The 144,179-nt window shown below is 37.8% G+C and overlaps 2 protein-coding genes across 3 annotated transcripts in view; both read left to right on the forward strand.

Annotated features, from left to right (window-relative positions):
- Positions 1 to 37,412: 37,412 nt before the first annotated feature.
- LOC308357652 (dnaJ homolog subfamily C member 17-like) lies at positions 37,413 to 64,929 on the forward strand. Of its 2 annotated transcripts, XM_080827365.1 has the most exons (3): positions 37,413 to 37,435; positions 37,958 to 38,048; positions 63,999 to 64,929. In XM_080827365.1, exons 2-3 carry the CDS (start codon positions 38,030 to 38,032, stop codon positions 64,862 to 64,864), a joined length of 885 nt encoding a protein of 294 aa, XP_080683491.1. In that variant the 5' UTR covers positions 37,413 to 37,435; positions 37,958 to 38,029; the 3' UTR covers positions 64,865 to 64,929. The 2 variants fall into 2 exon arrangements, with proteins under 2 accessions (XP_080683491.1, XP_080683490.1); XM_080827364.1 differs by lacking the exons at positions 37,413 to 37,435; positions 37,958 to 38,048 and having other exon boundaries at positions 63,438 to 64,929.
- A 16,251-nt stretch (positions 64,930 to 81,180) lies between these two features.
- SSH2 (slingshot protein phosphatase 2) overlaps positions 81,181 to 144,179 on the forward strand; it is a 101,439-nt gene continuing 38,440 nt past the window's right edge. The window contains exons 1-7 of the mRNA XM_080826629.1: positions 81,181 to 81,489; positions 121,892 to 121,995; positions 124,493 to 124,557; positions 132,874 to 132,995; positions 138,060 to 138,128; positions 138,915 to 138,980; positions 143,299 to 143,493. Coding sequence (XP_080682755.1) covers positions 81,362 to 81,489; positions 121,892 to 121,995; positions 124,493 to 124,557; positions 132,874 to 132,995; positions 138,060 to 138,128; positions 138,915 to 138,980; positions 143,299 to 143,493 — 749 coding nt within the window. The 5' untranslated portion in view covers positions 81,181 to 81,361. The remainder of the gene's footprint in view (positions 81,490 to 121,891; positions 121,996 to 124,492; positions 124,558 to 132,873; positions 132,996 to 138,059; positions 138,129 to 138,914; positions 138,981 to 143,298; positions 143,494 to 144,179) is intronic.

Genomic DNA, 144,179 nt, shown 5'->3' on the forward strand with positions numbered 1-144,179 from the left:
TTATTTCCTGGCCTTATGTGAACTTAAAGAACTTGAAGGGCTGATCCAGGAGCCAGGCAGAAGACATCTAAAGGAAGAAGCTGACTGAGGAATGTTACATGGTGGCTAGAACCTCAAGATACTTGGAAAAAATGTTGGAAGGAAGGGACACTCTGCTCTTGGGAAGGGAAGGAATGAAGTAAACGGTGAAATACAGCCTTGAATTTAAATGCTGCTGTCTTCTTTTCACTCAACTGCGATGCTTAATTTGCCAAGTTACTTTCTCAGAATTTTCCAGCAGAGTCCTCTTAATTCCCCCTCTGCTCCAGAAGAATTTGTCCACTTACTCTTTTTCCTCCCAGGAAATAACCAATTCTTAGGCTTGTCAGATTCTGTAGAAGTGTGATGCAAATTCTTAAACCCTGGATTATGAGCCTAACTGTAGATTTGAATAGTGCTAGTATAAATTTATGTTTGGAAAAGATCTGTGCATGATATTCATGTATACATCTTAACTTGCTGATTATATTGGTGAAGATTATAAATCCTGGCCATCTAACAGTTAAGTCAAAAGTTATAATAATGTCCAAATTCTTTGACATAGAAATCTAATTCTTGAAAACTTCTTCTAAAGAAATTATTTAAAAAGAATAGTACTAAAATTTTAGTGAATATATTTGATAATAGGAGAAAAGGAATGGTTAAGTAAACTATGGTAATTTTTTTAAAAGATTTTATTTATTTATTTGATAGATCACAGGTAGGCAGAGAGGCAGCCAGAAAGTGGAAGGGAAGCAGGCTCCCTCCTGAGCAGAGAGCCCAATGCGGGGCTCAATCCCAGGACCCTGGGATCATGACCTGAGCTGAAGGCAGAGGCTTTAACCCACTGAGCCACCCAGGCGCCCCTAAACTATGGTAATATTAACTCTGAAGCCTTTAGACACAAAACCCAGAAACCATAAAAGAAAACATTAATAAATTCAAATACATAAAGCCAAAAATTCTACTTTAAAAGATCCTATAAACAAAGTCACAAGACAACACGTTGGAAAAAGATTTTCAACACATGTGATAAAGAGCTCATTTCTATAATACATAATGTGTTCTACAGTTTTGTTTAAAGATCAGAAACCTAACAGAACAATGTGCAAAAGAAATTAACAGACTTTCACAGAAAGATACACAAGTGGCTCTTCACCATGTGCAAAAATATTCCGTAGTCCTCTTAACCAATATCATTATTTACCCATCTGATTGGCAAAGATCAAAAAAATGTAATCTTGTGTTGTACTGGCAGGGACAGAGGTGAAGCAGCAATGCTATATGTTATTGGTGGACTGTAAATTAGAATGACCTCCTTGGAGGACGTTTTGGAAATATCTATCAAAATTCTGTATGTCCATAGCATTTGCTCAAGAAATTTCATTAGGAATTTATCCTCTAGAAATTTTCCTATATATGTGAAATTTCATGTATTCAAGGATATTCATTACAAAATCATTTGTAATAGTGAAAAATTCAGAATATCCTAGATGTCCCATCGGGGTGTTTCCATATGAATTACTATGGAATTATCTCCTGTTGTTAAAATACCAAGCACATGACTCTTGATTTCTGCTCAGGTCATGATCTCAGGGTCCTGGGATCAAGCCCTGAGTCAGGCTCCACGCTCAGTGGGGAGTCTCCTTAAGGATTCACTCTCTCTCCCTCTCCCTATGCCCCTCCCCATCTCTATCTCTCTTTCAAATAAATAAATCTTAAAAAAAAAAAAAAACCCATGATGCAAATCAGTATGTGTGTATCATTTGTATGAAAAAAAAATTAGAGGGAAAAGAATATATTTAGATCTTTAAATATGCCTAGATTGTATCTGGTAATATATATAAAAATTAAAAAGAGCAGTTGTCTTTAGGGAGAAGCACTTGTTGGCTCAGGGAACAGATGTGAGATGGAGACTTATTTAATGTTTATCATATAGCCCTTTTTTGAATTGTGTACCATATGCATGTGTTACCTCCTTTTAAAAAAATACTAAAATAAGGCACCTGGGTGGCTCAATTGGTTAAGGGACTGCCTTCGGCTCAAGTCATGATCCTGGAGTCCCAGGATTGAGTCCCGCACTGGGCTCCCTGCCCAGCAGGGAGTCTCCTTCACCCTCTTACCCTTACCCCTCTCATCCTTTCTCTATCTCATATAAATAAATAAAATCTTTAAAAGATTAAAAAAATTAAAAATACTAAAATAATTAAAAAGAGGGGTAGAACAGAATTTCATAGTCACCATTCATTCATTCCACAATTATCTTAAAAGAAAGAAGAGGGGACATGCCTGGGTGGCTCATTTGTTAAGTGTTTGCCTTCAGCTCAGCTCATGATCCCAGGTTTCTGGGATCAAGCCCAGCATCAGGCTCTCTGCTCCGAGGGAAGCCTGCTTCTCCTTCTCCCACTTCCTCTGCTTGTGTTCCCTCTCTCACTGTGTTTCTCTCTGTCAAGTAAATAAATAAAATCTTTAAAAAAAATAAAGAAGACAATCACTTTCCTTAAATTGCCCACAGCCTAGAAAAGGAGACATATCTAAATAAGATTATTGGGGTGCCTGGGTGGATCTGTGGGTTAAAGCCTCTGCCTTCGGCTCAGGTCATGATCCCAGGGTCCTAGGATCGAGCCCCTCATTGGGCTCTCTGCTCAGCAGGGAGCCTGCTTCCTCCTCTCTCTCTGCCTGCTTTTGATCTCCGTCTGTCAAATAAATAATCTTAAATAAAAAAATAAAAAATTTAAATAAGATTATTAAAATGTAGTGTAAATGGAATAATGGAGATGGGTGTGCTAAGTACAATGTGGCCCAAGAAGAGAATAATTCTTTCCCTTGCTTGATATGACAAGTTTAAAAATGAACAAAATTTGGGGTGCCGGGCTGGCTCAGTTGATGAATCATGTGACTTGATTTCAGGGTTATAAGTTCAAACCCTATGTTGGGGGTAGAGATTACTTACAAATAAAACAATCTTTTAAAATAAAAATTAACAAAATTTACATGCATACTCTGTAACTGTGTAAAAATTATATAAATAAATACCAAAAAGAGGAATTAAAACACACAGAAAAAGCCTTAAATATAAAGAGTTTCATTCAAATGGTGAGGATATGAAGGGCTTTTGGAATATCACAGTTGTCTTATCCATATTTTAAAGACAGTGGGTTTTTTAAAAATTTACTTTAGATTTTTAAAAATCAAGTAATCCAGTACCTAGCTAAGCTAGGGTCTCTTGAGTCTTTTACTTGTAGTCTTAAAGGTGAGAGGATAGGAAATACTCTATTTGCCCTAAATTAATGTGTGGGATAAAAAGACTCTTTATCATATGCACCTTTTACCTTTCTCTCCAGGCTAATGTGAGGTGCCTTGGAACTGATTAGTATACAGTTAATATCTGTGAAAGTGCTCAGTGATCTTCATGGGGGGTGGGGGTGTCTTTTCAATTTTTGGTATATAACTTTTTTTTTCCCTTCTCAAAGACCTTCTTTTATACTAGCAGACCGCCTCCAGGGCCATTTTTAGATGTCTTAAAAGTGAACTACAGAGCAGTCAGGACTATATTAAGCAATTCTGGAACTCAGAATTTATGACCCTTCCTGTTATGAGCTACATATAACAAGTAAATATCAATTAAAAGCCACATAATCAAATATGATGTTGCTGTGTCATAATAATTTAAATTCTACCATGTGAGTTAGGTCCAGGTCTTATGATCAGCTCTATCTCTCAGTAAGTATATTTTAAAGCACTACTGCTTCATTTTCTTCTTCATTCATTTCGTTCTTCATTTCCACTGGTCTGGTTCTATGGCTCGACCTTGAACTATTTAAACTGGCTTAACCTAGAACAGCGCTAGGCACAATACCAAAAGTAGAGCAGAACTGGCCTTGGTACTTCCTTCGCTGACTATAGTCACACTTCTTTGCCTGACCCCTGTACCTTAAGGGCATGACCTTAGTTTCCATTTCTTGTGTATATGGTTACCTTTCTCTCATTATTCTTTCAGCCAACAAATATGTACAGAATACTTCCTTTATGCTAGAGAGTGTGCTGGTTGTGGGGCTATAGTGATGCTTAAGACAAACATGGTTCCTCCCTTTGAAACTTGCATTCTAGTAGAAAAAGTGGCATTAAACAGCTAATTAGGCACTGAATTTTTAAATTATAATTGTGATGGATTCTGAAAAGAGGAAAATACACCATATTATGAGAATCTAGCAGGTTGGGACCTGACCTCCTTAAGGGTTAGTAATCAAAAGAGGGCTTCCTCGGGGAACTAGTGTTTTGAGTTGTGCTCTAAAAGATGAGTCAAAGTCAACTAGAGAGTTGGGTGGGGAAGGAAATACTTAACAGATGAGGAAACCTATGGCATATTCAAGGAACCAAAAGAAGGCCAGTAAAGTTGGAACACAGAAGATAAGGGAGGAAATAATGCAAGATGATGCTAGTGAAGTCAGCAAAGGCCAGCTGGTAAAGACTCTTGTTAGCTAAGTTAAGGATCTTAGTATTTATTCCCTGGACAGTAGGAAGCCATTGGAAAGTTCCGCTGGGGAGTGAACCAGTTAACATTTCAAAAAGATCTGCCTGGCTGTACTCTTGAGAATGTACAGAAAAACAAAGTCCCAGCTGTCTATGGCCTTTTGTTTTTCTGTGATTTGATTTGATTAACTCGTTTGTTGGGAGATGGAGTTCTTAATAAGAAGAAAGTTGATAAAAAGTCAGTATGGTGTAGTGGTGAAGAGTGTCTGACCCTGGATAAGTTGCTTTCCATCTCTAAGTCTCAATTTTCTCATCCGAAGAATGGAGAGAATAAATAGTATACCTGCCTTGTGGGGTTATTGTAAAGATTAAATGAGATAATGTCTGCTAACACTTAGATTAAGGCCTGGCGTATTGTAAACCTGTAATAAATGTTAGCCACTGTTATAATTTAGCAGTCTCGCAAAAAGGTTCATCTGTTCCTCTGAGAACTACCCACTCTTGGTGGTCCATGGAGTAGCTTTCCATCCAAAAGTCACATGTGGACTTGCCTAGTCATCACCACTGGACTGTAGGAATCTGGCCTAGTCAACTGGTAAGGAAACATCACACTTATGGTTTACTTTTACAAATGTCATTTGAAGATGATGGAAATGGAGGCTGAGGAATGGTTGTTTGCTTTAATCCTAGCTATGGTTTTGCTTTGAAGCTGACTTTTCCACAAATACCAGTGATAGGGTCTGACACAGGAAACTCAACAGAATGTAGTTAGTTGCTTGGAAACATCTGTATTTCTTTGTTTCCCACAATGCTAGGTAACCAGTGTGTGTAATTAGACTGCCGAGCAAAGCTTCAGGTTGATCAAGGTTAATTGTTGACAGTATTTGAGATGTTAATAATGTCTCCCCCAAAACTGCTTTTCCAAAATAGATTGTTCCAGCACCACAAAAGAATTAAATGCCATTGATTTCTTCATTCAGTGAGGTGTAATTCTAGGCCTGGAAACTGGGATCTTCCAATTTAATATTTTCTAAGAAATTAGTACACAGAAAATGTGTTTTCTCTTTCACTTTAAAGTTTGCCATTCTCACTGCCTGACTTTTGCTATCTTTAGCCTGTTCTCTAAAATTATACATTTCTGCCTATGATCCATTTTGTGAAACTAGGGAGAGTGGCTAAAGCATGTCATTTTCCTAAGAATCCTGGGGAGTTTGGGTAGATGGGAATCTATTCTAAAAGTTTACAGTGAATTCAGACCCTGCCCAGAAAGTCTTTGTTTTATGTCTAAATTTGCCTTCTAGCTTGAGAACATAAGAGGGCAAGATTTTTGAAGGGAGTTTTGTTGCCAAGTGCTACAAAAGAAAAAATTGAACATTTCTTATGCAGTCAATGAGAGTTCACGGCAATCAAGTTTACTTACTGAATTTGTCAAAGACTTCCTGTGGCTAGATGGTTCACAGATGGTGAATAATTCCATTTTAAAAATGAAAGTGAGCTTTGTTTCTCATTCCTTCTCTTGTCCAACGTGGTGGCTCTACCTGCATAGCTTTTTTTTTTTTTTTTCCCCTGTTCCTCTGTTGGGTCATAAAGACAGACCCAAAAGCACCAGCTAAATCGTTCTGGCAGTGAAGAGGGTGTTGAGTGAGAAGGGACTGGCCAAAAACAGGGCTTTACCAGCTATTGCAGGAAGATAACCAGAGGTTTTACCATATGTAACTACCTTCTTTAAAATTATTAAACAATTCATTATATAGTATTACTGCTAAAACCTAAAACAGTGTGGGCTTATGTAGATCTAGAAAAATGTTCATATACAGATGCTGTAACAATGTTGATTTTTTAAAATTTTCTCTTTCATTCTGTTTTGTTTTCCTTGTCCTTGTTTTGAGTTTGTCTGGCTCAACTTCAAGAAGCTGCATTGAGGAATGTACCAAGTTGCAAATGTGTATTACCTGGAACTTCCTGGAAGCTGAGCATTTGATTTCTGTAGAAATTTGTTTACCCAGATTTTAGAAGAATAACAATGAGAAAACTAAGTTTATTTTATTTATATTGACTATTACTTAAAATAAGAAAAGGAACTTAATCCTCACACTTTTTCTTATCAACCACTTAGTATATGCCACATACTGTTCTGGATGCTCTAGATCCATCTGTGAACCAAACCAAAAAGCACTGCCCTATAAAGCTTATAGTCTAATTCCTGACCATTTACCCTTCTGCCTCTGCCAAGAGAAATGCTGAGTTCAAATCCTAGTACCACACTAGGTTATCTGTGACCTTGGGAAGTCAGTTCCCTTCTTTCAGCCTTTAACTTGTAAACGTAGTAACATGTTGTCATGTTATTCATTTGGGTATCTCAAAAATCATCCATTGTGTTCATTGAATAAGAGGAAATTTTCTTGTTAATTGCTTGGATTTACATACACTCAAAGAAGCCTTAGGCAAAATAATGTAAAGAAATTTTGTCCCAGGATTTACCTGTATTTGTTTCCTGGTATGTTTTTGCAATGGATCTGGCTTAACATCAGCAATAATTTGTAGTATGAAAGCCAAGACCACATGAGTTTATGTTTATAGAATTTAATCTCACGTATGTCATCGCGGTTTAGGGGAATGATGAAGAAAATGAAATAACAGAGATCTCTCACGAGATAGCTGCTACTTATTTCGTATGGTCTGCTTTTCTTTTGGGAGCTTGTCTGTTCTACTCTGAATGATTCCGTGGTGCTGACAACGCCTTGGCCCTGCTTTTCTACCACTAGGACAGCCATATGTCCGTAGACCCATGTCAGGCTGGTCAAGGTACCCACTTTGCCTAGATTCCATGGTGGATTCAGAGTAGCTTGTGAACCAAGCGGGGCCATCAGGGTCATGTTAATAGATAGATACAGATGCTTGTGGCAAAAAGGATTAAGTTCTTTTTTCTGGACTCTCTGATTAAGAGGATGATAATATGCTTGGTGTGGTTGGTGGTCATCTTAACTACCACGTGGAGACAGTCTGCCTAAGATTAAGAAGGAAGCAGAGTCCAAAAAGAGAGGGGGGAAGATAAAGATGTAATGAAACCATTGCATTTCTGAATCTCCCACCCCCCTTAGATTTACCAGTTATGTGCACCACTACCTAACTACTGTATTTTTCTTATCTACAATCTACAGATTGCTTGTAACCAAAAGCATCTTGTATAATACAGTATCCTTACCTATTATGATAGTCATTTGTGTTTGCTAATATTTCTGGTTCTCCTTATTCTAGATAATGGTGGGATTATACTTCCCTTGGGAGTTGGGAATGCTCACGTAACTACTTTGGCAAATGAAATTTGTGACTTTTGCCACTTAGAAGTGGAAGGCTTTAAGTCTTAAGAGCTGATGCATGATTCTTTATATTCCATTCTCCCTGCCATAGTGACCAGTCATGTCCTTGGTGAGTGAAGAAAAAATGGAGTAAAATCTCCACTAATCTAAGATGGACATGTAGTATAAATGAGAAACTGTTACTATTTTAAGCCACTAAGACTTTGATGCTATGTGTTATTACAGCCCATCTGATTTAATATTTGTATGAAATACATTTTTCTATGTTAAAATTTTCTAAATATTTCAGGTGAAGAAATATTTTGGTACAACATCTAAAGACACTAATGTCCACAGAATGAGGTTATTAAAATATTTAACATACATAGTTATTCTAGTTCAGTATTAACATTACAGGCTAGAAGTAAACAGCAGTGTTTCCTGGTTTACCGTACAGGAGTTAAATCTGCTTTTAAGGCTGTGACCTCTGACCAAATTATAGTTGCCTTGTTTCATATTATATGGCAGGACAAAGTCTATAATGACAGATGTTTAAAACTCAGACACTATGTAAGCACTCTGGCCTTGCCCATGACAACTTCTCTTATGTGGCCTGAACAGTAGGGTATATCCCTTAACCAGGCCTTGCTCTCTGAAAATAGAGAAACCGGACAAGTAGGAGGAAATGGTTTAAGGACGGATTGAAGAAAAGCTTGATTTGCAGCCTTATAGGATCAGTATGAAACCCTTGAAATTAACAGAGGCCTTGGTCATAACCATCAGGGAAGCTACAGTAGTTGCAAAATGTATAATATACTTAGCGATGAGCTCTATAAACATGAACATTTTGAGTCATGCCTTTTTGAGGCAATGCCATTTGTTCATGCTACTTAAAACATGCTGGTGGTGGGTATTAAGGAGGGCACGTATTGCATGGAGAACTGGGTGTGGTGCATAAACAATGAATCTTGGAACACTAAAAAAAAAAAAAAAGCTCCGGTCCTAGACTTTAAAGGCAGTTGTATAAAATTTTTTCACCAAAATATTGGGGAATATTTTGCTATTAAGAAAAAAATTATACGCACACACACGCACACATATTAATTTATTGTCATCTTCAGTATCTGTGTTGGACTCTCCATCTTGTGTGAAGAGTGAAATATTCTCACAGGCAGAGCACATTGAGTTATTTTTCTACCTGTAAAATGGAAATAAAATTTTTGTCCCTTTCGGGGTATCTTGGTGGCTCAATGGTTAAGCGGCGAACACTTGATTTCTGCTCACGTCATGATCCTAGAGGTGTGAGATCAAGCCCTGTGTCGGGCTCCCCGCTAGGCATGGTACCTGCTTAAGACTGTCTCTTTCCCTCTTCCCCTGCTCCTCCCCCTCCAAAATAATAATAATAATAGGTTGGTTTTTTTTTTTCCTTTTCTTACCTCTCCTTGATTGTGCACATGGGGAAATGTGGTAAATAATGGTATGTGGTAAATAATGTATTTGAGGTAGCAGCATCTTTGAATGCAGAGGACAAGATGCATTGAATGAAAGGGCATTGGTGATTCTGGTTCTATCTGTGACCTTTCCATTTACTTAGCTACAAATTTGACCCAGGTTATTATTTAGCTCTTGTTTCCAGTTTCTTATCACCATGAATTCCAAAGTTTATTAGGTATAACACATTTAGGTATTCTTGGGTTATTATTGCCTTGGTCAGCTAATTATTTGCTTTATGTCCCTATTGCTATGTAATAGACCAGAATGTTACCCTTCCATGGTTTTTTCATTTTTGTGAAGTCCATTTTAATCATTTTCCCTTTCCTTACCTAGAAGCTTTTTTTTCATAATTTGCTTTCATATTTTACTCAGTAAATATTTAGAGTATGTATTAGGTCCTTTATGCTTACTTAATAAGGATAAGTTGTGATTATATGTAATTGTAATTGAAGAAAGAAGGTAAATGCAAGAAGAAAGAATAGGACTTTAGGAAAGGAGAGCTCATACCCAATCGAAGGAGATCAGAGACTTTAGGATTTTGTATGATTTTTCTTCCTAAAAAGCAGGAACATAGTACTTGATGTAAGAAGGTCAAAGCAAAATATGTTTTTGACTAAAGCATATCCCTAGGGTTACTTGAAGTGGTTTGAATTCTGAATGGACTCTTTCAGACGCTTGTAAATGGTATAGGAGAAGAGAAAAATGAAAGTGCCTGGAGTTCTTAATAGTCGATGGTTCCCCCAATAGCAGAGGCAGAAACTGCTGCATAGGCCAAGGACCAGTTGGAAGAGAGAGGTGGCAATGGGCTGAATTCAGTCTAATCTGAATTTCATATCTGTTGTAATTTTTAAAAGATTTTCTAACTAGTTTTCCATAGGCTTCTTTATGATTTAAAATCCAAAGTCTACATTAATAGCCTGTGAGGTAGTCTCCATGACAGCACTCATATCAGAAATTCGATGGAAATGTTTTATTTAAATTTGTTTTATTTTGTAAATGAATGATGAGAAATGGAAGAAGCTTGAGGAATAAGTGTTAGAAGGGAGTTAGGATTTTTACTGCAAACAGCATAAAAGCTGGGACCTAGGATGTGCAGTCAGTATGTATGCATGATGAACACCATTAATATTATTTTCTTTCCCAACTACTTGTAGTTACAATTTATTTTTGCTTATTTGCTTCTGATTATTTGATTGATTACTTTATCAGACTGAAGCAGGGACTATATCTGTTTTATCCCCAACACCTAGCCCTGTACTTGGAGACTAGAGTGACTTATGAGACAATTCTTAAATAAATGGGCATGTATGTCTGAAGCATCATGTCCCGTATTTCTGTGGTGGATTCATTTAGAAGAATCTAAGAATGTCAAGAGTATATAGAAACAGATTTTGCTTTTCTCACACAAGCTTTTTGAAGTATGGGGAAAAAAGTTGAATATTTACAAACTTGGCCTCTCCACATTATAAGTGTAACTGTTATTGGCATTGGTGTTTATTTTAATCAATATAAGGAAAAGAACCATAACTTTTGAATTAGTTTGCCTAACCAGTCCCCTGATATGAAAATGTCATGGGACTAGTTCATATAAAATAGAATAGTTTAAAAAGTGGAAATATGTTTAATATTTCTTATATTTTACTTATGTGAAATTATGTTAAACCCTTGACTTATGCAGGCCAAGAAATAAGTATTTATGAACCCACCATTGATTAGTTATTAAGTTATCTATGCAGTGCAGTTGTTCTGCAGGCTGAGGATCAGATCTGAATATATTACATAGCTTTCATAATTGTCACAGATAACTATTAATAACTGTTTACTTGCCATTGGATTGTGCATACTGAGTATTCAATTATGTGACTCCTCAAAACTATGAAAATTGGAACACTTGGGTGGTTTAGTGGGTTAAGCCTCTGCCTTCGGCTCAGGTCATGATCTCAGGGTCCTGGGATCGAGCCCCACATCGGGCTCTCTGCTTAGCAGGGAGCCTGCTTCCCCCTCTCTCTGCCTACTTGTGATCTCTTGTCTGTCAAATGAATAAATAAAATCTTTTAAAATAAATAAGTAAATAAATAAATAAATAAAAATCTGTGAAAATTGAAAATGATCACTTTATAAAAATTCAGTTTCATGGTGCAGTCTGTGGAAGCACTTATTTGAGATCGGTGATGACTGTGTACATGTGTTCATATCATATACATAGATAAAAATATACACTATTGATTTTCTTCAAGACCTAGTTTTTCTTATGGTTGGTCTCTTAAATCTTGCAGAATATATAGCATGGGCACTTTTTTATTTTTTAAGATTTATTGATTTATTCGAGAGAGAAAAAGAGTGTGCACATGTGAGTGGGGGACCAGGGCTGGGCAGAGGGAAAGCATTTTCAAGCAGACTTCCCACCGAACGTGGAGCCCAACTTAGGGCTCCTCTCACAACCCAAGAGCTCATGACCTGAATGAAACCAGGAGTCTGATGTTCAACTGTTGGAGCCACCCAGGCACCCCAGCATGAATGCATTTCTGTCTGCCATCTCAATTTACTTTGATAGCTTGAGAATTATTTTTTAATCTGCAGTATACTTTATAGCTACTATTTTATTCCATATTTTATTGCATAGTTTTGGTTGACTCTAAATTATATTAAATAGTAGCTTGCAATATTTCATCTTACCAGACCTTACTCAGTAGTAGTCTTGGGTACCTTTTTCATGGGATGTTCAAGGCGTTGTTTATCAGGAAAGTTATGTTTCCAGGAAATTAGGGAAGTAATAAATATTTCTTGGTGGTTGCTTCAGAGTGTTTACTGACCCAGGATACTCTCTGGGGACTGTCTTTTTAAAACTGCTTTTGCTTCCATGAGTTGTATTCTTATGGCATTGCTGGTGCTTTTTACTGGTTTCTTGAATTTTCACATATAGCTAAATCCGTGTTGGGGCTGTTCTAGTTTCTCAAGAAGAAATATATAATGACAGTGAGGATAGATGTTTTCAGTTAAGCTTTTTTCTACTAGAATCTGTAAATAAGGGAAGGAGCTTCCTATCAGGTATGCCCATCTTGTCTTTTATGGTTTGCCTTTTTTTATCTCCTGTTTCTTCCCCACTTCTATTCAGTTCTGAGGGGAAAATCTAGATCGAAGAATACATTACTAATAGATAACAGGATAATTTGTTGATAATTTGTTGATGATTTGACTATATCATCACAGACTTCCTGTAGTTACTTGTCTTCGATTGTCAGAATTCTGTTGAGCCAAAAGATCACTGATGAGGTTTATCCCTAACTCCCTATAGATGGAAGAAGAAAAGGATTATATTGAAAAGTTGGTTATAACTTAAGTTTCTTCAGTCTTAGACTGTTTACTGGTGAGGGGATGGTGGGAGAGATGCATCAATAATATTTTCCCAGAGTTTAGAATATAAGTATTTTCTAAAGTTATCTCAAGGTGTAAAATTCAAGGACCAAAGAGAAAACTTCTTGAGGTTTATGCAAAATGGAAGGGAAAGTTAGATAGGAGTCTTAGGCAAGTAAAAATGAGGCTAGAAGGGAAAATGGGGAGACATTTTTAATGAAATGAAAGACACATTTAATGAAAAACAATAGACACATAAGAATGAGTAACCAAGAAGCTTCTGAGGTGGGTTAGATAATCTAAAAATTGACAATACGTGATTCTGATGTTAAACAAATTAGAGGGGAAATTCAGATGACTGAATAGTTCTCTCTCATAAGATTTTACCTTTCTCTTAAACAGCATTTTGTAATCATGCGGTTCTAGTTAGACTTATATTAGTGGGGGAGGTGTTCTTATTATAGTCAAGTTGGTTGGTTGTCAAGGTTAATGGGGACTGTGAGTGTAATTAAAAGCTTCCTGCAATAAATTGCCAATTTTTTTTCCTCTGTCATTTATTTCCATTAATAAAATAAAGCCAGGGGTGTTTTGACTGTGGAAGGCTATTAATAATTGGATTCCTTATGATACTCACTGTATTAGCAAGGATCACTAGGTAGGCCTCACTTATATTAGGAATTAGATCACATTCTGATTTATAACTTCATATTTTTTTCTTCACTTTAGTACCTCTATTTCACTTCAAGTAAGCTTGGAGGCTTTTGGGTAGTTCGTTTAAGTACTCAGCTTTTTCACCACTTTCATTTTTCAGTCTTTTGTTTTTAGACACCAAATAAAGTTAAGTGGCCTGCCCTGTAGTCTTAGAGGTCGAATCAGGAGTTAGAATAAGGAGTCATTAGCATCTGATCTTCTCTTCATATTTATTAACTGACTGTACTCCCCAGAATTTAATTTATATGTTAATTGCTCAATATTAGGCACAAGCCTTATTTTATTTTTTAAAGATTTTATTTATTTATTAGAGAGAGAGAGCACAAGCAAGGGGAGGGCAGGCAGAGGGAGAAGCAGGCTTCCTGCTGAGCAAGGAGCCCCACACAGGACTTCATCCCAAGACCCTGGGATCATGACCTGAGCCCAAGGCAGATGCTTAACCTACTGAGCCACCCAGATGTCCCACACAAGCTTTATTTTAAAGTTACACACAGCAAGGGGTGCCTGGCTGGCTCAGTTGGTAGAACATAGGACTCTTGATCTCAAGGCTGTGAATTCAAATGCCACATTGGGTATAGGGCGTATGTAAAAATACATACATCTATGTATGCACACATACATACATACATACATACATAAGTAAATAAAGTTGCACACAGCAGTCCTCTGTAGTACTCCTCAAATCTTTCCACCATAAGTTTCTCTAACAGCAGAAGAGAGTGAATAGGAAATCTCTGGCAGTCTGGGTATATAGAGTTTAAAGGAGTCTATTATAAGCCTGAGATTTATTTGAATTTTCATGGTTTACTTCAGATTTCTTGCTTATATATCTATATCTCTGTTGCTATAAAAATATTAATTACCATTGGGTTCCCTGGGTGGCTCAGTTGGTTAAGCATCGGACTCTTGATTTTGGCTCAGGTCATGATCTCAGGGTTGTGGGATTGAGCCCCACTGGTAGATTCTCTCTCTTCCCCTCCCTGCCCCCATGCTTAAAAAGAAAAAAGATTTAAAAATATTACTTCCAATCAAGTAAAACTGATACCCTGAGAATGTGATTTATATTCATCCTTTGATTTCAATTAATTCCTACCACACTGAGGCATGACCCTGGGTCTTGTATCCCAGTTTAAAAAGCATGGCTCTAGAGAAAAAGAACATTGAATAGGAAGAGTTGTGAACTCGAGCTGAGTTCACATGGCTATAGCAGGAGAAGCTGCTGTTCAAAGAGGAAGAAAAGAGCATGTCATTTACTCAGGTAGCCACCTGCCAATAGAGGCTTTTACTGGTTGATCTTCCAACTTATTAATTATGACTCTTTTAAAACATTGGTTTGATGATATGTGTAATCTTCCACCTAATATATCAGAAGACATCTAATTAAGAAAAGAAAAAGAATCTGTACATTTCCCCCAGCCCTTACTCCACATTTTTAAAGTTTTTTTTCTGATTATAATACATGATCATTGTAGAAAGTTTAGAAAATATAAATGATTATAAAGAAGAAAGTTACCACATATAACCCACATCCCATTAGAAATCTTTTTTTTTTTTCCCCCAGTAATTCTCACAGGCTGATCATGTTCTCATTTTAAGTAAACAGTATAAATTTAGGTCTTAATAAATTTCTCTTGTTTAATAATTTCTTAATTTACCCAACTTCTCCTGTCTTTGTACATTTAAGGTGGCTTACAACTTGTTTGCTATTATGAATACTCTGCATTTGGTATCCTTTTATACAAATCTTTGGGGATATTTCTGGTTTTGTTTTTGGTAGAATACATTTCTAGACATGAAACTATAAGGTCAAAAATAGGAACAATTTTAAAGCTCTTGATAGAAAGTGCCAAAAAAACCCTGCCCATTTTCATGACCTCTTGACAATATTGCACATTATTAATTTTATCTTAAATAATTTAGTAGAGAAAATATGGTACAACATCTTTATTTGAATTTTTGTGTGGTTTTCTTTAAATTTCAAGCTAACCATATTTTTACTTCCTTTTCAGCCCGTTTGTATCTCTTTTGTGAATTCTCTTTGCCCAATTTTCTGTGGGGATTTTTGCCTTTTTTTGTTGATTCATTGGAATTCTTTGTTTATTGAAACTGTTAATCCATTTTTTTTAATATATGGTGAAACTATTTTTCTCAGTTTGTTAGACTTTTTAAAAATTTTACTATTTTCCTCTCTGTGAATATCCTTTTATATTTGAATATATGGCATGGTTTTAAAATGTGTGACCACATACTTAAGAACATACTCAACCATGCGAAAATACTAAAAAATAAATAGGTGAATTGTATGGTAAATGAATTATATTTCAATAAAGATGTTTACAACAACAACAAAAACAAGACTATGTGCGAGGTATTTAGATAAAAAGAAAAAACATGGTCCCTGTCTTCAAAAAGCTCACAGTTTAATGAGCCTTTTTATCATTTTATTTTCTGTAAGGATTAGAGATAGGTATTACCACTCCCAGACAATAAAATAAGTGGAATGCATTCCTAAAAGAAGGGAATGATGATTAGGTCACTAATTCCTGTTATTGAGAATATTGCCCCATTCATTCTTGTTTCTATCAGAATTGTTATGCAAGCCTCTGAAATGATTGACCCTGTGAAAATATACAACAGGTACGGCTATGAATATTCTTGTGCTAAGAGTTTTTACTACATTATTGTATTTAAATTATATATAGTAAATAATGTTTGAAGAGTGAATCTACAACATGGAAAATGGGACATCTTTGTTGAAGGATCTGTTCCACTGTACTTGAATAGAAGTAAGCAAGGGAAGAGGAGAATGAAGGGAATTATAGGCAGAGAGAACAGTATACAAAGTCTAACATACACAGTGGCCTGGCTTGTTGAAGATACTACCGGAATTTCATGATAGCAAAATTTACCTGCGGCTGAAATACCTAATATCTGAAACCAAATGTTAACATTTTCAAGACACTAACTGCTGTCATTTTCCAAGGAAAAAGAAAATACTTGTGATACTAGCATTGATCAAGAGTGGAAGAAAACTACTTCCAGCTAATGACAGAAAGTCAACCTACTACTGCCCTTGCATCTTTAATGACAGACATTTTGCAAGAGATCAAAACAGAAGAAGTGTTCAGGTACTTTGTAAAATCGAGTCTTAGCATCTAAAAAGTGTGATAGCATTCTCAACCCTTTTATTTGGAAGTTAATATTGATGCTATGTTAGTGAGACCTGAGGACTCCCACCAACACCCCCATATGACAACCCTTCAGCCTAATAAGTCAAATGTACATATAAGAACCTCTGTCTGGTTAACTCACCTCACTCTGACTTTAAAGGGATGAGTCCTTAAGACCAAGCACATCTTAAGTTGACCAAAAGGAGAACCTAGATTGAAATCATGGTCCAGCTAATATATACATTGTTAGTCATTGGATGAGTGGTGGTTAGGATGTGCCTGAGATGGGAGGGGAAGCTTGAGGTAAGCTGGCCAGTGATGAGTGCTGCTCTTGGCATCCCAGCTATGTTTGTGACGAATAAGCACATGCCCCTGACAGCTAAGCCAGGTTCCTAATGTATAACTTCTCTTGGTCCATTTTGCAATTAAGAAACATTTTATACCATAGAAGGCTATTCTGTGAAAGGTTTATATACTAGCTAAAGGCTCTCTTCAGGTTTGAAAGCACTGAAAATGGTCTTTAAACAACACACGATGTTTTCTCAGTATTTTCTGTGGATGCAGTGTCTCTGGTTCAACCACAGAATAAGCCTTGACTTGTCTGCCCTCTAGTGGACATCTGTGGTTATACTGAGCAATGTCTTCTGGCTTTAGGAAGAGTAGTACCTCATTTCTCTTGATTGGCTTTCCAAATTTTGACCTCTGCTTCCTTAAAGAATTTTTATTACTACCAAAGCAACATATTTATAATTTTGTTCCATTTTCTAAGACGCTGATAAATACCTTCCCTAGTGTCCCCATGGGATCAGGCCTAGATCACTGCCTTTTGCAACTCACATCAAGGCAAGCCCTGGGTTTCAACTCACCTGGTCTGCTCACCACCACCCCCAACAGTGCTAAATGTAGTTCTGTTTTCCTTCCTTTTGCTCATGTCTCAAATGCCCTGTCCGTCTCTCTGCCTCTTCAGATCTTATGCTTCTGTCAAGATAGGACTCATAGCTCAGTTCCTGTGAACACTGTACCCACCATGAGATCTCTCTTCTGAACTCCATGAAATATACTTCCTGTGCCATGCATTTACATTGTACTTGTTGTATACACTTATCAAATATAATAGCCAGATTAACTCCTTGACTATGGTACTGTCTCACATTTCTTTTTGTCCCCTGTGGACTCGCAGCTTTTAGTGAATATGTTGATTATTTATTTGCCAAAGATATCCCATATCCTGACTCTGTCTTTTCCCCTGTTAATGACTGAATAGCTAATTGTCTAGACTTAAATATGAGTACAAACAAAATGGCAGTGCATTTCCCACTAACCAAACTAGTCTTAGCAGTACATCTGTGTCTTAAATATTCTAATTTCTTTTTGATTAGAGTCCTGACTGTATCAGGACTTGGTTTATCAACTCCTTGGTTTGAGATTTACTTTGGAAAACTTGAAAAAATTATGCTGTTAGCTCAGTAATATTTGGTAGGCAATCAGTGTTCATTACCCTTCTGCATGTGTTCTGTGGCTGGCTGGCTGGCTGGCTTGCTTTTTGAAGTATAGTTGGCATATTATATTGCTTTCAGGTGTATAACTAATGATTCTCCAGTTACATACATTATGAAATTCTTACCATCTGTAATTACCATCCATCACCGTACAAAGTTATTACAATGTTGTTTGTACTTTTCTTCCCCACTACTTATTTATTTTATAACTAGAAGTTTGTACTTCTTAATCCCCTTCACCTATTTCACCTATCACCCCACCCCCTTCCCTCTGGCAACTTCTAGTTTTTTCTCTATATTTATAAGTGTGTTTCTCTTTATTGTTGTTGTTGCTCATTTGTCTGTTTTGTTATCTCTATCTGACCTATTTTATTCAGCAAAATACCCTCTAGGTCCATCCATGTTGTTGCAAATGGCAAGATCTCCTTTTTTTTTTTTTTTTTTTTTTTTTACAGCTCAGTAGTATTCCATTTTACATCTGTATCACATTTTCTTTATCTGTTTGTCTACTGATAGACACTTAGGTTGCTTACATATCTTGGCCATTATAAATAACACTGCAATAAACATAAGTCTGTATTTATCTTTTCAAATTACCACTTTTATTTTCTTTGGGAAAATGCCCAGAAGTGGGATTACTGGATCATATAGGACTTCTATTTGTAGTTTTTTGAGGAACCTCAATACTGTTTTTTCAGAGTGGTTGCATTACTTGACATTCCTACCAAAAGTGCACAAGGATTCCCTTTTCTACACATCCTTGCTAACATTTATTTCTTATCTTTTTGATACTAGCCATTCTGACTGGTGTGAGGTTATGATCTCATTGTGGCTTTGATTTGCATTTCCCTGATGATCAGTGATGTTGAGCAAGTTTTCACATATCTGTTGGCCATCTGTAAATCTTTTTTGGAAAAATGTCTATTTAGGTCCTCTGCCCAGTTTTTAATTGTATTATTTTGGGTTGTTATTTATATATCTGTGAGTTATTTATATATCTTGGATATTAACCCCTTATTGGTTATGTCATTTGCAAATATCTTCTTCCATTCAATAGGTTGCCTTTTCATTTTGTTGATGATTTCCTTTGCTCTGCAAAAGCTTTTTGTTTAATGTAGTCCCAATTGTGTATTTTTGTTTGTTTCCTTGGCCTTGGGTGACATATCCAGAAAAATATTGCTAAGGTTGATGTCCAAAAGATTACTACTCTCTGTTTTAAGAGTTTTATGGTTTCAGGTCTTATATTTAGGTCTTTAATCCATTTTGAATTTATTTTTCTGTATAGTACAAGACAAGTCTGGTTTCAATTTTTTGCATGTAGTTCAGTTTTCCCAACGACATTTATTGAAGAAACTTCAATATTGTATTGTATATTGTTGCCTCCTTTGTTGTAGGAGCACATTGACATTTTAAGAGTAGGTTTATTTCTGGGCTTTCAGTTCTATTCCACTGATCTATGTCTCTGTTTTTAATGCCACTGCCTTACTGCTTTGGTTACTATAGATTTGTAGTATAGTTTGAACTCTGGGATTGTGATACCTCCAGCTTTGTTCTTCTTTCTCAAGATTTCTTTGGCTTTTCAGTCTTTTGTGGTCTTATCTCTGAATAATGTTTCAGGTTGTAACTTTGGTTAATTGTATTCTAATTCTTTATATCCATAAACAATTCAAATGTTTAATATTAAGAGAAACTTTAATAATCGGTTTTAATAAAAACTTTAATAATAATAATCAAACTAATAATAATCAAATAAAATATTATTTAATAATAATTTAATAATTTAATAATCTTAATTAATATTAAGAGAAACTTTAATAATCAAATAATAATAATTTAATAATCAAACTGGAACCAAAACCAGAAGGCAGTCTAAACAATTAGAGTGTGGCTAGCAGGATGCACACACACAAACACACACACACACAAAAGAGATGATATAGGTGAAAGGGGCATGCAGGCATTATTTCCAGGGTGAATCTAAGACAGAGCTAGGAGTTTTAAATCAAAGTTTAGAGCACAGAAAAGTTTTGCTGTAGGTGAGATGATATTCAAAATAATTAGCAACTAGTATGGTACATTTATAAACCAATCAGAATAGGCAGGAGGAAGACCCCGAAATCCTCTGCTGTGCCAGCCATCATTGTGTTTGTTATTGGATCTTGAAACATTCTGAGAGGCGGTAGAAAGCTACTATTTATCATCTGGTATAGAAGTATTTCAACATTTAAACAATTAGTACAGTTGTACCACTATATCCTGGCTGAACGTAAGACCATGTGTCCATATGGAGGGCTCAGCCTACAAAGAAGGAAATGGACCAATGGTGGTGAGTGAGATGTGGGTTTTCATTTGAGTAGGAGGGAACAGGATTTGGACAGGAAGAAAACTTAAAGACAAGGTCTTAGGATCAGGCCCCTATCAGTGCGCCCAGAGTATTCTTTTGATACAAGAGAAACAGCTTGCTCTAGCAGAAGATACATTTGACCTTATCGGACAGAATCTTGACTCTGTTGCTTACTCTTAGGTTACTTTGAACAAATTATCACACTTTCATGAGGTAGTTTCTTCAGCTGAAAAGTCTCTAATCACACCTGCATAGCATTTACCCCAGGGCGGCTCAAATGAATAATAGTCATGAAAAAAACATTAAATTATGGAGACCCAAAAGATGGCAGAGAGGCATAGTCTTATTACCTTATGGTGGATGCTGCTCACTCTCTACTCCATTTTAAGAAATCATCCTGGACTGACAGACCAAGGGGATATGGCCAATAATTTAATGGAGATGAGGCATATATTGAAATTAGCCTAAGGTTTATTGATATATTGAAATTAGCCTAAGGTTTATTCCTAATTCTGCCACTTACTAGGTTGTGATACCTAGTTATGATACCAAGGTTATGATACCTTTGACAATATTTATTAATGCGTCTAATATCTCCTGAGCTTGACTGTCACTATGGAAACATAGTGCTCCCCTTATAGGCCTCACAGTTTAGGAAGAGGGACAATAGATGCTTTTGGAGAGCTGAGTTCCCATCATCACTGATCTCCCTGGTACCTAGCACTGTTACATTGAGGGAGTCGTAGCTATGTGTACCACAGGCATTTTAATGTTTTTCCAACATTTAAGATAAAGGTTTTCAAAAAAAAAAAAAAAAGAAAAGAAAAAAAAAAGATAAAGGTTTTCAATCTTTAACTGCTTGTTAGTTATCTATGAAGCTTTTTTTTTAAATATTTTATTTATTTATTTGACAGATGGAGATCACAAGTAGACAGAGAAGCAGGCAGAGAGGAGGAAGCAGGCTCCCTGCTGAGCAGAGAGCCCCATGCGGCTCTGCAGGGCTCGATCCCAGGACCCTGAGATCATGACCTGAGCTGAAGGCAGAGGCCTTAACCCACTGAGCTACCCAGGCGCCCTCTATGAAGCTTTTTAAATGTACACATTCTTGAGCTACATACCTCATGGTGTACTGGTAAATGTTTAAAGACCTGTTCTCTGGGTGGGGGCTATTCGTAGTATTTTCTGGTTTTCCTGCTAAATATTCCCACCATGGCCAATTTCAAGCTACCAATGTGTGAATGTCACAAGATTCCATAACAATTGGCTCTCATGAGCCTACTAACCAGCCCCAGCACACCACTGGCCCCACCTCAAAGCTAAGGAATAAAAATTGGTAAGCTTGAGATCTGAAGATTATTGTTTTTAAAAAAATTGTAAAGGGAGCCAGAGTTAAGAACCCTGTAAAATTTTCATATTGTGTGCTTGTCAGATATAACAGCTTCAGAACACAGGAAGACTTGTTGCTTTTTAAAACCAAGTAGCCTCAAGTGTATGGATAATATATTTCAGGAGTCTGTATTTAAAAGCATACCTATACTACCAAAGTAATACATACTTCGTTGTACTGTTTATGTAAATACTTTTTTATTGTTAAGCAATTTTTTTACCTTTCTGGTTAATACATCTTGGAGATCTTCCTCAACACGTTGAATTCTTCAGTCTTTTGAACTGCTGCATATATAGCATCCATAGATGAATGTCATGTAATTTATTTAGCCAGGTCCGTGTGTATAGATGTTAGTTGACTTCAGAAATATTTCCTCTTCCTTTGGTTATTATTGACCATGTTGTAGGGATATTCTTTATATGCATATTGTGCCCATAGTTGAATATTTCCTAGAGGTGATACATGTAAATGTGATTTTGATATGAAAAATAGGTATATATTTAATATTAATATTTCCACATCTCCCACCAAAGTACCTCTACCAATTTATACTTTCAGTAGCTGTGTACAAGATGACTATTTTCCTGCAAATTTCAAAACAGCTAATCTTTAAAAATGTGACTTGCTAATTAAATGTATGAGATATATATATAAAAAATAAAACCAAATAGCCTCAAAGAGTTGAATCTCTGATGATAGAAAAGACAGTGTAGCAATTCTGAAATTTTCACAAATGGGTGAGTTATTAAATAAATTTTGGGGTGCCTGAGTGGCTCAGTTGGTTAAATGTCTGCTTTTGTTCTAGGTCATGATCCCAGGGTCCTGGGATTGAGTCCCACATCAGGCTCACTCCCCCTGCCTGTGCTCTCCCTCTCTGTCCCTCTCTCTCTGACAAAATCTTTAAAAAAAAAAATTTTTTTTTAAGGACTGTAGACAGACAAAAGACACCCAGCAACAGCTCTTGATGGTAACCCAAAAACAGAACTGGGTGGTGCCACAAGAAAGATGCACAGTGGGCACCTGGGTGGCTCAGTGGGTTGGGCCACTGCCTTCAACTTGGGTCATGATCTCAGGGTCCTGGGATCGAGGCCCGTGTTGGGCTCTCTGCTTGGTGGGGAGCTTGCTTCCCCCTCTCTCTGTCTGCCTGTCTGCCTACTTGTGATCTCTCTGTCAAATAAATAAATGAAATCTTTAAAAAAAAGAAAGGAAGAAAGAAAGAAGGAAAGATGCACTGTAACTGTCAAGTTTGGAGGGAGACAGTCAGCCCATCAGGTGATTTTAAAAAATGTCATGAACTTCAGGCATTTGAAACCATCTTTCAAAGCTGAGGAGGGATGTGGGAGGGGAGAGGGGCCCTCCACGTTCATGAAACCATGTGGACAAAGGAAGTTAATAGGTACCTTTGAAGTATAATGAATGAGTCCACTTGGATTGGAGAATATGGAAAATGTAAAAACATCTTAAACAATAAGGTTTAGGAAGGTACTTAACACCTATCTAGTGCAGTGTTTTTCAGGGCTAGCAGTACTTATCTGTCGCCAACCTACTCATCAGCGAATATCACTTGGGTGCTTACGTTTTTCCAAACATCTTTTACTTAGCAACCTACTTTTATGCTCAGGTAGTAGATTCATAAGAATGCATTAATCTTTCAGTTCATACTTAATGGTTCCTGAATACCTAAGATTGAATGCACATTTAGAATCTCATACCATATTGCTTATAAGTTGAATTTTTCTTAAGAGCATCAAGTACTGGGTGCCTGGGTGGCTCAGTGGGTTAAGCCTCTGCCTTCGGCTCAGGTTGTGATCTCAGGGTCCTGGGATCGAGCCCCACATTGGTCTCTCTGCTTGGCAGGGAGCCTGCTCCCCCACCCCGCCCCCGCCTCTCTACCTGCCTCTCTACCTGCCTCTCTGCCTACTTGTGATCTCTGTCAAATAAATAAATAAAATCTTAAAAAAAAAAAAAGAGCATCAAGAACTAATTATTTAATAATAGGACTGTGCACTATAAAAAGAGCAACAAACATGTATTTAGTCATTTAATTAATTAGATCTCTTCCTTACAAATTAGAAATGATTCCATTCACTAAGAAGAAACTAAGAGCTATCTCTATACTTTTCTCCTGGTTTATCTAATGTTCTGAGCAGGTTGACTATTTGGCTTTTTTTCTTTTTCTTGACAGTGTGTGAAGTTATTTGACAGGTAGTTTGTTATATCTGTCATATGAATTGTTAGAATAGAATAGTAAGCATTATACCTTTAGCTACCATTTAAATGCCACTATTCAAGATAACTGCATGACTTATTGAATAAGCAGTGTTTTATTTTTGCTTTTGTGGCAATGAAGTCTACTGGAAGAAACATAATTGAGCATTTTCTTCATTCCTTTTAAATCCATTTTACTCTAAGGCCTATATGTGTGTGTGTGTGTGTGTGTATATATATATATATATATATATATATATATATATATATACTAATATATACTAAGTTGTCTTTTTTCTTTTTCCAAGTAATAGCAGTGAAAAACAAATTGTTCATTGCCCTTACTATTGTAATATTAATCTAAGAAAGAAAGACAAAGTTGAGGATCTTGTATTAGAAACACTACTCTGACTTGCTTTTTTTGAGTGCCAAAAGAATTTTCCATTGCTTTGGCATTATTTTAAAGTGTAGAAGTCATAGAAGAAAGATGACAAAGGGTATTATTTTATTTTATTTTGTTTTATAAGCCATGAAAAAAAGAAATGGCTTTCTTTTGTGGCTACCTCCCTACCTGCTATCTTTGGATATAGGTACCTTAGTTTAGAGGAAGCTAGTTATAACAAGAAAGATAGACCTGAATTCAGATCCTAACCATACCACTTATTGGCATTGTGTCCTTGAACAAGTCTAATTAAGGTGCATATGCCTCTGTAGATATAACTGATTGGCTGTCTGTGCCCACTAAGGAAACATCAAGGGTGTTTTTGCTTTTTGTTTCTCCATATACTCTCATCACAATTCTCAAAGGTATAAAAATCCATGGTACCTGGGTGTCTCAATTGGTTAAGCATTGAACTCTTGATTTTGGCTCAGATGATAATCTCAGGGTTATGGGATTGAGCCTCATGTCAGGCTCTGTGCTCACCAGGGAGTCTGCTTTGGATTCTCTCTGTCCCTCTCCCTTTCCACCCCGCCCCCCCACCACACACATATTCTCTCTCTCTCTCACTAAAATAAATAATTAATTAATTAAATAATTATAAAGAAAATTAAAATCCACCAAAGAGCTGAAAATAATTTGAATTATCCCCCTTTTGGTCTGTTCCTTTTAGATATAAGGGGAAGGGCATGAAGTTAGTAATAAGCCATAAACATAAAAGGTTGCTCAACCTTATTAGTAATCAAGGCAAAGCAAATTGAGACCATTGCTAAAAAATAAAAATATGATGATTCCAAATGTTGGCTAGGATTTAGATCAACTGAAAGAAACACTTTTTCCTGGTGGGCGTATAAATCAGCACAGACTCCTTGGAAAATAATTTGGCACTATCTTGTAAATGTTAAACTTTATTTGTGACCCTGCAGTTCCACTGCTTGGTATATATCCTGTGTTGACACTCGTATACGTGTAGACCAAAAGACACGTACAAGAATGTTTATAGTGGTATGGTTGATGTCACCAAAAATCGGGAACAATCTATATAAGTAGAATGAATAAACTTTTTAAAAAAAAAGATTTTATTTATTTATTTGACAGAGATCACAAGTAGGCAGAGAGACAGGCAGAGAGAGAGGAGGAAGCAGGCTCCCTGCCGAGCAGAGAGCCCAATGCGGGGCTCCATCCCAGGAATCTGGGATCATGATCTGAGCTGAAGGCAGAGGCTTTAACCCACTGAGCCACCCAGGCACCCCAATAAACTTTGATATATTCACATAATGTAGTCTTTTACCTCATTAAATGGATATAATAAGTGGATGAATCTTGTTTGTGTAATACTTACTATTAAAAAAGCATATTGTGGGGGCCTGGGTGGCTCAGTGGGTTAAAGCCTCTGCCTTCAGCCTCTGCCTTCAAGAATCAAACTGACCGCCCAGGGACGTCTCTTGCAAAGAGGCGACGACCCTCTGCCTTACAGACTAGCTTTCAAGGGCAAAGGCCCATGTGGTTGGGCCTGGCCACGCATAGGGAGCCAATGAGATTGTAACACAGAGAAAGCTGCACAGCCCTGCTAGGTCACACATAAGTGACCAATTGAATTACAATTTACCCTATAGTAAATATTTGAACTAGCCTATCACCTTGGTCAGAATGGGTGCCCAAAGGGCAGGGCCCTTACTCCTTGGTAGCTAGGAGACAGTATGTGCCCCAACTGATTGAATGCCTCCACCTGGCCTGACCCACCCTTGTATTTGGGCTTTGTTACCTGGGACTGGTTTCCGGGACTTGTTTTTAAGTGAGTTCCCTGGAGGGGGGGTGGGGGGGGCAGGGCAGGGGCAGGATGGAGCTGCTCTAGCTAAATAGGCCCTTACAAAAACCAAATGATATATTGTTTAAGAATATAGATGTAATTAAAATGACAATGGAATTTAAAAATAATGAAAAGCAGTAGAACCAGTAAATAAAAATGAAATTCTAAAAAATATTCAAATAATACAAAAGAATACAGAAAAGGAGGAATAGGGGAGTAAAAATAGAGGTGACAAACAGAAAATAAATAGTGACATTATACTGTTTCAAATTACATTAAATGTTTATGAACTAAACACTACAATTAAAAGGCAACAATTGTCACAATAGATAAAGCAAGATGCAACTTTATTTTTTTAAAGATATATTTATTTATTTCAGAGAGAGAGAGAGAGGGTGTGGGAGGGTGGAGAGGCGCAGAGGGAGAGAGAATCTCAAGGAGACTCCGCGCTGAGTACAGAACCCAGTGTAGGGCTGGATCTCACAATCCCGAGACCATGACCTGAGCTGAAACCAAGTCAGAAACTCAACCAACTGTGCCACCCAGGCTCCCCAAGATGCATCTATATTTTGTTTATAAGAGACAGTCTTTAAAATATAAAGAGATTGAAAAATATGTCTTGCAAGCAGCATAAGTAAGTCTGTAGTAGCTATATTAATATCAGATAAAGTAGGTTTAAAGACAGTCTTACTAGAAGATAAAGCAATCTTGAAAAAGAAGAATCAAGTTAGAGGATTTATAGTTCCTTCAAAACTTACTTTAAAGTACAGTAGTCAAGATAGTGTAGTCCTGGCATAGAGACTGACAAATAGATCAATGGAACAGAATAAAGAACCCAGAAGTAGACCTCACCTATACAGTCATTTGATTTTTTACAAAGGAGCCAAGTAACCCAATGGGGAAAAGAAAGTCTTCAACAAATGGTTCTTGAAACTAGATATCCATGTGGAAAAAAACGAACCTCCTACTCACACCATACACAAATATTTTTTTTCTTTTTTTTGACACAGAGAGAGAGATCACAAGTAGGCGAGAGGCAGGCAGAGAGGGGGGCGGAAGCAGGCTCCCCACGGAGCAGAGAGGCCGACGCAGGGCTCGATCCCAGGACTCTGAGACCATGACCTGAGCTGAAAGCAGAGGCTTTAACCCACTGAGCCACCAGGCGCCCCCACAAATATTTTTTAAGGATGGTTCATAGACCTTATATATATAAAACCATAAAGCTTTTATTAAAAAATATGATAGAGTAGGGGTGTCTGGGTGGCTCAGTCAGTTGAGCGCCTGACTCGGTTTGGGCTCAGGTCATGATCTCAGGGATTGAGCCCTGATTCTGGCTTGGTGCTCTCTAGGGAGTATGCTTCTCTTCCTCTCTCTCTGCTCCTGCCCCCATTCATGTACTCACTCTCACTATCTTTCTCTATCTCAGATAAATAAAATCTTTGAAAAAAGAAGAAGAAGAAGAAAACACCTTGTACAATATTTTAAAAATACAGTATTTTTGTGACTAAAGGATAAGCAAAAATTTCTGAGGACATGGAAAACAATAACCATTGGAGAAGAAAATTGCTAATTAAACTGTTGATAAGTGTAAAGTATTACAAGCGCTTTGGAAAAAGGCCTGGCAATTTCCTATAAAACTTTTCATGCATCTATCCCATTACCCCAAGAGAAACAAAAACATTTCCACCAAAAAAACACAAAAGAGGGCTCCTTGGTGGCTCAGTCAGTTAAGCCTCCAGCTTTTGGTTTTGGCTTAGGTCATTATGTCAGGTCCTGGTATCAAGTCCTGCATCAGGCTCTGCTCTCAGCAAGGGGGTCTGCTTGAGATTCTCTCCCTCTTCCTCTGCCCCTCCCCCCTGCTCGTGTGCACTCTCTCCCTTTAAAATAAATAAATCTTTTTTTTTTTTAATAAAGGATTGCCCATATAACAGCTTTACTCATAATAGACAAAAATTCAAACACCCCAAGCCTGTATATCAGTAGGAGATGAATAAACAAACTGTGGTGTATTCATACAGTGGAATCCTCAGGAATAAAAAGGAATGAGCTCCTGTTAAATGCAATAACATGAATGAATCTCAAAACATAATGCTGAGTAAAAGAAGCCTCGCACAAGAGTACATACTATATGATTCCATTTATATGAACAGTGGAATCATATGCTATGTGCTAACTTGGGGGAAAAAGTTGTGGTAGAAACATCAGAACAATGGTTGCCTCTAGGGAGTGGGTGGTGCCGGGTATTGACTGAGAAGAGGTACAAGAAAAATTTCTGAAGTGATAGAAATGTTTTGCTTCTTGATAGAATTTTTAGTTATATACATTTTCGAAACTCACTGAATGGTGTACTTAAGATTTGTGCATTTCATTGTATATAAATTTTACTATAAGAGGGAAAACCTGTAATACTGAATTCTAATTAATTATACACACTTAATGGCATGTGTACTGATGTCTGTAACCTAGTTTAAAATGCATCAAAAATATGATGGATTGATGGAAAGGCAAACAGATAAATTAATATGCGATACAGTAAGTATATAAATATTAATGGTAGAATACGTATGGTGAATATACAGATTCACTATATGGTTTTTCAACCTTTTTATGTTTGAAATTTTTTATAGTAGAGTGAGAACAAGAAAATTATAAACTTAAAATTCAAAATAGTAGTCACATCTTGGGAGAAGGATAAGAATGGGAGATAGGTAATAAGCACACAGGTGCAAAAGTTTCAATACTAGTCTGGCTCTTTTTATTTTAAGGGTTTTTTTAAAAGATTTTATTTCTTTATTTTAGAGCAAGAATGCGAGCAGGGTGAGGTGCAGAGGGGGAAGGAGTATGAGGGGGAAAGAATCTCGAGCAGACTCCACGCTGAGCAGAGCCCAACATGGGACTTGATCTCACAACCCTGAGATCATGACTGAGCCAAAGCCAAGAGTCAGATGCTTAATCAGCTGAGCTACGCAGGTGCCCCAGTACTAGTCTATCTGTTCAGTGTTCACAGATACTGTATTATTGTATTATTGTGCCTCTTAAATTTATCTTAAATATACTCTTTATATAGTTTTTCATACAATTAAAAAATACTAGAATACATCAGAAGTTGAGTTCAATTAACCAGTGATAACAATAATGAAGCACTATTTGTTAAATGACATTCCAAGAAATCATTTCTCTATATTATAGTTCCCCTGGGCCTCAAAATATAACATTCATATTTGCTCATCTGAATCTGTTCATTTTCTTTCTTGCAAACTTTCCAGGTTCTGACTCTAGAGACAATCAGTTCTTTTCCTTTTAACATCTTTCTTTTCAATCTCTAAAGGGGGTACTTCTGAACCTAAAATCTCCCCTACAGGCAAATAGTTTAGCACACTATGACATTCAACCTGTCTTCTCTCTATGGGTAGAATCTTTGCAGCGTTCTTCCTTTTATGGAAAATAATAGGCATGCCTGAAATCAATAACAAAAATAAAAGGAGTATAAAAGTTGTAGAGTTTAAAGAAATAGTAGCTGACCAGGAATGGAGACAGAATGATATAGAGGTGAATGGTTTTGGTTCGATAAACTCAAAAATGTAGGTGGCTCAGTGGCAGATAGTACACATACTGTTTGAAATTATTTTCGTCCTCCAGTTTTTATGTTCGCCCAATAGAGCGAAGTGACCAAAAGCAAATATAAAGTATCAGGGGACAAACCTAAGGAAAAACTTAGCACCTTAGTATTATTAATTCTCACACCTTTTCTCACTTTTCCTTTATGTCAGTATTCTTGTGTACATGAAAATCTGTGTAATAACTTACAAGACCTAACCTAGGACAGGAAGAGTAAATGATAGGCTTCTTCCATGTGCTGGGAGGCAGTATTTTATCAGTTTTAATTCTAGCTTCACCCTATGAGTTTCCTTGGGAAACTTACTTAGATCCTCTGTGAATTTTATCTGTAAAATCCATATTTCATTGAATCTAAATTGCCATGTTATAACACCCTCAATTATCTTATGTGCCACTAAGAAAAAAGAGATATTGCAATTAAACTATGATTCAATGCTTTTTTATTGATTGAAGATATTTATGCTTAGCTCTGTGTATGTGTGTGTGAGAGAATCAGTGAGAAATATAGTACTATCAGCCTTCTGAATTATTTTTTAAGATTTTATTTATTTATTTATTTATCTGTTTATTTTAGAGAGCACACAAGCATGGGCAGAGGGAGGAGAGAGAGAATCCCAAGCAGACTGTGCGCTAAGCTTGCAGCCCACTGCTGGGCTCAATCTCACCACCCCAAAATCATCACCCGAGCGGAAACCAAGAGTCAGATGCTTAACCAGCTCAGCCACCCAGGCATACCTCAACCTTCTGAACTTATAAGTAATAAGTAGAACAATGTACTTGAAGTGTTGAGCAAGGAGCCTGGCACATTATAAACACTCAATAACTAGTAGCCTTTGTGTTGAGGGTGATATTATTTGTGATTTGACCATGAGTGCTTTGTGAAGTGGTTCATTGTTTAGTTTGTTCTTTGGAGACCAGAATTATTAATACAACATCTTGGTGAGATTTGTTGGTGGCAATCAGAATGCCCACTCATTTTGAATCTGAAGTAGCATAACAGTGGCATAACATCTTTAGTTGGTTTTCAGAGGTAATTCTTTTAACTATTAGCAGTTGGTTATCAATGAAATTTGTTGGCTATTGTTGAAGTTTCCTCCAGAAATAAATTCTACTAATACATATCAACCTTCCCTGTTGGTTGAAGTTGCTATTTATAGAGAGAATTTGTTCAAGTGCACAAGATGAGGGGTGCCTGTGTGGCTCAGTCAGTTAAGCATCTGCCTTCGGCTTAGATCAGGATCCCAGGGTTCTGGGATCGAACCCTTCATCAGGCTTCCTGCTCAGCAGGGAGTCTGCTTTTCCCTCTCCTTTGCCCGTGCCCATATTCCCTCTTGCTGTCTCTCTCTATCAAATAAATAAAATCTTTTAAAAAGCTTAGTAAAATTGCTTTGTTGACACTATATGAGACCTCAGGTTTTAAATTATTATTTTTTTTATCATTTTCCTTTCTATGCAGGAGGCAGACAGTGGGGAGGAGGAATGCCGGTCACAGCCCCGGAGGTATGTTTGTTCATTGCATTCTATAGCATTTCTGTAGTTAATGTTTTTTCTCTAATTAGAATTCTCTAATTCTCTAATTCTAGTCTTGTCAGATTAGCTTACCTTGGTTTTCCAGGAAGATTAATTGGTTTCTCAGAAAGGGGTTGTTTTAAGAATCCAGTTACTGACTCAGATTTAAAATGGTTAATTGCATTATGTTGTACACATGACACTAAGATAATGTTGTATGTCTATTATTCGTCCATACATACATACATATAATGGTAGATTGCTTTAAGAAAGTGCAGGTATGCCAATACTGGCCCAATTTTTACCCAAATCTGGAGAACTATCTTGAGTAATAAAAAAGTAAATTTTCATTACCTTTTAGGAAAATATCAACTGAACATTTCAGCCTTCAGTTTTGTACTTAGATTTGTCATTCATCTTGATAGATAATTAAATTCTTCTAGATTGGTCAATATTTCACTTCCTAAATACAAAAGATATAGTCAGTGACTTACCCAATCCTTTATATACAATGACTACTCACAGAGTGGTGGGCATATTGTTAAAAGGGTACCAATACTTGCTGCCGTTAAAAGAAAAAGATTATGAGAGATATTTAAGAAGTATATAAATATTTTTGTTATCTCATTTAAATGGCTTTATAAATCAGCTTTTTCCCCCAAGAAACAGTTCTGGTAAGTTCAGGATGGTCATTTAAATGCTACCAAACTTGTGTCCTCCAAACTCAATCACATGAGCCATTCTGTATGATACAGAGGAAGTATACAGTAAGCATGCTCAAAGTGGAGAACCTGGCTAAAAGGAATGTTCCTTAATGATAAATTATCAAGTGTTTGTTGCTGTATACCACTCTTGCAAACTATATGTTTTTATAAAAATCATTCCTTTTCATCGTAACTGAGGCTTATTGACAGTATTTTTTCCTGTCTTTGTTAGCATGAAAATTTGACTTGAAACTTTATTTCTCACTATCTATTGGGGTAGATCTGAGAGTGACATGTCATCTTTTGCATAGGGCTAAGAGAAAGAAACCCAGAAAAAATTTTAGCCAAGTGATTACCAGAGGCATCATAACCTTATTCCCATTAGAATGAAAAGAAGATTCCAAAGGATTCTGAATTTTTTACTAGGCCAGATGTAAAGACCGTTGGGTTAATTTCAAGCTTTACATATTGACTTGGCATCTACTGGGATAATTGTTGTTCCAAATATTACATAATGAGGGAATGAAGGCTTACTCTCATTAATAGTCCTGAATTGTCAAGCCATTAAGAACCATTAAGACCACTGTTTTTAAAATTGTTGACAATAAATTATTAATATGACTAGCACAGGGTTTTTGTAGGCTTCTTCTGTTTACAAGCAAAGGATCATTTATACAAAGAAGGAATGAAGAAAAACCTGGTAGTACCCTTTTTTAAAAATCAAACTTTACTTGCCTGTTGTAATTTCTTACATTCGATATGTTTCCCAGGCTATTTCTAAATCTAATAGTTTTAGTCTGACTCAAAGCAAAGAAACTTCTCTTAAGTCCAGTTGAATACCCCTTGTTGCTACATGGTATGTAAGAGGTTGATTTTTTGTGTGCTTGACTGCTACAGATTATTCTGGCATTCCCTATCACTTACCACAGAATAAACCAGCACTGAGTTAGCATCATTTCACTGAGCATGCCTGAACTCATCTTTTCCGTTTGAGGGTTCAATTGTGGTTTGTAGTAGAGAATTGAGTAGAATAGAGTAAACAGCATATTATTAAAACTAATACCAATTCCACATAATAAAAAAGATGTTTTATTAATTATCTCTCATTTTAACCAAATGCCATTTATTGGGAAAGTCTTAAAAGTAATAATTTAATATAATTAGCCCAAACTATGAAGTCTTTAAAAACCGATGTTCACAGGCAACAACAAAAATAGATAAATTAGTCTACATCAAAAATTTTTTAAATCATATAGCTGATTAGGGGTCAATGTCCAGAATATATAAAGAACTCTTACAACTCAAGTACAATAGAAAAAGAACAACCTGTCTTATTCAGCTCATACTTCTATAAAAAAATACCCATAGACTGATTAGCTTAAACAACAGGTGTTTATTTCTTACAATTCTGGAGGCAGGGAAATCCAAGATCAATGTGCTGGCAGATTTGGTTCCTGGTGAGAGCTTTCTTCCTGACTTTCAGACAGCTGTGTTCTTGCTGTGGCCTCATATGGCTGTGTGAGAGAGGATGCTCGTTTCTTCCTCATACGTAGACATGAATCCTGTCATGGGAGCCCCGTAACATCATCATGACATCATCTATTTCCTCCCAAAGGCTCCCATCTCTAAATACCATCACATCAGGGGTTAGGGCTTCAAGATATGGATTAGCAAGGTGCACAAATATTCAGTTCATAACATTCCACCCTGTGCCTCCAACTCATATCCTTCTCACATAAAAAATATATTCATTCCATCCCAGTAGCCTCAAAAGTCTTAACTCATTTGAGCATGAAGTCCAAAGTCTCATCTAAATGTCTCATCAAAATCATGGGGCACCTGGGTGGCTCAGTCAGTTAAGCATCTGCCTTCAGCTCAGATCATGATCCCAGGGTCCTGGGATCGAGCCCCATATCAGGCTTCCTGCTCAGTGGGGAATCTGTTTCTCCCTCTCCCACTTCCCCTCCCCCTGCTTATGCTCTCCCACCTCTCTCTCAAATAAATAAAATCTTTTTTAAAAATCTCATCTTGGGACGCCTGGGTGGCTCAGTTGGTTGGGCGGCTGCCTTCGGCTCGGGTCGTGATCCCGGTGTCCTGGGATCGAGTCCCACATCGGGCTCCTTGCACGTTGGGGAGCCTGCTTCTCCATCTGCCTCTGCCTGTGCTCGCTCGCTGTCTCTCTCTAACAAATAAATAAATTTTTTAAAAAATCTCATCTAAATCAGATACAGGTGAGATTAGAGACAGAATTTCTCTCCAGCTATGAACCTCTGAAACCAGATAAGTTATGCACTTCAAGACACACTGGTAAGATAAGCTTAGGAAAACATTCCCATTCCAAAAGGAAAGTAAGAAAGAAAGAAGAGGTGACAGTTATCCAAAACTTAGCAAGGCAAATTCCATTAGATCTTAAGGCTCAATAATAATGCTTTTTGGTTTGATACTCTGCACTGGGGACACACCGGGATAGTTGTCCTGCCACCACTGGATTGGTAGTGTCATCTCCGCAGCTCAGCAAGGCAGCCCTGCACCTTTGGCTCCCTTGAAGTGCCACCCATCTGGCATTTTGCAAGGGCCCATCTACCTGGCATTCTGCTGGGCAGCAGAACCAGTGTAAAGGTAGACTTGCCCTCAGCCCTTGCACTCTGGGTCTATAGTTGGAGTAGCAGTCCTAATGATCTCTGAATCTCCTTTGGGGTCCTTCTTTCCTTTTCTTGAATGATAATGTATGTTCACAACCTGCCTTCATTCTGTCTTATTTTCTTTGGTTCCTCCAATGCCAGCTGACAGTGTTTCTGCTAGTATAAATTCCATCTCTATTCCTAGCTTCTGTGGAGATGGCTGTAGAGAGGTCTATGGTTCACACCCACTTTAATCACCACACCCTTGGTGTTTTCTTCTGAACATGCTTTCTTATTTTTTACAATATAGACCCGAGAATTTTCCACATCTCTAAGTTCTGTTTCATTTTGCTTAACAACTACTTCTTCAATTCATTTCTCTCTTCTCATGTTTTACTATTTACAGTTGGAAGGAAGTAAGCTGTTCCTTCAATGCTTTGCTTAAAAATCTAAGTTATATATCTAATTTCCTCACTCACAATTTATGCTTTTCATAAGACACTAGAACATGAACCTAATTTAGCTAAGTTCTTTCCTACTTTATAACAAGTATTGCCTTTTCTCCATTATCCAATAACATGTTTCTTATTTCTGAGACCTCACTGGAATGGACTTTACTGCCCATATTTCTGTCAACATTCTGTTCATGATTATGATATATTCTTTAAGAAGATGGAGGGCTTTTTCTCCAGACCTCCTCTTTTCTTTCTGAGCTCTCACCAGAATTGCCAATTAACACTCCCTTCATGACAGTCTTACCTTTTACAAGCATGTACCTCAAAATTCTTCCAGCTTCTAGTCATTACCCAATTCCAAAACCACTGCCACATTTTTAGGTATTCAATATAACAACACCCCACTTCTGAGTACCAAAATCTACAGTTGAGTTTTCCAGAGAAAATAGGAAATACATAGATAGATTTAGTATAAGGAGTTGGTTCACCCAATTATGGAAGCTGGAAAGTCCCCAAGATCTACAAGTTGGAGACCCTGGAGAGCTGACTAACTTCCAGTCTAACTTCCAGTCTGAGCCTGAGTCTGATCAGGAAAAGACTGATGTCATAGCTCAAAGACAAGCAGAAAGAGCAAATTCTTCCTTGCTCAGCCTTTTGTTCTATTCAGGCCTTCACTGGAATGGTGAAGCCTATCCACATTGGGAAGGGCCATCTGTTTTACTCAGTCTACTGATTTAAATGTTAATCTCATCCAGAAACACCCTCAGAGACACCCCCAGAATAATGTTTAACCAAATTTCTGGGCCCAGAAATCTGTGGCCCTGTCAAGTTGACACATAAAATTAACCTTTGAACAACTCAATTTAAAAAAATGAGTAAAGAACATTTCTCTAAAGAAGGTATACAAATGACCAAAAAGTATATGAAAAGATGTTCAGTATCACTAATCATTAGGGAAATGCAAATCAAAACTACAATGAGATGCATCACCACACTCATCAGGATGGCTACTGTCCAGAAAACAGAAAATAAGTATTGGTGAGGATGTGGAGAAAGTGAAACCCATGTGCATTGTTGGTGAGAATGTAAAATGGTACAGTACAGCAGGTCCTCAAAGAGCTAAAAATCTAATTACTATATGCTCCAGCAATTCCACTTCTGGCTATATACCTAAAAGAATCAAAAGCAGGGTCTTGAGGGGCGCCTGGGTGGCTCAGTGGATTAAAGCCTCTGCCTTCAGCTCAGATCATGGTCCCAGGGTCCTGGGATCGAGCCCCGCATCAGCCTCTCTACTCTGCAGGGAGCCTGCAACCTCCTCTCTCTCTCTGCCTGCCTGTCTGCCTACTTGTGATCTCCGTCTGTCAAATAAATAAATAAAATCTTTAAAAAAAAAAAAAAAGCACGGTCTTGAGAAATTTGTACATGCATGTTCATAGCAACATTATTAACAATAACCAAAAGATGGAAGCAACCCAAGTGTCCACTGGCAAATAAATGGATGAATAAATATGATATAGCCATATAATGGAATATTACTCAGCCTTAAAAAAGGAAGGAAATTATGACAAATGTTGCATGGGTAAACCTTGAGGATATTATGCTAAGTGAAATAAGCCAGTCACCGAATAATACATATTGTATGTTTCCACTTACATGAGATACCTACTATAGTCAGAGTCTCAGAGACAGAAAATAGAATGTTGATTGCCAGGGCTGGGGGAAGAAGAGAGTGGAGTTATTGTTTAATGGATACAGAGTTAAAGTTTTGGAAGAGAAAAAAGTTCTAGAGATGGATGGTGGTGATAGTTGCTCAACAGTGGGAATGTGCTTAATGTACACTTACAAATAGTTAAGATGGCAAATTTTATTTTATGTACATGTTACTATAGTTAAAAAACGATGTAGGGGCTCCTGGGTGGCTCAGTCCTTAGGCATCTGCCTTTGCCTCAGGTCATGATCCCAGGGTTCTGGGATCATGGGGAGTCTGCTCTCCCTCTCCCACTCCCCCTGCTTACATTCCCCATCTCACCGTCTCTCTCTCTCTGTGTCAAATAAATAACAAAATCTTAAAAAAAAAATACAATGTATTCATGCTACACTGGCCCCTTTTTATGACAATTCTGGCAATACTTTGTCTTTCTCAAAAGATAAGCATGAAAAGATAACATGATCACAGAGCTAAAAACCAGGTTGTATATTATTTTTGGTAAAAAAAATAAACAGATGACACTCAATGCCAGTCTTCCTTGTGCATGTTTATGAAGGCACTGCTTTGCTGATTGTGTGATGACCCACTTTGCTTAATTGGGAACAACCAGGAAGGTGAGTATAAAACTAAACCATACAGCAACCAATAATCAACAATTTGACCTATAAATGGCTCTCTCATATGAGTTAACTGATAAAATTATAAGACCATAAATAAAAATGAACAAAAGAAATATCACAAAAAAAAAAAAGAATTATCACTGAAATCTTTGAAATCCCAAAACATCTTTTCTAAGGTGAGTAGTTGTGGACTTTAGATCTAAATTTAGAAAATAAGTATTTTAATTATAGTAGAGCTCTTCCATTCCTGTGTGTACCAACTTAAGCTAAAAATTGTATAAAGAGTGAAGAAATTACCTTTAGGAAATTATTTGTAAGGTCAGAAATTTATAGTATTGTACAATAATATGGCTTCAGAGATCCAGAAATTGTGCTATTTTTTAAAAAGGCAAATGAATATTTAAGCCATTCAGGATGGTTTTTATATTTTCCCCAGCCAATTCAAGGAATACATATAATATTTGTTACCAATTTTTGTTTATTTGTTTCAAAAATGTTTGTCTTTTTTTCCCCAAGAATTCTGTTTTATTGACTTTAGAAGTATAAACACCATGAATGAATTCTACAAGTTGACTTTAATGGAATAGAATGGTGGTCTGTAAAGAAGGTGACTTTTTAAATTTTATTGTAGTTGACATACAATATATATTACTTTCAGCTGTACAACATAGTAATTCAACATTTATATATATTACAAAGTAATGACCATGATAATTCTATGTACGATCTGTCACCGTACAAGTTGTTGCAGTATTATTATCTCTTTTCCCTGCACTGTCTGTACATTGCATCCTGTGACTTACTTATTTTATAACTGGAAGTCTGTTTCCCTCATTTCAACCATCCCCGCAGTCCCTCCCCTTTGGCAACCAACAGATTGTTCCCTGTATCTATGAGTTTGTTTCTCTTTTGTTGTTTGGTCATTTTGTTTTTTAGATTCCACATATAAGTGAAATCATACAGTATTTATCTTGCTCCAGCTTATGTCACTCAGCGTAACGGTCCCTGGGTTCATCCATGACACGGAAAGCAAGATTTCATTCTTCTTTATGGCTGAGTAATAGTTTACATATTCCACTGTGTGTATGTGTGTGTGTGTATGCATATATCCGTGCATACTTATATGTAGACTTACATCTTTTTTACCCAGTCATCGGTTGTTGGACACCTAGTTTCCTTCCATATCTTGGCTATTTTAAATAATGCTGCAGTAAACATAGGGATGTATGTATCTTTATGAATTCATGTTTTTGTATTTTTTCAGATAAATACCCAGAAGTGGAATTGCTGGGTCATATGGTAGTTCTATTTTCAATTTTTTGAGGAACCTCTGTACTATTTTCCATAGTGGCTACACTGCTTTGCATTCCCACCAACACTGCACAAGTCCCTTTTCTGCACATCTTTACTAATACCTGTTATTCCTTGTCTTTGGATACTAGCCATTCTGACAGGTGTGGGGTGATACCTCATTGTGATTTTGATTTGCATTTCCCTGATGATGAGTGATGTTGAGTATCTTTTCATACGTTTGTTGTTTGTTAGCCATCTATGTGTCTTCTTTGGAAAAATGTCTATTCAGGTCCTTTGCCCATTTTTAAATTGAATTGTTTATTTTTTTAATGTATATTGGAATATTAACCCCTTATTGGTTATGTCATTTGCAAATATCTTCTCCCATTCAGTAAGTTGCCTTTCATTTTGTTAATGTTTTCCTTCCCTGTGCAAAAACTTTTTGGTTTGATACAGTCTCATTTGTTTATTTTTGCTTTTGTTGCCCCGTCTAAGGAGACAGATCTGAAAAAATGTTGCTGACACCAGTGTTCAAGAGCTTACTGCCTATGTTTTCTTCCAGGAGTTTTAAGTTTTCAGGTCTCACATTTAGGTGTTCAATCCATTTTGAGTATATTTTTGTATATAGTGTAAAAATTGGTCCAGTTTCATTCTTTCATCCAGTTTCCCCAATACTATTTATTAAAGAGACTGCCCTTTTTTCAATTGCATATTAATGCCTCCTTTGTCAAAATTAATTATATAATTGTGGGTTTATTTCTGGGCTCTATACTGTTCCATTGAACTGTGTTTTTATGTCAGTATCATTACTGTTTCGGTTACTATACCTTTGTAGTATAGTTTGAAATTAGGAAGTGTTATACCTCAGCTTTGTTCTTTCTCAAGATTGCTTTGGCTATTCAGAGCCTTTTGTGGTTCCATACAAATTTTACGATTACTTGTTCTAGTTCTGTGAAAATTTCCTGTTGGTATTTTGATAGAGATTATGTTGAATCTGTAGATTGCTTTGAGTGGTATGGACATTTTAACAATCTTAATTCTTCCAGTCCATGAGCATAGTTTTTTTTTCCACTTATTTGTGTCAACTTTAATTTCTTTCATCAATGTTTTTGAGAGTATAGGTCTTTTACCTCCTTGGTTAAATTTATCCCTAGGTATCTTATTCTTATTAATACAATTGTAAATGGGATTGTTTTCTTAATTTCACTCTCTGATAGTTCATTATTAGTGTATAGAAATGGAACAGATTTATGTATACTGAATTCATATCTGGCAACTTATTGAATTAATTTGTTCTAATAAATTTTTGGTGGAGTCTTTAGGGTTTTCTATATATAGTACCATTTAAATTGCAAATAGTGACAGTTTTACCTCTTCCTTTCCAATTTGGATGTCTTTTCCTTTTTCTTGTCTGATCACTGTGTCTAATACTGTGTTGAATAATAGTGGCAAGAGTGGGCATTCTTGTCTTATCCCTGATCTTAGAGGAAAAGCTTTCCGCTTTTCACCATTGGATATGAAGGTAGCTGTGGGTTTGTCATATGTGGCCTTTATTGTGTTGAAGTATGTTTCCTCTATACCCACTTTGTTAAAGAGTTTTTATCATAAATGGATATTGAAATTTATCAAATGCTTTTTTGGCATTTATTGACATGATTATCTGACTTATATCCTTCTTTTTGTTAATGTGGTGTATCATATTGATTGATTTGTGAATTTTTTTTTTTTAATTTGACAGACAGACATCACAAGCAGGCAGAGAGGCAGGCAGAGAGAGAGGAGGAAGCAGGCTCCCCACTGAGCAGAGAGCCCGATGCGGGGCTCGATCCCAGGACCCTGGGATCATGACCTGAGCCGAAGGCAGAGGCTTTAACCCACTGAGCCACCCAGGTGCCCCTGATTTGTGAATTTTTTTAAAGATTTTATTTATTCATCTGACAGACAGAGATCACAAGTAGGCAGAGAGGCAGGCGGTGAGAGACGAAGGGAAGCAGGCTTCCTGCTGAACAGAGAGCCCGATGTGGGACTCAATCCCAGCACCCTGGGATCATGACCTGAGCCGAAGGGAGAGATTTTAACCCACTGAGCCACCAAGGCGTGCCTGATTTGTGGATATCGTGCCATCCTTGCATCCTCAGAATAAATCCCACTTGGTTATGGCATATGATTTTTTTAACGTATTGTTGAATTCAATTTGCTAATATTTTGTTGGGGATTTTTACATCTATATTCATCAGGGTTATTGGTTTGTAATTTTCCTTTTTTTGTGGTGTCTTTGGATTTTGGTATTAGGATAATGCTGGTCTTATAGAATGATTTTGGAAGCATTCCTTCCTCTTTAGTTTTTGAACTAGTTTGAGAAGGATAGGTGTTAACTTTTCCATAAATGTATGGTAGAATTCACCTGTAAAGTTTTCTGGTGCTGGACTTTTGTTTATTGGGAATTCACTAATTACAGGTTCAATGTCATTACTAGTAATTAGTCTATTCAGATTTTCTATTTCTTCTTGATTCAGTCTTGAAAGATTGTTTCTAGGAATTTATCTATTTTTCTAGGTATCCCATTTGTTGTCATATAATTATTTGTACTAGTCTCTTATGATTCTTTGCATTTCTGTGGTATCAGTTGTAACTTCTCTTTCATTTCTGATTTTATTTATTTGGGTCCTCTCTTTTTTCTTGATGAATCTTACTAAAAGTTCTTCAATTTTGTTTCTTTTTTCAAAGAACTACCTCCTACTTATATTGATGTTTTCTATTTTTTACTTAGTCTCTTGTGTCATTTATTTTCACTCTGATCTTTATTATTTCCTTCCTTAAACTAACTTTGGGCTTTGGTCTTTCTCTAGTCCTTTAGGTGTGATGTTACATTGCTGTCTTGAGTTTTTTTTGTTTCTTGAGGTGAACCTATATCACTCTCAACCTCCTTTTGAGAACTACCTTTGCTTTGTTCCATAGATTTTTGGACTGTTGTGGGTTTTTTTAAGATTTTATTTTATTTATTTGACAGAGAGAGACATAGTGAGAGAGGGAACACAATCAGGGGGAGTGGGAGAAGGAGAAGCAGGCTTCCTGCTGAGCAGGGACCCTGGGACCATGACCTGAGCTGAAGACGGCTGAGCCACCCAGGTGCCCCTGGACTGTTGTGATTTTATTTTCATTTTTCTCTAAGTATTTTTTTAATTTCCTCTTGATTTCTTCATTGACCCATTGGGTGTTTAATAGAATGTTGTTCAGCCTCTACGCGTTTTATGTTTTTCCCAGTTTTCTTCTTGCAATTGATTTCTAGTTTCATAGTGCTGTGGTTGGAAAAGATATGTGATATGATTTCAGTCTTCTTGAATTCACTGAGACTTGTTTTGTGACCTAAGGTGATTTATTCTGGAGCATATTCCATGTGAACTTGAAAAAAAAAATCTATTCTGTTTTAGATGGAATATTCTACAGATATTTATGAAGTTCATCTGGTCTAATGTGTGATTTAAGGCCAATGTTCTTGTTGATTTTCTGCCTGGGTGATCTAGCCATTGATGAAAGTGAGGTGTTAAAAGTCCCCGACTATTATAGTATTACTGTCATTTTCTTCTTTTATGTCTGTTAATATTTGCTTTATTTATTTAGGTGCTCCTATGTTGGGTGTCCTTTTCCCTTGGGAATTGGTGACTTTCCTTAGTGTTATGTTTTCCTTTCTCTTCATTTTTTTTGTATTTGGTCTGTGGTTACCATGAGTTTCATATATAACATCCTACATATATAGCAGCCTATTTTAAGTCAATGATTGCTTCAATTCAAACACATTCTAAAAGCACTACATTGTTACTTCCTCCCCATGTTTTATGTTTTTTTTAATAGAATTTTTCTTTTTTTTTTTAGTAAAGTTTTTTGTTGGTTTTTTTTTTTTAAGATTTTACTTATTTGACAGTTTGACAGAGAGAGACACAGCAAGAGAGGGAACATAAGCAGGGGAGTGGGAGAGGGAGAAGAATGCTGCCCCCCTGAGTAGGGAGCCTGAGGAAGGACTGATCCCAGGACCCTGGGATCATGACCTGAGCTGAAGGCAGACGTTTAACGACTGAGCCACCCAGGCACCCCATGTCTTATGCTTTTGAAGTCGTATTTTTATATCTTATTATTTTGTGTATTCTTTGACTAATTACTGTAGATCTGACCAGTGTCACTAATTTTGTATTTTAACCTTCATGCTAGTTATGTGTGTATAGGTGGTTGATCCACCACCTTTCCTATATGTTTACTTTTACCAGTGAGATTTTTTTTTCTTTCATAATTTTCTTAGTTCTAGTTATGTACTTTTGTTTTCCACTTAAAGAAGTTCCTTTAATATTTATTATAGGGCCAATTTTGTGTTGATGAACTCCTTCGTCTTCTGCTTTTCTGGGAAATTCTTTATCTCTTCTTTAATTTTGAGTGATAACCTTGTTGGATGAGTATTCTTGGTTGGAAGTTTTTTCCTTTTAGCATTTTTAAAAATATTTATTTATTTATTTATTTGACAGAGAGAGAGAGAGATCACAAGTAGGCAGAGAGGCAGGCAGAGGAGGAGGGGGAAGCAGGCCCCCTGCTGAGCAGGGGGCTCAATCCCAGGACCCTGAGATCATGACCTGAGCCGAAGGCAGAGGCTTTACCCACTGAGCCATCCAGGCACCCCTCCTTTTGGCATTTTGAATATATTATGCTACTCTATTCTGGCCTGTAAAATTTCTGCTGACAAATCAACTGATAGTCTTATGGGAGTTCCTTTGTACATTGGTAGTTGTTTTTTTCTTGCTGCTTTTAAGATTCCCCCTTTATCTTTAACTGATGACACTTTGATAATAATATGTGTTGGTGGGGTCTCTTTGGGTTCATCTTACTGGGGACTCTTTTTGCTTCCTCTACTTGGATGTCTGTTTCCTTCACCAGGTTAGGGAAGTTTTTGGCAATTATTTCTTCAAATAGTTTTTCTGTCCCTTTCTCTCCCTCTTTTCTCCTTTTGGGAGCCCTATAATGCAAATGTTTGTTGCTTGATGTTGTCCCAGAGGTCCCTTAAACTAGCCTCATTTTTAAAAATGTTTCTCTTTTTACTCTTCTAATTGGGTGATTTCCATTACCCTGTCTTCCAGATCACTGATCCATTCTTCTGCATTCTGATCTGCTGTTGATTCCCTTTAGTGTATTTTTCATTTTAGTTATTGAATTCTTCAGCTCTGATTAGTTCTTTTTATATTTTCTGTTTCTTTGTTGAAATTCCTGCTGTGTTCATTCATTCTTCTCCTTAGTTCCCTGAGATTTTTTTAAAAGATTTTATTTTTATTTTTTTTAATTTATTTGACAGGCAGAGATCACAACTAGGCAGAGAGGCAGGCCGGGGGTGGGGGAGCAGGCTCCCTGCTGAGCAGAGAGCCTGATGCGGGGCTCAATCACAGGACCCTGAGATTTTTTATGACCATTACTTTGAACATTATTTGATAGTTTATTTCCATTTCATTTACTTCTTTTTCTGAGATTTGATCATATTCTTTCTTTTGGAACATATTCCTGTCTTTTTATTTTACCTAACTCTCTATTTGTTTTTATGTATTAGATCACTTACATGCACCAGCCTTGAAAGATTGGCTTTATGTAGAAGTCACCCTGTGTGGCCCAGTAGCACAAATACCCTGATCACCTAAGCCAGGTCCATCGAGTATTTCTTGTATAGGCTCTATACACCTTCCTGTTGTGTCCTGGTTGTAATTGGTACAATCTCATTGGTGGGTGGGGTGGCCGCAACAGCCATAAGTATGCTGGTGGGCTGGGCAGCCCACTGGCAGAGTTGATGGTCATGTCTGGCTGTGACTGTTGCAAGCATTCTAGGTGCAGGCTTGGCCCTTCAAGGCAGGAGCACTTAGGAATGGCTCTAGTGCTAACTGACTATGCCTGTGCCTGTGAAATGTGGTGGATCAGGGCTTAGGAGGGGCTGTGTGGGCAGGTTGGATAGGGCTAGCAGTACTAGCATAGTAGATGGCGAGTATTAGAAATGGTACCTGCTAGGGCCAGGAAAACCAGGAAGAAAGGAAGTAAAAAAACAAAAAGTACCTGCCAGTGATTCTGTCTCCAGACAACATTACAACAAGTCACGCATGGCCCCTCCAGCACACACCACAAAATTAGTCAGTGGATCTCCTTCATGTGGGAGGAGGTAAGCTCTGTATCTTCTTACTTTACCATCTTGAGCCCACCTCTATAAAGTGACTTCTAAAGTAACATAGCTGTTAGTGGGTAGCCAGTTATATCCAAAATATGACAAGCAGGAATCTCTTGCCCTCTGGAGGAATCCAAAATAATGGGGGCTTGGAAGTACTGACCCTTTTCTTCTTAAATTAATCAATATGAAGTTATTTTTATTTTTATTTTATTTTTTTCCTTTTCTTTCCTTTTTTTTTTTTTTTTAAAGCAAGCCCTATGCCCAGTGTGGTGCTTGAACTCATGACCCTGAGATCAAGAGTTGCATTCTCCACCAACTGAGCCAGCCAAGTGCCCCTGTGAAGTTATTTTTCATGTTCAGCCCAAAGCCTCTCGTGTTTTTAAGCCTGGTTTCTTCCTTTTTTAGTCATTGATAGACATAAAAAATTACTCATCATCTACCGAGAAAATTCTTCACCTTTGAAAACATGTTATTTCCCCCAAGGTACTTCAGACCTAGCACTGAACAAAGTTTGCAGCAGATGGGATAAAGAGTATTGTGGGCCAAAGGAATCTTAGGAAATCTCTTAAGAGACCTGGATCTTGAATGATTGGGATTTAGATAGAACAGAAAGAGATCATTCCAAATATAGGAGGATGGAAAAAGTAGAAAGATATCCTCAGAAGTCTGGAAGTAGGTGCTAATGTGTTTCAGGGACAATAAGGAGATAACTGTCTGTATCTTAAAAGCAGAGTTTTTATTTGATACATCTTTGTCTAAAAAAATGACATGATTACCAGTGTATGGCGGTGTTAAGCAGTATGAGAAGAGGCAAGAAAACTATCCAGGAAGCTGTTGCAGGCAAATGGCTAGAGGTGGGCAATCTCCTCCCCATCTAACAGCAGCATGAAGGCAGGGGCTATGCCTTTTATCTCAGTATCCACAGCAATTAGCATGTGGTTGGCACTTAGTGAATGTTGAATGAAGAAATGAAGAAATGAAGCTAAAAGAATGTTGATACCTCTACTAAAAAATGGAGTTTAAAAAAAAAGTTAAAAAAAAAAGAGTGAGTTAACCTTTGAACATGTAAAATATTGGTGCAGTAGTCAAACGGAGACCTTTTGAAGACAGTTGAAAAAAAAACAGAATCAGGGCATGTCTTTGTGTAAGTGGAGTTTCACAGTGGCACTGTGTTACCAGTTCATTCAATTGGTGGCCAAGTCTTTTCTCCAAATAAGGTTTTTTAAGATTTTATTTATTTATTTGACAGACAGAGATCACAAGTAGGCAGAGAGGCAGGCAGAGAGGCAGTATGTGTGTGTGTGTGTCTGTGTGATTTATTTGCTTACAAACATAGAACTTTCTGTATATTAAAAATTGGTTTTAATTGATCACCATTGAAGCCCATACATCTTTTGCTCTTGACTCTTCTGAAGTTTGAATCTCTGCCACCCACCATGCAGGTTATTCTTGTAATCCAGAGAACTTTCAACTGTTTATAAACATTTGGGTATGGCCAACACAGGGTGTAGTGAGCTGTCCTCTCATCCTGTTTAGTTCTACCACTGTATGGAGCTGCCCATTTAAATTGTTAAGTGCACACTTTTTAAAGAATATATTTATTTTAATTGTGGAAAAATATATATAACATAAAATTTGCCCTGTTAACCATTTTTAAGCATACAGTTCTCTGGCATTAAGTTCACATTGGCTTTTTTCCTAGTTTCTTGACAAGAGTGAGAATTTTCATTTCACTGAAGTATTCTTTGTTTCTGAATAATGTATTCACAGATATTTTATATTTATCTGGCATGTTCTGCTTCTGGTCGCTATGAAAGACATTCTTTTTAAATCTGATTTAAAAAGCAGATCTAGGGGCGCCTGGGTGGCTCAGTGAGTTGAGCCTTTGACTTCAGCTCAGGTCATGATCTCAGGGTCCTGGGATCGAGCCCCGCATTGGGGCTCTCTGCTCAGCGGGGAGCCTGCTTCCCCCCCTCTCTCTGCCTGCCTCTGCCTACTTGTGATCTCTCTCTGTCAAATAAATAAATAAAATCTTTAAAAAAACACACACACAAATCTAATTATTGCAACCATGATGAAATTAGGTATATCTTTTAAAGCTAGGTAAATAATTTTACTTATTTTCCAGATGTTATTCTTCATGGCATTAACAACAACAACAAAAATGTATATTTCCCCTCAGTTCTTGACTTTTACAAACTAAGTTTTAGAAAAGTTGTTATCTAATGTAAATATATAGAATTATTGAACTATTGTATTGATTGTATTATACAGGAACTAATATGACACTGTATGTTAATTACACTTCAATTTAAAAAAAGATTCCATACAGAAAGAAGATATAACAGTTAGAAACATTTATGTACCTAATGACAAAACATCAAAATGTATGAAGCAAAAACTAACAGAATTGAAGGGAAAAATAGATATTTGTATAATAGTTAGAGACTCATAATAATGGATAGGACGACCCGACAAAAGATAAGTAAAAAAAATAGAAGACTTAAACAAGACAATAAGTCAATTAGATTTAACAAACATGTACAGAACACCATCCAACAACATCAGGATATACATTCTTCTCAAGGGCACATGGGACACTTTCTAGGATAGACTGAATATTAGGCAACAAATTAAGTCTCAATAGATTTGAAAAGGTAGCTATTATACAAAGTATCTTCTCTGACCACAGTGTAATGAAGATAGAAGTCAATAATGAGAGGAAAACGGGAAAATTAATAAAATATTAGAAACTAGACAACACACTTTTAAACAACCAATGATCAAAGAAACCACAAGGGAAATTAGAAAATACTTGAAGACAAGTGAAAATAAAACACAACATACCAAATTTATAGGATGCAGCAAAAGCAGTGCAAAAGGAAAAATTTATAGCTATGAATGCTTACGTTAAAAAACAAGATTGGGGGAAAAGAAAAAACAAGATGGGGCACTGGGTTGACTCAGTTGGTTGGGTGTCCAGCTCTTGATTTCGGCTCAGATTATGATCTTGGGCTTGTGGGATCGGACCTTGTATAGGGCTGCACCCTCAGTGCAGAGTCTGCTTGGGACTCTGTCTCTCCCTCTGCCACTCCCTCTGCTTACTATAAATAAATAAATAAATAAATAAATAAATAAATAACTATTTAAAAAACAACAACAACAAGATCTTGGGGCACCTGGCTGGCTCAATTGGTTGATCTTGGGGTTGTAAGTTTGAGCCCCATGTTGGGTGTAAAGATTACTTAAGCATAAAATCTTTTAAAAAATTTAATCTTAGATCTTAATTCAACAGCCCAACTTTACAGCTCAAAGAATAAACTAAATCTGTAACTAGCAGAGGGAAGGGAATAATAAAAATTAGAACAAAGATAAATAGAGAATAGAAGAATAGAGAAAATCAATGAAACAAGAAATTGGTTTTTCAAAACGATCAATAAGGCTGACCTTTAGTTAGATAAACTAAGAAAAAAAAAGAAAAGAAAAGAGACTCAAATTATTAAACCAGAAATGAAAGTGGAGACATTACTACTGATTCTACAGAAATGAAAAGGATTATAAGAGTATACTATGAGTAGTAGTACACCAACAAATTGGATAATCTAGATAACATGGATGAATTTCCAGGAAAAAACTGCCAGGACTAAATCACAAAGAAATAGAAAATCTGAGTAGACCTATACTAGTAAGAAGATTAAATCAGTGACCAGAAATCTCCCAACAAAGAAAAGCCCTGAACCTGATGGCTTCACTGATAATGCTACCAAACATTTAAAAAACTAATAATACCAATCCTCCTCAAATGTCAAGGGCGCCTGGGTGGCTCAGTGGGTTAAAGCCTCTGCCTTCAGCTCAGGTCATGATCCCAGGGTCCTGGGATCGAGTTCCACATCGGGCTCTCTGCTCAGCAGCAAGCCTGCTTCCCTTCCTCTCTCTCTGCCTGCCTCTCTGCCTACCCGTGATCTCTGTCTGTCAAATTAAATAAAATCTCTTAAAAAAAAAAATTGAAGAGGACAAAACACCTTCTAATTCATTGTGAGACCAGCATTACCCTTAGACCAAAGCCAGACAAAGACACTCTAAAAACAAACAAACAAAAACAAAACAAAACAAAAAACTACGGACCAGTATTTCTTACAAATATTGATGCAGAAATTTCCAACAAATTACTCACAAACAGAATTCAGCAACATGTTAAAAGGACTGTACACTATGACCAAGTGGAATTTATTCCTGGAATGCAAGGATAGTCCCCATATGAAAATCAACCAGTGTAATATGCCACATCAACAGAATAAAGGGGGAAAAACATCCATTTCAATTGATATAGAAAGTGCATTCGACAAAATTCAACACCCTTTGATGCTAAATATGAAAGCCTGAAAGCTTTTCTTCTAAGAATAGAAACAAGGCAAGGATGTCCATTTTCACTACTTCTATTCAGTATAGGAATAGAAGTTCTAGCCAGAGCAATTAAGGAAGAAAAAGAAATAAAAGAACATCCAAATTGGAAAAGAAGAAGCAAAATATTTCTGCTTGCAGGCAATATGATACTAAGTCAGCACACAAAAGTCAGTTACATTTCTGTACACAATGAACCATCTAGAAAGAAAATTACAAAAACAATTCCATTTATAATAGCATCAAAAAAGATACTTAGAAACAATCATCAGAAATTATTATCAACAGTTATATGCCAATAAATTAAGCAACCTAGACGAATTTGGTTGCATTCCTGGATGGATTCTGGAAACCTGTAAACTTCCTGGATGCATTCCTGGAAACCTATAAACTTCCAAAACTGAATCAGGAAGAAATTGACAACCTGAATAGACCAATATCTAGTAACAAAATTGAAGCAGTGATCAAAAACCTCCCAAAAAACAAGAGCCCAGGACATGACAAATTCCCCGGGGGAATTCTACCAAACTTTCAAAGAAGAAATAATACCTATTCTCCTGAAGCTGTTTCAAAAAACTGAAGCAGAAGGAAAACTTCCAGACTCTTTTTTTATGAAGCCAGCATTGCGCTAATCCCCAAACCAGGCAAAGACTCCACCAAAAAGGAGAATTTCAGACCAATATCCCTGATGAACATGGATGCTAAGATTCTCAACAAGATCCTAGCTAATAGGATCCAACGATACATTAACAAGATTATCCACCATGACCAGGTGGGATTTATCCATGGGATGCAGGGATGGTTCAACATTCGCAAATCAATCAATGTGATAGAACAATAAGACAAGAGAGAAGAACCACATGGTCCTCTCAATTGATGCAGAAAAATCATTTGACAAAATCCAACATCCATTCCTGATTAAAACACTTCAAAGTATAGGGATAGAGGGAACATTCCTCAACTTCATAAAAGATATCTATGAAAAACCCACAGCAAATATCATCCTCAATGGGAAAAAAGCTGACGGCCTTTCCATTGAGATCAGGAACACGACAAGGATGTCCAGTCTTACCACTCTTGTTCAACATAGTATTAGAAGTCCTAGCAACAGCAACCAGACAACAAAGAGAAATAAAAGGTATTCAAATTGGCAATGAAAAAGTCAAACTGGGGACGCCTGGGTGGCTTAGTCGGATAAGCGGCTGCCTTCGGCTCGGGTCATGATCCCAGCGTCCTGGGATCGAGTCCCGCATCAGGCTCCTTGCTCGGCGGGGAGCCTGCTTTACCCTCTGCCTCTGCTTGCCACTCTGTCTGCCTGTGTGCTCGCTCTCTCTCTCTCTCTCTCTCTCTCTCTCTCTGACTAATAAATAAATAAATAAATACATCTTTTAAAAAAAAGAAAGAAAGAAAGAAAAAGTCAAACTGTCTCTCTTCGCAGATGACATGATACTTTATATGGAAAACCCAAAGACTCCACCCCCATACTACTAGAACTCCTACAGCAATTCAGTAATGTGGCAGGATACAAAATCATTGTACAGAAATCATTTGCTTTCTTATACACTAACAATGAAAATCCAGAAAGGGAAATTAGAGAATCAATTCCATTTACTATAGCACCAAGAATCATAAGATACCTGGGAATAAACCTAACCAAAGAGGTAAAGGAACTGTACTCAAGGAACTACAGAACACTCATGAAAGAAATTGAAGAAGACACAAAAAGATAGAAGACCATTCCATGTTCATGGATCAGAAGAATAAACATTACTAAAATGTCTATACTGCCTAGAGCAATCTATACATTCAATGCCATTCCAACCAAAATTCCACTGGCATTTTTCAAAGAGCTGGAACAAACAATTCTAAAATTTGTATGGAACCAGAAGAGACCCTGAATTGTTACGGAAATGTTGAAAAAGAAAAACAAAACTGGGGGCATCACGTTGCCTGATTTCAAGCTTTACTACAAAGCTGTGATCACCAAGACAGCATGGTACTGGCACAAAAACAGACACATAGACCAATGGAACAGAGTAGAGAGCCCAGATGTGGACCTCAACTTGATGGTCAAATAATCTTTGACAAAGCGGGAAAAAATATATAGTGGAAAAAAGACAGTCTCTTCAATAAATGGTGCTAGGAATATTGGATAGCTATATGTAGAAGAATGAAACTCGACCATTCTCTTACACCATACACAAAGATAAACTCGAAATGGATAAAAGACCTCAACGTGAGGCAGGAATCCATCAGAATCCTAGAGAACATAGGCAGTAACCACTTTTGACACCGGCCACAGCAACTTCTTTCAAGATATGTCTCCAAAGGCAAAGGAAACAAAAGCGAAAATGAACTTTTGGGACTTCACCAAGATCAAAAGCTTCTGCACAGCAAAGGGAACAGTCAACAAAACAAAGAGGCAACCCACGGAATGGGAGAAGATATTCGCAAATGACAGTACAGACAGAGGGCTGATATCCAAGATCTATAAAGAACTCCTCAAACTCAACACACACAAAACAGATAATCATGTCAAAAAATGGGCAGAAGACATGAACAGACACTTCTCCAAAGAAGACATACAAATGGCTAACAGACACATGAAAAAATGTTCATCATCACTGGCCATCAGGGAGATTCAAATAAAAAAAAAAACACATTGAGATACCACCTTACACCAGTTAGAATGGCCAAAATTAACAAAACAGTAAACAACATGTGTTGGAGAGTATGTAGAGAAAGGGGAACCCTCTTATACTGTTGACGGGAATGCAAGTTGGTACAGCCACTTTGGAAAACAGTGTGGAGATTCCTTAAGAAATTAAAAATAGAGGGGCACCGGGCGCCTGGGTGGCTCAGTGGGTTAAAGCCGCTGCCTTCGGCTCAGGTCATGATCCCAGCGTCCTGGGATGGAGCCCCGCATCAGGCTCTCTGCTCAGCAGGGAGCCTGCTTCCTCCCTTCTCTCTCTGCCTGCCTCTATGCCTACTTGTGATCTGTCTGTCAAATAAATAAATAAAATCTTTAAAAAAAAAAAAAATAGAGAGGCACCTGGGTGGCTCAGTGGGTTAAAGCCTCTGCCTTCGGCTTGGGTCATGATCCCAGGGTCCTGGGATCAAGCCCCACATCGGGCTCTCTGCTCAGCAGGGAGCCTGCTTCCCTTCCTCTCTCTCTCTGCCTGCCTCTCTGCCTACTTGTGATCTCTGTCTATCATATAAGTAAATAAAATCTTTAAAAAAAAAAAAGAAATTAAAAATAGAGCTTCCCTATGACCCTGCAATTGCACTATTGGGTATTTACCCCAACAATACAGATGTAGTGAAAAGAACGGCCATCTGTACCCCAGTGTTGATAGCAGCAATGGCCACAGTCACCAAACTGTGGAAAGAACCAAGATGCCCTTCAATGGACGAATGGATAAAGAAGATATGGTCCATATATACTATGGAGTATTATGCCTCCATCAGAAAGGATGAATACCCAAATTTTGTGTCAACATGGATGGGACTGGAAGAGATTATGCTGAGTGAAATAAGTCAAGCAGAGAGAGTCAGTTATCATATGGTTTCGCTTATTTGTGGAGCATAAGGAGTAACACAGAGGACATGGGGAGATGGAGAGAAGTGAGTTGGGGGAAATTGGAGGGAGAGACAAACCATGAGAGACTGTGAACTCTGAGAAACAAACTGAGGGTTTTGGAGGGGATGGGAGTGGGAGGTTGGGTGAGCCTGGTGGTGGATATTATGGAGGGCACGTATTGCATGGAGCACTGGGTGTGGTGCATAAACAATGAATTCTGGAACACTGAAAAGAAATTTTTTTAAAAAGATACTTAGGAATTAACCAAGGAGATGAAAGACTGTACAATGAAAACTATAAATCAGTGCTAAAAGAAATTTTAAAAGACATAAATGGAAACATATCCCATTCTGATAGAATAGAAGACTTGGTATTGTTAAAATGTCAGTATTACCCAAAGTAATCTACAGATTGAATGCAATCCCTATCAAAATCCCAGTTTTTTTTGCAGTAGTAGAAAAAGCCATCTTAAAATTCATATGGAATGTCAAGGGACCTCAAATAGCCAAAATAATCTTGAAAAAGAGCAAAGCTGGAGTGATCAAACTTTCTCACTTCAAAAGCTACACCAATCACAACAGTGTGGTATTGGCATAAAGACAGACATACAGACCAAAGGAACAGAATAGAGTCCAGAAATAACCCTCACATATAGAGTCAAATTATTTTTTACAAAGTGCCAAGATCATTCAATGGAGAAAGAACAGTCTTCAACAGATTGTGCTAGGAAGACTGGATATACACATACGAAAGAATGAAGTCGAACCCTTACCTAACACCAGGCACAAAAATTAACTCAGAATGGATCAAGGACCTAAAATAAAAGACCTAAGACAATAAAGATCTTAGAAGAAAACATAGGACAAATGCTTTATGACATTGGATTTGGCAGTGATTTCTTGGATAGAACACCAAAGGCAAAGATTAAAAAAAAGAAAAAAAAATAGCCAAAATAGGCTTCATGAAAATCAAAAAGAATTATGCATCAAAAGACATTATCAACAGAATAAAAATGCATCCCACAGAATGGGTGGAAATATTTGCAAATCGTATATCAAACAAGGGATTAATATCCAGAATATGTAGAGAACTTTTAAAACTCAACAACAAAAAACAATCCATTTCAAACATGGGCAAAAGAATTTCTCCAAAGAAAGATACATGAATGGCCAATAAGCACATGAAAAGATGTTCAACATCAATAATCATTAAGGAAATGCAAATCAAAACTACAGTAAGACATCACCTTATGCTCATTAGGATGGCTACTATCAGAAAGACTAAAAGCAAAATAAGTATTGGTAAGGATGTAGAGAAATTGCTCCTCCCCTCTGCCCCTTCTCCCACTCATTCTCTCCCTCTCTCATGTGTGCTCTCTCTCTCTCTTAAATAATAAATCTTTTTTAAAAATGGTTAAGATCACTAATTTTATATGTATTTTACCACAATAAAGACAAAAAATATCTATCACTGCTGATTATTTAGTAGTAACAAAATCTTTTTAGCTACATGACTTTTTTTTTTTTTAAGATTTTATCTATTTGACAGAGAGAGACACAGCGAGAGAGGAAACACAAGCAGGGTGGGTTGGAGAGGGAGAAGCAGGGAGCCTAGTGTGGTCGATCCCAGGACCCTGGGATCATGACATAAGCCAAAGGCAGATGCTTAACGACTGAGCTACCCAGGCGCCCCTAGCTTCATGACTTTTGACTGCAGATTCCCGTGGACTGCATCCTGGAAATGAGTGAATAAGAGATTTTCATTTCAGCTGGACTTTTTCTCTCATTACCAGGACCAATATTTGGCAGAAAATCTCTGTTCCAGAGTGAAAAGGTCTGAGGCAGAACTCCTCCACTAAAGGGGAAAGAAGCTGTAGATGTAGGCAGCTGTGCGAGTGGCTTCTACCTTTTCCCCACCATTCAAAACACTATACATTCCATAATTCATTTCTCATCAAAGAAAACTAAAAAGTGTTAGAACAAATAATCTCTTCATCAATGCAGTATTTTTTTTTCCTGCTGGGAAAGGACAAATGGGGAAGAACAACAGTACAATCATATCAGAAGAGGAAAGAGACCGTTCCACAGGTAGAGGAAAGAGCTGACAGTCAAGAATTCTTGAGCAGTTGAGAGAATACGGTTCCTATTTGCTGTCCCCTCTCCCTGGCAAGCTGGACAGACTATAAGGAAGAGAAAGGTGTGGCAATGTGGCCTCTAACACAGAGACCCTTCAGATCAATCAGTGGCTGTAGAAAGAGCTGTTCATAATGAGATTCAAATTCTCCAAAGACAAGGATTGGTGACTGGAAGATTCTCTTTCCATTGGTACCCTTTATAAAATGAATGTAGGGGCCAGGGAATTGTGCTTTTTCAGTATTCTGCCATACTGTATGTTATTAGATTGTCCTTGAGTAATATTCTTTTTTGGTTTTATTGAGAAATAATTGACAAATATAGAATTATATTTTATAGGTAAATTTTGAGGCCTTAATCAGGAAAGTCTAGCGGTTAAAAATGTATGATTATGCCTCTAGCAAAATAAGTAATTCTTGATAACAAGTATATATGTGCCAACTACTAAAACCAAGGGACTTCTCCCTATAAGAATTAGGTAGATGCTATAAGTTATAACATTGAATGATTAACTATCTTAATAAAATAAATAAATTTTAATGATAATAGCAATGAATTTTTAATCTTCATCACTACCCAATATGAGGTTTCTGTACTTTTTTGAATTAAGGAAAGTCTTTCAGCAATAGCAAAGTACTATACAAAGATTCTTTTTTAAAGTTAATCCTTTTAAAAAGGCATTGTCAGGGAGCTGTAAGAGATAGTCGAAGCCACAGCCACTTTTATTATCTGCAGTGCTCCACACGTGGGTACAATACCTCCATGGCAGCCATGTGACAATCCAGATACACCTCTTCAGCTAAGTGGGCTGCAACTTCTTGTGTCAGGGTCTGTCCATCCCAACAAGATCCAAAAGATCCAGGACAAAGACCACAAACCAGGCCTTGGAGATTTATTTAAAAGTCAATGTCGTAAGACTGGTAGGCAAAACAATTATTGGTTCGAAATGAATCAAATTAGAGTGATCTTTTTTATGAACTAGGCCTTTCTATGGTGAGTCTATAGAACTCAACTTGAGTGTCTTTCACAGTAGTGGCTGTTACCTGGAAAGCCTTCATTGCATGGCTCTTAATGATCATAGCCCTCTGTAGAAACAGTTTGAAATTGATGGTGAATCCTTTGAGCTTAAGGACTGTGCTTTGGGGCATGCCTCCTAGAAGTATTTTTCTTGTGTCCTATAAGGAAGGTCTTGAGACCTATTCATCTCACAGTTCCTAGGTAAATCAGAAGTATCAGAGGAGGGGCGCCTGGATGGTACAGTTGGTTGGGCATAGGACTCTTGGTTTTAGCTGGGGTCTTGATTTAAGGGTTGTGGAATCAAGACACACCTCAGGCTCCGCTCTCAGCGCTGAGTTAGCTTGGGACTTTCCCTCCCGCTCCCTATGCCCTCCCCACCCCCACCCCCATATGTGTACTTGCACGCCCCCCCCCCCGCAAATAAATAAGTAAATCTTATTTTTAAAAAAGTATCAGAGGAATAGTGTACTCCAGAAGTGTTATCACCTTTGATGACTGATTAAATTGTGGCACTCTCAAGGAGCACCTTCAACAATTTTGTACTTTACACAGACCACATGAAAAGAGCCAACCCTGGAAATTTCTGCCTTTGGGCTATCATTCTTTGCTAAGACGACCAGTGGAACCTTCCTCATTGCTGAACTGGCCCTCAACCCTCAGGGCCAGAGGGCAGCAGTGCTCTAGGGGATCTGGGCAGAAACTCTGCCAAACTGTTGCCGGACAGCATCTACAGAGGCAGATGTGTGGATTTTACTAACCAGAGCCTGATCCGAGGAGCTGCTCATGATCCAAAGTCCTGCTAGATCTGCTGTCTTCCTTTTACCGTAGTTTTTGAGGCATTTGAAGAGCTTTTTCCAGATTATGTTTAAAATTAAAACTAAAGCCTTGTTGTAAAGAGTTCAGGGATAGATACAGAGTACTGATGACTGGTGGTGCCGTTGCCAATTTAGCAAAACGAGCAATTGGCATTGTCTCAGGATAAAGCTCTATCCGACAGACAAATCCAATATGGCCAAGGAAACTCAGGGAATGACTTTTAAGGCATAAATCCAAGATAGGAGAGCCACTATATTAAGGACTTTCTTCCCATCAACAACAAAAAAAGCAGAACATATACATATATGTGTATATATATATGTATTTGTCTTTTATTTGTGTGTGTATATATATATATGTTAGTCCTGCTTTAAAACTGCTGTTTTAAAAGAAAACTGCTCTTAGTCCTGCTTTAAAACTATGTTGTATTTTACAGGTCTGTTCTATATTAATTTGATTAATAAAATTAGCAATGTAAGTTCATAATAATTCACAGATCTTTCTCTAGGAAAGGACTTCAGTGTTCACAGTCTTGTTTTTCTCCCCTTTAGGTTCTCAGCTCCCATGCATTCCTTGTTTTTGCATTCCCAAGATCCAGGCGAACTCCTGGCAACTAATAGACATGCATTATTACCTAATTGTTAAATTATGAATAAATTAATGATAAATGTATGAATTGAAACTGGGGAAGCTTGTATAGCAGTAAGCATCTTGTAGCTTTAAAAGTAATTCGTGACTGGATGATTAACTTTTTATAGTGCTATTACCTTCTCCCAAAATGATTTTCCCAATTGAATGAAAGGTAATTAACTTCATTAAAAAAAAAAAACAAAACCTTACAAATAAGAACCAAAGATTTGCTTAATATTCTCTATCCTCCTCTTCCAACCCCCGAAATCCTAATCTCATCTTCCTCCAGGAAATATTCAGGGACCTAAAAAAATTAATAAAGTTAATATACTTTCCTTTTTGTTTGCTACAAGTTATTTGTTTTGGATGAAAGGATAAGAGGCTATTAGGAAAGTTTTATTCTGAATACTTAATTCAGAACTACTGAGTTCAGTATAAGGTTAAGCTTTTTTTTTCTTCTGATATTCTTGTGCTATGGATTTACAGTATAAACTGTAGGAACTCCTGATATACATTTTTTTTTACCCTGAAGCGTATATACACGTGTGTGTGTGTGTGTGTGTGTGTGTGTACACACATGCATATATAGACACACAAGTATATATCTCAGGGTAAGAAAACTGTATTGTGTGTGTGTATGTTTAGTTTAAATAAGGAAGTAAGTTCTATAGAAGGATTTCCTGTGATAACCCAAATGAACTCAAACTGCCATCATCATCAAATTCCGTATCGCTTCAACATTCATACTTAATTATCTCAAAAGATGCTGTAAACTCTCTGATGGAGATTTTTTACGAAGTGAAATTAAAAAGCATTTACTAGAACTAATATGTTGAATATTAGTATTTACAGAATAGTAGTCTTCTGAAAAGACACTTCAGAATGTTTGCTATATTTTCATCTTCAGAAAAAGATTTCTGAAAAACAAAACATTTCCCAGGTAAAAGTAAAAATTTATCCCAGAGCAGCATCTGTCCTTCAAATTGGATTGAAGCAGAAACATACATAAATGTATATAAATTATAGGCATACAATTTCTATCATACCTGTGTAATGGCAGGAAATTGGACTATGTAATTTTTCTATCATCATTATAATATTATTTCTATAATAATTAGTTTGTTTTAGCCTTCCTATCTAGTTAGATAAGACTCAAAGTCTATAGTTTATTTGCTTTTCCTTTTATGTATATGAAGTGGTCATCAAAGAAAGTATGGGTATCCAGCAGTGTAATAGAGGGAAAGAGCCGTGAACTAAGAGTAAGAAGACCTAATTTTAGTTCTGTCTCACCTCTTACTGTGCTAAGCCTCAGTTTCCTTATCTGTAAATGATGATAACATCTGCCTATCTACCCTCTAGTTCTGTTGAAAAAGCAAAATAGGGTATAGGAAAGCCTTACCAAATATTAAGCATCCAGTATTACAGCAAGATATAAACTGGTGGTACTTTCACTAGTACTTGTCTAAATTCTTTTCCATTTTAGTTTCACAAATTCACAGCCTAATTTCTCTCTGTGTTTTGACTGACACCCATATAGTGTTGAAATAATTGAGGAAAAACAAGAGAAGTTGACAGACTTTAGATACCAATAAAATTCTTACTTAGTATAAATCTAGTATTGAATTAGAAATTGGAGCTTCCCATCTCTGGGTCAGGAGTTGAAATCTGATTCAGCCTGGATGATAACCCAAAGTCCCAGCTATTGGATGCTATTTGGAAATCCCTGTTTAAAGGTACTGATCATCTTGTTTTATTCATTCAGTGAATATTAAACAGGGACTCATCTACTTGTTTCTCTGACTCACTACTATTCCACTGTCCTGAGGCAGAAAGAATATATTAATAAACATAACTGGCAGACTGTTCTGGTGTTAATTATTCACTGGGAATTTCCCCAAACCAAGCAGTCATTTGGAGAGAGAAGAAAGGATCTGTTATTGATTACCTAACCCAGCCCTAAAACAGCTGTTCTGCTGAAACACCAAACAAAAGATCAGAAAATTTAGAAACTGTTTAAAACACATGATTGGTTATGAGCCATCTTTGCTTACAACAATCCATACTCTTCAGTAGAAAAATTCACACTTTGTGCTCTATCAGAACTCTCTGCTTCCCTTTTGACAACACTTCCACCACTGTTGTTACATATTACTTGTTGTCTCTTCTTGCCACTTAATCACTGATTAAAGACAAAAGAATCTCTATCTTGTTCATGATTTTATCCTTGAATTCTGGCACATGGAAAGTACTCAGTAACTTTCTATAGAAGTAATGATTAAAGTACCATACTTTTCATCCATTTTCAGGGTTTGGGAAGGATATTAGGCTCTTTGAGCCCATTTCCTCAACTCTGTAATGGAAATAAAATATTTTAGTTTTTCTTAAGGATTTTCAAAAGATATGAAGGTTAAGTAATAGGTACTCAAAGAGTAGTAAATATTAGTATTATTTTTATTGTTTTTCCTTTTTATCATTATAAACTGAGTTCTTCTCAAACTAGGATCATAATTTTTGTCCATAATGAATAAATCTTCATAGTATATATTTCAGAAACCTTCAAAATCACTACAGCCTAGTTCCTTGGGGTTTGGGGAATAAAAGCAGTTGATTTTAAGGTTAAAGCTTTTTTTCAAAGTTTTATCATTTTGTTTTGTTTTTCTTAACTATCCCTCTTCTTTTTTTTTTTTTTTTTAATTTTCTTTTTAAAGATTTCATTTATTTATTTGACAGAGATCACAAGTAGGCAGAGAGGTGGGGGGGGGGGGCGGCACCGGGAAGCAGGCTCCCTGCTGAGCTGAGAGCCGGATGCAGGGCTAGATCCCAGAATCCTGGGATCATGACCTGGGCCAAAGGCAGAGGCTTTAACCCACTGAGCCACCCAGACGCCCTTTAACTATCCCTCTTCTTAACAGCTGAAACATATAATCAATGAAATCACTTTAAATATTCAACTGAATTAAATGGTGATTGTCTTAGATAGGTTGGTATATGAATTGTATAGAATGCCAAATGACTTAATTTTAAGTAAACCAAACTTTAGGCTTTCTATAAAAAGGATGCTCTAGCATATGTACATTACACACACAAATCACACTTGCATGTATATTGCTGCCATATCTTTAGCCACATAAAATATTAAATATAGGCCATGTAGAAGATAAGAAAGGCATATTTGGGAAGATTACAAATAATTACATGTAAAAATATTATCCCAAGAGGAAGTTCCTGTATGTTACTATTTTTAAGTTGGAGTTTTTATCTGTGTTTGAGAAGAGGAAATGGTCATCATTGTTGTTGCTTTAAATAACCTGTTGGATAGAAGTTACATATGAAATTCCAAGTTCCTTAATTAAGGTAATCATGCAAGAGCTCAAATTTTTAGAGTACCAGATTCCCATGCAAAGCTTGCAAAACTGAATTCTCCCTCCCCACACATACTGATTTGGTATTTTATGTAAACTGTAGTTTATTTGGGGTTGTATTGAACTCAGAATGCCATACATCATGCAGGTAGGGTTGTCCTGTGGAGTTTAGGAACTGACTTGCAATTGAGAAGGTCCTGATTACTTAGCAGCATTGCAATAGTGATGTAAACTAAAAGACACACACACATACACAATTACATTTCTTTGTCACTTAAGAAATTTCTGGAAAATGGCTGACAAGCCAACTTGATATGGATCCTTGAGGTTCAAGTGTGTGAATACATTTTGAAAAGTGTGAATCTGTAAAATATTCTAATAATCTTAAAATTATTTTTAATTTTCTTGGTTTCTTGGTTTCTTGGAGTTTAGACTCTATGAATATTATATCCTTTAAGTTAAAGATGTTTGCATAACAAGATCAATCTTTGTGACAGTGTTCTCCTTTGTCATTGGGTTAGATATATATTTTACCTTTGTCAACTGGCTTGTTTCCCTCATCTTGTCAATGTGGTTGGGTCTTTTCAAACTAAATGCAATTGAAATACAATTTTAAAATATCATTCCATAGCCTTGCTTTCATCTCAAACTACAATTTTGTTTTGATTTCTTGAAAGGATAGTCTGTATTTACTGTGTCCTTTGTCCGCTCCCATTCACTCTTCAACGCATGAAATCTAGCTTTTACCCTTTCTACCACTCAAACTGCTGGTCTTGTTAAGATCACCAGTGAACACTTTTTGGTTCCCATCTTAAGTGGCACTATAGACCTTTCTTCTCTGCAGTTTTCACCTCCTTTGGCTTTCTTGTCATCATTCCTTGGTGGTTCCCCTTATGGCCTCTGTCCATAGCCTCCCAATTGGTGTCACCAGCAAGTCTTCCCCTGTTTATCTCTTAAAAGTTAATTTTTCCCCAGAAATCATCCTTACCTCTCTTTTACGTTAGAGCAACATTTTCAACCTTTTGGGGAACATGGAATCATTTGAAAAGTTAGTTAAAACGCTAGACCTTTTCTTTTTCTTATTCTTTTTTTTTATGCTAGACCTTTTCGAAAGAAAAATGTGTGCATACAACTTAATTTTGCATAGAATTTCAAGAGTGCTGATGGCTTCCCATTCTCTGCTCTGTATGTTGTTCTTTGTTGAACTCATCCACCCCATTCTTCATGCCCATGTGCCAGGAACTTTCAAATTTATGTATTCACGGGCACCTGGGTGGCTTAGTCATTAAGCATCTGCCTTTGGCTTGGGTCATGATCCCAGGGTCCTGGGATTGAGCCCTGCATCGGGCTCCCTGCTCAGTAGGAAGCCTGCTTCTCCCTCTCTCACTCCCCCTGCTTGTGTTCCTTCTCTCACTATCTCTCTGTCAAATAAATAAAATCTTTTTAAAAAAATTATGTATTTACCTAAGATCACTTTTTTGAGCTTTAAATGCTTATTTCTAACTGCCTCCAATCTCTTGTATGTCTTCTGGTTGTCTTTATAGTATTTATGAAATTTATTTCTCTTACAAAGTTTCTTCCTCTTCTTCTTAAGGACCCCACAGTCCACTTACTAGTTTAAGCTAGAAACTTCATATTTATCCCTGACTCCACCCTATGCCTCCATATTCAATAAATCCCTAAGTCTGTCACTTCTACCTCCTAACCTCTTACTGATGAAAGAACAAATATGACAAGTCATAGACTGAAACAAGAACTTAGTACAGACAAAACCATTTTAAATTAGTGAAAATAATTTCTTTTTTTAACTTCAGTATAATTAATGTACAGTGTTATATTAGTTTCAGGTGAACAATATAGTGATTCAGCAATTCTATACATTACTTGTTCATCATGATAAGTGTACTCTTAATCCCCTTTACCTATTTCACCCATTCCCTCACCCCCACTCACCATGAAAATAACTTCTTGAACAAATATCCAAGTAAGAAGAATAAGCATCGGGTTTAAGGTGGATTTAGACAGACTGATCCTTTTATTCTGGGATGATACTACAGATTTTATTATCTGGGTATTCACTACCATATGGCAAGACCTATTTTAATCAAATTTTAAAAGCCTGCATAAGATAATACAGAATTTGTTTCAGTGGCAGGATTTATGTTAATAGCTTTATAAAGGACTTTAATTCTGTATAGAATCAAGGGCAGAAGGGGTAACATAAAATATACGTATATGTTTATATGTAAGACTTTTCCTTTTCTACTTATAGGCTCTGCCTCAACCTTAGTCTAGGCCCTTTTCTTATTTGAATTATTGCCTCCTAACATGATCTCTTTGCTCAGGCTGATATATCCTTCACGCACCTTCAGGCATGACTCCAATTTATTCATGTCACTTTCCAACTTAAAGTCTCCCCATATTCTCCATTGCCTATAGAATGGTCTAGACTTCGGTATGGCATTTAAAAAAATTGACCCCAGTTCAACCTTCCAGCCTTACCTACTGCCACTGAACCTTACACCCTTTATTTGGGCCTTAAAGAACTATGCTGTCTTCCATAAACATGCCTTCTATCCTCTCAAAGCTAATTTATATGTGACTTCAAGCACCAAATTAATGCTTTATATTTATTATCATTTCATCCTACTAACAGTCCTAGGGAATTATTGTCCATTCTTCAGATGAGGAAGCAGAGACGCAAAGAGATTAGCGACTTGCTCAAATCATAGGTGCTGAACTTAAATTCAAACTTAGTATATCTTCACTCTAACTAATGCCTTTCCCTATCCCCCTTCTAGAGTGCCCTTTCCCATCTTTTTTCTGTCTAGTAACATTCCATTCATCCTTTAAAGTTTATCTCATATCACTTCCCATGGAGAGTCTTCTCTTTTTGTTCATTTATCATGTAAACTTTTTTTTCCCCTGGGTGGGCGTGAAGCCCAGTGCAGGGCTTGAACTCATGACTCTGAGATCAAGACCTGAGCTGAGATCAAGACTCAACTGAGTGAGTCACCCAGGTGCCCCTATCCTCTAAACTTTGAGCACTTTTTGAGTATTGGTTAAGAATCTGGATTTTAGAGGGTTGGAACCATGGCGGTGGCCAAGGAGCTCTTACAGATGGACCTGTACGCGCTGCTAGGTATCGAGGAGAAAGCGGTGGACAAAGAGGTGAAGAAGGCATATAGGCAGAAGGCCCTCTCCTGCCACCCAGACAAAAACCCGGATAATCCCAGAGCAGCTGAGCTCTTCCACCAGCTTTCTCAGGCCTTGGAGGTACTGACCAATGCTGCAGCCAGGGCTGCATACGACAAGGTCAGGAAAGCCAAGAAGCAGGCAGCAGAGAGGACCCAGAAACTTGATGAGAGAAGGAAGAAGGTGAAGCTTGACCTGAAGGCCCGAGAGCGGCAGGCCCAGGCCCACGGCAGTGAGGAGGAGGAGGAGAGCAGGAGCACCAGGACACTGGAGCAGGAGATCGAACGCCTTCGAGAAGAGGGTTCCCGGCAGCTGGAGGAGCAACAGAAGCTGATCCAGGAGCAGATACGCCAGGAGCGGGAGCAGAGGTTGAGAGGAAAGGCAGAAAGTCCTGAAGGCAGAGGAACCCCTAAGCTAAAGCTAAAATGGAAGTGCAAGAAGGAAGATGAGTCAAAAGGCGGCTACTCCAGAGTTGTCCTCTTACAGCTTTTCCAGAAGTATGGAGAGGTGCTCAACCTGGTGCTTTCCAGTAAGAAGGCTGGCACTGCTGTGGTAGAGTTTGCAACCATCAAGGCTGTGGAGCTGACTGTCCAAAATGAAGTGGGCCTGGTTGATAACCCTCTGAAGATTTCCTGGTTGGAGGGACGACCTCAGGGTGGGAGGGGCCCCATCCACTCAGGACTGTCACAGGGCTCAGTGCTGTCGGAGAGGGACAATGAGAGCCTTGTCATGATGCGCATGCGCCAGGCAGGGGAGCGGCAACTGCTGATCGCTCAGATGCAGCAGGAGGACGAGGTGGGGCAACCCCCGTAGTCTCCTAACTCCAGCCCACTCACCCACAGCCCCCTTCTTGAACGTCACCAATAAACCTTTCTTTTTTCTTTAAAAAAAAAAAAAGAATCTGGATTTTAGAATTAGATGAGATGTGGATTGTCCTGTTTTTCTGATACTCTGATTTCTAGGGGTTTTTTGTATAATCCAACCCATCATGAAAGCATTGTCTTTAGTTTCCTGTTTTGATTTCTTTAGAGTGAGAAGTTATAGATAATTGTGAAGAGTTAAGTACAGAATCCTACTAGAAATTTAGAATTTCCTTCAATCTTTTACAGCTCTTTTAGCCATACCTAATTAAACAGCAGTTTTTTGGTTTTTTGTTTGTTTGTTTGTTTGTTTGGTTGGGTTTTTTTTATTTGACAGACAGAGATCACAAGTAGGCAGAGAGGCAGGCAGAGAGAGAGGAGGAAGCAGGCTCCCCGCTGAGCAGAGAGCCCGATGCGGGACTCGATCCCAGGACTCCGGGATCATGACCTGAGCCTAAAGCAGAGGCTTTAACCCACTGAGCCACCCAGGTTCCCTAAACAGCAGTTTTTAAAGTAACTAGCCCAGAGGGAGATAATCTCTAGCAGACTCCCCACTGAGCACAGAGCCTGACAAGGGGCTTGATCTCACAACCCATGAGATCATGACCCGAGCCAAAATCAAGAGTTGGACACTTAAGGCGCCACCCAGGCACCCCACAAGTGCACAGAGTCTTGATAAGCATGCAACTTAACTAGTAAAAGTAGGAGTGAATGGGAATTACTAGAGAGGAGTGGCGTGTTAGGAGCATCTCTGCTACTGTGACTATACAGTCACAGTATAGAGACATTGTCTCTTTATAGATACAATGGAGACCGTCAGTCCCCTAAGTCCTTTAAAAGTAGAAGCTGATTAGCAATTCTCACAGATTGCTGTGATGATTAAATGAGATATAATTCATTTAAATAGTTTGGCATAATGCTTAGCACATAGTAAATGTTCAATAAATGTTACTCACTGTTACTAAGAAATATTATAACCTTTATAGAAGAGGTCTTAAACAAAGCATTAACCCGACAGCTTTGGGCAGTGATGAGAGGATGGGAGGAATAAATTTTTCAAATGCAGACCAGTAAAGAGCACACCATTCAGGAAGAACACCGGGTAGTTTGGTGAATTGAGGGCCAGTTTTTCATGTATCTCATCTGTGTCCCCTGCTTTACTGTGGACTGTTTACCATATAATTATATATTCTCATACTTTGAATACCTAGCATTAACATGGTGCCTGGCAGAGTTGGTATTCATATTTTGGCATGCCTCTGTTTATCCATCAATAAAATATGAACAGTAATTATCATGTATGTCCAAATATGAATTAATATTTGAAGGGACTTTGAAAGCCCTGTTGTAAAGATTGAATATTAGGAATTTACTATTCTGTCTCCTAGAGTTCTGTTTTTATTATTACAGGGTTTTTCTTTCAAATATCAGCACTTACCAGTTCAGTACTTACCCTTATGTCCATGGAAAAATGTAAGCAGCTGTTCTTCTGTAGTTAATGCTTTAGTTTGATTGACTCAAGCTATCTTTCTTCTGAGATTTTTTAAGAAAGGGTCCTTGGGGCAAACATGTTTTGTGTTTTATGTTTTTTTGGGATGCAGAACAAAATTTGAGCTCGTTGAGAAATGTGAACTTAATGTTTGGTAGAACATATCCATCGTTCAAGCAGTATCACCCTGTATAGTCCAGTATCAGTGTGGACCTTTGAGATAGGGTGGCTGTGGAGAATTAAGATGCCTTTAAGCAGAGATTGTGTTTTACAAAGAAGATGAAACTTAACAGCCCACCAAGGTGGGTGTTTGTGTGCTTTTGTCCTCTTTTCGTGATGGAATTTCTTCTTGCAGGAATTATGTTTAAAATGTGTATTTCAATTCCGTTCAACTATAAAGAGTTTCAGAATGGAGAATTGGGGAGCTATGTTTTTGTTACAGTTTAACTGACTGTTTAATCATCCACCTCTGTTCCAGTAATATCTAGAATAAACTACTCTTGGTAATAATGTAAGAAGAAAATAGCTTTCTTTAATTGTAATTCATTCAGTGTTAGCTAAATCTGTCACCAGCCTCTCACTCAAAGGCCCAAATTTATTTTCTATGACATAAAAAAGGACTATAATTATAAGTGGTTTTCAGCAATCAATAAATTTCACTAAGGACTTTATTTTTAACAGCTACTTATTATATCTTCCTATTTGCTCAATTTGAAAATCAGCTTGGACATATTTTTAAATTTAATATTAACATAAATGATTAATTTTAATAAGTAATTTTTCTTTAAAAATTTTGTAAGAAGTTGGGTTAAGGCAGAGTAGTATCCCTCATTTCCCAAAATTGTATTGCTATTTTTAACTCAACACAACCCTTTTCCTTGAAGACCTCCCTTTTGAAAGGCAGTATTCTGCAATTGAAACAGTCCACACTCAAATTTATTTTTCTCTGTATCTATTATTTTACCTATAAAATTATGAAAACATCAGCCTCAAGGAGTAATTACTATTTTACATTAGACCACTTAAAGTGAAGTACCTTACAAACAAATAAAAATAATGTAATTTCTGGTAATGTAGTCATTTTAAAACACTAAAGCCAAATGTATCTTCCATCGTTTTCAATTATGTAAAAAGAGCACTGGTATTGGAGTTAGAAGATGTATGTTTGTATTGGTTGCATCACCTTAGATTCACTCTTTGAGACGCAGTTTCCTCTTTAAAAAAATTAGCATGCTTATTATGAGGCATAAATAATATAGAAATATAAAAAAACCTCAAATAGGCAAAGTACTGTTACATAAATGTTTTATCATAGAGGTATTTTCATCATTAATGAATCTCTTATATTTCTTCTCATGGTCAGTTTGTAATAGAGCATTTTCCTTAAATAAGAGTTCATTTAGAAGGTTTATAAGGGGAACTACAAAAACCTTTTAAAAACTTCTAGGAGTTGGGGTACCTGGGTGGCTCAGTGGGTTAAGCCTCTGCCTTCAGTTCAGGTCATGATCTCAGGGTCCTGGGATCAAGTCCCGCATCAGGGTCTCTGCTTAGCAGGGAGCCTGCTTCCCTCTCTCTCTCTCTGCCTGCCTCTCTGCCTACTTGTGATTTCTCTCTGTCAAATAAACAAATAAAATCTTAAAAAAAAAAAAAAAAAAACTTCTAGGAGCACTTGGGTGGCTCAGTCAGTTAAGCAGCTGACTTCAGCTCAGCTCATGATTTCGGGGTCCTGGGATCAAGTCAGGTATTGCAAAGGGTCACTCTCAGTGGAAAGTCTCCCCATGCTGATTGTCTTTCCCTTTCTCTCTCTCTCTCAAATCTTTAAAATAAACTTTTAAAAGTATTTCTCTTCTAATTATTTAATATACTCATTTCATTTGGGATGCCTATCAACCATAAATATTTTTCCAGCTCTGGGCTTAAACCATGTTAAGAAGGGGATTATAAAATCATTTCAAATCATTTCGTGAACTCCCCAGAAAAGGATGGAAAAGTCAAAGCTGAAATAACTACTTTACAAGAAGTGACTATTTGAAGATAAATTTTAAAGGGACTGGTCTCTTCTCTTTTTATTCATTAGATACCATAAAGCAAGAGCTTAAACAGTAATTAGACTATCAAGCCTAATTATTGTTTTCTATAAGTATACCAGGTTCTTAAGTATCTAAAACCAGTTGATATTATTCCTCTCTGAGGTTTTTAGACAAAATAGGAAGTAGGGGTTTTGTTTATTTTTTTAAAGATTTATTTATTTGAGAGAGAGCATGTGCATGTTCGCGTGAGCTGGGGGAGGGGCAGAAAGAGAGGGAGCGAGAATCTCAAGTAGATTGCACTGAGTGGAGCCCCTGAGATCAAGACCTGAGCTGAAACCGAGAGTCAGAAGTTTAACCCATTGCATCACCCGGCACCCCTGTTTTATTTTTCCAACATTTTATTTTTTTAAAAAGTAAACAAGCAGACAATTGAAAGAACTGTACAGTAAACACCCCAATACACACCCTTCCTGGATTCACAATTAACATTTTGCTCTCTTGACTTTATCACATATCTACTCACCTATCCACCCTGGACTAGAAGTTTTAAGCAGGAAAAATGTTTTATTTATTTTATTTAATTTATATATTTATATATATATATTTTATATATTTTTATATTTATTTTTTTATTTTTTATATTTATATATTATTTTATATATATTTTGTATATTTTTATATATATTTTATATATTTTATATATATTATATATAATATAATATATTATATATATTATAAATTTATATTATTTATTTATTTTATTTATTTTATTTATTCTTTTACATCTATTTTATGTAGTACTATGTAAGAAATATTTTAAAGGATTTACAAGCTACAACTTTCTGAATGAATTTTACATTAAAAATATGTTGTGGGAGCCTGTGGGAGCCTGGCTCAGTTGGTTAAGCAACCGCCTTCGGCTCAGGTCATGATCCTGGAGTCCTGGAATCGAGTCCCACATCAGGCTCTCTGCTCAGCAAGGAGTCTGCTTCTCCTGCTGACCTCTCTCCTCTCATGCTCTCTCTCATTCTCTTTCTCTCAAATAAATAAATAAAATGTTTTTAAAAATATGATCTTTGCATAGTATAAAATATAATATAAAAACACGAATGGAAAGATGAACATCAAATTTAAGAAGAGTACCTACATGTACAGACAGGGGTGAAAGGGTTCACAAAAGGCTTCAGTTGTGATGTTTTATTTCTTTAAATCCAAAGAGTAAAATGTTAGAATGTGATAGTACTGTCTATTGAGTATCTGGCTATTTGTTATCCTCTCTGTTCTTTGTTGTATGTTTGAAATATTTTGCAATTAAAAATAAAATATTTGCTACTTAGTTTTCTTTTCCCTTGGCAAAGTATTTTTCACTTCATTTAAGATCCATTGTCTAGATGGCCTTCCAGCTGAGGTGGATTAAATAGAATCTGACAACACCATATCTTTGCTCAGTTGGTGCACTAGCTGAAGAATGATACAAAATACCCCCTTTCTACTAAGCATTGAGGAGTATAACTTTTGCATACTTCTTAGGTTTTGCCTAACCCAGAGAGAAGAACTTCCTGTATTGTACTTAAATTCCTTGAAGATATTTGACTTGCTTTTTGAAAAGGGTATAATTGTGTAAGTATGGATTTTGCATATTCACCTGATTTTAGAAAAGAAAGACATGGAAAGTGAAGTATGGCCAGGGAAGCTGATACTTGAAAGCTCGAGGAGATAATGATGCTGTTCAGCCAGGACGGAGAAACTTGACCAGTCTAAACAAACTGCATAGTACTAAATTGCTTGTGAAAGGGCTGAATCAATCCTGCTGCGATTTGAACTTTTGGCTCCTGAAAGTCTAGGACAGGCTTGAAAATAAAAATAAAGCCCTTACCTAACTGGGTTGTATTCCAGGCCCTCTACTGGATTCGCTGTGTGAAGGAGGCATCTATCTATCAGAAAAGAGAGAGCAGGAGAAAAATGAGGCAGTGAAAAGGAGGCTTAGGGGCCACTCCTTATACCAGCTATGAGGGAGATCACTAATGTATTGATTCCTTCAGGAAATATTTATCTAGAACCCTAAGAAAACTATAGTGGGTTGCAGTGTAAGGGATCAACCAAATATATTTAATGCTTAAGACTTGCCTAGCACTGTGCTAAGCTCTGTGAAGTCCACAAAAGAGAGTTACTGTGTCTGATTTGCTCCCACCAAGAGATGCGTTATACAGCATAAAATGGAGAGGAAAACCTTGAATAATAATATAGATTATAAATTCTAAAGGAGTCAGAAAAGTTTCCTAGCATACTATAAACAAGGAATTGATCACTGGACTTAATCAGGAGATGTAAGTCCAAATCCTAGCTCTGACGTTTGCTGTATAAACTTGGGCAGGTTCCTTTATTTCTGAGCCTCAGGTTCCTCATCTGTAAAATGAAGCTGATAATCCCAGCTAGTTCTGCTTACCTGTACACAGGATTGTAATGAGAATCAGTGGGGATGAATGTGAAAACACTATAGGGTTTCTAATTGTTGAAAGACCTGAGAATTGAACCAAGGCCATGAGAAATATGTTCTACATGGGTAACTTGAAAGGCTAGGTAAAAGTGGTCTCAGGGAACAACTTGAACAGAGAGGAATATGAGACTCAGATACAGGAGGACAGTATAAAAACCTAATTATAGCAAAGATCTATCTTGGGAGAATGGGTAAAAAAAAATAGTTATACTGATTGTTTTGGAGAAGGAATGGAATTGAGGGTAATATGCCATTAGGACTGGACTATAGTAGGATTTAAATTATGGAGGATCTGAAAGCTAGAAGTTAAAGTTTGAGCTTGTTCTGAAAGGGAATAAGGGACTATTTGGGGATTCTGAGTAAGGAATTATTATAAAAGTATTCAGTGTCGTTTTAATAGTATCTTAGAAAGTGCCTGGTGTACAGGTATTCAAAATTAGTCCAACTGAATTCAGTCAATCTATCGACAATATATAGAATGAATTAGACACATCTGCACCTAGAGTCTGAGCTTCTTATCACCTAGATTATTAGTGTGGTTCAACTTTTTCTTTACCTGCCTAGGAAGTAGGTTTATTTCAAACATCAAATAAGATGATGATGCCACCATTATCTACAAATACATTAAATGCTTCCTTCACAGAGGATGCTGTGTAAAGAAACTACAGAAGCAAACAAAAAACTATAGCCACAAATGCCTTGGAAAATGTCTTGTGATGAATATTAGCTTGAAATGCAGAGTTCTAAGGGGTTTGGTAGCAAAAGGCTGGTATACAACAGCCAGAAGAGCTTAACTGCTATATTTAGTACTGAGTTAGGTCCCTATAACTGTCCCAGACCTGCCAGGCATAGCTAGGATCAAATAGAGGAGAAAATACCAAGTGCTGTAAGGTAGGTAAGGTCTCCAGTTCTTCCTGTTGGCAACAGAACTTTTCAGACTTAACCTGTTCCATAGTGAACCTCCATCATCATGAAGACAATGTAGAGTACTAGCTAAGGAAACAGGTTCTGGAGCCAGTCTAATGGCTGGGTTGCAATACTCTATATTACCTTAAACAAATGATTCAACCTCTCTGAGCCTCATAAAGATGAGAATAGAATCACAGAGCTGTTTGTGAGGATTAAGTGAGATACTGCATGCTGGTGCACCATGAATGTCAGTTCGACAAATGTCAGTTATTGTTTTTATTTTCAAAACCTTCTCAGTTCCTCCAGCCTCCACTTTTTGGTTAATTCCAAATAAACTTTCTGTTTTTCTGTCTCTCATCTCACCCCATTCAGGACATTGAAAGCCACATTTGGCTCATTTACGTATAGTAGGTTCAGAGAGTTAGCATCAAACAAGATCCTAAAATATCTTCTGAATTTAAAATTATATTATCTTCAAAGTAGTTTAAGTATTATATATATTTGTTATAGTCTAAGTAATTCTTTGAAATCAATGTCCATAGTACAGTTTTTCATTTTTCTTTAAATTAAGTCTATTTTTCTAGTTTCTCTCCATAAGCATGTGTCATATACATACATACATATATATAAATATATATATATACATATATATATATTCAATGTAGTATGTAAAAGATGGGGTATAGAAGAGGATCTTGGGGGCGGGGCACCTGGGTGGCTCAGTGGGTTAAAGCCTCTGCCTTTGGCTCGGTTCATGGTCCCGGGGTCCTGGGCTGAAGACCCCGGATTGGGCTCTCTGCTCGATGGGGAGCCTCCTTCCCCCTCTCTCTCTGCCTGCCTCTCTGCCCACTTGTGATCTCTGTCTGTCAAATAAATAAATAAAATCTTAAAAAAAAAAAAAAAGGAAGAAGAGGATCTTGGGCCCTGAGTTAATTTAACAGATCACAGGATAAGAGACATTAAGATTCCATGGTAAAATTAAAAACTAAACCTTTTAGGAGGACAGTTTAGCCCTATCTAACAATTCCTAAGATGTTTAAAATAGTTTAACTGCCAATTCCACCTCTAGGCATAAATCCAAGAAATATATTCACATGTATGCATAAAGATTGCATGAAAGTATGTTCATAATGATATTGTATGTAATGGTTAAGACTGTAAGCATCTTAAAATGTCCATCAGTAGAGGGCTGTTTAAATAAAGTATATATGATTGTAAAATAGAACACTATACACTCCTTTAAAAGAATGAGGGAAATCTATATAAACATAGGAAAATGTCTAAGATGTAGTGATAAGTGGAGGGGAAAGCAAGAAGCAGAATAATATGTATAATGCATATAATATAATTCTATGCATATGTGCATGTGTGTTTCTTAAAAGGCATCTACAATATATTAATGTTTACATATGCATGGAAAATTTCTGGAAAGATTAACAGTCATCCCTGAGAGTAGGATAATGGGGATAAGAAGAGTGACTTTTTTTTTTACCTTTATGAACACTGGAAAAAAAAAAAAACATCATAAACACATTTTTTAAAACTAGCAAAAAAATTTTAATCATTCAGCATATGTTGCTTTTATTTTTTTAAACTAGGGGATTATGCTAAGTGAAATAAGTTAAGCAGAGAAAGACAGTTATCATATGGTTTCACTTATATGTGGAACATAAGGAATAGCATGGAGGACATTAGGAGAAGGAAGGGAAAAACGAAGGGGGAGAATTCAGAGAGGGAGACGAACTTGAAAGACTATGGGCCATAGGAAACAAACTGAGGGTTTTGGAGGGTGATGCGGATGGGTGAGCCCAGTGATGGGTACTAAGGAGGGCACGTATTGCATGGAGCACTGGGTGTTATACACAAACAATGAATCATGGAACACTACATCAAAAACTAATGATGTACTATATGGTGACTAACATAACTTAATAAAATTAAAAAAGAGAAAAGAAAAAGAAAATGCAAAAAATAAATAAAATGTTAAAATTTTAAAATAAATAAAATGTTAAAAGAGATAGAATAGAGATTAAATGCTTAAATGTTTTATAAGATGAGTTGGATGTGAAAAGTGATCTATAAAAGACTATTATTTTTACTAAACAATAGCATGTGGGACTTTTGTAACCTGAAGAAAGCAGCATTTCAGCATCTCTTCCTACTGGAGCATATGGTGGTTAAGACCATGGGGGATGAATGCCTTAGAGATTGCCTCTCGTGGAGTTGATATGCAGATTTTTTCAGTATTCCCCATTGCGCTTATGGTGGAAAGTTCCATGGAAAGGACTACAAGGGTTCAGTGTCATTGTTCTATCCAGTGTTTAAAACTATTGTCTGATACTCTTTTAAATAAAGCTATTAGCCACATGGTGATTACAAAACGATTGCTTTTAAGAGCCTTTGTTTACAGAGTTTGGTTTATTGTATTGTATGAAGAGTGCCTTTGACTAAGTGTAGTGAGATACCTCTTGGTGCTGTCTGGACAACAAGTTAGCAACTTGGATGTATTATCTTGAGAGTTTCATCCTAGCCTTTTACAGATTAACAGGAGACAGAATGTTGTGCTACTCCAGGTAACAGGCTTTTTGTTTTGTAACTCTTTAAAGTGTTGGTTTTCTCCCTTTTGACACTCAGGGGATTAATTTACTATTTATTTCTGTAGATTACACCCTTGGAGAAAACATGAAAATACAAATAGGCAGAAATAATCATATTTTCTTATGACTAGGTATTTTTAAAATAAAGTTATATAAGTTAATACTATTATTTAAAAGCTTGTAAATACAGGGGCGCCTGGGTGGCTCAGCTGGTTAAGCGTCTGCCTTCGGCTCAGGTCATGACGGCCCTGGGATCGTCGACCGGCTCCCTGCTCAGCGGGGAGCCTGCTTCTCCCTCTCCCTCTGCCATTCCCCCTGCTTGTGCGTTCTTGCTATCTCTCTCTCTCTCAAATAAATAAATAAAGTTTTTAAGTAATAATAAGAGCTTGTAAATACAAAAATCCAGTAAACACTACAGATCTCACATTACTACAAAATCCAATATTAAGTCAATATAATTAATTGCCTGGCAAACAATAATGGTGAATACTTCCTGGATGAATTGGGATAGTACCTTAGCGAAGTTTGTATGTATTTTAATTTCCATTCACTCATCAACTTCTCATCCCAAATACAAACAAATACAACTAGCTTTCTGTTACCGGAAGCTGATTGGCTGATTTATGAATGGTAATAATGAGAATTTCACACTGTCTTGTTCAAAAAGCACTTATGTAAAACAAACTGTGAGGTAAACGTTACCATCCCCTCTTGAAGATTAAAGAAACTGAGGGGGCGCCTGGGTGGCTCAGTGGGTTAAAGCCTCTGCCTTTGGCTGGGGTCATGATCCCAGGGTCCTGGGATGGAGCCCTGTATCCGGCTCTCTGCTCCACGGAGAGCCTGCTTCCTCCTCTCTTTCTCTCTGCCTGCCTCTCTGCCTTCTTGTGATCTCTGTCTGTCAAATAAATAAATAAGTTTTTTTAAAAAAAGAAAGAAAGAAACTGAGGCTGGAACAGATTAAAATTTGCCCATAGATAAAGTAACTAGAATCTAGAACTTCTGATATCAGACTCATTGACATTTCTATGTTGCCTGCTTTGGCTGTTTTTCAGATTGGTGGAAAGAGCATGGAGTATTATTTCTAGTCAACACCTTAACTTCTTCAACAAATGAATTAAAATGTACAGTCAACTTTACTTCAGGGTTGCCAGACACAGGCCCTTGCCCACCCCCAGCATACACACAAACATATATACACTCAGCTTTCTTAATGACCTGAAGAAAGGCACATGGGGTTTTTTTCCCTATTAAGCGTTTTTACTTCAAAGAAACAGTCAAAAGATAAGATGAATGAAAAAAAAAAAAAAGATAAGATGAATGGAGGAGTTAGAGAAGCAGAAAAAAATTAAAATCAAAAGATTTAAGGGCACCTGGCTGGTTTAGTTGGTAGGAACATGTGACTCTTGATCTGGGGGTTGTGAGTCCAAGTCCCACTATGGGTGTAGAGATTACTTAAAAAAACAAAATCTAATTAATTAATACATTATTACAGTCATGCACTCTGATCTAATATACTTCTTTGGAGACTCCCAACTTTCTGATTTTATTTCTGAAGGGCAGTCTCCCCAACTTTTCTCTTAACTCTGTTGAGCTGACAGAGCCATTAAGTCCCAAGTATAGATTTTTGTGTCATACACTCTTTCTAAGTACTTTAGGTCTATTAACTTATTCCTCATAGTAACTTCATAAATTTGGTACTAATAATAAGCCACAGATTAAGCAACTATCCAAAGTTCACAGTTAATGGTGATACTAATATTCAAACCCAGCCTAATAATTCCAAGGCTAGGATTTTTTTTCAAGTATAATTAACATACAGCTTTATATTAGTTTCAGGTGTACAGTGTCATAATTCAACAATTCTATACACTTCTCAGTGTTCATTAAGATGAGTGTACTATAAACCTCTTTATCTATTTCACCCATCCCCCCTACCTCCTTTCTGGCAACCACCAGTTCTCTGTATTTAAGAGTCCAGTTTTTTGTTTCTCTCTTTTTTTTTCCTTTGTTCATTTATTTTGTTTCTTAACTTCCACATATGAATGAAACCATTGATATTTCTCTCTCTCTGACTGACTGATTTCACTCAGCACTATACCCTGTAGGTCTGTCCATGTTATTGCAAATGGCAAGATTTCATTCTTTTTTTTATGGCTGAGTAATATTCTATTTTCTATATAAACCAAAGTTAGGATTTTTAACTGTTCGACTCTACTGCCTTAAACTGAATGACTGTTTATCTTAAGTAAATTAAATGCATTTTTCAGAATTTCTAGGCTGAATGAAATTCCTTTCCCAAGTGCCCGACTTTAACAAAAATAGATTTAGGGACCTTTCCTTAGTGTTTTATTACCCCACTTTACAGATAAAAATCAGTGACTTAGGGACACCTGGGTGGCTCAGTCGTTAAGGGTCTGCCTTGAGCTCAGGTCATGATCTCAGGGTCCTGGGATCAAGTCCCGCATCAGAGCTCCCTGCTCGGTAGGGAGCCTGCCTCTCCCTCTGCCCTTCCCCCTGCTTGTGTGCATTCTCTCTGTCTCTCTCAAATAAATAAATAAATAAATAAAATCTTTAAAAAAAAAAAAAAAAGGAAAGAAAATCAATGATTTAGCCAAAATCTTAGTTCAGTAAATGGCATGTTAGAACTAGAGCTTAGGTCCTCTGGTTTCTAGTCTACTGCTTTTGGCAGTTTAACACAATCACTTTTTAGCTCATTAGCTACCTTCCATTCAAGTGATCCACCCAGGTTGAAATTTTGTCCAGCAGCAAAAACATGCCCACTCCCTTCATATTTAAGGGCACTTTCCTGTCTGCCCTGGAATTCCAATTGGTCAGCAATAAGTCTCTGGTTTACATTGTTTACACCTTAAGGAGAGACACATGAAGACATAGTGACAGATGCACCTTATGGATAAAAGGGACATCTATTAAAAGCATCTAATTTTTTTAAATTTTTTAATTATTTTATAAACATATAATATACTATTAGCCCCAGGGGTATAGGTCTGTGAATCCCCAGGTTTACACATTTCACAGCACTCACCATATCACATACCCTCCCCAATGTCCATAACCCCACCACTCTCTCCCTACTCCCTCCCGCCGGTCACCCTCAGTTTGTTTTGTGACAGTAAGAGTCTCTTATGGTTTGTCTCCCTCCCGATCCCATCTTGTTTCATTTATTCTTTTCCTACCCCCAAACCCTCCATGTTGCATCTCCACTTCCTCATATCAGGGAGATCATATGATAGTTGTCTTTCTCCGATTGACTTATTTCACTCAGCATAATACCCTCTAGTTCCATCCACGTCGTCACAAATGGCAAGATTTCATTTCTTTGGATGGCTGCATAGTATTCCATTGTATATATATACCACATCTTCTTTATCCATTCATCTGTTGATGGACATCTAGGTTCTTTCCATAGTTTGGCTATTGTGGACATTGCTGCTATAAACATTCAGGTGCACGTGCCCCTTCGGATCACTACATTTGTATCTTTAGGATAAATACCCAGTAGTGCAATTAAAAGCATCTAATATTTTTAACGTATAATTCTATAAAAACTTAATTTGGTCATAGCTAATGCTATGAAGAGCCAAAATAACATTTTAAAATATTCATATTTCTGGGGCGCCTGGGTGGCTCAGTGGGTTAAAGCCTCTGCCTTCGGCTCGGGTCATGGTCCCAGGGCCCTGGGACCCCGCATCAGGCTCTCTGCTCGGTGGGGAGCCTGCTTCCTCCTCTCTCTCTCTCTCTCTCTCTCTCTGCCTGCCTCTCTGCCTACTTGTGATCTCTGTCTGTCAAATAAATAAAATCTAAAAAATAAAATAAAATCTTTTAAAAAATAAAATGAAGTAAAATATTCATATTTCTGAGCCTTGAAATGGTCAGTAAATGACATGACAAAATGTATTTTAAATCTTCTAACTCAAGCAAGAGTATGAAGATACGCAGCAATTTTTCTTCGGGGCCTTTGTGCAGATTTTTTTAAAACCCCTTCTGACTTCATGTGGAGTAGAAAAATAGCTTAGTTTATTTCATGTTGCTCAGTCTAATTTGGAATCATTTTTGAATTCCTAGATGCTTGGGTACAGAGAGCTTGCTCCCTAGAGCCTTGTTTCCTGACAGTGGAGAGTAAAGGATTAAATTGAGCTGAAACTTAATTGATTGACATTTTGACACTCTGCAGATCATGAAAAGAAAGGGAATTTGTTCAGCTTTTTAAGACAGTAGCAGAAAGAACTGTTCCCTTAAAGGTACCCCAGTTTGCAAAGATGATTTAGTTTTTTCTTTAAAAAAAAAAAATTATGAGGCACGTTCTAGCACTTTCCTAATTTCCTATCTTACAGTTCAAAGCGAGAATTTAACTTTGAAAGCTTTTGAAAAGGCCTGGATGGGGTGTTAAAATAGACTCCGCTGAACAGGCACTGGCAGAGGTCTTTTGAGGGGAAACAAAAGACTATGCACTTCTGGGGTGTCACTATAGGAACCTATCTATAAAAGACAAATATACATATTTATGAAATCCTTATCTTTAGCGTTTTGTAAATGCCAGAGATATTAAGTGCAAATTGAGTAAGATACATTTCCTGCTGACTTCTTTTTCAGACAGATATAGATGATTACCATTCCATCATTTTCGTAAACAGCATCATTTAGTACTGACTTCAATAAAATCCCATCTCTGCTGTCATGAAAGGAACTGGACTCACCTTAACAGTGCTCTTCTAAACAGCCTGCTGCCTTTTTTGATCATTGCCAGGAGGCTGTAATAAATTACAGCCTGGAAGAAGTTTCAAACTGGCAAGTTTGCCAGATATTTAAAGCAATTTATTTTGGGGTGTATCAGCAGATTTTTTCTTACACTGCCATTTGGGTGCCTGCTGACACAGCCTGAATAAATCTTTCAAACACTTTCCTTACTAGAGATGGATGAAGATGATGATGCACTGGACTCCAGACCTTTCATTAACTCTTCACTTGCCAACTGGTTCTTTCCTATTACCAGATCTGTAGGAAACTTAGATCCCTATTTCCAGCATGAGTTTGCAATATTTCAGATCTCTCAGTGCCTTGGCAACAACTTTAAGTTTTATGGAACAATAAACTAACAAAAGAGTTTCTGGTTTTAGGCATAAAATGTATAATTTAGATTGATTATTTCCTTTCTGGTATTTAGAAATTTGCCAAATTTCCCAGAAGGAAAAGAGATCTGAAAAGTTATATTAAACAAAGACTTGTTTCTTCTTGATTCTAGCATATGTTGAGTCTTAAAGTGACTTGTTTCTAATTTCAGTCTCTTGTCTTATAATAGGATAGTGAAGTCGTTTTTAAAAATTATTACTAATTCTGGCTCTAGGTCCAAAGACAGTTATTGATATATAATTTAGTCAGGTATTCAGAAAACCATAAAATGCACATGCCTAAAAATTTTTGGTCTGATGAGACTGGAAGGGCAAGAGATGAGGGAACCAACTTTTACTGAGTACCTGCAGCATGCCAACCCATTTTGTAGACCACTGTATAGGATGCAGGAGAGACACAGAAGATATTTTCATTTTATAAAGAGCTAGTTCCTGGTCAGGTGAAAGGCGTTGCTCAGTGAGTTGTTAGGAACATGGTAAAGCTTAACTCATGAAAGTATCTGGGTGTAGGGCTTGGTAGGAAAAGCCCCACCTAAAACAGAAGTCATAAAACTGGGGTTCATATCTAGTGATGTCACTTACAAATGAGGTCATCTGGCTGGACCCCAGATATTTATTTCTACATCTGTAAAGTGAGGATATACTCTCTAGCCTGTCTCTCTCTCCTAGATCATTTGGTTGATAGTAATCAACCATGGCTGTACATTGCAGTCACCCAGGGAACTTTGAAAAGTATTGATGTTTAAGATCTCAACCTCAAGAGATTCTGATTTGATTGGTCTGGGTGCAGTCAGGCATTGGGGTGTTTAAAATCCCCACAAGTGATTCCTATGTGTAGCTAAGGCTGTGAATCCTTGGTTTGGAGAATCGTTGGGAAAGCCCTTTATAAATTTATTTACAAGGGTCAGTAGATGTTATGGACAATGTAAATAGGATTTTTCCCCGTCATAACTTAAGCTGTTTTGCTTCAAAAAACAAAACAAAACAAAACCAGAGACCCCGTCGGTGGCTCTTTGAGTTAAGCCTCCCACTCTTGATTTTGGAGCAGATCTTGATCTCAGGGTCAGATCATGATCTCAGGGTCCTGAGATGAGCCCTGAATCCTGCTCCCCACTGGGGTGGAGCTTGCTTGGGATTCTCTCTCTTTCCCTCTCTCCTCCCACCCCCTCTCTTAAAAAAAACAAAAAAAGCTTATCTCTGAATTTCCCTGGCCTTAGTACATTGAAAACCGTTGGTAAGTATTCGTTACATTTGTGAATGAACGGCCTTTCGAAGTTTTAAGAACACTTGAAAAATGGGGTTTCAATGTGTAGAGTCTGGACTTTTCTTATGGAAACATTCCCAAGAAACGCTGGCCTTTCTTGCCCACCCCAGGCCAACTTCAGTCCTTAACGCGAGCCGCAACGTCTTGGTGCCCACCCTTCCCCATAAACGGAGGTGCATGCAGCGGCATCCGGTGGGTGCCCAGAGCTTGGGGGCGGAGCACCCAAAGGGCCGACCCTTTGGGCTCCTACGACTCTCCCCGCCCTCTGGGCCGGCCCGCCGCAGCGCCCCGCCCCGGACGCGGGTTGGGGCAGGCTGCTGGCGGCGCCCAACCTCCGAGACTCCAAAGCCGAGCCCTAGGGCTGCGGCGACTGCCTCCGCACGACCCGGAGGGCCCAGTTTGGACGCGGGGAGCCCGGGCTGCCCGCGCCTCTGGCCCGACGGAGCCCAGCGCGAGCGTCTCGTGCCGGAGCCAGGCGGGGGCCAGGATGCGGAGCTGTGCGCCTTGAGCTGGCTCCATGACCCTGAGCACGTTAGCCCGCGAGAGGAAGGCGTCCCCCGCCTGCACCTGCAGCCTCGGTGGCCCCGACATGATCCCTTACTTCTCCGCCAACGCGGTCATCTCGCAGAATGCCATCAACCAGCTGTGAGTGCGCCGCGCGCCCTCCCGCCCTCCACGAAAGCTGGGAAAGTTTGCTCTTCAGCAGCCGCTTTCCCCAGCATCCTGGGGAGCAAGCAAACAAGCGAAGGCGAAATCGCACCCTGCGGGCTTAGTGGTTTCGAAGTGTCCGGGGGTATAGTGGGGTGGAGGTGTGGGGTAATTCTTGGAGGCCGAACGTGTCCCCGGGGGTGGGCGGATTGAAGAACCATTTGCGAGAATTTCTGGTAAACTTTTTGAGGGAATCTGAAAGTGTAGTCGTCCCTGGGAAGTTGTCTGTGGTGACCGAGTGACAGTCGAGCTGGAGACTCTAGGGGTGGAGGGCCGTCTGTAGCTCCTGAAACGCCGCCCGGAAACGCTTGGATTCCCTTTCGGGTCCTGGTGTGATCAAGCTCCCGTGTTTGTTGTTTGGGGGGTTTTTGTCGTTGTTTGAAGTAAGTTTGCGTGTGACTGTAGGTTTCTTTTGCAAGCCGCTAACACAAAGGAAGGCTGTCCATTCTACACTCCCGCTGGTTGTAGTCTGGAATTATTTCAGAAAATTGGATTTCAGTAGTTTGGCTGTTTTAGTTTTAGTCTACCCCTGTTGTAGTACAAGTCTACTTTGCACGCCTTCATTCACGAAAGTGCAAGATTCAACGCATCTTTAAATCGTCGCTGTTTTTGATGTCTCTTAGAGTTGTTGTCCTTCCCTTCCATTGTGGTTTAGCTATTTTTGAGAAGTGTGTGCTGAAGTTTGTGATTAATCTCGCCTCACGGTTAAAAAGCGCAAAATTCAAGCTGCATCCTTAAACCAGTGGAGTGGTTTAGGGTTACTTTAGGTAGCAGCAGTTTGGTCTTTGTAATGTATTAGTACTCACTCCCGAGTGGCTCCTGGAGAGTCAGCTACTGAGCTTTTCGCAGATTACCCGTACTTAAGCAGCGCTTCTCGGTCCTTCCCAGATCAACCCTGAAAAACTTTTTTTTAATGTCCAACAACAGAAACTTTCTATTATCTCTTATTAAAGGTGCCAAGATTATCATGTTAAGTGATTTATAAATAACTTTACATCTAATTTATTATTTTAATTAATGGTTTGCTCTCCCACCAAATCAAATTAAATTCACTTGTTTCAGTTTTTTTCTTTTGTGTTGATTCATGGTAGAGCTCCTACAAAAAATAGCCACACACAAAAAAGTGGTTTTATTCCTGTGAATGTAAACTCCACAGAATTAAATCAATCACTTACTTGCACTTTTTCCTTTAAAAAAAAAAAAAAAGGAGTAGAAGAGAAGGAAAGGAGGGAGTAATCTGAAAATGGATAACCAATATCAAAATAATACTGTTAACAATAACTTTATAAACTTAAAAAAAAAAACAACATAGTGGGAGCAACCCACATGTCTATCAGCAGATAAATGGGTACAACTAAACAGTATATGTAATACAACTGAGTATTATTCAGCCTTAAAAAGGAAGGAAATTCTGACAAATGCTACAATATGGATGAATTTTGAAGACATTATTCTAAGTGAAGTAAGCCAGTGACAAAAGACTAATATTGTGTGATTCCCCTTATATGAGGTACCTCAAGTAATTCCCAGGAGTTGGGGGAGGGGGAATGAGAAGTTTGTTTTTAATAGATTGAATTTCATTTCAGAAAGAAGGAAAAGTTTTGAGGATGGATGGTAATGAAGGTGGCACAATGATGTGACTATATTTAAAGGCACTTTAAATTGGTTAAAATGGAAAATTTTGTTATGTATATTTAACTGCAATTTTAAAAAGGATTAAACAATTTAAAAGGCAGAGCTTCTAAGCTTTTGGGAGGAAAAGGAATTTTGAATTTTAGTTCCTAGTAGAATCACATTAAGCCCAAATTTCTTTTCCTACTAATTACTGTCTTTGGGTAAATCATTTGATTTCAGTTTCTTCCACTATAAAATGAGATTCCTACCCCAGGGGATCATAAGAGACCATATGTGCCAGTAACACTTTGCAAACTATAAATCCCTGCACAAAAAAACGAGTTAATTGAAATTAAATAATAACTAATAGCTTCCATTTGTTGACTGCTTGTCACTGTGCTGAGTTTAATGTATATTGTCTCATTTAATCATAACAGCAACTTTATGTTCATTTAGATGATGAAACTGAAACTTAGAGAAGTTAAGTAATTGCTTATGGCCATAAAGCTAGTAAATGACAAAACTCTCCTTAGAAAATCCAGATCTGTTTCCCACACTGGTGCTCTCAACCACTATAAAAATTATATTCTTAGTAGTTGCAAGGCCACTTTTGAGACTTAATCTTAGGAAATGCCCTTAACTGCTGACATTTTCACTTAGTGAAAACCGTATTTGCTACACTAAGATTTGCTAAGGTAGACAATCTTTTAAAGAATTTGCAGACTATTTCTCTTTCGTTTTTGTCTTTTGCCACTTATTTTTTTTCCTACAAGGGACTTAATATCCAAATTTCACTTCTAAAATGTATCCATTAATATTAAGTTAGCCATCACTTTTATTTTGCATTTATAGTGTCACTGAGTTCATCATCATTTAAAAACCTTTAGGGATAATTCTGATAAAAAATAAAACCAAAAATTTTGTTAAAACATGCATTTTGGGTGCATAATGCAAAAGTTTTTAATTTAGGGTCCATGGTCACCCATAGTTTTATGGATTGGGTTTAGGAAGTCAGTAAACACCTTGAGATTGTATGAAAATGTTGTGCAGATAAATATATTTTTAAAACAAGATTCTGAAAGTAAGGTGATCTTACAAAAAATTAATCTTTTTCCTAAAAGGAAGTACTATTTCTAAGGCTTGCTACTGTAAAGCTCAACTGGTGTGAGCATATCCCTGTCATGCCAGATATATAAATAGCAGCAACTGGTGGGAGCAACTAAAAGATTTAAGATTTAGGATTCTAAGTGAAGACTGACTCAAAAAAAAATATAAGTGGATGTTTGCAGAAGGGAGTACCTTGACACATGACTAGTCTTAACCAGCTGTTTCTCTTGTCACTGCTGAGAACCCACTTGTAAGAACTTATTTTATTCTCATTTGCTACCTCAGATTTGCTGTGGGTTTAGAAACCAAGTAACAAACCCTATGAGATCTCTGTCAAAGGAAAAAGGCTGGAGTAGTAGGGTTAGATCCTAAGGGGCTCTCCTATGGAGAAAGTTCATGACCTTTAGACATGGTGTTTAGACACCTATTTGGTGATTTCACAGGCTCACTCTGATTATTGGACTTTCAACTGCTTTATATATAGATGAAATTAGAGAATAGCGGGGTATTCCTGTATTTTATTGGAGATTATATCATCATTATTAGATTATGGACTCCCTTTGTCATTATATAAAACTCACCAAATATGGAGTTAATTTTGAAGTATCAATGAAGGACATTAAGAAGTGATTAAAGTCACTCCAGAAACTAAGAATAGTTACTGTCATAAATTTAAGTCCTACTAGAATAAAATATGCAAGCAGCCCAGAGCATCATGTAATCAAATTTCAGGGGTCTTAGATCAGACTACTCAAATAATCATGAAAAGTTCCATACCCTTTAAGAGTATATACACATGCTTTCTAATAAAATAGAAATCAGAATTTCTGAAGAACATGGCAGCCTGTCTTGTTTTTAGAGAGCCAGCATTCAATCCCTGAGAAATGGCCGCTAAGCAAGGGGCCTTCTAGTGATTGGTATATGCCAAGCAGCTTATCAAATAGGTGGCTATTTTTGTGTCCTACAAAGTTCAGAGAAAGATCAAGAATTATTAGATAAAATGCTGGCATAGGCTACCATTAAAACGGTGTTCCCGTTATGAAAACCTTTGATCAGAAATCTTAGAATTTAAGTGCTTGCTTGGGCTATTGCTTGATTTGTTAAACAGGTTACATTGAACTTTTTATCCTTGACCTAAAATACTTGTATTTATTACTGGATTTCATATATGAGCTTGATTTCGTAGATTCATATCAAGGCTTTTTAAAGCTCAAGCTTAGCACCAGGAACATATCCAGATGATTATCCAAAACATAACTTTTTGTGAAACTGAAAGGTGGAAACTATTTTAATTTTTGTGTCAAGTAGTATTAGTACTAGTACTCTTTCCATTCTGCTCTGTAGTTATCCAAGTGACTTCATAAGTGCTCATTTCTGAACTTAAGCTTGTATTAGAGTCATGTAGACAACTTATTAAAACACAAATTGCTGCCTGGGCATCTGGGTAGCTTGGTCGGTTAACCATCTGATTCTTGATTTCTGCTCAGGTCATGATCTCAGGGTGATGAGATCAAGCCCTGTGTGGGCCTGGGCCTGGAGCTTGCTTAAGATTCTCTCTCTTAAAAAAAAAAAAAAAAAAAAAGATTCTCTCTCTTACTCTCCCTCTGCCCCCCCCCCAAAAAAACAAAAACAAAAAAACCATAGATTGCTGCCCACACCCCCAGAGTTTCTGATTCAGTAGGTCTGGGGTGGGATGGATAATTTGCATTTCTAACAAGTTCCTAGATGATGCTGGTCCAGGAACTAACTACACTTTGAGAATCACATCCTTAAAGTATTCCTCTGAGGCAGATTGGGCAAGTCATCATCCCACATTTTGTGGAGTAATAAACTAACAAAATTGAAATGGTGAAGTGATTTTTTGCATAGCAGTTATGATTTGTTATTGGTAGAACTGAAACTAGAACCAGCATTTCCTGTCTCCAAATACAGAGCTGCTGCAGTTCTACACTGTACTGATATCTTCGTATACATGTGGGAACGTTTCTTTAGATAAATTTCTAGCAGTGGAATTTCTGGGTCTGATGGTATGTATATGTTAAAAATTTGATGCATACTGCCAAACTGCCTTCTAAAAAGGCGTTGCCAATTTGCTCTTAACAGCTGTAAGAATATACCTTCACCAACCCTGGTAATATTAGTAATAACATTAAATAACATTTTTTTATTAAACTCTTAACTGTGTACCAGGCATTATTTTGAATACTGTTCATATTGTCTAATTCTTTCTTCTTATGAGTTAGATACACTCAGTTACAGATGGGAGGCACAGAGATGTTGAGTAACTTATCTAAGATTATACAACCAGGATGCAAGCACAAGCAGTCTGACTTCAGGACTTCTGCTCTTAAATATTCCTCTATTTACAATTTCCTCATTATTATAGAGGTTTAAGTATATTTTATATTTTTTATTAGTCTTTTTCATTTTATTTACATGTTTGTACTTAGGACCATTTTTTTTCTGTTGGTATTCGTTTCTTTTTTATGTACTCTGTATGTCCTGAATATAGGGCAAAAATACTTTCTGCCAGCTTATTGTGTGTCTTTTAACTTTGCACCTCGTTATAAAAGTTTTTAATTTTTATGTAATAAAATCCTAGGACCCTGAGCCACCCAGGTGCCCCTATTACTTTTTATATTTGCTTTTGTATCAGACCACTTCGCTGAACTCTTGCATGGTCCTAATATCCAGGAGATTTTTAAATTGATTTTCTTCACTTTCCTGGATAGATGATTATGTCACCTGTAAATGAGTTTTGCCTGAATGTTTATAAACTCATTGCTTTGGCTGGGGTCTAATGTAATGTTAAATAGTAGCAATCCTTATGGTCTTACCTTGTTTTCCATTGTACAAGGAATGTTTTTTATGTTTTGTAAATAGGTGTATTGTGTGCTGTAGGTTCTGGCATAGACCATTTATCAAGTTGACGACATTTCCTACTGTAGTTGACCCTTGAACAACATGGGTTTTATCTATGTGGGTCCACTTATAAATGGGTTATTTTTTTATAATCAGTACTTCAAATGTATTTTCTCTTCCTTAAGATTTTCTTAATAATCTCTTATCTAGATTACTTTATTGTAAGAATACAGTATAATACGTATGCAAAATATGTATTGGGCATCTGGGTAGCTTCCTTGGTTAAGTGTCAGCCTTCGGCTCAGGTCGTGATCCGTGGGATAGAGCCCTACGTGGGGCTCCCTGCTCAGTGGGGAGTCTGGTTCTTCCTCTGCCCCTCTGTCCCTTTGTGCATTCTCTCACTCTCTCAAATACATAAAATCTTTTTTTTTTTTTAAAGATTTTATTTATTTATTTGGCAGAGAGAGATCACAGGTAGGCAGAGAGGCAGGTAGAGAGAGAGGAAGGGAAGCAGGCTCCCTGCCGAGCAGAGAGCCCGATGCGGGGCTCGATCCCAGGACCCCGGGATCATGACCTGAGCCGAAAGCAGAGGCTTTAACCCACTGAGCCACCCAGGTGCCCCTCAAATACATAAAATCTTTTAAAAATATATGTATTACCGACTGTTTGTTATTCATAAGGCAGAATTCTGGTCAATAGCAGACTCTAAAGTTTTTGAAGAGTCAGAAGTTATTTGCAGATTTTTTTACTTCCTATGGGCTTGGTTCCCCTGACCCCCTACATTGTTCAAGGGTCAACTGTATACCTAATCAAACATTTTTATGCATAGTTATTAAATTACATTAAATGCTTTTTGGGCATCTATTGGAATGATTTAACTTTAAATCATCCTTACACACTGTTTGTGTTACTTGTTAATGGATTGCTACATCTGGTGTACTTTTTTTTTTTTTTTTTTTTTTTTTTTAGATTTTATTTATTTATTTCACTGAGACAGACACAGCGAGAGAGGGAGCCCAGGCAGGGAGAGTGGAAGAGGAGAAGCAGCTTCCCTTGGAGCAGGGACCCTCAATGTGGGGCTTGATCCCAGGACCCTGGGATCATGACTTTAGCCAAAGGCAGATGCTTAACAACTGAACCACCCAGGTGCCCCTGGTGTACTATTATTTAAGATTTTTGCTTTTGAGTATTTGTCGAATCTTTGGTGCTCTCTTACTCCAACTTATGTCTGATTTGTAGAATAATTTAGGTGTAGCCTTCCATCTTTTTCTAGATCTGAGACAGTTCTTTAGCAGAATATGTGTTTTGTTTTTGTTTTTTTTTTAAGATTTGGTTTATTTATTTGACAGAGATCACAAGTGGGCAGACAGGCAGGCAGAGAGAGAGGCAGAAGCAGGCTCTGCTGAGCAGCGAGCCCGATGCGGGGCTTGATCCCAGGACCCCAGGATCATGACCTGAGCCAAAGGCAGAGGCTTTAACCCACTGAGCCACCCAGGTGCCCCGAGAATATGTGTTTTAAAAGCCTGGAACCAAGAGGCCCTACCCCCAGTGTTATAATTTTATACATTTTTTTCCTTTGCCTTTCAAATTTTTAAATGTCTGTTCTCATTGAATAAGTGTAATTATTATCCATGATACTTTTTAAATCTAGATCTTGTCCTTTACAGAAATGGGCAAACATAATTGAAAGCAGGCATTTATTTATGATTTAAGGTCTTCTCTTTGATGGATAAGGAGACTAATACTAATATTTAAAAGAGTCATTAGTTGTTTCTTTTTCTTTAATTTTAAATTAATATTGTTTCTGTAGTTATCTGATTCTTACATAGAGGAAATAGCCTTAAAAAGTAGAATGTCTGGGATGCCTGGGTGGCTCAGTTGGTTAAGTGGCTGCCTTAGGCTCGGGTCATGATCCCAGGGTCCTGGGATGGAGTCCCACATCGGGCTCCTTGCTCAGCAGGGAGCCTGCTTCTCCCTCTGCCTCTGCCTGCCTCTCTGTCTGCCTGTGCTCACTCTCTCTGACAAATAAATAAATAAAATATTAAAAAAAAAAAAAGTAGAATGTCTTTTAAAAGATGATCAAATAAGTTTATATCAGTGAATCTTCTAGGTGTTAGGGCCTTCAAATATGAAGAGAAGGTTAATGATCTATTGCCAGAGTATAAAGGTACATTATGTTTTCATTAGTGGTGATAACTTTATGTGGTTTTATCCACATTTGTATTTGTTTGGAGTCAGAGCAGTAATTGGCTTGGAGCCAAGGAGGAAAAAAAAGAGCTCTCAACTTTGGCCTTATTGGAACCATGCTTAACCGAGTTAACTGAAGAGTAATGAAATCTGCACAATGAAGATGAACAGGAATGGTGAAGTTGTGATATCTTCACGTCAGAATTTCTTTTTGATTAACGTAGAGTGGATTTTTTCCCCTAAATTACTACATTTTAGCTTGTGTGCTTATGTGTAATCACTCCTAAAATTGAGCAATTTCTTTAGACAGACAAGTACTGAGAAACCACTGCCCAAAGCTAAATAATTAAGGATGTTTTCATTCTCTGTTTCCAAAAGCTGTTGGACCTTGGAGTAATAGAGGGGTCCAAACTCTTCATATCATGTTGCTCACATCTCTTCTTGGGTGTCTCCCATAAATGTGAGTCCTCTTAATTACCATATGTTAAACTGCCTTGGGGCTAAAGAACAGTGGTGTAGATGCTATCACATAATGTTTCTGAATTTCTAAGGCGAAAGAAAAATAATTGGTATCCTAACTACTTTAAGATAGGGCTAAAGTTAGCTTTGCATTGTTGAATGATGCAGGATGTTGCTGCCCCTAATATAATTAGGTTTAACCTGAAGAAATGTGCTAAGAACATCAAGGCCTTTTAGGTGTTCCTGTGATTTGGAAAGGATGTAGCAAATGATTTATAAATAGATGGCCTGTGTTGCACACCAAAGGGCAAATTTGGGCTTACTTCCTTTTTTGCAGGTTTGTACAAATTGAGCAACTCTTCTTTTCTGCATTAGTCTGTTTTTAGAGGGGTGTGATCCCTCTTTTAGTCCCCTGAGGGTTTTGGCATTAGTTATGTCTGTTAAAGCAACAGAATCCAGAAGCTTGAATTACTCTCAAATAAAGAGAAACTTTTGTGTTAGCCTATTTTAGAGTGTTGTGGTTTTTTAAGTTGTAACAGTTTTTAGGTGTGGAAGACTTAGAATTACAGTTGACCCCTGATGAGGCAGGGGTCAGGAGCCTGGACACACACCCACACAACACCCCCACCCACGCCATGCATAGAAAATCTGTGCATAATTTTCAACTTCCTCAGAATTTAACTAATAGTCTGCTATCGACCAGAAGCCTTACTTATAACATAAACAGCCAATTAACATCTATTTTGTATATGTATTATATACTATAGTCTTTTTTTTTTTTTAAGATTTTATTTATTTACTTGAGAAACAGAGAGCGAGCGCGCGCACGAGCAGAGGGCAGAGGGAGAAACAGATGTCCCACTGAGCAGGGAGCCTGACATGGAGCTGGATCCCAGGACCCTGAGATCATGACCTGAGTGGAAGGCAGACGCTTAACCATCTAAGCCACCCAGGAGCCCTTATACTATATCTTTATAATGATTTCTGACTTTTTCTATGCACATGATTCATTTGTGAATTTCTTCAAATTGTTACAGATTTCCAAAGTATTTTCCAATATATTTCATGAAAAAAATCTACATGTAAGTGAACTCATGCAGTTCAAACCCATTTTGTAGAAGGAACAGTCACTTGTACTATGTTTCTCCTAAGGTTAATATACCCAGTTTCCATAAGCACCAAAATATTTTCATTTTCTATTATTGTTAATTTTTAATTTTCTGTTACTTTTTGTGGGGAGCTGTAGTTTGAAAAGTTGCAGCCTCTATAGGGGATGTAAATTCTCAATGTATATTTCTATTCCTAGGAGATGAATGAAATAGGTCAAATAGTATGTGAAACTGAACTTCTTTGACATCCCTTTGACCAAATTTGGTATAGATCATTCTGTCAATCCCACCTCTGTGATGCTCATCCATCACCAGTAAAATTTCACAATCAATTCTTAAAGCATCTCATTCCTTAAATAGTCTCTTTAAAAATTCTTAAAAGGTCTCATGGGTCACATATTCAGAATCTTACTTGCCATTTGTTCTTGTTGCTAATAGTAATAGTTTGGTGTTTGGAATGAAACAGGCCTGGGTGCCTGGGTGGCTCAGTCGGTTAAGCGTCTGCCTTCGACTCAGGTCATGGTCCTAGGGTCCTGGGATCGAGTCCCACATCTGGTTCCCTGCTTTAGCAGGAAGTCTGCTTCTCCCTCTCTCTGCCTGACATTCCACCTACTTGTCAAATAAACAAATAAAAGCTTTAAAAAAAGGAAAAGAAAGAGAGCAAAGAAATAGACCTTAGTCCCATTCAGAGTTTCACCACCTATGAGCTGTGTTTCCTCATTAATAAAGGGGAACTTAGAATACCTGTTTGGATTAAATGTGATATTTGTGAAGTACTGCTAATAGCACTCAGTAAATGGTAGCTAATATTTTTGCTCTTTTGACATAAGCTAAAATATAGGGGAAAGAATGAGAATACAGAGTGGTAAGCCAGCGTGATGGTAAAATTCTATCATTTGCATGATTGTCATAATTGCACCTATTCTGGGCAAAGGGTGGGAGATTCAAAGAAACATAAGACATTCTTGTGTTCTTGTAGTCAGGATGCTCAGTCTGTTGAAGTTACAAGACAGGTCAATAAAAGGATAAATAAGAAAACAATTTAGCACATGCTAAGTGCCAGATGACTGGTGCAAACAGTGCTTTAAGTATTCAAAGGACAGAAGGTATTGTAAATGAGCCAATTAGTAAGGCATTACAGAAGTAGGATTTGAGCTGTGACTCTGACCTTTATTTCTCCCTGTCTTAAATGTCTTGATTTGTATAAACAGAGATAAAGGGTACTTGAGTGGTGAGAGAAAAGGAAGACCATTGTGGCAAATGTTATGGCCATATTACCAATAGTTAATTTTCAATGAGGGACTATTAATCATTTGTGGTAAAAAGGAGAATCCAGAAAGGCTTTTGTGTAGACTGACTGTGTTCTCTAGGGTATTGCTGTGAGCATATTTCTATATATCATGGGCAGAATTTATCAAGTTTTATCGAGTACCCACTGAGTACACAGTGCAGTAACTAACATTTGCAGACTTTACATAGCTTATTCAGGGAGGCTGCCAATTTTACATTGTTAATGAGTCAGTACCAGTGGCTGGGAGCACAGTGTGAAATCCCCACAGGCAGCATAAGAACAGAAATCACTAAACTATCTGTTAGTGGGTTTATGGTTAAAAAAAAAAAGAGAGAGAGAAAGAGAAAAGAAAAAAGCATATTCAAGTAATTCAAAGCAAAAACCTCCTTCTCTGCTTCCTCCAGGTGCTTAGCTCTAGATATTATTACGTCAGCATCATGTGGTAGGCAACGTGGTTCCCATGGCACAGAGAGCTTGTAATATTTACAGTAGGGTGAGCTCTGAGGGGTGGAGTGTGCTGATTAATATTTGTCCTTGTTCTTATTGGCTTGGTTACCCGTTTAATGGTCTGGTTGCCTATTAACGGCTTAACTTATTTAGCATTCTATAAGCAACGGACAGGTCCTTAGTTTCTAACTCCAGCACGCATGGAAACCATGCAAGTGAACCTGGATCTTTTACACACATAGTAAGGCTACAATTATAAATCAATTAATAAAGATCAAGAACTATATAAATGCTATGTCACACTAAGCCCAAATGATAGTTTACTGATATTGATTCAAAGAAGAGTAGCCACAACAAAGTACTAAAACTGCCTTATACTCTAGTGCACTGAGAGAAGATGGCAGACTGAGAGCATGTAAAAGAAACTGCACTTAGTGATTCCAAGTAAATACATTTAAACCCAGAGTAATTTTTTTTTCAAAATTTAAAAAAAATTTAAAGAAAAACTAAAGATTGTATACTGGCTAGTTATCATCTCTCTTAACTTAAAGATGAAAAGCCATTGTTGTTTTAATCATACTTTTTTATTACCTCCTTGGAAGTACTTGAGTTTATCTGTTGAGAACCCACTTCAGTCCTATCAGTGAGTTGGGGCTTGTTCACTTCTGTGGCTCTTTGCGGTCAGTCTCAAGTAACAATTCCCACACTACTGGAATTCTCTGTTTTGTTGCCATTCTGATGCCTGAAGAACTTCTCAACAAGACCATATGCCCTGTTTGTCAGAAAATGTTAGTGTCCCAAGATGTTTATTGTGCTTTTAAAAAAGTGAGTAACATCTAGTCTCTTCCTCAATTAAAATCAAAATTAACAAATATTGAATACCAGTGCTATTCTTTATGGCACTCTTACAAATCACTTTGGGGAAAATTTCCAAGTGGAAAATCTCTTTTGCTTTAAAAACTTACCTACCTGATACACATTAAAGTTGGTAATATCTCACCCTTTACCACCCACTCAACTTTAAAGCAAACTTGTCCTAGGTGAGTGATTTTTTTTTAATATGACTTGTCTTACTGATAATTTAAAACTGAGCAAAGAGTATTGGTTATTTTTCAATATTTGCAGATGAGGCACATTTATTATAGAAAAAAACAAAATACACTCCTTTTCCCCACAAAAAGCATTATTCTCATTCTTATCTCCCAAAGGTATTTACTGCTAACATGATCTAGGCTTTTTCTGTGTATGTATATATACAGAATTTTAAAAATGGGACTGTCCTCTATCTACTGCTTGGTAATCTGATTTTTTCACTTAGCATATTGCGAACATCCTGCCATTGTCCTCAAACGCATTTCTTTCATATCCTTTTTAAGAGTTGTTTGTTTTCCATAGAACTTCAAATTCTGTTGTATTGTTGCACATTTTGATTATGTCCAGTTTTTCGCAGTTATAACCAAAACTTCAGTGAATGAATATCCTGTGCCTAAATCTTTGCACATGTCCATAAAAGAAATATTCTAAAGCTCAACTCTGGGATTGCTAGGCCAAAGGGTATACCTAATTCTGGGGCTTTTGATAGATTGCTAGTTTGTTCACCAAAAATGTACCAGTCTCAATCCCACCAGCAATTTTAGTAATTCATTTTCATAGCACTCCTGAAATGATAAAAAGTAAAATCAAGGTAAATACAGTTTTATTCTTTAATTCATCTGAACTGCTTGGGAGAGCCAGAAAAATTGATCTTCACATGTCTTTTCCTATCAGGAAGCTATTTAATACCTAAGCACTAATGGAAATTTCTTTAATTTGTGAACTATTTGAGTAAAACTAATAGATGAAATAATATTGATAAGTTAAGCTACATCTTGAGCTGTTGAATATATATGTAGTGTTTATGAATTTGCTTACATCCCACTTTTTCATTTTATTCTAAAATCATCACCATTTTTTGAATTAGAGAATTTTAGATCCAAAAGGTAAACAAACAGTCTTACCCTAGGGTCCTGCAGCAAATTAATTCAGATCTTGAGCAATATTTTGTGGTTTTCTGTTTAGGAAATGTTAGGCAGCATTGAGTTTTCCCATAGAACCATCTTAACTAAGGATAGTGAAATTTTAAAAGATGATCAAATACATTAGTTTGTTAATAGTTCTAACTAATGAAGTTAGCGTTTCCTGGTCCAAACTATAGGAAGGAGTGGGTATATTTCTCCGAGTTGAGGAGGTTAACTTTTTCAGGGAACGAGCTGTTAAATTCTTGAGACAAAAGTTTCCATCTTTGAGATTATGTGAGTATTGAGTATTAGAGATGGGAGAAGGGTGTGTGTATTTCCTAAAGCTCTTAAAGCATCTTACCTTGAAATGTTAGTCACTGGCAGGTCTAAACAGTAACCAGAGTGGTCTTCTGGCAGACTTAAAAAAAAGAAAGATGGGAAGGAGAAAGGAGTGTTAGAGTACAGATCCCAGTTGCACGCTGGTTTCAGTAGTGGTGGTTGCCTGTCTCTATCTGAAATCCAGCTGCTTCCCTAATGAAGGTGTATGTTTTAATCACCAGGAGAAAAGAACGCTTTTAGGTGAAGTTTTAGTTTTTGTAGTGGCAGCAGTCCTGGACAGGCTGCTAGAACACAGAGGGTGACTTCAGCACCTTCTCTTCAGATCGTATCTCTGCCCGCAGCTCATCTCTTTTACATAGCCAGCTTTTGTTCATGGAGAGTGGACCTGTATGGGTTGGCTTGTTCTACCACTGTCAGAGACCCACGGTGACTGATAAGGAGTCCAAAGGTCGAAATGGACTAGTAGAGACTCAGTCTGGATTTCAGGGGAAAAGGCATGTTTTTGGCCAGCAGATACCAAAAACTGAATTGGGGCCTGGGAAATGTTCTGCTCATCAGCACTTCAGTCAAAGAAAAACCACCAACTGTCTCTGCGGTCAACAGGAGCAGAAATAAAGAGAACGTTATTTAAAGGGTGTGATTTAATTGAATTGGGTTGTGTTAGGGATTTCACTCCAGAGATGATTTCGGTGGCGATGTCACTTTGCTTACTGTGAGACAGCAGATATCAAATCAAAACCAAAGAAAATCCACGCTCATAGGATCTTTCGTTGGGCTTCAGAATGGAAAGTCAGTTAAATTAGATTCTGGTATTTCATTTACTAACATCACCTTTTGGCCCATTATTATGATCACAAAGATAGGAGAAAGGCACGTGTCATTTGCATTTCTAATTGGAGTAATAGGGACTAGTGCTTCTTTTTTTTTTTTTTAAGATTTTATTTATTTGAGAGAGGAAGCACACATACATGTGCCTGCTCACATGCATGACGGGGTGGGGGGGTGCAGTGAGTAGAGGAAGATGGAAAGAGGGGGACTCTCCAGCTGACCTCCGGATGAGCACTGATGAGCACCAAGCCCATGGCAGGGGTCCATCCCTCAATCCTGAGATCATGACCTGAACCAAAATCAAGAGTCAGGTGCTCAACCAGCTGAGCCACCCAGGCGCCCCAGGGCTAATGCATTTAATTAAATTGGCTTTTAAGAAATATTTTGCTCACTTCAAAATTCAAGTATTGCAAATGTGTGATCCACCAGCCTGTTTAAAGGTCTCCTTTTTAGTGACTGTCCTTTAAGTTAACAAGGGCTCTTATACACACAGTCATTGAGACTGTAAACTTGCCCTCTAGTCTAGTGGAAAGACTGTGAGCAAGACCAGCTAAATAATTTTCAGGGCCTGGTGCAGAACAAAAATGTTCAGAAAGAATTAAGAATTTGAAGACCGCAGTAACAGAGCATTCAGCCAAGTGTAGGGCCTTTCCAAGTAGCCACCCTGTGCATCTGCACAGATCACACATCCATGAAGCTGGCCCTGCCTGTCGGATGTGAAATTAAATAGACCTGAAGTTGATGAGAACTTTCTACTTAATTCAGTGTCTCTCTGAACCTCTATTTTCTTTTCCCATTCCATATCTTCCCATTCTATCATTTTCTATTATGTTCTGGCCTCTCACCAAAGTTGGACAACCTGCAGCAAGAATTGGAAGTATGTATACTGTCTGTAGTCTTTGTGAGAACATTCTTGAATAATATTACCTTCTAGTTGACTGGAGGAACAAACAAGATTAGGATTTTCTTTAAGGAATGACAATTAATTGATTTCAATAAAAACATACCGTGCATTTTATTTTTAGAGTGCTTTCACAATTAATGTAACATTTGAATCAAACAACTACACTTTTGGGGCGCCTGGGTGGCTCAGTGGGTTAAAGCCTCTGCCTTCGGCTCAGGTCATGATCTCAGGGTCCTGGGATGGAGCCCCACATCGGGCTCTCTGCTCCGCAGGGAGCCTGCTTCCTCCTCTCTCTCTGCCTGTCTCTCTGCCTAGTTGTGATTTCTCTCTGTCAAATAAATAAAATATTAAAAAAAAACACACACACACTACACTTTTGCGGTAGTATTTGCCCCTCATTTTACTTTATTTTTTTTAAAGATTTTATTTATTTATTTGATGTAATATTTATTTGATGTTAATGTAATAAACATTAACCTTTATTTTTTTTTCTTTTTTTTAAGATTTTATTTATTTATTTGACAGAGAGAGATCACAAGTAGGCAGAGAGGCAGGCAGAGAGAGAGGAGAAAGCAGGCTCCCCGCCGAGCAGAGAGCCCGACATGGGGCTCAATCCCAGGACCCTGGGATCATGACCTGAGCCGAAGGCAGAGGCTTTAACCCACTGAGCCACCCAGGCGCCCCAACATTAACCTTGATAGTAACAGTTGCACTTTGCATTTAATCTCCTTTCCCATGTAACATAGATTATAAAATCGTAAGATGAATAAAGCTCTAAACCTAGTCATTTCCTTCATGATGAATCACTTACCATATAAAGCAATGTTTAATGTGTTAGTGATCTTAGACTGCTCACACTCCTAGAAAATAAGTACTGTAATGGCATGTACACCACATCGCATGCTCTGGACAGCTGTTAACATTTCTGGAGTATCCATCAGGTTTAGGAAATGTAAAATCTCATTTGCTGGTCTGCTTTAATGTAATGAATTTCAAAATCTTGTCCAAAATTTTCTATTTTACTGAAATTCTGTTATACCCAGTACTACAGAGCTTCAGTAACTGAATTTTCACCTACTCCTTAGGGATATTTGTAATAAACATGTTTATTGTAGAGGGATTTTCAGAAATTGGGAGAGAAGTGGGCAACATAATGGGACAGATGGAGGATCTTCTCATAGGATTTGACTGTTGTGTGCTTTAACGTGGTAGAGTCCAAAGTATTAATTAAAAAGCCCCTTTGAGGGGTACCTGGGTGGCTCAGTGGGTTGAGCCTCTACCTTCGGCTCAGGTCACAATCTCAGGGTCCTGGGATTAAGCCCCACGTGGGGCTCTCTGCTCAGCAGGGAGCCTACTTCCCCCCGCCCCCTGCCTACCTCTCTGCCTACTTGTGATGTCTCTCTCCGTCAAATAAATAAAAAAATAAAAATCTTTTTTAGAAGCCCCTTTGACATGGCGGTTCCTCAAATAGTTGAAAATAGAGCTACCCTACAACCCAGCAATCACACTACTGGGTATTTACCGTAAAGATAGAAATGTAGGGATCCGAAGGGGCATATGCACCCAAATGTTTATAGCAGCAATGCCCATAATAGCCAGACTATGGAAAGAACCTAGATGTCCATCAACAGATGAATGGATAGAGAAGATGTGGTATGTGTGTGTGTGTGTATATATAATGGAATACTATGCAGCCATCAAAAGAAATGAAATCTTGCCATTTGCAATGACATGGATGGAACTAGAGGGTATTACACTGAGCAAAATAAGTCAATCAGAGAAAGATAATTATCATATGATCTCTCTGATATGAGGAATTTGAGGGGCAGGGGGTTGGGGGATAGAGAAGGGAAAAATGAAACAAGATGGGATCAGGAGAGAGACAAACCATAAGAGACTCTTAATGTCACAAAACAAACTGAGGGTTGCTGGGGGGTGGGGGGATAGGGTGGTTGGGTTATGGACATTGGGGGGGGGGGTATGTGCTATGGTGAGTGCTGTGAAATGTGTAAGCCTGATGATTCACAGACCTGTACCACTGGGGCAAATAATGCATTATATGTTAATTTTTTTTTTAAAAAGCCCCTTTGAATGTCCCAAACTTTATCTATTCATGTGTGTTTCCATTGGTTTCAAAGTTAAATCCAAGCATCATTCAGTGTTCGCCTCTTGTTAAAGCTGAGTTTTTATCTACTAAGAGATGAGGTGGTGGTAGTGGGGAGGCTATTAATTCCCAGCTGCCCATGGTTTCTTTAGGTCAATTACCAGGTTTTTTTAATCCAGAGTTTTAGACTAGAAATTCATTGATACAGTGAAATCATATGCAGAAGTGGGTTTGTATATGATTGCACATTTATTTCATTCGAGGAGAACAGCTTTCATCAAATTCTCAAAGGAATCTAGTGACCTTCCCTCCCAACCCCCTCTCACGCCTCAAATTAAGAACCTAGAATAGACTGTTTCAGACATTTGACTTAGAAATTAAACTCTTTTTAAACTTTTTGACCTTACCGGCAAGATTCATTTTTCCATTTTTAAACAATCACTCATAATTTCCCAACACTGAAAGATTCTGAACTAATATTTTCTATTGAGAAGGATTGTACAGCCTTTTGAATTCTCTCTCTTTCTCATAATAATTTTGGAGTAGATACTCCAGGAATGGAATTTGCTTAAGGAAGACTCGGAATATTGCTGTAAAGCTTGAATATTTGTGTTTCTCAACAAATAGTCACAACCTTTGTGGTGAGTGTAAAAAGAAGCAATATTGGGTAAAGAATTTCTGGTGCTTTGACCTATATCCAAGGAGGCAAAAATGACTTAAAGTTGTTACTTTGAAGAAAAAGTTATGAGAGGAATTTGAAATTCTAATTGCATTTAATCCAAATACTTACTAAGTTAATTATAAAGAGGTTGTTGGGAGGTTTGGGAGACCACTGCCCTGGACATAGACATTTAGTGTAATGAATATGCTGTTAAACTCAGTTGTACACTGAAGCTTGAGGATTCTCCAAGCCATTAAAACATTCTTGCTATTAAGACCACAATTTCTGCAGCCTCCATGTATAAATTTTCAAAAGTGCAACAAATCAAGTTTTATGTACCATTTTTGCTTTCTTGCCATCGCATTTATTTATTTAGGCCTTAATCCAATGCCCATTTGCTTTGGCAAAAAATTCTGGGTTTTGCATATAAAAAGCCTTGAGCAAACTCAGACTAACTCTCAGAAATTTTAACTCACAGAAATTAAACACCCTATTAAAAAAAAACTTTGTCTTAGAATTATTTTCCTCTAAGAGGATTATTTCAGTATTCAGTGTCAATTGAGAATATGTAGATACAGGTATTTTTCTTTTCTTTTTTTTTAAAAGATTTTATTTATTTATTTGACAGACAGAGATCACAAGTAGGCTAGAGGCAGGCAGAGAGAGAGGGGGAAGCAGGCTCCCTGCTGAGCAGAGAGCCCGATGCGGGGCTCGATCCCAGGACCCTGAGATCATGACCTGAGCCGAAGGCAGAGGCTTAACCCACTGAGCCACCCAGGCGCCCCCAGATATTTTTCTTTAAGTAGGGTTTGATGCAGAGGAAACAGAAAATGGGGTTTTTCAAAATTCACTCTTTTTGAAGTACTGAACTATTTATGTAGCTTTTAATTTGGAAGTAAATACTAGAAAATGAAGATACAAGTATAACATATAAACTGTATGTTTAGTTATCTCTTTGGTAACTATTGTTTAAATATGTCACTATAGAAATGTTAAAATACATTATGAAGAGAAAAACAACATTCAGAATGTTGTCTTTTTAGCATTAACTGTTAACTGAAAAAATGTAAAGCAGATTTCATAAACCTCTTCAGTGACACCAGAGAAACTTTGGGAAAACATCCAACATCTGCTTATCTTTCCTACAGTGGAAATGTTCATATTGCAATGTGCAGTTTCCTCTGAATGAAGATAAACAGATTTCTGTTTATTATACTTATGTTTTAGAAGGGTATTTAGTGCATTCTTTAAATGTATTTAATTTTTCCCCCTGACAGTTGGGGCGATACCAAAACATGTGATTGTTATTGGGGTTTTCTTAGCTTTCTCTTAAGGGCAATTGTATTTTTCTTTAAGATATTTTCCTCACGTTTTTTGATTCCAGATTTAGGAGCCACTTAAGGAAATATGTTTAGCCAAGGAGGTTCCCTGGTTACCTGCACTACCATGTCTCTGACTCAGTTTAATACATTCTTTATTACAAAATCCATGTTCCATAATCTATTTCTCCCTTAATTAATTAGTTAATTTCTTCCTTTCTTTTTTGTAAATACATAAGTCAGCTTTGCCTCCATTTGGTTCCTCCTTTGTCAGATGCTCTGTCCTGGTGGCTGTCAGCTGGACGCTGTTGGAGGGTTCTACCCAGCAGGACCCTGGTGTTTTGATATAATGGTGATTCCTGGGTTGAAAACCTGTTTGTTCCAGTTCCCAGGAGACCAAACTGTTGAAATGTTTTACCCTGTTGACCTGGGCAGCTCTTTGTCTCTGGCTAAGACATAGCAGGCAGTCCTGGCAAGTGAGTTACCTAAAAGATATTCACAGCTTTGCTTTAGTTATTCCCAGAGTTTGTGGTAGAGATTGCTCTGTGCATACTAGACAGTATATGTCTGCTCAGAAGGAAATCAAATTGAGCATTGGTTGTTCTATTGGTAGCTAAAGAATGCATCATTACAGGTTTTTTTTTTTTTAGTGACTTCCCCGCTCAGCTGAAATAAAACCCCACTGCTGTGATCCTACGTCTAGGTCTGAGTCTGTCTTTCATGGGGTAGGCATACCTTGTCTAAATATAGCGAGGTGTAGACTTGGCCAGTATGTAGAGAGACAGTAGAATGACCTTAACTGGTCTTCAATACTAGTGTTAAAATTAAATTTAAAGAAGTAGGGACACTGATCTAGTTTTGCTTATAGGCTGAGATGCTCTTTCCAGCTGCTCAGCTTCCTTAGGTAAAAAGTTGTCTGCACTAAACCAATAAATTGTTTTAAAAGCTAATGTGAGTCACCTCAGAAAGAAGCCAGAAGTTCATGCCATATGAAAACATGCCTAAAGAATGATTTCTTTTTCTATTTAATTGACCTAAAGTTAACCTTTATTCAGGATGTAAAAGGTAAAGCCTAAGGTTTATGTACTTCAGAATAAATTGCATTTAGATAGTCCCAATATTTGCAACTTTCTAGAAAGCTTACACAAACTTTTGTCTACTGAGAAGAAAGGATATTTTATCCCTAAGCATGTGAGACAAGGTAGATATATCTAATCCTGTTTTACAGATGAAGAAATTCAGATAAAGAGAAGTACAGTGATTTTCTAGAGGGCTAAATGATCAGTAATATGGCCAGTGCAGATGACTTCAGTATACCACCGATTAGCTCAAGCAGCCATCCATCACCCTCTTTTATGAGTGTAAAACAACCCAGATAGGCAGTCTTCCTATCCCTTTTTTTTCTTAAGTAGACAACACTGGGGGTGGGAGGGATAGGATTCCACCTGCATAAAGATTTTCCAGTGGAAGCTTGACTTCAGTAAACAAATTAACTGTTTGGTTACTGAACAGGAATCAGTAGGATTTAAGTCACGTTTGCAGAATAGTCTGTCCCATTGTGACGTAACTTTTTAGAGCATTCTTTAAGAAGCATCTCTTCTGCTATGAAAAACCTAGTTGTATTTTTTTAATTGTTTAATAACTCTTGAAATATGGTGATGATTTCATCTTGAACAAACGGAGTGCGTTTAAGGTTTGTAGTGATAATCTCTTAAAAATCACAAACTTTGGGAGTTTATGTTCTATCGGGAAATTGAGATCCAGTTGTCTCACCTGATATTAATGTGATTCATAATGACAGAACAAGAATTCCAGTCCACCTGTCAGTTCCATGCTTTTCTCTCTTCCTTTATGTGTTTCCCTGCAAGAGGTGAGACACTAACATGTGTTTCCCTGACCTCTTTCGCAAAGTAGAGAATCTGCCTAAAGTGCTAAAACAGACTCAAAAGCATTCAGCCATAGTTCAAGTGAGATTAGAAAACTCTGGACAGTGGAGTCCTCACCAAGTGTGCACCTACTGTTCATGTTTTCACTGACTTGGGGGAAGCAGTAATCTGAGAACTGGAAGTCTATTTGTGGAAAGGTTTGATATAGCCACCTTATCATATTTTCCATCCTATTTCACTCAAACATCTTGTTTACTGTTATGATCTCATTTGTAGAAGAGAAGTAAGAAGCAAAGATAGCTGCCTATTATAGCGTGGCAACTACACTGTAATTTAGATCCATATTGAATCAAATGCTATTCCCCAGACTCACCCAGTCCTTCCTTCTGGATACCCTGTGTGTGGTTCATCTGTAATATAAATTCTTTTAAAATTCCCCAACAGCTGTATTTTACACAAGCACTGATTTTAGAGGTAGAGAAATTATCTATGAGAACTGTCTTTTAATAGTTTGTTTTTGTTTTGGGGTTTTTTTTCTTTTAATAGTTTTTAATAACAGGTATTGTAATTTAGCTGACAACCAAAAAGATTTAGCCGTACTCACTTAGCAGTTCTTCACTAATGTGCTATTCTGATGTAATACAAATGAATTTATGAAATTCACTTGCCTTCCTTTGATGGAAGCTAGTTTCAGATTTCTGATTATCTTTTGCTTATTATTATGTTCAGACAACTAAGTTTGCTGTCTTTTTTTTTTTAAGATTTTATTTATTTATTTGACAGAGAGAGAGAGAGAGGTCACAAGTAGGCAGAGAGGCAGGCAGAAAGAGAGGAAGGGAAGCAGGCTCCCTGCTGAGCAGAGAGCCTGATGCGGGGCTCTACCCCAGGACCCCAAGATCATGACCTGAGCCGAAGGCAGAGGCTTAACCCACTGAGCCACCCAGGCGCCCCAGTTTGCTATCTTTTATGAACAGTTTAAAATGATGGTTTCAGAACTTACCTGCATTATCTTTCATTTAACTTGAGCCCTCACTGTATCATCAGCATGTTGTCATATCCGTTTAATGGGGGAGAAGAAAGGAGGGAAGTCCTTTGTGTAAAAACATTCTCCTCAGCTGTTCTTCCTTGATGCTGGGAGTTTGGTGCCTGGCAGGAAGTGAGACAGACATGTGCGATAACAAAGTGACATGAGGAAGAATTGCCTGTAAGGTTCTCGGACTTGTCCAGAATGATTGGCTGTCAGCTGGCAGAAAGGTAGGGTAAGGCAGATTTTATCTCAAAATCTGAGAGGGTTAACAAAGTATAACTTAAGAGAAAGAAAACTAGTTCGAGAAAAGTTTAGTTAGAGCAGGTGGTATGAAAGCTAAGAGCCATGTAAATACACTTGTTTCTTTGACCCTCCTGGGTGAGAGTCGTAAAGCATTGGAATTTGTTAAAGGGAAAAAATGATCTGTCTGAAGAGCCAGGAGTTACAAAGAAAAAGACATTCTTTGAGGGCAAGGAATTTGCGTAATCAAGGCTTTTCTCTCTCAGGTTTTTCAGGCAATTTGAATTTCTTTATGGAACAAATTTTCCAATTGTACCAGAAAGTAAGACAGACAGATATCCCCCAAGATACCTTTCTTCATTCCCTTAGCTCAGCTCAAACCACCCTTGTTTCTCACCTGGAATACAAAGTAACATCTATCTCCCTTTTTCTAAGTTTTTTTTTGTTTTTTTTTAAAGATTGTATTTATTTGAGAGAGAACGAGAGAGAATATGAGAGAGGAGAAGGTCAGTGGGAGAAGCAGAAACCCCCCCCCACCCCCCCACCCCCGCAGAGCTGGGAGCCCGATGCAGGACTCGATTCCGGGACTCTGGGATCATGACCAGAGCCAAAAGCTCAACCAACCAACCAACCAACCGAGCTACCCAGGCGCCCAAACGCTTTCCAATCCATTTTCCATGCTGTAGTTGGAGAAATCTTTCTGGAAATGCAAACTTTGGATCGCTGTTATCCTCAGAATAAAGTCCAAATTCTTTGGCAAGTCGCGTAAGACCTTTCAGATCTGTGCCCTGCTTACCTCTCCCCATCTTTATTGCAGCCCTTCCTCTACTTTTGCATAGTATAGTGAGATTAGATTTACAGTTTAGGTAGCTTTGTCCTAACAAATTTACATAAACCTACAAATTATCAGCTCCATTGTCATGATAGCAGTAAGTGGAGCTTTTATAGGACCTAGCAGAGGCTCCTGTGCCTGAACAAAGGGTGTCTAAAATCTTTTGCAGTTAACTTGCCCAGAAGGCATATGTAGGACAGTAACCCACATAACACACCCAACTTCTCAGAAAAGGGAAGTTCAACACAGAACGCTAAATAGAACTTTGTGAGAACTTTCAAGCGAGTCGAAAGTTCTTTTGTGAGTAGAAGTTCCCCACTCACATCAGGCATGATTGAAGGCTGCAAACAACAAAGAGGCAGCCTTTTCCTGTAGTCTGTGTTGCAGACATGTGGGCTTAGGGCACTTGCTACGTGAGCACCAGAAAAGAGGTTTTACACGGTGACTTTCACACTGTATTGTCCTCTGAAGTGCGCTTGAGTCTTCAGCACTGGCCCTGTTGTCATTTGCAGATCACATTTACTAAACACTCTGTACCCAGCATTAGACTGGGCACTATGTAAAGCAGGGCGAAGGCACTGCCTTACATGGGAAAGTGAACAATATATATGTAGGAGTATTCATCTTGTTAAACAGAATAAAATTTAATAAACAAAAGCAAGAGAATAGGAACAGGTAAACTATTTATCTTTGCTTTTACATGAATTCTTTTGTGCATAATAAGCATTTTTATTTGGCGTTGGAACAAGAAGGGAGAAGTAGAGCATCTTGCTTCCCACTCAGATTTTTCCGTAGGAGATTGTGCCCTATCTCTCACTACAGAGATAGGCCAGCACTGTGAAGAGCTGAGTGGCCCTGCTGCTAGAGCCTCAATCACTGGCCCGGAGACATGTGGGCAGCTTGAGTCCTCCTTGTCTGAGTAGCAGACATTGCTGAGGGCAAAGCATTTGGGCAGAGAGGTGGCTCATAAATGAGGAACTTCATCTAAGAAACTATGTGTTTTTCAGCCCTTAGGGTTCTAATTGCTGGTTTCTTCACAGCTCACTTTCTCTCAGGCCCCACCCCTCCTCACTTTGGAGAACTTGTTGACAACAGCTTTACTTTTTCAAGTCTTGCACAAAGGCAGATGTCTCCGAAAAGCAGCTTACGCAAAACATCTGTGTGCTTGACTCTGTTCCCACGATGTGTTTTCCTGTTCTGCTCTCTTCTTTTGGGGGGGGGGAGGGGAGTCTCCATTTTAAAAATTGAAAACACAGTATAACAACATCATTAAAGAGAGATTTGCAGAAAGAAAACCAGCACCCACAATGTCACCTTCCTTTGCTAATAGCTATTTCCACTCCTGCTTATTACCCTCCCGTTCTTCACATGCATACCTTTTTTTTTTTTTTGCCTGATTATCGCCTTTTTCTTAAGCGGAAGTCCAGGTAATTTGTTATACAGCCACTTCCCTTTTTTTTTTTCCCCTGACTCTAGCAGAAGTTGGTTTTGGATCTTGAGTTACCAAAAGGGCATTGTGACTTTATCAGCATTTTGTCAGTGAGCTCTAGTTTTTATTTTCCTTTCCTACACCCAAGTATCCTAGTTTTTAGAGTATGGCTGAGACCCAACCTTTATTTTTAAAAGTAAGACATATGTATGTGTAGGATTTTTAATTTCCTTAACACTTAAAAACTGGTATTTTAAATTACATTGATTTTTAAGGCACATTACTGGGCCTTCTCCAGGACAGCCTTATTTAGAAAAAAACATGTCTACAATGTAAAACTATTGATTTGCTGCATTAAATTTACTTACTAAGGTTTTAAGATATGCACGTTAAGATAGAAATAGAATGTATTATTTTTTACCCTAATAGATGACAGAAAATATAAAAGAAAAATAAAAGCAACGTAAATAGAAAACATAAGTCAGCATTCACAGTAAATATAAATAAACTTACCAACTCATACAGCCAAAAGAAAAAAATGTTTCTCTATCTTTTGCCCTTTGTGTGTGCAAGCCTTAACTCTTCCACCTGACTAGTCTGGGAAGCTGTGCTTCACTTGTAACTGGTTGTTTAACCTTATCAAGCTGTCTATAGTATCACCTTTTGTTCTCTAATGATAAGGCCATATCCATGTCTCTCATTTTTTTTTTTTTAAGATTTTATTTATTTGTCAGAGAGAGAGAGTACACACAAGCAGGCAGAGAGGCAGGCAGAGAGAGAGGAGGAAGCAGGCTCCCTGCCGAGCAAGGAGCCCGATGCGGGACTTGATCCCAGGACCCCAGGATCATGACCTGAGCCGAAGGCAGCGGCTTAACCAACTGAGCCAACCAGGCATCCCCATGTCTCTCATTATTCTTCCTTTCTTGTTTTACAAAAAAAAATGAAATGGACCATATCTTCTTGTTTTGCTAAAATGGAATATCTTCCCACCTTCCTTTTAGAAACTGTGGTCCCCTGTGCTTAGATGTTTAAAGGATGAATCGCTGGGGTGTGTAGGGTCTTCCCATGACAGAGCAAATCTACGAGACTCACATACAGCCTCACTAGCCAGCTACTACCATGTGAGAAAATGGTAGGATTAGGATTGCAGCTCTCCTTCCATTCATTGTGCAAAAATTTTGCCTTTGGCGGTTAAAATCATTTCCTTTGGTTCCTTATGTTTTCCTGTGTCTTGAGTTGCCACTTGGGAGCTTATAGGACATTGCTCAACCAGTACCTAAAACCAGTCTAGGTGTATGGGATTGTACTGCAATGTCTGTTGCTACACCGGAGCAAATATGCGACTTTTTTTTTTTTTTTAAGATTTTATTTTTAAGTGATCTCTACATCCAACATGGGGCTCAAACTTAACAACCCCAAGATCAAGAGTTGCATGCTTCACTGACTGAACCAGCCAGGCACCCCAAAAATATGTGATGTTTTAACTTTTTTTCTTTAAAACACATATGAAATTGTAATTTACACTTGGATCATTTTGATTGGAATATTTTTCTTTTTTTCCAAATCCTAACTAAAATGTTTGGAATTCTCATTGCTTCAGATTGCATTCTAGAGTATTGCAAAATACTACTGTGTGATCTCTTTGTCTCTAGCTTTCTGATTTCTTATGAATAGTATTTGGAAAATAGAGAAGGAAGTGCCTTGGTTCATTGCTTCTTCATAAATTGATCTAAAATGTACATTTAGTAAATTTGAAAAATTAATTATTAAATATTAGATCAGCCATCAAGAAAACTCAAGAAATTAAATTTGCAAGAAACCAGTGGGGTAAACTTTTCTATCTCTGGTGGTGGTGCAATCTATGATGAGTCTGTAATGATTAAGGAGGAAGAAAGTAGGAAGCAAGGAACATTGGATTGGTTAAAAACTGTGAGCTAATTAAGGCCTGAGACTGCTATTTGCTTTCTTTTTCCTTTTTTTTTTTTGACAACTCCTTAAATTGTCCTTTGAACTTTGCTTTTTGCTATTTGTTTTTCTTTTCTCTTCTTCCCTTCTTCCTTCTCTTCCTCCATCATCATCATCACTATTTTACAAAAGTTAACTGTTTTTAGGTGTCAGAACCTAAGCCCTGACAACAGTGTTCCTCTTGGATTTCATTGTGTGTTAGTACAGGGCCAGGGTGATCTGTAATATGCATCAAAAGAGTTATAAAAATAAGGATTTGCCCAAGGCCTTGAAAGTCAGTGTGGTGATAGTAAAGAAAACCAGGCAATAGATTTAAAAGACATTCGGCGAATTTTGCCATGCCTTTCTCTAAAAACCCCTTTGTTTTTTATTTAAGAATTACTATTTTGGGGGCACCTAGCTAGCTCAGTGGGAAGAGCACGAGACTCTTGCTCTGAGCATTGTGATTTGTGCCCCACGTTGGGTGTAGAGGTAACTTAAAAAGATAAAATCTCAAAAATACACATTTTTGAGGGACTTTTAAGAGTGTATTAGCAAATTATTTCATTTTCTTAGCCTAATAAGGCAGAGAACAACTTAAGAGAAATGGTTTGATAATGAAAATTGATAGGCTAGTGTTTTACAGACTGTATTAAATGTTTGTGGCCATGGAGTTTTAAGAATTACTTGTAGGACTACAATAAAGTAACGGTGAACACTGGACTGACTCAATTTAAAAAGAAAGAAATAAACAAACCAACACTTGGTTTTCTGATGTTTGAGAATTCTCATTTAGAACCCAATTGCTCCCCTGGTGGGTTGGCTACAATGGGACTGCATTGTGCAGGAGAGGCAAAGAACTGAAACTGCTAAAGAAGCCATGGAATGGAATTAAAAAAAAATTTGGTAATTTTTTTACCAAATTGGTAAGCTTAGGCAAGTTACTCTACTCTTTGCATCTTCATCTATGAAATGGGAAGAATGACTTCCTTTCATAGAATTGTTGTGAAATAGTGATACGAAATGATGCCTAACACAGGGTGAGTATTCAACAAATGATAATTACATCTTTAAGTTTATTTTATGATGCTCAGTACCAACACCTAACCACTTCCACCACCGTGACACAACTCCCAAAGAGAACATTTTGGTGAATATGCCATTGTTCCAGATTGCAAGTTTTCAAATAAAAGTTTGTGAAATAATGGTAAAGTTGTTGTCATTACTATCAACAAAAAGCTATCTCGTAGATAGTTGATTGTATAGTTATAAGGCTCTGGTGATCTGAGCTACAGAACCAGTGTGGAAGTTATAGCAACCAGCTTTCATGATGGTTCCCTTTGATTCTTGACTTGTGGTATTTATATCCCTATATAGTCTCCCTCCTACATTAAATATGGTTGATGTGTATAACTAGTAGTGTGTTGCAGAAGTTATGGTGTGTAGGGACACCTAGGTGCGCCAGTCAGCTGAGCGTGTGACTTTTGATTTCGGCTCAGGTCATGGTCTTGGGGTGGTGAGATTGAACCCTGCATGGGGCTCTGTGCTCAGCGAGGAGTCTGGGGCTTTCTCTCCTCCCTCTGATGCTCCCCCTGCTTGCACACACACTCGTTCTCTCTTAAAAAAAAAAAAAAAAAAAAGTAAATCTTTAAAAATAAATAAATAATCTTAAAAAGAAAAGAAAGAAATTATGGTGTGTAACTTTTCAAGTTTAAATCATAAAACATTGCACTTCTGCCTTGGTCTCTCTGGATCGCTTACTCTGGGGAAGGACAGCTGCCTTGTCAGAAGAGTACTCAACTAGCACAGTACAGAAGTTTACATAGCAAAGAACTGAGGTCTCGGATCAGTGGCCATCTGACCGAGCCATTTTAGAAGCAGATCTTTTGGTCCTATTCAGGGCTTTAGATGCCTGCTGCATCCTGATAAGAGACCCTGAGCCAGAACCACCCAGCTAAGCTGCTCCTGAATTCCTAACCCACAGAAACTGTGTGAGATAATGAAGGATCTTTATTGTTTTAAGCTTCTACATTTCAAAGTAACTTGTTATTCAGCAATAGATAACTAATCAGAAGTATCTATATATAGGATAAAGTGGCCCTGAGGGTGGTGAAAAGAGTGAACGAGAGTCACGAGAGAGGGGAGGCTAGCCAGAAAGTGGGAGTTTGGTTTCTGAAATCAAATCCATCAAGATCTGATGCCTTCCAAAGGGGCTCTGGGAATAAGAAATCTAAATGGAGGGGCACCTGGGTGGCTTAGTGGTTTAAGCCTGTGCCTTCGGCTCGGGTTATGCTTCCAGGGTCCTGGGATTGAGTCCCTCATCGGGGTCTCTGCTCATCAGGGAGCCTGCTTCCCCTCTCTCTCAGCTCTGCCTCTCTGCCTGCTTGTGATCTCTCTCTGTCAAATAAATAAATAAAATCTTTTTTTAAAAAAAGAAAAATCTAAATGGAGCCCAGGTGAAGGTCTTTGAACATTAAGAGGATGAGAAATTTGGGGAAAAAACTGCTGGATGTTCATCTATATGAACAATGGAATCTCTTAAGATTAGAGTAGAAATCAGAGTGAAAGGACAGAAGATTGAGCTAGATGAGGGGTATTAAAAGATAGTGACAAGGATATCAGAAGGTGACTGCAGCAAAGAATAGAGCATGGCCTCAGCCTCATAAGAAGCTTTGCATTAGGGTGCCTGGGTGGCTCAGTCAGTTAAGCATCTGCCTTCAGCTCAGGTCATGATCCCAAGGTCCTGGGATCGAGCCCTTTGTCAGGCCTCTTGCTCAGCATTCTCAGGTTCCCCCGGTCATATTCTCTCTCTCTCTCTCTCTCTCTCTCTCACACACACACACACACACATAAATAAAATCTTAAGAAGAAGAAGCTTTGCATTAGACTGAAAGAGAAATCTGAAAACAGATTTGGGTTTGACGTTTTGGCCAAGTGCTTAAAAGCCCAGCTTGCATTCCTTCTGCAGGTGTGTTTTAAATACCTGGAAAGACATTTGTTGAATCATGCAAATGAAGTGATTTTTCAAATGCTGTGCAGTTTCTGAGTTAGTATCCTTTTGTTTGTCTTGTCTTGTTTATTCCCGCCAACTATTTTAAATTTGGTCCCTAGTAATATTGGTCATGTCTTGGTAACCAATACATCTGACGATTTAAATACTGAGAAAGAACTATTCAGGGCATTTGCTTTTTGGTCCAAACAGTTTTTAAGCTTTTACCTTTTGAAAGAGAAGTGTTAAAGTCCAGAGTTCTCAGCCACAGGACTGAGAAACTTTTAATTCAGCCTGTAAAGGAGTTGGGCTCTTTGAGCTGAGGCAGTTTCTCCTCTCCTTGGAAGAGGACCTTCCTGAGAACAAGATTCTCACCATATATGGCCTTTGTTATATTGAGGTCTGTTCCCTCTAAACCCACTTTGTTGAGAGTTTTTATCATGGACAGATGCTGAATTTTGTCATAGGCTTTTTTCTGCATCCATTGAGATGATCATATGGTTTTTATCCATCATTTTGTTAATGTGATATATTATGTTGATTGATTTGCAGATGTTGAGCCATCCTGGAATAAGAACCACTTGATCATGGTGAATGATCCTTTGAATATGTTGTTGAATTCTGTCTACCTCTATTTTGTTGAGGATTTTTGCATCCATGTTCATTAGGGATATGGGCCGTTAGTTACCCTTTTTTGTGGAGTGTCTTTGTCTGGTTTTGGTATCTGGGTAATGCTGGCCTCATGGAATAAAGTTGGAAGTTTTCCTTCTTCTTCTGTGTTTTGGAATGGTATTAACTCTTTAAACGTTTGGTAGAATTTGGTAGAAATCACCTGTGAAGCCATTTAGTCCTGGACTTGTGTTTGTTGAATTTGAGTTTTTTTATTGCCAGTTCAATTTTGTTGCTAGTAATTGGTCTGTTCCAATTTTCTATTTCTCCCTGGTTCAATTTGGAAAGATTGTATGTTTCCAGGTATTTAGGTATCCATTTCTTCTGGGTTGTCCAGTTTGTTGGCACCTAATTTTTCATACTAGTCTCTTAGAATCCTTTATATTTCTGTGATGTCAGTTACTTCTCTTTCATTTCTGATTTTATTAAGCCCTCCCTCTTTTTCTTTTGCATCCAGTTCTTTTCTCATGTAGGCCTTCTTGCCCTCCTTCCTAAGCCCCACAGTCTTCCTAACTTTTTGTTTTTGGCATCTAGTTTTTTATATATTTTTTAAGCAATGTTTAACAGTCAACAAACATTAAGGAAAAAAGGAAAAGAAGCAACTTTAAGAAACAGTGTGCAAGTATCTGCCTCATGGGAATATGTCTAAACTTTTCCCCACTCGAACCTGAACTTTGTCTTCAGGATGCTGTGAAAAATACAACAAATATCACACCAGGCTTTGCAGTAAAATCCTGTCTTTGTTCTCTTTAGATGAACTGACCAGATGTGTTTTTAACTGCTGGTTGCTTCAAATTATTAGGCCCACAGTATGTCCTGTTGTGGGAACATCTAACTCAGGATAAAGGGTTAAAGGGCTGCCCTGAGTGTCAGATGACGTGGGGCTTAGTCTAAGGTCTAACTAACTAGCTGTGTGACATGTGACAAGTCATTAAATTCTTGAACTGCAATTGTTATATCAGATTCTCTGTTGCAAGTTCAGAAATGAATTTTAACTATCTTTACCAGAATATTTGTTAGAAGGCAGTCAGAGCTCACCTAATAGACAGGAGGCTTCAAGAACAGATAGGAGCCAAGGGCATTTAGGGAAGCCCAGAGAGTAGGAACAGACTGGTCTATACCTTTTTCTCCCCACGGTGAATGTGACCATCCCCTAATCTCTCTACTCCTTTGGATAACTTGTCTTAAGATTTGGGGAGGGGGCACCTGGGTGGCTCAGTTGGTTGGGCAACTGCCTTCGGCTCAGGTCTTGATCCTGCAGTCCCGGGATCGAGTCCCGCATCGGGCTCCCAGCTCCACGGTAAGTCTGCTTCTCCCTCTGACCTTCTCCCCTCTCATGCTCTCTCACTCTCTCTCTCAAATAAATAAATAAAATATTTAAAAAAAAAAAAAAGATTTGGGGAGCATTTCCAGCTAGCCAGGCCTAAACCACATGCCAAGTTCCTGTAAGGCCCCTTACAGTTCCAGAGTTGGGGGCCACCAAGACCATGCGTATTTGGGGGTATTCCCCAAATGGAGACCAGAGGGAGATTAGGAAGGAGACATCAGTTGATGGACAGCCAAAAATAACAAATGTCAATTCAGATGTACCCCAGTCTGTAGAAATTGGAAGGTTGAGTTATATGGCCAGTGGTAAAATTACTGATTCTACATTATGTTTCTGAATATTTCTAAGATGCACATCTTTGAGGCAAAATGGAATCATCACAAGATCTTACCAAGTAAATGAGATCCAAAATGAACAAAACAAAAGGAATTTTCTGCGTTTGTTTCTTCTGTTTATGGTTTATAGGGAAAAGATCGGGATGGTCGAAGGAGTTTGTCCCTCATCCTTCAACAAGCAGACCTTTGCTTTTCTTCTTAGATTGTAGAAAAGTAGGAAAGGGGGAAAACAAACAGCTGTATCTGAGGACGGTTGTGCTGGACATTGTGCAAGAAAGTTGAAGTGGAAGATTAGCTGGAACTAAAATGGTCTGATGGTTATAGTTAATGAGTAAGAACTGGAGTCCTAAGTTCTTCTTTATTTTGCCAATAATTGGTCTACTCATGTACCCCAACCTCTGCTTGTCTGCCTATGAGGAGAGAAATAATCCTGCTGCCTGCACGCATAGGCGTGTGTCTGGAGTTTATACCCGGGGAGGGCTCCAGGTATTGGTTACTGTTCTAATACTGTCATTTGGAAGTATGGCCATGCAGGGGTGGGGATGGGGTGGGGAATGTTTAATTGCAGAGAAGAGTATGTATGATATTTGGATTTAGACTTTCCCCCATTATAGTCTAGTCCCTAAGTTCCTTTAAGATTATAGAATCAAACTTTTTCCCATTACTCGGAAATATGCTTTTGACTTTTGCAGCCATGTTTCCTTCCTGATATTTGGAGTTAGCCAAACTTTTCAGTAGGCAGTGGTATTGATAGTTCTTTTGGCCTCTGGTCTAATATTTTTTATTTCGAAATTTCCTTTCTATATGATACAGTCACACCAAGTAGGGACACGAACTCCTCTCCAACTAAGGAATTGACAGAAGCTGCCCTAGTCCTCTGAATCTGAAAATTAAACAAATAATCAGAGAACACTTATCAAGAAAGGGAGAATGTTAGGGTAGAATATGTTTGAAACTTACCCCTAGGTGAATATTCCTCAAGACAATAGTAAAACATACAGTTCAGATTGTGTGTATTTTAGTTTTATATAAATGGCAGCCATCTCGGGGCGCCTGGGTGGCTCAGTGGGTTAAAGCCTCTGCCTTCAGCTCAGGTCATGATCCCAGGGTCCTGGGATCAAGCGCCACATTGGGCTCTCTGCTCAGCGGGGAGCCTGCTCCCTCCTCTCGCTGCCTGCCTCTCTGCCTACTTGTGATCTCTGTCTGTCAAATAAATAAATAAAATCTTTTTAAAAAAAAGTTTTAAAAAAATGGCAGCCATCTCAGTTTGTGCAATTTATAAGTAAAATGTAATTTACCTATAAATTTTGGGTTCGACAGAAATACCAAACATCACAAACACTATAAACATGAAAATCTACTTCCTTAATTTTAATATTGAAGTATTACATTCACTCTCTGAAACCCAACTTCCCATAGTAAATGATCCATCTCTTCATGTATGTTGTATGCAAAATAGAAGACTGTGTATCCAGCTGATACTCTGCAATTTGGCCTGGTGTGTTGTTGCTTTCTTTTGCTTCCTTAGCCTTTCTGCCGGTCATGGATGATCACGCTGGCTACATTCTTCAAAAATTATTCCAACCTCGGGACGCCTGCATGGCTCAGTCGGTTAAGCATCAGTCTTCCGCTCAGGTCATGATCTCGGGGTCTTGGGGTTGAGCCCCGTGTCTGGCTCCCTGTTCAGCAGGTAGTCTGCATCTCCCTCTCCCTCTGACCCTCCCCCGCTGCTTGTGCTCTGTTATGTTCTTGTGTTCTCTTTCTCTCTCAATAAGTAAAATCTTTTTTTTTTTATAAATAAAATCTTTAGAAAAAATTCCAACCTCAGAACAGTTAAGTATTTTCTTCCATTGGTTGACCTTTTCCTCTACACTGTGCCTGAGAATAAACTGCCAGTTAAGAAATTTCATGCTCTAGGAAGTGATTTTGATCAAGAGAGATTGGCACAGAGTGCTTCCCCAGATCTGTTTAAAGCAGAGTAATCTTTCCTCCATTTTCAAGACTGAAATGCTACTGTCATTCCCAACAGAAGTCACAGTTCTTTTCTCTACTCTCCAGCCCATCTGGATTCATCTCTCAGCCAGATGTTCTTGATTCCCCTTAGTATAGTCTTTCTATTCGTGCCCTTGATAAGGGAAACAAAAAAAGGCATGAGAAGAGTTGAGATCTGGATTTATTTTAGTCCTTTTCGTTCACTCCTGTAGTCTACTTTTAAATTCAGTTCTGTTGAAAGCTCTGTGGGAAAACATTGTATTTCATTTTACATAAACTATATCATAAAACTGAAACAGCATAGTAGAGAGTGATTCAGAGCATGAACTTTCAAGTCAAATCTTGGTCTGAATTCTTGCTCTTAGGATTACCAGATGTCTGATCTTGGGCAAATAACTTAGAATCTTTTGAGTCCATCACTCTCTTATGTGTAAATTGGGAGTAAAAAATAGTACCTACTTCATAGGATTGTTGTGAAGATTAAATGAAATAATGTCAAGTGCTCAGCTTAATGCCCAGCATACTCTAGGTATCCAGTCAAGTTAGTTATTATTAGCTATTCATATGTCTAACTAGGAATGATTTTCTCTCTGTTGAGCAAGCAGTCTTATGGCAAGAGAGGAATAGATGATCTTCAATTGTATTCTGACCAACTTCATTGGTCACTGTGTCATTTTCTTATCAAGATGATCCTGTGTCATTTTCTTATCAAGCAGCTAAATACTCTCCATCTTTAGATCAAGAAAGCTTTTGGGTTTGTGTCTAATTTAGGCAACTGTAATCACCTCCAAGTGGCTCCATAAAATTTACTAGAGAAGTCCTGTTTCTGGTCCAGAATTGGTCAACTCAAAAAATGTGTAAAAATTTTCACTTGCTCTCTAAATTTTTAAGTAGAGACCAAATCTATGTTGATTGAATTTTCAGGAAGACCAATATTTACATAAATTAATCTCTTGCTGATATAGCAAAATATACTAAGCTTTTACCTTATGCTGAAATACATGTGATTAAATTCACGTATAATATGATCATATATCATATGCAAATGAATCATTTAATTTTCAAGTTCAGTTTGAACCACCTAACTCTGTTGGTTTTGAACTTCATTTTTTCACTTCCACACCATCATACTGCTATCCTATTTTTGATAGCATTTATAGAGCTTTGACTTTTGCTCAGTGATGATAAGGGATTTTATAATCAGCCACACTTTTATTCCTGATCCCTGTAACCAACGTATATGCCACTTTCACAATAACTGGAGAGTCCTAATCTGGGACCACAGAATAAAGAGAATTGACTGTACCATCCAGAGTGTGTCTGCCATGACTCTCTGGGAGCCGGTACCGTACCTAAGTAGGGCAGTCTCCTGACCCAGGTGTATCTACTGTGCATTTTGTTGTATCAGAAAAGTTCATTGAGATTTGTATAAATGATTCAAATAGAAAAACGTCTTTTCTCTTATACTGTATGTGAGTTGGACTCCTGGTCTTTCTTTCACCATCAGGAATTTTCCAGGTAGCTTTGAACTAACCAAGAGTCCTTGGTTCCACCCTAACCCGTTGTGAAAGCACTACACACATTTTAAAGAACACAGTTAGGTTTGCTTTAAAGCATGAGCAACAATAAATGTATCAAACCAGGAAGTTTGTTCTTAAACTAGTGTTTGTCAAAGAGAAACTACTTCTGTCTCACAAAAGGAATGACTGAAGTATGCTTGGTTGTTTTAAGCTCTCTACAAATACACTTCTTTTGTGGATGTTGAGATCACTTTGCTTACCGGAAACCAAAGTGCACACAGCTGTAAGTTTGTCTGGTGATAGGTAGAATATTAGTCTGTATTTTTTAAATATTTTCATTTGGTAAAGCAGACAGTTGCTGTGTTGGCAGAAGTGTGAATTTCATTTCCTGTCTGTGGTGTACCCCACTCATCCTGTCACTCAAGACATTTTGTTTTAGGTTGTTCCCGTAATGTGACTGAAACAGAGTGACCCACAGCAGGGTGACATGTGCATACCACGAACGTAACAAGAGACAAGACTTGTGCAACAGACCACAAGAGCGTAATGCTTTATTTAAGGATGAAAACAAAACAAAATAAAGGCGGCCCCTCCCAGCCAGCATGCAGATTTTTAAAGTGGCATCCATGAATTCTTGTATTTGTTTTTAGAAGACATGTTCCAATCTGTTTGGCAAGTTAGCTCAAAAGTTTATCAGCTTTATGCCTCTTAATTAAAGGATAAAGTTGAGTCAACGACTGACATCATTATAGAGGTGATTTAATTTTATTTGCCAATTAATGTATCATCAGACATTTGTATTTACAATCCATTAATCTGCCACATATATTGAGTTCTGTAACAATTATTTTTTACATGTGAAATTACAGGACTTCTGTTTTCTTGTCCTAAATTACATTTCCTGCTGCAATGACAGGACAGATAAAACAGTGTGGGAAGAACTCTGGGATGAATTGATTCATCCTTAAATAGCTATTGAGCACCTAATATACACTTGGCACTATTTCCAATGTTGAGGATTATGTACTGAGCAAAATAAAATCCTCGCTGTTCATTGAGCTTATATTCTATCACAAGGAGGTAACCACAATCAAGTATACAAGTAAATAAGTGTAATTTTAGTATATGATATATATCCTGGAGGAAACACAACCGAATAGCAGATAGAGTATGACTGGGACAGGGAAGAGGTGATGATACTGGAGCTGTGGCTTAAATAGTGACAGGCCAAGAGAAAATTATCCCAGGTAGAAAATAAAAAGCATGAGGTGCCTGGGAGGCTCAGTTGGTTGAGCGCCTGCCTTTGGCTCAGATGGGATTGAGCCCCATGTGTCTCGGGCTCCCTGTCAGTGGGGAGCCTGCTTCTCCCCCTCTCACTGCCCCTCCCTTGCATGTTCTCCCTCTCTCTCTCTCTCTCTCTCAAACAAATAAAATCTTTTTTTAAAAAAAAGAGAAGAAAAAGCACAAAGGACCTAAGAAGGGGCCTGAAATACAGAAGAAATAAAAGAGACCAGTGCAACTATAGCAAATGAACAAAAGGGTAGATAGTACAAAATCAGAAAAGTAATGTATTATTGGATGTTACAGGGCCTTGAAGTCTAAGCTAAAGACTTCAGCTTTTCTTTGTAAGTACAAAGGGAAACACATGATATATCCGTGTATTTTGTATATATAGAATCCCTCTGGTTGCTCTTTGGTAAGTGGATAGCAGCAGTGCAGAAGTGGTTGCAGACAGGCTAGTTAAGAGACTTTTTGCTGATAGAATGTCTGGGATTAGTTTCACTTCAGGGACAAGGTAAAGAGAGTAAGGACGTAGAAGAAACAAAGATTGGCCTTGGATTAAAGCTGAACTGTGAGAGAATGTGGAGGTTCATTATATCATCCCCTCTATTTCTGTTTATGTATGTAATTTTCTGTAATAAAAAGCTTAAAAAAAATCTTTAACAGTGATCTAAGTTTTGAAAAATGATGGTGCCGTGGATGTTGTCAGAGTAGTAACAGAGCTAAATGGGCAGATTCAAGATATATTTAGAAGTATAGCCCCCAGGTCTTGCTGATGAATTAGGATACATATTATTGCAGGAAAAAAGAGAAACCAAGGATGACTGTCAAGTATTTGGCTCAAACAATTTGGGTGGACAAGACTAGGAATCAGGTTTGTAGGGACTCCAGAGCTTTGTTTTGGCAATGTAAATTTGAGACACCAATTGGATTTCCAAGCGGAAATGTTGAGTAGGCAGTGTAATTTACAATACATTAGCTAACTCTGCGTAAACATACTTATAAGCAAACTTGGAACCCTCCATTATATGTTTCTAAATTTTGCCATTAATGTTTTAGAAGTTCTATCCTTTTCAAAGTTTGTGAATAACATTTTTTAAAGATTTTGTTTATTTATTTATTTGACAGAGAGAGAGAGATCACAAGTAGGCAGAGAGGCAGGCAGAGAGGGAGAGGGGAAGCAGGCTTCCTGCTGAGCAGAGAGCCTGATGTGGGTCTCTATCCCAGGACCCTGAGATCATGACCTGAGTGAAAGGCAGAGGCTTAACCCACTGAACCACCCAGGCACTCCCCTGTGAATAACATTTAAAAGGCTTAGTCTGTTGGTATGAAATAGTTCGAATATATTTTCACTTTTCAGATATTTACTAGTAATTATATCACTGCTATGCTGAACAGTAAATCTCCACCTCTCTTGAGCTGTCATTTACATGAAGAATGGTGTTAACATGGCAAACTCCATAGGTTAAACCCATTTCCTGTGTCCTCCTTTCACTGCATGTGGGAATGCAAGTCAGTGAAAGTAAAGTTTTGAGTAACACTTCAGCATGGTGTGCGTGTATTTTAAACAAAAATTTTTTGGCAAACTTTGAGTCTATTATTAGTAACTAAGTATTATAATGTAATTTACATCTGATTAGAACCTAATCAGATGCTGTTTTGTTAATCATAGACCCAGTAACAAGAACTAATATTTGTTAAGGACACCACTTTTTTTTTTGCACTGTGTAATTCCTTCATTTTCTGTGTATTAGTACTTTACCAACATTATAATCGTAAAGAACACAATTCCAAGTACTGTACTTTTTAGAGAGATCACAGTCTATAGACACATTTACTTATCTTAGACAAGATTAATCTCATTCAGAACTTACTGCAGTTTATAAATTCTCATAAATACAGAAATTGATGCAATTAAACAAAAACTTCAGGAGATTATTTTTTAAATTCCTAGGTCATAACCTTTTCCGTGGGCTGCAATTACCTGCTCTGTGATCACTGATGGTTATGGTTCAATTTAACTACATAAATTATCAACCTTTTATATCCTTAAAGAAAATGTAAATGAAAATTACAATTTCTTACCAAAAAGCTTAGCATTTTCCAAATTTCAAAATTTGTTTCCCCCTCCCCCCTTTAGCTAGTCATTTCAAGTAAACTAAAAATAACCACATCTCACCTGCAACATTTAATAGCAGTCATTTGATGTATAAAATTTTAACTATGCTCCCAGTTATTTAAAACACACAGAAAATGGCTGCCTATCAATCTGTCTGTCATAAGTTAAAAATATTACATTTAAGAATTAAGATGAGGGACTCCTGGGTGGCACAGTCAGTTGAACATCGGACTCTTGGTTTCAGCCTGGGTCATGATCTCAGGGTCATGGGATCCAGCCCCACAGCCGGCTCTGTGGTCAGCATGGAGTCCACTTAGAGTTTCTCTCTCCCTCTGCTCCTCCCCACCATTCTGTCTCTCTCTTTCTCAAATATATAAATCTTAAAAAAAAAAAAAGAAAAATAAAAAGAATAGAGATAAGGGGGCACCTGAGTGGCTCAATTGGTTGAGTGCCCAACTCTTGATTTTTGGCTCACGTCGTGATCTCAGGGTCATGGGCTCCCCTCCCTCATCTACCTCCCTACTTCCATGTGCACTCTCTCTCTCTCAAATAAGTAAATCTTTAAAAAGAAAAAAAAAAGAATTAAGATGAGGGTTTCCAGTTTCCTCCAGTTTAAGCATTTATACCTTTATGCTTGTCTTGTCTAAAGATGTTTTCAGGTCACCTGGGTGGCTCAGTCGTTTAAGCGGCTGCCTTCAGCTCGGGCCTGATCCCAGGGTTCTGGTCTCAAACCTTGAATAGGACTTCCTGCTCAGGGGAGAGCCTGTTTATTTCTTTCCCTCTGCCTGCCGCTCTGCCTACTTGTGCTCTCTCTCTGTCTCTCTGTCAAATAAATAAATAAAATGTCAAATAAATAAAATCTTTTTAAAAAATAAAGATGTTTCTATAGTGTTGATATTTGTATAACCCATGTTTACGCACCTTAAAATGGAATCATTTAAAACACTAAGAATTAAATTCATGGTAGAGCTTTGGGAGTTTCAAAAGCAACTGAAGTATTCTCAGATGTGTCTGCCAGCTTCATTTCTAGAGATATTACTAAAGCAAAACTGAGAGTTTTATACCTTAGTTGCATTTTGAATTCAAAAATCCCTCTGCACAAGGGCATTACTCTAAGAAACTGTATCCTTGTTGACTCCGCACAATAGCTTCGTTTTGTTACCTGTATTTTACCCTTAAGGAAACTTAGGCCACCTAAAATTCACTCAGGTAAGAAGTAGCAGAGCCAGGATTCGAACCCAGGCGATCTGGCTCCAGAGCCATTACCCTCTTTTTTGTTTTCCGAGCCTTTATTCTCAACTGCTACCATGTGATATATATAGAATATTGTAGGTTTCAGAAAAGCTATCTAGACTAGATAGGTTTGTGTAAATAAAAGGGTCTCTCTTGATTTTATTTTTACTTCATCCCATGAAATTGGAACTTTGGAAGATGAAAGAGAATAATCCCAAAATGTATCTCCATCATACTCTGGTTTCCTTCCTTAAGTAATCCATTTCCTTTTGACTTTTTCCCTTACAGCATCAGCGAGAGCTTTCTAACTGTCAAAGGTGCTGCCCTTTTTCTACCACGGGGAAATGGCTCATCCACACCAAGAATTAGCCACAGACGCAACAAGCATGCAGGTAAAGTTCCACATATACCATTCCTTTCTTGGTTTCTTTGCCTTTTGTTTTGTTCTAAAAGGCTGACAACCTTATCTCCATTTCTCCAACAGTCTTGTAATAGTGAAAGAAAGCATTGTATTGTGCTATAATCACTTGTCTTTCACTCTCACTATTTTTTTGGCACTTAGCAGAATGCGTTATATATGTAGTAAGTGTTCAATAAATTTGTGTTGGAAAAATAATAAGGTACAGGAATACTCTAATGAATTCTTATGTGACTTATCACTTAAGGTTTTCCAGTAGAAAATCCCCAGTTTGCTTACAGGCAGTACTTTTCACCACTAACAAACCTGAGTTTCCACATACCCAGCTCACATGAGAAGCCTTACCGCAGGGATAGGGCTACCTGACTTTTGCCTGACCTTCCAAGAAGCCAGCTGGATCTTTGGGCCAATAACACTTGGAGTAGGGTGTTACGTCAACTATTTACCTAGAAATGGTTGTCCTCTACAGGTTCTCCATCCTAAAAATCTTCTCTTAGGTCATTTGTATTGATAGAACAGAAGGAATCTTAATTTTTAAAAAGCCTCAGCTGCTTAACTCAATTATAACATGTAACTTCAGTCACTCTTCATTGTTTATACCTAACACTCTGTCTCCTCACACTGGTTCTTTTTCTTTCTTTTTTTTTTTTTACAGTTTTAGTGAGATATAATTCACATACCATATAATTCACCTAATTTACCCATTTAACGTTTGCATTCGTTGTTGGGTTTTGTTGTTTGTTTGTTTTCATATGTACAGAGTTGTACAACCATCACTGTAACTTTAGAACATTTTCATCACCCCACAGAAGAACTCACTTACCCATTAGCAGTCATTCCCTCCCTGTCAATCCTAAGCAACCACTAATCTATTTTCTCTGTCTATAGATTTGCCCATTCTGGGTGTTCCATATAAGAGGAATTATATGAATGATCTTTTGAGACAGGCTCCTTTCATTTAGCATAATGTTTTCAAGGGTCATTTACATTATAGTATGTGTCAGTACTTCATTCTTTTTATGACCAAATAATATTCTAGTGTATAGATATACCACATTTTATTTTTCCATTCACCAGTTGATAGACATCTGAGTTGTTTCCAATTTTTGGCTGTTAACGAATAATGCTGCTGTGAATTTTTATGTATACGTTCTTGTGTAAACATATGTTTTCATTTCTCTTGGTTTTATACCTATGAGCCCATACTGGTTCTTACAAATGAGACTTACATTGTGTCTCTGGGCTTGAAATGTGCTAGAACAGACCTGACCAAACATGATGATTTGCCTTTTAATTTTGCAAGTTGAAAGATTCTGCAGTAATGGAATTGGTCAGAAGCCAGCATTGAACTGGAGATGGGGGTTGGGGGGGCAAGAAGACTATTCTTTAAGAGAAGGAAAGGGTTGGGGGAAAGGAGAGGCTTTCAGACTTGCTGACCTTTTAAACAAGTATCTGTTCGCTAACCTACTTTTCTTTCTTCCTGCCCCTCACCACTTCTTGCACATAATAGTATTTCATCTCACAGTTAACAGTTGAAGTTACGTGGAGGAAGATTTTGTATGTAGATTTCAAGACGAGTGTGAGAACAGGTTCCACTGGCATCTGTGATCAGGTGGCAATGTCAGTCACTTTAGACTGTTAAAGAGCTGGACCTGGGTGGGCATGGATGAAGTTTTTTGTTCTCGGATTATCATCATTTATAACAGTACGTTATCTAATTATCTCCTACTAGCCAAAGCCCCAGGTTTTCTAGTATAGAATAAGGAGTATGAGAAAATCTATAATACTTTAAATCAAAAAAATTCAATTTAGTTTTGGGGAATGTGTAGAAACAAGTATGTATTCAAATAATGGTTGGCCACATTAAAGGACCTAACATTAGGTTCAGTGGAATATTTATTTCTTGGGACCCGCTATATTTAATGAGTACTCTTTCTTGAAAATCAGCCACTAATATGGAAATCATTTTAAACCACTGACATTATTCTAAGGGGAATCTAAAAATCTTAGGTTAAGTGCAACTGAAGATTTACAAAAATAAGAGTGGCAAAATAGTTAGCTTTTTTTAAAGTTGGAGGTAATTCTAAACCCATTCATCACACTTTTCAGGAATCCCTCCTTGCTACCTTTAGTGGGCCTGAAAGCACAGCCCAATACATCTCACCATTGCTTTCATCAACATCCACGATAGTACAAAACTGATACTGGTTTCAAGTGTATCTTCCACTGGACAAACATAAAGCAAATTTTAATGTAGTATAGGCTAAAAGTGAATGTATAGAGATGCAGTCTACCATTCTGTCTTTCCACTTAAAGTTAATAATTATATTAAGACACTTAATTTCGGTGTCTAATTATAGTCGTTCAGTGACCCAGAACTTTCTTTTATACTTGTTAGTAACGTAGAAAGAATCCTCTCTATTGGCATTACAATGCAGAATAATTATTTTTTGTTTCATAAATTTCACCAGGTGATCTCCAACAGCATCTCCAAGCAATGTTCATATTACTCCGCCCAGAAGATAACATCAGGCTGGTAAGTTAGTGTTATCATTGTAAGTCTTACTCCAAAGACTGTCTAAGATGGCAAACATTAAGCAGTCATTATTATGTCGCAACAGAGTCCTGGGAGCTATGTGGAACAAAAAAGAATAACATGTCCGCACCATCAAAGAGCTTAGAATGTCACTGGGAATATGAACTAATGTGAAATTATGTGAAATAATTTGATGATTCAAGGCTGTTGATAAGTACCAGTTTGTAGGTTACTGACCTACCAACAACGGAAGTTCAGAAGAAAGAATACTCTAAGACTTGCCCTAGTTAGAAAGGTTTTATGAATACAGTAGAGCTTGAGCTGGGTCTTAAAAGATGATGAATTTAGATTGGCAGAGAGAAGGAAGTCCGTCCTTCTAGATGAGGGCCTGACTGAGGCAAAAACACATGTAAAGTTGGACAAGGAGAGAGTAAAAGGGCCAGGGATTTGTGCGGGTCTCAGAGAAAGGAGACCTGGGCTTAAGCTTTTGCTAATCATGTGATGTTGGACAAATTGCTTAGTTTGTCTGAGCCTGCTTTCTCATCTCCTTTCTACGTCTCACAGTTGAGAGGATCAACTGGACCTGAAAGCATATTGAAGAGTATAAAATGCTGCCCAAATCTGGGGATTATTGTTACTATAAGGAAGATAAGATACCAGAAAACAAGGCCTTTAAATAGGGATTTAATGCTCCAACCTAGAGGACTCAAAATGGCAGATATATTTTATTTGGACCACAGTGGTACTGTTTTTCACTCCAAGCCAGAATTTTAAAGTTGAATGATTTCACATAAAAATCCATACCTGGAGCTTGTCTTCAAAAATCTAAAATTCTGGCAACACTGGGACCTTATGCTCGCCTGATAAAACTTGCTAGACCCAAAGGGGCAGGCATGGGTATGGCCTGGGTTCTTAACTTACCATAATCCACATATATTTTGTTGTCTCCTAGACTCTAAAGCCAAGTGTCTCCATTTGTCATCATTTTTTCACTGTTACTTTTCTTATAGTAGAACATTTCATTAAAATAGGAAAACAAAGATGGTATGAGTATGTTTCTTTATGAAAAGTGAAGAGCATTTCTACCCATTTATTAGTCGTATGGCCTACTGTACTTATTTATATTCCCTATCTGACCCTCTAGATTAATAATAGTTGGAGGTAGTACCTCTACCTGTTCAGTAAGCAGTAGTGTGAAACATTACAAGGTTTGGAGCAATGAATTATGTGGAATAGCTACAGTATTTAAGAGAGGGGCACCTGGCTTGCTCAGTCAGTAGAGTATAGTAGAGTATCCAACTCTTGATCTCTGCATTGTGAGTTTGAGGCCCACATTGGGTGTAGAGATTACTAAAAAAAAAAAAAAAGAAAGAAAAGAAAAAAGAGCAAGAGAGAGATTCATTAGAAACTAATACAGAGGGGTGCTTGGGTGGCTCAGTGGTTTAAGCCGCTGCCTTCGGCTGGGGTCATGATCTCAGGGTCCTGGGATCAAGTCCCACATCGGGCTCTCTGTTCGGCAGGGAGCCTGCTTCTGTCTCACTCTCTCTGCCTGCCTCTCTGCCTACTTGTGATCTCTCTCTGTCAAATAAATAAATAAAATCTTTAAAAAAAAAAAAAAAAGAAGCTAATACAGAATAGTGGGGAGGAGGAAACCACCTTAAGTCATGGAGATCCGCTAGGTAGTTACTGCAGTCACCTAACCATGTGGTGATCGGCCCTTCTAGGTTGGGGTGGTAACTTGGAAATTGGGTTTCTCTCGGCATGTTAAATTCAAATGGTTGATCTCTATGCTCTGGACAGGAAGAGAAATAATAAGTAGAATACAAGAATGACTGTAAAAAATTATCAGGTCTCTGAATTCTGTGGTTATTAACTGATTTTTCATTCACTTAATCATTCTGTGTTCAAATTCTGTCATTTTTTTTCTCTCAAATGCTGCCTCTATCATCTTCTTAAAATGACCACAAATTTTTGTTGAGTGAGAAACTGCCTTTGAAATTTAAAGAACATGAAATAAGAAATCCTTACATAATTATTTTATATCCTAATTTGAGAATCACATCATACATTTATGTAAATCTTATCTATATTTTTATATACGTCTATCTTAAACACTTCCTTATAAGTGAACAAAGGTGGTGTACAGTTCTTAACAGCATTCATATTCTCAAGCAAGGATACTCAAACCTTAGAGTACATCAGAATCACCTGCAGAGCTTTGTTGAACTCCCCCGTCCCCCTTTGCTGGATTCCACCCACAGTGTTTGATTTGGGGAGGGGAAGGTAGTAATTATTTGCATTTTTAACAAGTTTTCCAGCCATGTTGATGCTGCTGATCCAGGAGTCGTGCTTTGAGAACACCTCCTCTGAAACCCATAGTAATGGTCACTTGCACACACTTGATGTCCGTCAGATCCATGTTTATAGTTTCCCCAAAATTGTGTGGTTTGGTAGAGTTCAAGTTGAGGTCTGTCATCACTTTATCTTTTTCTCCTTGATAACCTTCTGGAATTTAGATTGCACTTCTAAACATTAAAATAATTTTAACCACAGGAGAGCATTAAGGAAGCAGTTCCGGAAGGCAGAGTTGACTTTTAACTTTTTTTCTTGCCCTGCTAAAATATGCAGCTTCAACTGCTTTACATTTATAAAATATAAATTCAGAAAATGTAACTGATGCCTCTGAATTAATTCAGTTTAAATGACAAGCCATTTTACAGTTGTTTTGAATTGTTACAAACACATAGTCATTATGTTTCAGATTATTGAGTGAGTCATCTTCAAGAGAATGAGTGAATACATTGTGTGACTTTGGACAAATTAGCACTTTGCTAACTGAAAGGAGCATTTGTAGACTCAAAGCAAGGCCTTTTGTTTTGAGTTAAATTTGGAATGCTAAAATTCTCATCCTGGGGCTTGTACATAAGGTTTAAAGTTTGATAGTCAACTGAAAGTCCTGCCCTTATTTTTTTAATAACCCAATAACAGATAGTGGCACCAAATCCCACATTTTGCTTTAGCATTGAAAATAAGACTAAACCATTTTTTCCTCTAGGGAAGCTTTGCATTCCAAATACATGCATTAATACTTAATACAAGCATTAAGTTCAGTACTTAGGAAAACCGTAGCTGGTAAAATGAAGACCATGGTTTTTTAGTTACTCTTGCACATTACCAAAGACCCATTTAATTAAAAAAAAAAAAAAAAAAGACTGGGAAATAAAAAACTTTCCTAACATTTGAAGTAACTTTTATATTCTTTTTTTTTTAAGATTTTATTTATTTATTTGACACAGAGAGAGAGATCACAAGTAGGCAGAGAGGCAGGCAGAGAGAGGTGGGGGAAGCAGGCTCCCTGCTGAGCAGAGAGCCCGCTGTGGGGCTCCATTCCAGGACCCTGAGATCATGACCTGAGCCGAAGGCAGAGGCTTAACCCTCTGAGCCACCCAGGCGCCCCAACTTTTATATTCTTAATTAGCATTAAGGTGCTGAAAAGATACAAGGAGATGTTTTTTGAGTACTTTGCAGGAGAGTTTAAGAAAATAAGGGCTTTTTTGACTTTGTTTTTTATGGTACGTTGATGTTTTCCCAAAGTGAAAATGAGTATTTTTTCTAAATATAACATTTCTAAAAATCCTACAATGCAGGAAGGTGTAAGGAAGAAAGTAAAAATCACTTTGTATCCTACATTCTGAGAAACTCATTCTTAGCAATTTGGATAAGCATCCTTCCAGTCTTTCCTGTGTGCATGTGTATGTGTGTGTGTGTGTATGTGTAAGAGTATGTCAGATTCTCTGACCTCTGCTCTTACTGAAGTGGATCAGTGATTAAAATAGCCAAATTTGAGTATCAGAAGACCTACTAGTCTCCCCAGTTGACCTCTATATTTCTGAGAAGCAAAAGTATAAAATAATTTAAAACAATTAAATAAATTTAATTAAATAATTAAAACAATTAAAATAATTTAAAACAGTGAGCCTGGGTGGCTCACTGTTTAAGCAGCTGACTCTTGATTTCGGCTCAGGTTGTGATCTCCAGGTTACAGGATCGAGCCCTGCATCAGGCTCCACACTCAGCGTGGAATCTGCTTGTCCTTCTCCCTCTGCTTCTTCCCCAACTCATGCTCTCTCTCAAATAAATAAATAAAATCCTTAAAACAATAAGACCTATGTCTAAGGGGTGAGGAGGGGTGTTTGTGTGTTTTTAAAAAGTGGATAACTGAGGACTTGCTTGTGCTTGAATGAAACTGGGGGAAATGTGTACATATGAAAGGCTAATCAGTTTTGAACAATGATGTAAAGGTTTTACTACTGACCTTTATAACTATGAAGGTTTCTACTGAGCTCAGAATTGAGTGGAGAAAAGAGTAGGGGTGCCTGGGTGGCTCAGTGGGTTAAAGCCTCTGCTTTCGGCTCAGGTCATGATCCCAGGGTCCTGGGATCGAGCCCCACATCGGGCTCTCTGCTCAGCAGGGAGCCTGCTTCTCCCTCTCTCTGTCTCTGCCTGCCTCTCTGCCTACTCGTGATCTCTCTCTCTCTGTCAAATAAATAAATAAAAATATTAAAAAAAAAAAAAAAGAGTATATGTCAGCACCTTTTTTTTTTAACAAAAATGAGATAAAAATATAAATGCTGACTTATAATCAGCTTTCTTCACACTTTATTTTGAATATCTTTCCATGTCAACAAGTAAATCTGTTTTTAATGGCTATGCAGAATATAATACAGAGATTTTTTTAATTTAAGAATATCATAGAGATAAACCAAAAAAAATAGAATCCTGAGACTCCCTCAAGCTCTATTGCTTTTGAAAACAGTGTTCTTTAGTTTATTAGTGTCACATCTGAAGTCTGTTTTAATTTTAGATAATGACTTTGCTTTGTTCTTTTGGCTAGAATTTAATATTTACATACTTTTGAAACTTTTCTCTCTGATGGATGGGGTGAGCTGCCTGTCTAGACATTGGGACTTTGTAATGTGGCTTCCTTAAGGATAAACATTGCATGCAGTAGCATGATGTAAGACTTGGTGAAAAGAAATTAAAGCAAAGGTGCAGTGTAAGCTTAAGGAGTAGGATTTCTTGATGTTGGATGATGCTGAGGACAGAAGTTATTTTATCAGGCGGTGCTTGTGAACTGCTTGTAATCAGATTATAAGCATCTAAATTAGTTACTGAGAGAAGTTTTGTGTGTTTTTTTGTTTTAAGATGTTATTTATTTATTTGACAGACAGAGATCACAAGTAGGCAGAGAGGCAGGCAGGGGTTGGTGAGGGGGAGCAGGCTCCCCGCTGAGCAGCAAGCCTGATGTGGGGCTCAATCCCAGGACCCTGGGATCATGACCTGAGGTGAAGGCAGAGGCTTTAACCCACTGAGCCACCCAGGCACCTCTGGGAGAAGTTTTAACATCATTCTTTGGTAGATGAGCTTTGCAAACAGGTTGGGTTCTTACCAGAAATAAAGCAGAGGCATCTGACTTCTCAGACCTCTCTCAGTCCTCAGATTGCTGAGTGGAGTCCACCTGACACTTGTAATAGGATCCAAATTTAAGCAATAAATGGGCTTTCTTGGAATAATTTTCTCAGTTGCTATTGTTGCAAAGTTTCAAAATTCAAAATATTGTTTTGGCTGGATAAGTAGAATAAACTTCATTGGTATCCTTTTCAGTGAGAACTGGAGTTAGTCAGATGCACCTGAATTATTGTCTTATTTCAGTCATCTATTCCAAATTCTCCAAAATTTGGAGACTGAGGAAACACTGGAATTGCTGCCAATTCTAATATTAGGGTATTATGTACAAACTGCCATTTTAAATTACATTTCTCTGATTAACTTCATGAATTAAATTAGATTATTAGATTTTTATCAGTCTTCTTCCTAGCGGAGGAATATGAGTTAAACCTCTAACCCAGGTGGGTGCTAGGTTTTTCTTTATGTTATGGCTCTTAAAATTTTAATTTCATAACCTTGAATCTTGAAGCCTAAAAGAAAATTTGAAACCTCAGGTCCATCCTCAGCATTGCTGAATTCGTTCATTCATTCATTCGTTCTTCCTTCCTTCCTCTTCTTTCTTTTAAAGATTTTTTTTTTTTTTTTTGAGAGAGAGAGAGAGAGAGAGCGTGAGAGAGAGAATGAGAGAGAGAGAGTGCGCATGAGCAGGGGGAGGTGCAGAGCAAGAAACAGACTCCCTGCTGAGCAGGGAGCCCCATGCAGGACTTGATCCCGGGAGTCCAGGATGCTGACCTAAGTGGAAGGCTAATCAACTGAGCCACCCAGGTGCCCCTGCAGAGTTTTTTCTATAAGAAATTTCATCTCAACCTTCTTTAGGATATAGGTGTTGAGGATTACTGTCATAACTTTTGACCCCCTGATTAAAGCTCCACTTCCTTTTAGTAGGGATTAATTGAGGCACCTCGCTGACTCCATTGGTAAAGCATGAAACCCTTGATCTCAGGGTCGGAAATTGAAGCCCTACTCTGGATGTAAAGACTACTTAAAAATAAGATCCTAAAAAGAAAGAAAAAAAAGAATTAGCAGTTACGAAGTTTACTCTCTAGAGGTCCATGATCAAGTCCCAGGGCCTCTAAGTGCCTTTCTTCAATATAAGAAGCTTGGAATTGAAGAAATCCGAGGTGCACTTATTACTCAGTCCTAAATTAGTGTAAATGACTGGGGCCTTTCCCATTAGGTTTGGGGTCTGAAATTATGATTATATTAATAAGCAAAGGAAGATATAATGTTTGACGTGCTCTTGATATTATGCGTAAATAAACACCTCATTTTTAAAAAAGAGACAACTAGCGTTTACCCTGAATATCCCAAAGAAATGCTTGCTGCCCACCTGCTAACTTAGCCTAATAATAACTTGTATGATGGGTAATACTTGTGGAGGTTATTTCTTTTTTCCTTTTATCAGTTTTAGCTTAGCCAACCAGTTGCCACTATTTGGTGTAGAAGCTGTGTATAAATTATCAGGAGCAGAGTTCAGCTGTTCCAGTTCCATTATATTTGAGCCTTGACAGAGAATAAAAGAGCCTCTAACACATTCAGAAAACTGAACAGTTAGCTCAGAGCTTGCTGAGGCAAGCCCAAGTTTAGATATGTAATAATATCTGAGATTTGATTATAAAAAATTCTAGTTCAGTATGTGCTATGGTGAGTGCTATGAAATGTGTAAGCCTGTTGATTCACAGACCTGTAGCCCTGGGGCAAATAATACATTATATGTTAATAAAAATAATTCTGAAAAATTCTAGTTCACCTGCACTGGGTTTCTGATTAATATTTTAATTTAATTCCTAGAATCAGAGAGTCCATGCTATCTTCCGTTCCTCCTTATGTGCATTTACTGCTATCCATAGCTACATCCATAATGTTCATTTACCCCAGCCCCTAGGGTTAGACCTTCATCCATTTAATAGTAGTTTTTCTTAGAGTCTCACAAATGAATTTGGTTTGAAATGCTCCATTACTTTATGGAACATAAAGCTAGTAATACAGCTCTCTACCTGTGTACTTGAAATCAGAATGGTCCGCGTTACATTCTTGTTTTATCAGCTTCTATTAGAAACAAGCTTTAATGTAGCCAATTCTACCTTTTGTGCTTCCCTAGCTTTTCCTAGGAGTATCAGAATAGAAACAAAAAGATAGCCACGACAGTCTCACCTCTGCCTTGCTAAATGGCTCACTTAAGCTGTGTGACTGCATCTCTTTTTCTCTTCGCCTGGCTACTTTGGGATTAGTGACAGAATTGAGAGAGAGGAGACTCTGAGAAGCACTGAAAGAATCCCAATTAGAAATTGCTGTCAAGGGGCACCTGGGTGGCTCAGACTTCAAGCGTCTGCCTTTGGCTCAAGTTGTGATCCCGGGGTCCTGGGATCAAGCCCCACATCAGGGTCCCTGCTCAGCAGGAAGCCTGCTTCTCCCTCTCCCACTTCCCCTGCTTGTGCTCTCTCGCTGTGTCTTTCTCTGTCAAATAAATAGATAAAATCTTAAAAAAAGAACATGCCCTGGTAGTTGCTATTATTATAAATTATGCTAGTAGCCAAAATTTGTTGAACTTTTACTATATGACAAGCACTGTGCTATATAAACATACACTATTTCATATGATTCTTATAATCCAGTGGGATAGGTATTATTGTATCTCCCTCTAATTAATTTAATAACTTACTGAAGGTTTCATAGTTAATACATGAGATGGAATTAGAATTTAAGTCTTCCTGAGCATGCTTTAAGATGTTGATGTAAAAAGAAGTTGAATGATCTAAAGCTGACTTTCTACATTTCCTAATACATCTGTTGTCTCTTAACTTCCAGGCTGTAAGACTAGAAAGTACTTACCAGAACAGAACACGCTATATGGTAGTGGTTTCAACCAATGGTAGACAAGACACTGAAGAAAGCATTGTCCTGGGAATGGATTTCTCTTCTAATGACAGGTATGGTACCACAAAAGGAAGGATGAGAAAACTCCTTTTTAAATAACTATTCCAGTTGCCTTTTGAGTTACTACAAAAACATCTTGTGCTATTCTACTCTTAAAGTTCAATGCCTAAAACCAGGGAGCACAAAAGTATCTTAGCCATACAGTCTTGAAAGATGAAAATGATCAATGAATGTCTTTGGTTCCTAATTTATCACTATTCCTTACCTTCCTCTCATCCTTAGATGGTAATGAATATAAATGATTTAAATTGTTTAAATATAAATGATTTAAACTTATATCTCCAGGAATAAAAAGCTGCCTTATCTTTGTAGTTAACTTTATTTTAAGCAGTAATGATTCACTTTGCTGATTCTAGGGCACATACCCTTTGTGATAGTGCACCAGTAGATTTTGGGTTCAAAGAGAGCCCACTTTAGCTCTAATCTCTTGCATTTATTCATGGCCTTACACCTTGGCTTTTACCAAATGTTTTGCTTCCTTTTTCCTTCTTCTGAGTTAAAAGGGCGGGCTGGGAGGGAATTGATTTTTTTAACTCAGAACAGAACCTTTTATACTCCTGCACCTTTGGCTTTAGCACTACTTTGCATCCTATAATTAAGGGTATCATACCACACTCAGAACCTGGCTCTTTTGTGTGCCTAAAGTTTATTGCTCTCCTTTTTTATTTTCCCACTTCTTCTGGAGAAACCTTGGGAAGACTGTGGAATGTGGCTAAGCAGATCTTTGCACTCTAAATAATAAGCTGCAGGAAATCCTGCCAGATGTCTCAAAGCATTTGACTTCCTGGTTTGAAACTAGAATGGAACTGTGGAGTAGTAGCTGGCAGTGTGACCCAGGCCTGGGAGAATTTAGCCACAAAGAAGAGACTAGGAGTGATTCTATTTGTCATGATGTTGGGAGGAAAAGAATCACACTGTCATTAGGTTTCCCAAACAAGTGTTTACCTAAGCTTGTATAGTCAACCTGAAAATTATTTGTGGTTTCACAAGGATCACAAGGCCAGAGTTGTTACCTTGTATAACTCTTACAGCCTTTAATTGTATGCTCTGAAATTGCACAGGCTTGTAAACCATATTTAGGTTTTCTCCTGCATGGATTTAACCTCTGGTGTTGGCTAAGCAATAGACCTTTCAGTAAGCATTTATCCTTTAAGAGCACCTATCTTGCCTATTTCATTAGTATTTTAAGACCTCTGACTTAGATTTTTATCTCTTTAGATCTACGCTGTCCCATTCAGTAACACTACATGGTGACTAAAGAAGTTAAAATTAAACAAAATTTAAATTTCGGTTCCTCAATCACAACTAGCCACATTTCAAGTACTCTAGCTATATGGGACTCGTGGCTACATTAATAGACAGTACATATATAGAACATTTCCATCATTGCAGAAAGTTCAGTTGGACAGTGCTACTCTATATCCCTTTTCCTTTGGTTTTTCCTGACTCCTCTCTTGGAAACCCCATAAAACAGGAACTGGGACTGCTTGGAAACTTCACTTGAGCCTTCCCCTAGAGATACAAAGCAACAACTTCAGATTCTTCTGACCCAGTGTGTAAGAAATCAGATGTGTAATCTTATATCTTTGACTTTGTTGTAAACATTCCCAGAAATCATAAAGAATGTTTACTAATATGGATGCTCAATAATTTATCCTCAGTGAACTGTGTCTGTCTTCGGTAATGGTCCTGCCTGAATCATATCTAACAAATGAAAATTTTATTTTATGGAAGACAAAAATGTGATGTGAAAAGCTATAGAAACTAGTTTTCATTCTGTTTGGTGAACTTGGTATTATGAATTCCCATCAATCTGTGAATGAGCTCCTTGGACAGTTAAGAAAAGTGCTGCCCTCACCAGAATACTGGCACTCACATAATCTAGTATCATTTCTAGATCAACTGTTTTTGAAGGAGTTTTTATCATTTTATATCTGAGAATATAAAAAGTTGATGTTTCAGGGGCACCTGGGTGGCTCAGTGGGTTAAAAGCCTCCACCTTCGGCTCGGGTCATGATCTTGGGGTCCTGGGATCGAGCCCTGCGTCAGGCTCTCTGCTTGGCGGGGAGCCTGCTTCCCTTCCTCTCTCTCTGCCTGCCTCTCTGCCTACTTGTGATCTCTGTCTGTCAAATAAATAAATAAAAACTTAAAAAAAAAAAAAGTTGATGTTTCAAAACAGTACTAAGCCAAAGTAGAACCCAGATTGTTTATGACATTTCTTCCCAAATGGTTATCAAGATATGATATACAAGTTCATTTAGCCTTTTTATAGTATTTTTAACTATTGTGTTATATTTCAATAATAATTCTTTAGTATTGCGTTATATTTTAAGTAATAAATTTTTAAATATACAATGTAACCTTGGTATCCAAATTGCACTGAATATATTTCAAATCATAAAATAATATTTTTGTGGTGGTGCTTTATAATTTTTCTTTGTACCCCAATACCTTGAAATGTCTGGTATGTATAGGCACTCAGTAAATATTTGTTGATTGGGATGAGTATCTACTAAAATAAGTACCTGTACTTTAAAGGAGAAGACTCTCATGAAACTCAGGGTAAATTAGATAAAAATTATAGGTGTGCCTAATTCAGGCCTCTTTCTCCTGTTGTGTGAAAAAGCTACTCAATGTAAAGAAACAGCCTGACCTGAGTATAAGCTGAACATGTGATGTTTGGTTCCTGTATATTGCTGTCACTTGTCCAGAGTTGAACTGGGATCTGATCACAAGCTCACAGATCACATTCTTTTGGACCATCTGTATTTTCTTCTGTAGTTACTTAATTTCCAGATTTGTCACCAGGCTATAAACCCTTCATATTTATACCCAAACTATACTTGTTGCTAGGAACCTGGCTAAGCACACACTTTTTTTTTTTTTTTAAGGAGTCTTTTTTTTTTTTTTTAAGATTTTATTTATTTATTTGACAGATCGCAAGTAGGCAGAGAGGCAGGCAGAGAGAGAAGGGAGGAAGCAGGCTCCCTGCTGAGCAGAGAGCCCGATGTGGGGCTCGATCCCAGGACGCTGGGATCATGATCTGAGCCGAAGGCAGCGGCTTTAACCCACTGAGCCACCCAGGCGCCCCTAAGCACACACTTTTAAAAAAAGAAAGAAAGGAAAGGAAAGGAAGAAAAAGGAGCTACTCTGAAAATAACCCCACTCCATTTTGGGAAGCCATCTTTGAAACAAGTTTTCCTTGTGCTTACCTCATCTACTCAACAAAAATAGTGGTGGAGCTGTCTTCCTCCCTCTTGGATTCTTGCATGATAACTCTGCATCTGGAATTCAGGCCCACCCTTCCAATGTGGATAACCTGTTGCAATCTTGATTTGATTCTCTCGAATTCTAGAATCTCTGGTGGAGCACACAGTGTTGGGTGTTGAGTAACACAGGCCAGCGAGTACAGTGCAAAGCATTAGACACAGCCCACCTAGGGAACTGCCTTCGTTAGCCCTGCAGTGACTCCAGTAGCAAAAACTTGGTATTCCTCATGCTGTTTTCAATGCATTTTCATGATGTCCCTCCTCCTCCCCGCACCCCAAGTCAGTTTTAGTTGAATTAAAGCACTCATTCACTAAAAATTCATATTCGACATTTGTTTTAAATGACAACACATTCATATGTATTGTTTCACTTTAAAATATTTATGATATCCCTATGAAAGTAGGTTTTGTTAACTGTGTTTTAAGATGAAGAAATTGAGGATGAGAGAGGGTAAAATAACTTTTCAAAAGGAATTGAAATAGTGAAGAGGATCAAATCCAGATATTTTGACGAAGTGTAACTGCCCAATAAGTGGTAGTTATTATATGTTTGGTTCTGTTATATACATTTCTTACTGTGCTATATAATTTAATTTTCAGAAACATTCCAGTCAAGATAGTATTTTTTTTTAAGGTTTTGTTTATTTATTTGACAGAGAGATACAGCCACAGAGGAAACACAAGCAGGGAGAGTGGGAGAGAGAGAAGCAGGCTTCCCGCCCAGAGGGAGCCCGATTCGAGGCTTGATCCCAGGACCCTAGGATCATAACCTGAGCTTGAAGGCAGAGGCTAAACAACTGTGCCACCCAAGCACCCCTTATTCGGTTTTAAGTTTTTTTTGGTTTTTTTTTTTTTTTTTGACAGAGATCACAAGCAGGCAGAGAGAGAGGAGGAAGCAGGCTCCCCGCTGAGCAGAGAACCTGATGCGGGTCTTGATCCCAGAACCCTAGGATCACAACCTGAGCTGAAGGCAGAGGCTTTAACCCACTGAGCCATTCAGGCGCCCCCTTATTCGGTTTATAGATAGGGAAACTGGAGCACAAAGCAATTAAATACTTTGCCTAAAATTATATAGTCAGTGCTAGAACCCAGGTTCCAGAGCCCATCTGATTCCAGAGCCTGTGCTCTCAACCATACTTTGCTGTTCTACCTCCCATGTCTGAGGTTCCTTCTACTATACAATGCTGCTTTTCTGGATACATTGGCAAGGAGAGGGTGTCAGAGCCTTTGGGAGACTGAGTGGAAAGGGAAGATGGTTTATGGCAGCCTTAAGGAGAGAAAGTGGCAGGGTTCTGGGGTAGATTACAGTTATCCAGAGGCGTGGTGTGATAGAGACACTATTTCCCAATTGGTGTTCAATAAATATACATAAACCTCAGAATTAAATTTGAGTAAATTCTGTATTCAGAGGTCTTCAGCAACCAGCAATAGTTCTTGGCATTAGAAATTATTTTTGGAGTTGAGTAGGATGCTGTGACCTTGGGGTGAAACCTGCCGATCACAAGTCAGTAGCAATCACCTGGATTTTTTAGACAGTAGCCATTTTTGAGATACAAGGAGCTCAGTCAGTAAGTTTTCTTTATTAATTGCATAAGGACCTGACTAACCACCTGTCTGATACAGTTCCAGAGCACATGCATTAGACTGATAGTTATATGATAGGAATTCCTCCATTCTAACATGCCAGAATTTAAAGTTTAGGGCTTTATCTTTGTGTTGAAAGAGTTAATCAAGAACTGCTTCCTAGAATAGCAGGAATTAACCTTTGGACTATTCCTTCTCTTGCAGTAGCACTTGTACCATGGGCTTAGTCCTGCCCCTCTGGAGTGATACCCTAATTCATTTGGATGGTGATGGGTAAGAGCTTTCCCTTTTTATTCTCCTCATAGAAGGCCAAGGAGTGGGGTTCCATCTTAGTGCCCATTCATTAAGCTCAGTGGGAGGCCCATTGTGCCCAAGTAAACTGTCATGTCAGCAACTCAGTGAGTCCTTTTAAACTCCTGTTTTGTAAAGTGGAGTTAAAAATACGACTTGCCAGGGCCTCTCACTTCTCTTCTTCTAGGCTGACTACGGTAAGAATCCAAACAAAGAAAAACTAGTTTGTTGGCTCACTCTTTAATCTGAGCATGTGGGACTGTTGCAATGCTCTCCCAGAGGATGATATGTTCTGTTTCAAATAACCTCGTGCCGCCTCTGCCAGCTGTCAGCCTACAGTATAACCCCTTTCTTGTGCCAATTCCTTCCAGTGACCCTCCACCCCCACCTCCTGGTGTTTTTAGAATGTGTCCCCAAGAGACCAAGATGTTTGCTCCAGTTTATAAAACCAGGGTCAGGTTTGCTAAGAACCCACAAGACTTCCAAACAGAAATATATAGCAGAACAGTTTGTCTGTAACTACAGCTGGGAAACTATATAATTCCCTAACTCCGGTGTGGGAGTCCATTCATTTTGCTTGGTAGATAAAATCAGACAATTTGTTGAAGCTTTTCAGTCAAGCCCTATACTCTAACTTCTGCATGAAGTGTCTGATGATTTCTTCTATTGAGCCAGCAGTTTCTAGTCTGAGAAATAACCTTGAAAACTCAGAACTGAAGTAACCTACTCTCATTTGTGGATTTTTATCTCATTCTTTTTTTTCCTTAGTGGGTTCAGTGTATCAACGGATAACAGAGTGCACATATTCAAACCTGTATCTGTACAGGCAATGTGGTAAGAGGACTTTTAATGTCTCTATGAAAGGTTTTTTTTCCTATGAAAGTTTTAAATATATTATTGGGGCAATATTTTGTGAGTAGTAGTATTTGAAATAGTACAGTTCTCTATGAAAATGCTGTATGACTTGTTTATGTGTTTAAGATTTTGTGTGATCTGTTTGTGTGGCCCTCATAGTTAAATATGTCCTGGGAGTTCAAATTATTTCAAATTACCATAGTGGAAGACCTTAAGCCTTGGTGAACAAGTGAGATTCAGAGGTGTTCTTAGACTCTGGAAGATACTTAATGAATCAGATTGCTGGCTGGAACAATTTTATGGGGACACAGTGACTAAGTTAGCCCCAGTCTAGAGCCAAATCTAGAACATCACACTAGTACAGTGCATTAGTGTTCAATTTCTTAGGGTAATCAGGGATATTATTGATAGATAAGTTTCCATTAAAATTGCTAATGACTGTTTGCAAGACTGCATAATGCAAATAAAGCCTAAACATTATAGATGTTAATAATCATGAGCTGGTGTGCTGACACTTTATGGCTACTTAACTATGTGTCAGATATTGTGCATTACATGGATTATATCTAATTATTACACCAACTCCCTCAAAATAATATTATTAGCTCCTTATCAGTGATGAGAAAGCTAAAGTTTTGGAGAGGTTACATACCAGGCCTGAGAGCATCTTTTCCATTTAGGCAGAATAGACTCTTATTCTCTTACTCTAAATTATCTAGAAAAATGATTTAATATAACTGGGGAATGGTGTGACTCTAAGATTCCCTGAATTAATCCCTGAATTAAGGATTTGAATTTCAGTTTCTCATTCAGTTGCCTGTTCTGTAGTAGAAGTCCTCATGAGGAGCAGAATGGACAGAACAAAAGCCAAGCAGGAAATAAAGGAGCCTGAAAAAGAGACTCCAGGGAGCTCATTTGCCCTTGAATAACAGGCTTGATAGGCTTGAGGTGGTTGCCTTGTAAAACAGAGTCAACTGAACTCAAGAATCTTACCATTTCATACAGTAATTGAGGTGGGAAGAGTTACAGGTCATGTGTTTAAACCAGATTTTTAGATTTAGGGCACATTCCACAGATAAATAAAAGTTTTCTCATGGAAAAATTTTACCTTCCTCGACTAAGGCTCCTTTAAAGGTAACTGACATGTCTATTCCCAGGTACCAAGTAAAACCAAACAGCCTAAGTCCCATAAATGACAGTGTTTTCTGTTACATTTTGAGGAAGAGTACAAAGCATCTTCTTAATTCTTAAGACAATGAAGGAAGATTCAAGTAATAAACTGGTTCAATCTTTGATGTTCTAAAGCAAACTGACTAGTCCTACTTCTGTTAGCTTAGCTTATTCAGAATAAACTTTTGGGGGTACCATCTGGGGAGCAGTGAACTTAAAGTCACAGGAAAAAAGATGATCTATGGATCAAAGTGGCATTTAGACCAGGTGTTTCCTTCACAGGAAGGTAGTTACTGTAGCCTCCCACTCCCGTATGCAGCTGAAGTATCTGAGGTAGCTCAGCCTTGAGTGTATTTTAGGGATCTTGCCCCAGATACATGTGGCATATGCTTTTGAAGCACAGTTTTCCCAGCTGAAGACAACATGCACTGACTATCCTCTACATTGCACTTAGCTGGCCCTTACCTTTAAATCTATGTAATGAAACTGAAATTCACAGAGAATTCTCTGAGAATTTGATAAACTTCTCTGAGAATTTAGCTCACTTTGAGTATTAGAAGGCATTCTTAAAAGATTCTTTTAAGAATGTTTAAGAAAAATGTTTCCCTGATAGAAATGGACTGAAATGTTTTTCCATTATCAGATTGCTAATTATCTTATGTTTTAATTTACATTATACGGAGTTGACAAGGACTCAAGGAACAGACACTGTCATTTGCAGTTGGTGGTAGAATAAACTGGAACAACCTTTCTTGAGAATAATTTGCCAATATGCTTTACCATTTTGCATGCCCTTTTGACCCAGTAATTTTAGTTCTAAGAATTTATTCTAAGGTAATAATTGTGGATATGTACAAAATTTTTAACTATAAGAATGTTTTCAGTGTTGTAATAACAGCAAAAAATGGAGAACAATTTAAATATCTTTAAATATCTGAAAAACAGGATTTTGTTAAATTATGGAACTGTTAAAAAAAATTATGGAACTGTTAAAATAATCTAGTTGAAGAATATTGACATAGATGTTGACGAGAAGATGTAAACTAAAATCACGTTTAAAATGTATATAGAGGGACACCTGGATAGCTTAGTTGTTTGGGCGTCCGACTCTTGATTTCGGCTCAGGTCATGATCTCAGGGTTGTGAGATCAAGTACTGTGTCAGTCTCTGCACCCAATGGGGAGTCTGCTTGAGATTCTCTCTCTCCCTCTGCCACTGCCCTGCTCTCTCTCTCTAAAATAAATAAATAAATCTTTTTTTTTTTTTTAGATTTTATTTATTTATTTGACAGATAGAGATCACAAGTAGGCAGAGAGGCAGGCAGAGAGAGAGGAAGGGAAGCAGGCTCCCTGCTGAGCAGAGAGCCTGATGTGGGGCTCGATCCCAGGACCCTGGGATCATGACCCGAGCGGAAGCAGAGGCTTTAACCCACTGAGCCACCCAGGCGCCCCAATAAATAAATCTTTTTAAGAAAGAAATAAAATGTGTATGTAAAATGTGGTCATATCTTTATTATAGATCTATGCATAGTCAAAAAGACTGGGAAAATCTCTACTAAAACTTTAACAGTGGTTATTTCTCAATGGTCAGACTACAGAATATTTCTGCCTTTTACTTAAGGTCCCTAAATTTCCTAAAGTTAGTATGGATCACCTTTGTTATGGCGGGGAGGGGGGGAGGGATTAAATGGCATTTTTCAAAGAAAGGTGTAAATGGATTGCATATAGAATTCTCTCATAATATCCTCTTCCTGTAGCAGAGAGCCTTTAACTTTTAGCTAATAAGACATTTCATTTAACAAATAGTGACTGTGCTCCAACTATGAACTAGGCATTCTTAATAGGCACTTGAGATACATCCATAAACAAAATGTAGAAGATCCTTGCTCTTGTGTAACTAATTTCCTAACATTTCTGGCTATAGCTTTTCCCAAGTATATAACTAAAAAGGTTCTTCTCGGGGCGCCTGGGTGGCTCAGTGGGTTAAGCCTCTGCCTTCGGCTCAGGTCATGATCTCAGGGTCCTGGGATCGAGCCCCGCATCGGGCTCTCTGCTCAGCAGAGAGCCTGCTTCCTCCGCTCTCTCTCTCTCTCTGCCTGCCTCTCTGCCTACTTGTGATCTCTGTCAAAAAAATAAATAAAACCTTTAAAATAAAATAAAATAAAATAAATAAAAAGGTTCTTCTCAAATAAAAAAAAGAAAAGCAAAAAAAGGGCGGGGGGGAAAGGGGGTACTTTCAGCTTTGTTTACCCTTCTTGGGTTCCTGAGTTCATGGTCAGAGATTTAATTAGTATAACCAGAGCTATTCTTAGAAAGTGGCTCAAGTGTATGAATAAATGGTTTAAGGAGACTGGGAGACTTGGGCGCCTGGGTGGCTCAGTTGGTTGAGCGACTGCCTTCGGCTCAGGTCATGATCCCGGACTTCCAGGATCGAGTCCCGCATCGGGCTCCCAGCTCTTTGGGGAGTCTGCTTCTCCCTCTGATCTTCTCTCTCATACTCTCTCTCACTCATTCTCTCTCAAATAAATAAATAAAATTTAAAAAAAAAAAAAAAAAAAAAGAGACTGGGAGACTAAAGCAGCAAGAATGATAAATGTCATTAGATTAGTACTTCTTGGACATGAAAGGACATGTCCTCAAGGCTTAGGGACATCAATCTATGTGATCTTTGTGGACCCTCTAAGAATCATAGGAAATATACACTGTAAGATGATTCTGTGCCAAGGGAAACAAATATTTATATAGTAAATGGTTGAGATCTTTAGTTCTGTAGTGATACAGCATACCCACAGCGTGGATTCATGATATGAATGAATATGATATGAATGAATATGATATGAATCATGAGCTCCAGAGGTACCCAGACCTATTTTTCACTGGTAGGTTGTCAGTTCTCCTTCCACTGTCTACCCCCGTCCCTGATAATGCATCAGCAAGAAGTGTCTAGCCAATTGCTATGAATAGGTAATATAATCAGAATCAGAGAACTTTAAATTCCAGGGAATAGATTCTCCAGAGGCCAAATTCTCTAAGATTTAAAAATTGAATGAGTTTTGGGTACACATGGATTATTGGCTTTTTGATGTCTCCACAGTTCTACAGTGCTCATTTCCCAGCGTATCTTTCAGGTCTGCACTACAGAGTTTACACAAGGCTTGTGAAGTGGCCAGAATGCATAACTACTACCCAGGCAGCCTGTTTCTCACCTGGGTGAGTTATTACGAGAGCCACATCAACTCAGATCAGTCATCAGTCAATGAATGGAATGCTATGCAGGATGTGCAGTCCCACCGACCTGACTCTCCAGCTCTCTTCACAGACATGTAAGTCAGCTAACTCAGGATCACTGAAGTGTTCTCTGTTATATCCTGGGAGGTTGTAAGCAACATGTTCCTCCCTAATCTCTCCTCTTGGAGAATTAATCTTATCCAGTGATATTAGTCAATGTCTGCACTACACATCTGCCACACAAAGAACCCTATTCTTTCTGTTGTCTGCAAAGGCCTAAGGAGTTTCACTCCTGGGCACAATGGAATCTCCATAGTAAAGAATTGCTATACCATAAAATCCCATTCAGATTCCACCAATTTGACATTTGAGTTTAAAGGGAGTTAGGCTGAAGTCTGCCTTTGCATTATCTGTGAAAGAAGCATTTGGTAAGCAAATTAATGACACAGAAGCTTTTTTGTTTTGCTTTGTTTTAAGATTCTATTTTTAAGTAATCTCTACACCCAATGTGGGGCTCAAACTTACAACCCCAAGATCAAGGGTCACATGCTCTACTGACTGAGCCAGCCAAGCACCCCGACATATAGAGAAGCTTTTAAAGGGATGTTTCCAATAATTAAAAAAACAAGATGTTTCCAGTCAATTTAAAAGACTGCCTAGGATACTATGCTAATTTTAAACTGATTTCTGTTCACATATTTTAAAAAAATAATTTATAATTCAAGTGTTTGACTCAGCCCCACCATTGCCTTATTGGGTCTTTGTCAGTGAGATTTTATTA

Source organism: Martes martes (genome assembly GCF_963455335.1).
Source record: "Martes martes genome assembly, chromosome: 16".
In the NCBI taxonomy this organism is placed as follows: domain Eukaryota; kingdom Metazoa; phylum Chordata; class Mammalia; order Carnivora; family Mustelidae; genus Martes; species Martes martes.

Excerpts from the sequence above, each read along its gene's own strand:
- LOC308357652 (XM_080827364.1), top strand. The coding sequence starts at position 63,950 with ATGGCGGTGGCCAAGGAGCTCTTACAGATGGACCTGTACGCGCTGCTA.